We start from the raw sequence: 122178 nt of genomic DNA, 5'->3' as shown, positions 1-122178 counted from the left end.
ATTTAGCAGGTCCGTAACGACGCGGTTCCAGATCGGCAAATGCAGTGGTAAAGGGGGAAATGCTGATAAAGCTGGGCGGGCAGTTCATTAATTCAATTTAAATGCATTTAAATTGCCATTGTGCCCATTTTGGGCGCGAAGCGGATTACCGCCATTCCCAGGTTTCGGTAAAGTGGCGATCTGCGCGGACGCGGGTGCAGATTGCGATAAAGGCCTCACACCCGACTTTACCACGATTTCACGCCCGAAAACAGGCGCAAATTGTTGGTAAAATCAGGCCCAATATGTTTGTGTTTAGGAAGAAACGTATGACATTCAGTATCTCAACACGTTACAATAACGGACATCAGCCGGATATGTCACTGGCCTGTGTTTGTCAACAACTGATAAGATCAAAAACTGGAGTGAATTACTCAAGATTAATGCTGGCTTTGGACAGACGATCAGAGCCAGGGCTGTGGTGGGACACAAACTGTCCTCAAGGGACTAGGGAGTCCCTAGGGGTGACACAGCAGTTAGCACTGCTCCATCATAGCTCCAGGGACCCAGGTTCAATTCCAGCCTCGGGTCACTGTCTGTGTGGGTTTCCTCCCACAATCCAAAGACGTGTAGGTTAGGTGGATTGGCCATTGTAAATTGTTACTTAGTGTCCCAAGGTGTATAGGTTAGATGGGCTAGCCATGGTAAATTTATGGGGTTACGGGGATAGCATGGGAGGTGGGCCTCGGTAAGATGCTCCGTCAGAGAGTTGGTACAGATTGGATGGGCCAGATGGCCTCCTTCTGCGTTGTATGAGTGGAAAATAAAACAGGCAAAGATCCCAGATAAAGTAGAGCATGCCTGCAAAAAAGATTGATAGTTTAACACCCGATGAAACAGACTGGAGTCACTCTACACAGTAATCCTGAAAGAACATCAAACACTGCACAGAGCCATTGCTCACTGACCTGTTGTTGTTCCTGCAGTTGCGACAATTGATGCATTCTGACGGTTCTGTCTGTGGGAGTGCAGTGTATATCCCACCACCCTGTCAACACAAAATATAGAACTCAGGCCTCAGCACCACAAAATTATACAGCACAGGAGGCTAATATGCCCATGCTGGTTTATGGAGTTATCCAATTAATCCCATATGTGCTTTTTCCTTGCAATGTTTTTCCTTCAAGTATTTATCCAATTCTCGTTTGTGTTCCTACTGAATCTGCTTCAGCATCTTTTCAGTTGGTGCATTCTAGATCTCAAAACTCAGTCTTAGAGGTTTACAGCATGGAAACAGGTCCTTCGGCCCAACTTGTCCATGCTGCCCAGTTTTTATCATTAAACTAGTCCCAATTGCCTGCGTTTGGCCCATATCCTCTATACCAACCGTACCCATGTAACTGTCTAAATGCTTAGTGTCCCAAGATGTGTAGGTTAGATGGGTTAACCATGGTAAATGTATGGGGTTGCGGGGATTGGGGTCACGGAGGCACTAACTCGTTGTAAAATACATGTCATGTCATCAATCACTGTAATTCTGTGTCCTCTGGTTATCAACTGTTCTGTCACTAGAAACAAAGTTTCTCCCCAGTCACCCTAACAAAACCAGTCTTGATTTTGAACACTTACAAATCTGCTCTTAATCTTCTCTGCTGCAAAAAGAATAATCCAAGCTTCTCCACTGTCTCTGCAGAATTGAAATCTCTCATCCTTGGTCCCATTCTAGTAAATCTATTCTGCACTCACTCCAAGGGCTTGACATCCTTCCTAAAGGGTGGTGCCCAGAATTGAACACAACATAGCCTGAGGTTTAACCAGTGTTTTATAAAAGTTTTACACAACCTTCTTGCTTTTGTGTGTTATTTCACAATTAGTAAGGCCTAAGGATCCCAAATGTTTTGTGTTAAAACAGTTTTTCAACCTGTCATTGAAGATTTGTGCTCATACACCAAGTCTCTCTGTGCTTGCACCCTTCTTAAATTGTACAATATGTTCTTACTGTCCCTCCTCGATCTCCCTTCCAAAATACACCTCCTTACACTTGTGTTAAGTTTCAACCATTTCACCATCTGTATTTGGCCTACTTAAATCTGTTAACATCTTTATGGTTTACAACATTTCTGAATTTTGTATGATCTGCAGTCTTATTCCCAAGTCATTGTCAATTAATTTATTAAACAGTGACGCAGATCCCTTCCAATAAGGCAACTTGATGGCATTGAGTAAATGATTCCCTCTTTAAAAAAATCTTGCTGCATATATTTCCATGAAGACGGTGCACCTTAACTTGGTTTTGCCAATAGAATTTGCCAATATTGTATTTTACTGTTCAAAAAGGGGAAAAAAATATAAACAAAGTTGTACAAATGTGTTTGCACCTGTTTGCAGCCTGACCCTGATCCCCAGGCAAGATGTGGGATAGCGACAGACACTGTACATTTGTTCTTTGGATTCCGGTTAAAATAAGTTGGGATTGGCTGGGACAGGATTATTCTATAATGCCTGAAAATCTCTCCCTCCACGCTGCTCAAAAATAATAAAAGTCTGCTTAAAAGGAACCTTGCATCCCTTTTAATGTACAATGCACACAGACAGGAAAGCACTTTTAAAAAATGGCATTGTGCCAACTAAAAACTAACAGCAGAGAGTAGAATCCAGGACACAACTCCAGACACTGACAGAAACCTCTCCGAATGTCACTGCCACTCCTCCCCCATATTCACCCTCTCTCAACCTCCATTCCACCATCCCTCCACTGGATTCCAACACCATCCTCACTTTGCCCCAGTCCCCTCAAAGTTTCTCCCCTCAAACATGTCAAATTTGATTAAATTTGACTCAATAAACTCCTGCTCGTTTGTTTGCACAACAACTCTATTCAAACTTCATAAGGAGGCCATAGCTAGAATAATAAGCAGATTTATTTTGTCTCCCTGAAAATAAACCGATTTACTTCAAGAAAAACCACTTAGGATTATTTATCAGACAAAATGTCACAATTGTGTAACTGATCCATTTAGAAATTAAATCCTTTCAAGTTTCTTTTTCTCGTTCTCTGAACCTCCTGTTCCGCTATATCTTCATCCCTGCTTTCCTGGGCTTTCTCCATTCCTTCCTGACATTCTTTATCACTTCCCCCATCCTATCCATGTTTCTACCGTTACTACACGGACAGCAGCAATTCAAGTTGGCAGCTGGGGAATATGTAATCAACATAGCCTTGCCAACATCACCCACATCCGGAGAAATTAAAACAAACGCTGATCTTCAAATGCCAAGTTTGCAGAACAAGCTAAAAACATCAGATTTCTTATCCCTTTCTCCAACACAAACAGAAAAACACAGTTAGGTCCCATGGGTATTTCTGAGAATGTGCAACAGGTAAGCCTTTAGTAAAAGGATGAATGGAAATTACACAGTTTCGTTGATAAAAGGCACCATTTACTTCAGACGCTTAAAACTTCAGGCTAAATCCCTGGGTGTCAAACACTCAGCCCATATCACTAATCTCTCACACAGCAATGGCTGCTGGACACTAGTTTTACTGCAAAAGTAAACTGGGAAAGGCAAGAGTAGTAACATGGGCCAAAAGAACTGTGGAGATGAAATATTTGAAATCTACTTGATGGGAAGGGTTGGAGGTATGGAGCCAACACTGCTTGATGATGGAACAAATAAAATCTAATGTTATATAGGAGAATGCACATGAATTTTGAAAATTTCAGAAGCTCAGCACTTGAACTGGTAAATGAGAAATAATGCTGAAGCGCAACTGGGTGAAAATGAATGCAATGATTTTAAGTAATACTCTAGGCCTGACACTTCCACCATAAAAACAACTGGCTCTTACATTCATAATATGGTGCGCCTGATCATAGTCCATGTGGGTCCTCTGCAGTGAGTTTGTGTGGTTAGGATACAACGCTGTCCCTCCGTTTATTCCCCCATTCATCAGTCCATTCACTCCATTAGAAATCTTGTGGTGCAGGTGTGGGCAGCCATTGCTCAGGCTCCCATTACCAATGAAGCTGCCATGAATGCTTCCGTTGATTCGACTGGTGCCAGGAAGGGTGGTATACTCCATCAACTGACCATTTACTTCCGGGCCTTGGTAGAGGTAGTTAGGAGGATCGTATTCTGAGCAAAAAAATAATAAAATGAGTTCAACAATTTATGTGTCACCCAACTCCTGTCAATGAATATTACAGAGACCTTAGAAACCTTGATGCACCAACTTCCTTCAGGAAACTTTCATTTAAAGAGTTAATGTCATAGTCGAGGCCTGGTCTCATTGACCATCTATAAGACCTTCCAGCAGCAGTAGTGCTGAAAAAGAGCATGTCCCATCGGGTTTAGAAAGTGGAGCTGTGAAAGGGGCCTCTCTCTCATCGACATACCTCAGCTGTTGCCTGTCTCCTTGTAATCACTATGACACTTAATATGCTCCCAAATGCTGAAATTTAAGACAGACTGTATCTCTTTGTTAGCATAAACAGATGATGAATTAACAGCCAGCAATACAGAAACATGGGTGAGTAGCATTTTGACCCAAATACACCCAAACAACTTGTTTCAGCTTCAAATCTGCTTTCTTTCTCAGTACAACAGGGATGGAGACCTTTAGGTAAACTATTTAATATCAAATTACACTGTCACAAGGGAGGTTCACATGCAAGAGGAGAAAAGACAATGTACACTAGATTTCACCAAGAAAATGCCAGTTTAGAAACTGTACATTGTAAACAGAAAAAGTTGCAAGGCAGATTATCCAACATGCATTCTGCTCTCTTTGAAGACAGATGGGAGGACAGGATTGGTGCATTAGTCCCACTGTTAATGCTGTTTAATGCAGCTGTCCATTTAAAAAGAGCAAAAACATAAAGGGGGAGCTGAAATCTGCACCCGCAACACCGTACGGAGATAAGCTCAAGGACCAACAGTTACCACATTCAAAAGTTGAAGAACGAAAGCAATGAGATTAGAGCTCAATGCTGGGTTAGCTAGCTTGTGAATGCCTGCCCAAGTGTGCAACACATTTCTCAAATGTACTAACTCTGCCCTCACTCTGATGTTGGAAATGTGAAGTTGGGGTGGATATATTACAAGTAACATCGCATAATTTTACTCTCAACATGCAGCCTTAGGAACTGGAATTAAAAATCCACAAGCTAGACCTTGCTCCCATGATCTTCCAAACATTATGAACACAGTATGGCAGCACGTTCGTGATGGCTCTATGCTCGGAATGAGCATTCATAAATTTACCTGTACCTGTCAAACTGGCTCAATGCCTGTTCTATTTGCACTGACAACACCACTGAGGACTCCTTTCCTTGTCCTAGAACAGGGGTTTCCCCCAGTCTTCTTGACTGTTTGAGCGCAATGGACACACTGTGCTATTTAAAAAACGTAAGTTCATGTTCCCACTTTGAATTGCCACTTGTATATATCTCAAGCTGCTATACTAACAATTGATACTTACATAGTGCCTTTAACTTGAAAAATTCCAAGGTGCTTCACAAGAACGTTGTAAAACAAAATTTGACACCAAGACACATAAGGATATATTAGGGCAGAAATCCATCATAATCTTTAATGAAGAGGTAGGCTTTAAGGAGCATTTTAAGAAAGAATGACAAGTAAGTGGGCGGAGAGGTTTATGGAGGAAACTCCAGAGCTTAGGAAGCTGAAGGCACAGCCAGAAATGGTACAGCAATCAAAATCAGGAATGTTTAAGAAGCCAGAATTGGATTGGCATAGTTATCTTGGAGAGTTGCAGAGCTGGATAAAATTCTAGAGTTAGTGAGGGGTGAGGACTTGAAAAGATTTGAAAACAAAACTGAGAATTTTAAAATCAAGACAACTGACTGGGAGTCAACGTAGGTCAGAAAGCACAGGGGCAATAGGTTTGTGCTACTTGGGGGCAAGTAAGGAGGCAGACAGGAGAGTTTTGAAGGCTGTTCTGACAAGATTTCTCCACCAATTAGAGAGACACGCTGCGTAAAGCTCCACCCAAACCTTTAAGTCTGCAAAATTTTAAAATACTAAGCCAATGCGTAAATACAAATAGCATTGATTGGCTGGTCTTTCTGATTGAGCTTGACAGCGCTTGAACATGACCCATGGGCTATAGTTTTACATCCATAAGCATTTACCTGAATATATCTGTTCCATATGAAGGGCTTGAGGAAGACATTTTATTATTTGAAAACATGATGATTGCATTGTACTTTTCTCTCATTCATTTTTTGCTCTTTCATCCTTCCTCCTTGAAGGCACTTACTCTTATTAGACTACAAACCCTGGCTAATTTCTCTTCCTAATTTCAGGATCATTCAGGGTCAAATATAATTCAGCCGCGATCAAGGCTGAAGAAATTGAACATTTGACTTTATAGTTGGCAGCATTCATTCTGGACTTCAGATAGATTGCCAATAGGACAAGGTCTCTGCAACTGGCTAACACTAAACTGACAGTGCTTGAACAGAATATACAAAAAGTATTCCAATAACAAGGCCTACAGTCACAGTTACCTTAAAGAAAGAGAGGGGTGATCCACATGACTACTTACTTTGTAATGTTGTCTGTTGGCGGTTCTTCCACAGGCACATGGCAATGAAGATAATGAGGATTAAAACCATGATCCCTAGCACTGAGCCCACAATCAAGTATAACATGTCACTGCTCCGTGTGCCAGATGGGGATGCCCCATGGCCACCACCCAGGTGGTCAGCGAGATTAGGCTGTGTATTCAGGTCATCGTCCAATACCACAGAGTACTCAGAGGATCCAGGTGGTCTCCGCGCTAAAGAAAGAACAACAAGTGATAGTAAGATACAACAGTTGAAGGAAGAATATTGTCTAATCATTTGACAAGAGCAGACATCCTTGTCATCGCCAATCCACCTGCTGCAGTTGCATCTGTCCCTGACAGTATTGTAGGGGTGATCATAGTGAACTCTTTTGGTGGGGGAGGGGGGCACAAAGATCCCTCTTCACACTGAAGATTCCCACCATCATGTTGTTTGGCATTACAATTGTACTATTTGGGATAGATTCAGAACAGATCTAGCTGTTCAATTATCTCAGCCACAGGACACCGTTGCAAGAGTTCCTCAGGATAGTGTCCTAGGCCAAATTATCTTTAGTTGCTCGATCAATGACTCTTCCTCAAATACGAGGAGAGAACTGGGGATATTTGCTGATGATCACTGCATTTAGTTCCATTCACAACTCTTTAGATAATGAAGCAGTCTATACCCCATGCACCAAGTTAAATGCTTCTAATGCATTTACAACCTTCCTGAACTAAGGTGGCCAGTACTATACACGGTACCCCAGATGTGGAGTAGCACATTATCTAAATGGTTAAAATTTATGGTTAGGCTGGTAACTGGCAACTAACTACACAAATGCCAGACAATGACCATCTTCAACAACAGCGAAAACCTAACCATCTCTCCTTGACATTCAATAGCATTGCCCAAGTCGAGGTTTACAAGCGGTAGCTACTTAATTAGGTAGCTAGCTTCAACTGTTTTTTCAGATTTGGTTTAGTTGCTTTTCAGGGGGAAAAAAAAACAGGCCTTCCTCAGTGCTGCACAATTCAGTAAACTTTCTCTGAACTGCTTCTAATGCATTTATAACCTTCCTTAAATAAGGAGGCCAATACTATACACACTACTCCAGATGTGGAGTAGCACATCATCCAAATGGTGAGAGATTACAGAGCTTTCAGGTTCAGAGAGATTTGAGTGTCCTAGTGCATGAATTGCAAAAGGCCGATGCAGGTATAGCAAGTAATTAGGAAAGATAATAGAATGCTATTATTCATTGCCAAGGCAAATTTAATACAAGAGCTAGGTTATGCTTCAGTTGTGCAGGAAATTGGTGAGACCACATCTCGAGTACCAAGTACAGTATTGGTCTCCTTATTTCAGGAAAGATGTAAATGCATTAACGGCTATTCTGGGAAGATTTACTAGACAAATGGGTTGGTCGTCTTATGAAGAAAGAATGGATAAGCTAGGCTCGCATCCCCTGGAATAAAAACAGAAAATGCTGGAAAAACCCAACAAGTCTGGAAGCATCTATGGAGAGAGAAACAGAGTTAACATTTCAAGTCCATATCACTTTTCTTTAGAGGTAAAGAGAGGGAGATATGAGATGGATTTTATACTGTTTAAGAGTGGGTGGAGCAGTTAAAGGAAATTAAAAAGTCAGTGACAGATGTGAGCTAGGAGAGGTTGAAATATATAAGGGGTTCGGGGGTCTTGACAGGATGGACGGGGAAAGAACGTTTCCTCTTGTGGAGAATCTAGAACAAAAGTTCACTATTTAAAAATAAGGGATCACCTATTTATGACAGTCGAGAATTTCTTTTCTCTCAGAAAATGGTGAGTCTTTGAATGTTTTCAAGGTAGAGGTAGATAGATTCTTGATAAACAAGGGGGTGAAATGTTATAGAGGATAGGCAGAAGATTATTGGGGATAGGTGGGAGGTTATTGAGCAGAGGCAGGAGGTTATGGTCAGATAAGCCATGATCTTATTGAATGGCGGAGCAGGTTCAAAGGGCTGAATGATCTACTCCTGCTCCTGCACAAGACACAAGTCAGGAGTGTGACGGAATAATCTCCATTTGCCTGGATGAGTGCAGCTTTAACACTCAAAGGTTCAACACCATACAGGGCAAAGTAGTCCTGATTAGCACTCATTCACTTCCTGAAACATTCACTCTTTTCACCATCTACACACAATTGCAGCAGTCTGCAACATCTTCAAGATGCAGTGCAGCAACCCGCCAAATCTCCTTTGGCAACACATCCCAAACCTGAGACCTCTACCAACCATAAAGACAAAGAACTGCAAGTACATGAGAACACCCCTGCAAGTTTCCCTCCAACTCACACACCATCCTGACTTTAAAATATATTGCATGTTCCTTCATCGTCACTGGGTCAAAATTGTGCAACTCCCCAGCTAACAATGCTGTGGAAGTATGTTCACCACGTGAACTACAGTAATTCAAGGAGGAGACTCACCAGCACCATCTGAAGACAATTATGGATGGGTAAAAAAAATGTTAACCGTGCCAGTGATGCCTGTGAATGAATTTGTAAAAATGCATGCCTTTAAATCAAAATTATGACCAGCTTCTGAAGGCACCTAATCTTGCTGAGATACATCTCTGGACAATGGCTCCTTTGTCATATCTCATCAAGTGGCCATTCATCAGACAGTGAGTGCAGGCAAACCAGTCAACAGTGGGTACCATCACAGTTGAATCTGGTCTACCTCTCACTTCAAGTAAATGTCATAATCATGTCTAAAATCTTAACATGAATGCCTCAGACCAAAGCTTTGTAGTTAACATGCAGACTGAAGGGGGCATGGAGGTAACAGCAGTCCCTACCTTTGGTCTCACAGATCATGACATTGCTAAATTCACTCTCTCCACCTTCATTGAAGCACTGCATTTTGATATCATATGAAGTCTCAGGCTGCAGATGACTGATGAGATGCCACTGCTTGTTTCCTGCATAATAAATAAGCACATTAGAAGATGTCTGCATGTAAGGAAATAACTAGAGACAGTTCTTACTACATTGTACAGATGGCTGAGGTAACGGATTTGGAAAAAGAATGAACATATTTGTTGTGTCAAGTAACAAAAATTCAAACTAACATCTACACAAACTATCCAATCTAGGATCGCTCTAACCAACACTGGCTTCTGCTTCTTCATCATGGTGTACCTCAGATTGCTAACTGGGAATGCAAATGGGAAACGGAATTCGATAACATCTTGTGTCTGCACAGCAGCATGATGTATCTCCACACTCATAATAGCTGACAGCTTAAAGCGCAGGAACAAGATGGAACTGAAACACCCTAATTATGTGCATTGCTATTTAAATAAAACCTGCTGCACTTGCCCAGGATTGGTGATAGTATTCATCATATTCACTTCATCAAAGCAACCACAGAGGGGGAGCCATGGAATCTTGTTTGAGAGATAATTATTTTCATATTATTCCATATTTGTACAATTGACCATCATTTTACTAACCAGATTCTACATTCTGACGAATACAGTTGATAGTCACTCAAATAGGGACTGGATTATCATGGAGATGAGATTATTGGTCAATCCAGTCTTGAGGGGGGAGATGGTGGTATGGTGGAATCGTCACTGGACTGGTAATCCAGTGACAATCCTCTGGGGATCCAGGTTCAAATCCTGCCACTGTAAATGGTAAAATTTGAATTTAAAAAAAATCTGGAATTAAAAGTTAATGATGACCATGAAAACATTGTTGATTGTTGTAAAAACCCAACTGGTTCACTAATGTCCTTTAGGGAAGGAAATCTGCCATCCTTACCAGATCCACAGAAATATGGTTGACTCTTTACTAACCGCCCCGGACAATTAGGGATGGGCAATAAATATTGGCCCAGGTGGCAGCGCCCACGTCCCATGAACGAATAAAGAAAAAACCCAGTCTTATCTATCTGGTGTGCTTTCAGGATAAAGCAACAGAAAAGTAGCATAAATTATGTACTGAAGTTGCACCCTTAGTTTTTCTGGAACTGCACACTCCAATGCACTACATTGACTTGCAATTGTCTTCACATCTCAATGTTTAATGTACTGCTGAGTCTGATAAATGCATAACAAGTGCTTCAAAATATTTTGCCTCACATTTTGACACAAATGATCAAATCAATGCCAGTTAAGAGGAAAAGCTGGTGAAATTGAGTTTTTCTTCTTTGGAAAAGAGGTGGCTTTGAGATGACCTCTGAATTTTTTGCATCATATTAAGTTGATTACTGAAATTGACCCAAGAAAAGAATTTGCAATGGTGAATAACAGGACAAGTCAAAATGAGAAGGCATGGTGGTAAAGGGTAAATAACTCTGATATCAGTAACCAGCGAGGATGTTAAGTGGAAAATGTAAAACAGGTTCAAGAGACAGCAATGTATGCTTCTGCAGCAAGATTCTGAGTTGAAATCTCTCAAAAAGAATGACTTCATCATATTTTGCTTTCTAAACCCTTAGGTCCCTGCTGCAATGTTCTGGCTTCACTTTTCCAGATTGTGGCCCCTTTACTACAACCCCATCCCCCACCGGCAAGAGTGAAAAAATCTCTTGGGACATTGTAATTCATAATTCTGTCAAGATAGTTATCAAAAAGCAGCCTCAGATGTTCACTGCCTCGTGTCTGGACGGAGATATGACGAGCAGCACCATTTCAGCCCCGGACTAAGTCAATCCTTCCCTTGAAATGAGGGGGAAAAATCCAGCACAATAACTTAATAAACAAAGCTTCTTGCCTCTTGTTATTGCCTTCCTCGGAGACAGATTCCCAAAGGAAAAGTGAAAATAACTGACTGAGTTCCTGTCGTCTTCTGGCCGCAGTCGCTCTCGGCCCCGGGTCAGCGAACAGTCCAGGCACTGCAGTCTGATCAAATTATTTTGTTTTTCCTGGCCTGTACCCAGGCTGTTAAAACCCTCAAAATACTTTGCCTCCTTCTGGAAATCACTTAGCAATCTTTTCCTTTGGACATAGTTTTGATTTGTGGTGTACATTAATTTTAAAAAAAGGAGCAATGGTAGTGGTGAGGGGAGTTGCGGGTAAGAATTTAATTAAGTGTTTAATAATGTCCTTGACAGGAAATTCCACCTGAGGGGTTGCTATGACAACAGGGAATGAAGATCTACCTCCCACAGCTCTGACAATCTTGCCTGTACATACGCGACTGACTTTGCTCTGCATGGTCTAATTTATTTTTATTTGTGTGACTGGGTAACCGTCTCATTTCGTTATCACAGAAATCAGTTCATTGGAACAAAGAAATCAGGAATTAAATCTTTACTTTGCCTGACAACTATTACTTCTAAACGTGAATGATTACAAGTTGCCAAATAGCCCCAAAAGCACTCTTCTCTTGCCTCCTGATTTTTGTCTACCTCTCCTGTATGCAATCCAGCTTTCGCATTTTTCTCAAGTGACCATTTTCCATACATCAGTTTGACAGTGACTGGCAGCGGAAGACAGAGGGGATGGTGGTTGAGCCACGTTCCATCCATGTAGAACATACACTTTGAAATTATCCAGTAAGATAGTGAGGAAAGGGAAATGGCTGCAGTACTTGTTACAGTATAGCACAGCCAACAGGCCCATCAGAAGAAAACAAGATAAATGCACTAAAATCCCACCACCTTAATAACAGCAGACATGCAACAGTGTTCCGAATGCCCAACATGGACATGCCACAAATGCTAGGAAACACGTCTCATTGCTTTGTTCCATTGTTTGCATCTGGTTACCAAAAACCCACAATATTTGGACAAATGTATTGTCCACCTAACATCACTCAATAAAGATCACTAAAGCTGCTGTACGTGACAAATCATCTGGCCTGTTCTCATTGGACTTTCCTCCTCAGTCACCCACCTCTAGCTAATGTACTTACACACAGATTAGAACTTGTCCTTATGTGGCAAAATGAGTCATTCGACCTTGTTCTTAGTTTCCTTAGTTTAAAAAAAATTGTGATGTCTCTTCCTAATTATAAGTGATTTCCCTAAAACATGATTCTAGGGACTGCATTACTTCAGTAGAGACAATTGGAGAAAGGGGATGTTTACCTCTCCAGCTAGGATAGAGGACTCTGTATCTATTTTAAAGCATGGTTAATTACGAGACAACAGTGCTATTTGTTTGCATACCTTCCACTACATCTCGTTTGTAGTCACTATCATTGTCACTGTCGGTTGGTCGGTAATAGATATAAAATCCCTGGATGGGAGTGTTGTTGTTACTGGATGGAATATACTGTAAAAACAATCAGATCAGTGGAAATATTAGTAACTCAGCTCAGTTGCACTTCATCATAAACAGAAACTTTTCACACACAGTCTTATTAGCTTTCCAAGGCTGCACACAGCATTCATTAAAACTGCGTCCACAATGGGTTTTCATTTCCAGCCAGCCCATGGACTCTCGCGTGACCGCAAGCATAGTTTCAAGCTAGGGAAATTCTTGTGCTGTAGATTAAAGCCCATGTTGGTCAAAGTTGCCTCACATTCATTCATGAACGAGTAGAAAGACTTTCAGAGAGAAGACTTTCAGCAGATTATGCTGATTTCAAACTCAGGTGGCAGAAATGAGGGTATTCAAACCAACAGGACGGCCAATAAATGTTAAGTTTACTTCACATATGATTTATTTGATTTCACAAAGATTTTGCTCTCTTCCAATCGGGTTAGTTTAATCATGTTCCATTAATTATGTTACAAAGGGTGGACCGGTAAAACTCCTGACATGTCTGCATAAACAATGTCATTCTTCAATCTCTTCTCAGGAAGGTCACCTGACTGAAGATCACCTCTTGTCTGTTATTCCGTCTCTACATCAGGTGGACAAATAATTTCAAATGAAACTCAGAAACTGGGATTCAGTTATCCATAATGTACCAAGGCTCAAGCACTCCAGGTTGTTCCACAGCAGTTACTATTATCCTGAGCCCTAGCTCTAGGTTAGGAAGCCATGGACAGTTCAATAAGGCACTAGAAAAATAATGCATGTTCCCATATTGTTCAGCCTGTCAATGAATAAAATAAATGATGCACATTTACTGATATTCTAATACATTCCATCTTGATAAAATTATTTTGCAAATTTTATCTAATTTCAAAACCGATATATCTAGATGTACAACGCCAGTATCGAGACTCCTTCCATTTAAAAGTACACAACTGAAAAATTTGAATTGGAAGCTTGAAGGAATTCCCAAGGGCCAATTTAACAAAACCAGATGTCTAACATGGAATTTTACCCATTGGAATTGCATAATGGGAATTCAGGTGCAGGTTTTAAATGATTTTTCATCCATGAGTCTACACTTTAATTACTGATGCACCTGGGTTGGCAAATCTCCACGTCTACAACTCAATTTCATAAAATCAGCTCTTAACGTTTAAGATCCGTCTAGAGTACTGCTTGGCTCAGGGGAGGCAGTGGAATAGTGGTGCTGTCGCTGGATTAGTATCCAAGGTAATTGGGAACTCAGGTTCGAATCCCGCCACGGCAGATGGTGAAATTTGAATCCAATAAAAATTTGGAATTAAATATCTAACGACCACCGTGAAACCATTGTTGATTGCTGTAAAAACCCATTTGGTTCACTAATGTCCTTTAGCGAAGGAAACCTACCACTCTTGCCTGGTCTACATATGACAGATCCACAACAAGATAAGAGCAATTAGGGATGGGCAATAAATGCTGGCTCAGTCAGCGAGGTCCACATCCCAGGAAAGAATTAAAAACCCTCAAGAGAGCAGGCAAAACCAAAATATGACCAAATTTGCATTTATAAAATCTCTCGTCCTCAAGGCACTTCAGTCAACAGCTTACTTTTGAAGAATAATCACCACTGTTATGTAGGTCAAACTGCTAATTTGTTCATATTGAGGCTTGTATGTTCAATAAGTATTGCTACACTGAGGAGGAGGAAGAGGGAGACATATCTGCAAAGGTAAATAGTCATTGTGCAAATTGTCTTACAAGTAACAAGGGGCCTATTTTTCAGTTTGCTCACGCCCATCTGCTCTGAGGGACCTCCAGTTGGACATTTCAGTCTGTGCCTTCTGCTTCTACCGTTTTGTCATTACTGCCCTTTTCAATCATCAACTCCCCACACTGGAAACTCAGAAAAGCAATTTCCACATTCGCTAAAAGAGCATGCAAGACATGATTAACAGAAAACCAACAGAATAAGTTGAACAAACAACATAAATGTAACTACTGAATTTTAAAAAAATCAAAACTAAGAACTGGCATGAGACAATCGCACATTAGGGAGTAATTAGAGCAGTTACTGCAGGCAGAACCACTGGAGTCTTTAGAGAATCACAGCAGCTTGGTGCTTTGGAAAATAAGGCAAGTTGTTGAAAGTTAGGCATGCTTTACATTGCTTTCAATTTTTGCACCTGACCTACACGTGTTTGACTGTGAAACCCAATGGCTGAAATAGATGCCTTACTGTTCAGCATGAAGTTTTGTGGCACAGTGAGTAGCATCCCCTGCCTCTGAATCAGAAGCTTCAGGTTCAAGTCCCACTCCAGGACGAAGAAGTTGTATTCATAACGTGGCCAAATTTGTAAATCCTAGGGGGGGGTTGGTGGGCGGGCTGGCAGGTGGCTGGATGGCCAGCATGGGTCACATTAGTGTCAACAGCACATGGTTCAATCCCTATTCCGGCTGGGGTGGATTTGGGACCTGCCTCCGTGCCCTATCATTGGTGGAGGTTACAGCACTCTGCCTTCAGGCAGAGAGCTCAAGAAGTGTTTAACATCCTCACTTTAATGAGCAACATTTACTAAAAACTGTAACAGCAAAAACATAGCACTGATCAAATTATAGAAATAGAAATTCATAGCACAAAATAGAGGCAATATAGCTCATTGTATCAGTGCTAACTGAAAAAGAGCTATCCAAACTAAAGTCACAACCCAGCTCTTGTTCCACAGCCTTGTAGATTATGACCCTTCAAGCGAATATCCAAATATGTTCTAAATATGACAAGTGTTTCTGCCTCTGCAAGCTGTCAGGCAGCGAGTTCCAGACTCTCACTCCCGTTGGATGAAAAGATTTCTCAACTCCCCTTCTACTGAGGAGAAAAATGAAAACAAGAGCAAACTTGATTCTCTTTCAGATTTATTCTTAGCTAATCAACTCTCATTAAACTATCTAAATGTGTTTGCAGTTGACTGTGGGAAGAGGACAAGAGTGAACTAGGACTGATGCCCTTTCTGCTGACTGTGATCTCGTTTTGCAAGATTAGCCATTACACAATGATGTACCTGAGACAAACAGCTCAGCAGAGCATGGGATCAGACTACTGCCATGGCATCACTCAGTGTTCTGACATGTTACAGCATTGTGTTGTCAGAAGAAATATTTTAAAACCAGTGCTTTAAATAGAGGCAAGATTTACACCGGTGGCCTGCATAGAAGTCCTTGCCAAAGTTGGTAATCTGTCCACAGAAATCATACAAATATCCAGAACATGTAAACCTGGAATTAATATTAAACAATGAAATTCTAAAAAGGTGACCCTTACCCTGCTAAATAAACAGGAACTCGGTAGTTACACAGCAAGTAACCCTTACCCTGCTGAATTAGTAACTTTTACCCTGTTTAATACAGGAACACTGCAATTAGACAGTATGGCAGATACCCACACAAATTAAGGGCTGCAGGCTCAGGTTTCCTGACTGGTGACTTCTACAATCACCTCTACTTACCAGTCCTGCCCATTTCTAAAAACTAAATAGCCAAACCCTGCTAAATTAACAGCATTTACAGTTAGTACACTTAACCTACTGAAAGGCCCTTTGCAAAGTGGGCAACTGTACAGGGAGCCCACTTATTGGCAAATGAAGGGTTACTACTGTGTGCCTATTAGTTGAGTATCAAAGATCTAATTTGCCTGTTGTAACTTGCTCTTAACATATAAACTGTTTCCAGTTCTCCCAGGGTTAATGTACTGCAGAACCTTTGTGATAATCAGTGCATAATTAAAGTAATAACCGATCTCAGAGCCTCGCTGTCAATCCATCAACCTAATCCAGGAGGGAAACATGACACAAGAGGGAAAATATTTTTCCAAAGCCTTGCGTGCCTCCTGCCAATCTTGAGTGATCTTATCAATCCACTCAGAATAAGACAGGCTCTTTTTTTTGGTGTTTTTTTAAAACAGCAAATGAAAGTTCTATCAGACAGAGGGGTCAGACTTCCCTAGTTCCAGCTCCTGCTTGCTGCCAGGAAAGGACTGATTGTAATTGAGCACATTCTTGGATTTAATGAGTTAGCTGGATGAATGAAGTACAACCAAGTTTCTATGACTGATAAGGGCCTCCATCCTTCACCCTCATCCGCTTTTAGCGGTGCTCAATCAGCAAACTCTGCCAAATTTAAAACCACTAGAATGTTGAGAAGTAGATGTTCTGATTTTGCCTGTAAACTTTGTACTGCATGAAGTTTTAGATTTTTTTGATCTGATTTTCTCTCTCACACTATTTCAAAATTCAGACTTTAAGCAACAGGATAATCGTGCACTGAGTACAACAACCCTTTCCCCCTTTGTTTAAAAGAATAAGGTTGACAGTAACTTTAAAAACATGGGCTGACATGAAGTCCAAGCTTCAGAAGGAGAAATTCAAGAGGAAAAGGCAGGCTCTGCTGCTAGAAAATTCTAAGGATAAACATTCAAGTAATTCCTTTGCTTAATGATCCCATATATGGCAAATGTCTCCATAAGATAAATGACACATCAAATCTTTGCATTTGTAGAATATTCTGCACAATTCTTCTTCTCTGCACTCAGTAAAAGGACTTAAATCCCTGCATTGCCAGCTGAGCAGGAAGTTTTCAGTTAGATGCATAGTGAACTAGCTGTCGTTGTATCCTCACACTGACCTTCAAGAGCTTGGAAGTCTAATATACCAGGAGACCGTGTGTAGGAAGTGCTTCAGTTACCAATGTAGTCACAGTGTAAATATTTTTTCCATGTTCAGTATTCTTAACAAAACCTGCAGACATGCCATTTTGAATGTGTTTGAATGCGAAAAACATGGAGCAAAATATATAATTCAATTATGGCATTTATTTTAATGAGCCGTCTACCCTAATTAAAGCCAGAAGTCACTCTTCTGAAAATTCTTTTAGAAAAAAACATTAGATGATTTTAGCTTCTACGTTCCAGAGCGGTCTCATCAGTGAATCATTGTTCTGACGAGAGAAAGTGTTTTCATTTGCCTTGGTATCAAGGCAAGAATGTTCTAATACATGGAAAAAGTTTTTAATTAAAGAATTTTAACTATTGATTCTCCCATGTTCCTCCGAAGAGTTTTCTTCACCATCAGGACTGAGTAATGCTACAGCCAACAAACAGACAAACAAAAATGTTCATTTGTGGGACACCATTTGCTCGAATTGGAGCTACCTGCTCAAATCCCATTTCCCCGTCCGCTCCCGAATTGCTTTAAAATGAGCTTTCTGTACAAGGCAGTTACAAATGAATAATTTCTCACATTAGAAAGCCCTCTGCTGTTATTATTGTGAGACATAGTCCTAAATCGAGATCCTTCACTTATGACAAATGTCAACTTACTAAAGTGGGGAGACAAAATGAAAGTTAACAATATGGCGAGGAGATTGAAAACCTACAAGAGCACAATGCTTACCGTCCATTTCAGCATGATCTGGGTGTCAGTGATAGCCTCTGTATAAGCGATGTGAGGACCTGCAATTGGACGTGCTGAAAATGGGCTGCTAAATCCTGCCACTTGATATGGTCGTGAGGCTGCGCTTCTGGGACTTTCACCGTATGCATTGATGGCAATCACACGAAACTTGTACGCAGCACCTGTGGCACAAAAGAAAACCTCAGGAGAATGTAGTAATTTGCACGGCACAGAATAGTTTACATCAAAGAACATTCCAATGTCATATTGATGAGTAGAGCTGTGTGCTAATAGGCCAAGTCTCTTAGTGGTGGGATGACTCTGCATAGAAGAGCAGCAATTGACAGATGACAGGAAAACCAAGGCTACTCAGATGGAGGCCTCCTTATAGAGCTTGGCCATTCTCTGTTGGGCGTGATGTGAAATGAGAGACACAAGCGAGTTAAGTTTGTCAGATCGCCATAGGTTCCAGCAGTCTAGTAGTTATGTTACTGGACTCATAGCCTAGAGGCCTGGACTACTAATCCAGAAAATGAGCGCATAGGTTCTACCAAGGTAGTTTCAGAATTTAAAATTAGTTGAATTAAAATTTGTAAATAAAAAATTGGTATCAGTAAAAATGACCGGAAAGCTGTTGGATTTTTATAAAATAATGTCCTTTATGAAAGAACTCATGCAAACTTTACCCAGATTGGCTTGTGCATGACATCAGTGCCACACCAACATGTATTACCCCCTGAAGTAACTTAGCAGCTCAGTTGTAACAAACAGCTACAAGTACGGTATGGACTTTAGTGGTTTAAAGAAACCTGTCATCACCTTTCTAGGGTAATAAATGTCAGCCTTGCCACCAATGTCCATGTGTAAAGAATAAAAAATACCACTGCTCATCATTATCCAATAATGCTTGTCAAAATGTGTAACAGGTGTAATTAGGATTGGGTTCAGCTGCAAGGACACCATGTTCAAATTGCTCAATGACACTCAATGCCTGGGCCGACACATTAAGAATGACTAGTTGAGAGAAATGCTGAAGGCCACTGCCCATAGAACTGTACCAGGACATGCATCAATATCTTCAAAAGAAAACAGAACTTTACAGAAATAAATCATTTGTAACTGCTTTCGCTGCTTTCACAACGCTAACAAAATTGAATTGGATTATTGAGTTCTTATTTTGCTTATTTGGGTCGTTACCTGGTTCAAGGCTGCGCACTTCCACTGAGAGTTTAGATGGAGAGATGCTGTCTGCTGCCACTAGCCAGTCACTGTTCCTTCCCATTCGTTTGTACTCCACTTTAAAGGAAGTGATGGGAGAGCCCCCATTTGCTCTTGGGATCCAAGTCACATACACAGAGGTTTCTGAGGCAGTTGAGATTGTAGGTCGGTCTGGTGCCTCAGGGACTAGACAGAAGAAAAAAAGAGCTGTCAGAATAGGGTTGGAGAGCTTGAATTAGTTAACTGCTGGTCCCATGCAGATAGCATATCAAGTGGCCATTTGGCAAAATCTCAGATTTAAGACAGCAAATTCTGGGATAGTTTTAGCCATCAGATGATGTCTGCAATTTACAGTTCTCTCCTCGAATTATGCTTTCTCCCAAGCAGAATCCTGTGCCCAGGATGATTCTTATTTAGGTTTTTTCAATTTTATTAATCCATTATTCAGATTGCCATTATTCAGAGTGCCTTCAGACTAAGGGCAGCATCTCACAAAGAGCTTTGCAGCAGGAAAATGAGTGTCTCTGAGAGTCTTTATAAAAAAACTCAGCATTTCATAAACAATCCAGTAAAATTTATTATAAGTTTAGCTTCTGTCTGGCATTTGAGATACTGCCATGCAAATTGTGCAGTTGCACACTGTATTAACGCCACATGGAAATGAAAATACATTTAATTGCAACTTTTAATGGTTCCTTAAAATTCAGATTAATGGCGACACTTACTAGTTAGTAACTGCATAAGCAAGAACCAGGATTGATCAAATGACTAGGAGTGTATTTCCTGATTCAAACAAGTCAATCATAAAACAAATTCTTGATGAGATTTTGAGGCTCTAGTTGTGGAGGAGAATGCTTTGATGCATCATCTCAAAAGTGTTGGGCCGCAGACTCATGTTAGTGATTCCCTAATCTCACTGCGCTGTCAAGAGGGTGTGCTGACACGTGATTTCACAAGGAAAGCAGGGATCACAATAGTTACCCATCCAGCCAATCTCAAGTGCCGTGAATGTTTCAGAGAGGCATTAACAAAACTTTATGGTAGGATCCAACCAATCTTGGTCGGAATGAACACGACAGGGAGAACTACATGTTAGGGGGAAATATTAATATCGTTTTTAAAAAGTCACCTTCATAAAAAAACTCTCCTTATAAACTTTAATTAGCTATAAACAGTTCCTGTGCTTTAGTTTAGTACCTCACCTTGGAGTTCAGTTAATACAGGGGGCTTTCATTATCTCATGCTCCTAACTGAAGTTATGCCACATTAACTGTTAGGCTGCCAGTTAATTCCAAGGAAACACTCATCGCCCTGGGCTGACCAATTCTGTAAGTTTTGTAACTCAAATATTGACACTGAAATGTTCAACAAATAATTGGGGAACTTCACAACAATAATATCATAAATATTTATTATAGAATATGAAGCTTAAGCAAATAAAATAAACCCTAATCCATATGTACAAACACTTACACCTTGGTGTTCAATCTTTTTTATGTTAACCTGTAATTAGTGTTCCAACTCCTTCAACTTTTAGTCATGTTCAAAGTTTAAAATCGTTTCAGTCTCTTCCGTCTCCTTGCTTCCACCACTCAGTTTGCACAAAGGAACAAATTTGGAGGGGGGGGGGGGGGGCGCGGGGGGAATCCTCAGGTTAGATTTGGTACAACCAAGGGGAATATCACAGTAACTTTATTGCAGTGTTAATAAAAGCCTTACTTGTGACTAATAAATAAACTTTACTTTAACCAGACTTTTGAAGAATGAAGAAGAGCACAAGATTAGTGTCACAGACATGACGAGATAAATCTTTGATGTGTTCTCCCTGTCAAGCAGGGAAGTCCTCTCTTGAGACGAATACCATGCCCAAAAGAATAAAGTTACCCACTGATGGAGCTAAAAACACTCAGCAAAATAATCGTCTATTAATAATTCTGGAACATTTAGAGAATGTTGAGATGTAAGATACAGTCCAATATATCTCAGTTAGCTACAACATAAAAGCTTTTTCCATTGAACCCCTGGACCCAATCTCAGAAACAATCCTAGTTCCAAACTTGTAGCCACAGCAAAGATCCCAATTTTCTGCTACTATCCAGATGCACTAGGATGTATTTGAGACTGCTTAAATTAATTTCATTTTAGATTTTTACAGATGGTGGAAAGAGGGCATCTTTAACCAAACATAAATCTTGTCTGAATTTGAACCCAAGCTCCTGAGGTAATAAAACAGCATTCTGACCAGCTAAAATATAGCACTTTTTTTACATTTTCATGCAAAAAGAAACTGCTTATTACAGTCAAGTAGTTTGAATACAAGAACAAGTCACAGTTTAGGCTTTTGTCAAAATAATACTTACTGAACTCAGAGCAACTTTAGACAGCAAAGAAGACAGAAGAACAATGTTAGTAAAAGCATATTTCCAAAGAAACATCATTCTTAGCAGTGTTAGACTCAATTAGTTGGCTAGTGTCTATAGACATTCCAGTTAGATACTTTGAGTACTTGAAATTGGATAGCGTGCTGACATTACAATACTGGTGCAGTGCCAAACTCTACCAGTAGATGTCAATAGCACTGTTAGTACAGACCTTATTGCATTATATTAACAGAGGTTACTAACGACACTAAAAAGCAGAAGAACATAACTGAACACCCTAGACCAAAGTGACCCCTTGAATTCAACATTTGATTCTACAAATCTCAGTTGATTCCAGACGTTGGGATCTCAGATTTAGCTGCAGTGTCTTGAATTCTAATACTACTTCCCCAACAGTGCATTTCCTGTGTCCACATCAAGAAAAATGGCCATATATTTACTCTTGAATTTAGTGAGCTGTTCTCCATCCTACAGGCAACAGAAGCTTTTGCTGGACGTGTGTAATGGATTGGAAATATTACAGAATAGTGCCGTGAAAGACCACTCAGTGTTCCACCGGCACTAGGAATCCAAGAGCTGCTTTAGTCTGGATTTTCACACAGTCCTTGACTGCACATCTGTAACCTCTCTCAGTTAACTCCGATCAGGTAGCAGTGTAGGAAACAATCCTGAACTGCAGGAAATGGCTGGTCTCCATTCAGTACCTGTTCTCTGATGCGATATCAAAGACTGTACAAATGTATTAGAGAAAACAAACGGTCTGAATACTGTGTCATAGCATACAGCCCCACCCTTCACTGTTACCTTCAACATCTGTAGTCATTTCAAATATTACCAACTGAAATATAAATATATCAAATAACGAAATTCAAATTTTAAGTCACAAACGACAGGCTAATCCAATATATTAGCAGCCTATAGATTTAATATGTACAGTCTGTGCAACTCAAAAGCAATGCAGTGTGCACTACTGTCAGTCTTCCCACCTAACAAGGTAACAAGAGTTCCACTACCCACACCCCATGATCACAATATCCAGTATTGTTTTTGTCAAAACCCATTCCTACCATCACCATTGCATCCCCTGCCCACAATCCTCCTCATGTTATGAATCTGCCCGTTATTGCAGATTGATAAAGATCAGTAGGTTTGTAATATAGGCTTTTCAGCAATTATTTTATATCAACTTTGCTCAATAGCTTTGCCCTTTGTTATTGTTGCAATCCCATCTAACCCCACAACTTCCAAAGAAATCTGTGCTCTGCTAATTCTGGCCTCTTCAGCATCTCGGATTTTAATTTAAACCGTCAATAGTCACACCTTCCACTGCAAAGGCCCAAAGTTCTGGCATGGCCTCCCTAAACCTCTCTGTCTCGCCAACTCTTCCTACTCTATGATACTCCTTAAAACCTGCTTCTTTCACAAACTTTTTGATCATCTGCCCAAATATCTACTTTTGTAGCTTAATGTCAAATTTTATACTCCTTCTGTAAAGTGATTTGGAAAACTTTATTACATTAAAAGCACTATATAAATAAAAATTATTGTTGTGATTGTATCAGGGCCTGAGGTTTGGATTGGTGGTTTGTATCGGAAGGTCAGGGAAGAATGGGGAACAAATGCTAAAGTTAAGGCTTTGTAATCTATTAAATTGGGACAAGGAGTGTTAGGGTTGGATTAAGGCTAGGATTAGGGCTAGAGTTAGGTGATTTATAAAGAAAGGTCAGAGGGGTTACTGATTGGATTAGGATTGGGCAACGGTTGGATTAATGTTTACACTGGATTAGCTTATAAAGGGGTTATGAAAACTAGGTCTTAGATTAGATTGGTAATAAACGTGATGAGATGGGTTGTGGTTTTTTAGGATTAAGGATGGATTATGCTTGCAATCAGGGTTTGCTCAGGTTATGGTTGCATAAGATTTTATAAGAGGGAAAGAGTCAAGATTAGATCAGGGATAGGTTAAATATAAGGATAGATAGCTTATAAAAAGGAGTGAAGGGTTAGGGTTGAGTTAAGATTAGCGTCAGGGTTAGGGGCTGTAGAAAAGTCTTACCTCCACTGTGTCGTGCTGGATCTTGGATGACTACACCAAAATTATTGCCACTCTTATCCTCAATTGCTGTTTGTTCAGGAACTCCGACTGGCTGCGATGGTGTCTGAGAGCTTTTCTTCGAGGTGGAAGATCGCCCTATCGCAGAGGAGAAGAATAAAAACTCAGCATCATGTCAGAATAAAGAACATAAAGGATTTTTTTTTATACCGGAAAATATTCACAGAAATGCACAGCTATTAAGGACTGCCTTGTCCTGCTCTCAATGAACACAAGAGCATAAGAAATAAGAGCAGAAGAACACCATACAGACCCTGTCCCACCATTCAATGTTATCACAAATGATCTTGGGCTTCAACCCCACCTAATCCCATATCCCATGGCTCCCTGAAAGGCCAAAAATCTGCCATCTCAGCTTTAAATATAGTCAGTGATGGAGCATCCACAATCCTCTGGGTAGAGAATTCCAAAAGCTCTCAACCTTTTGAGTGAAGAAATTTCTCATCTCAGTCCTAAATGATTGGCCCACTATATGAAACTGTGCCCTCTTGTTCTAGATTCCCCAGCTAGGAGAAACGATATCTTGGCAAGCCCCTTCAGGATCTTGAATGTTTCCAAGAGATCACCTTCTAAACACCAGAGAATATAGACCCAATTTAGTCAGCCTATCATCATAATACAACCTTTCATCCCAGGGAACAATCTAGTGAACCTTTGCTGCACGGTCTCCATTTCAAGTATGTCCTTTCGTACATAAGACCACCTAAGCTGCACAGTATTCCAGGTGCGGTCTCACCAATACTTCTTTATTTTTGTACTCTAATTCCCTTACAATGAAGGCCAACATGCCATTTACTTTAATGGCTGCTGTACTTGCATGCTAATATTTTGTGTTTCTTGTACGAGTATACCAAAGATTCTCTGAACATCAACATTTACAAGTTCATGCTTTTTAATAAATATTCGGCCTTTCGGTTCTTACAACCGAAGCGAACAACCTCACATTTTCCCACATTACACTCCATCTGCAGTCTTGTTGCTCATTCACTTAACCTTGTATATCCATTTGTCGCCTCTGTATACTTATCATACCTTGCACTTCCACCTGGCTTTATTAGATATCAAAGTTAGATATCTCTTTGTCAATGTCATTGATATATAGATTGTAAATAGCCGAGGCCCCAACACCCATCCTTGCAGCAGTTCACTGCTAACTTGAAAATGCCCCATTTATTCCTATTCACTTCTTCTTGTCCATTAACAAATCCTCTATTCATGTTAACTTCCACTTCATGAGCGTTTATCTCGTGTGTTAACCTTTTGCATGGCACCTTATCAAAAGCTTTTTGGAAATCCATACATCAATTGGTTTCCCTTCATCCACCCTGCTAGTTACATCCTCAAATCTAATATTTTTTTAAAAATTCATTTGTAGGACATGGGTTTTGCTGGTTAGGCCAGTATTAATTGTCCATCCCTAATTGCCCCCGAGAAGGTGGTGGTGAGCTGCCTTACTGAACGCTGTGAGTGTGTTCGGGGATTTTGACCAGGATTTCAGATATATATTACTAAGTCAGAACCTGGGCATACTGGAGGGGAATTTCCAGGTAGTAGTGTTCCTATGTGTTTGCTGCCCCTTGTCCTTCTAGATGGTAGTGGTTGTGGGTGTGGAAGGTGCGGCCTAAGAAGCCTTGGTGAGTCAATCAGGATTCCCTTTCCGTGTTGAATTTTCCCATCTTGCTTTGCTTTTCTAATGCATTAAGACTTCCATAATAATGGATTCCAACACAATGATGGAGTACAAGCTAACGGTAGTTGCCCTTTTTCTCTCTCTCCCCTTTCTTGAATAGCAGTGTTATATTTGCTAACTTCCAATCTCTGGGACTATTGCAGAATTTAGGGAATTTAGGAAAATCAAAGCTAGTGCATCCAGTATCTCCGGTTATCTCTTTTCGAATCCTCGGCCATCAGGTACTAGGGATTTGTCAGATTTTGACTGCTATCAAATGCTGCACCCTTACTTACCCCTAGCTTACCCCTATTTCTGATGACTTGTCTCTTCTACCATGGAAATGCATAATAGCTTTTCCAATGTCTTTGCCATTTCTTCATTCCCCATGGTAATTTTGTCTGCTTCTGAGAGTCTAACATTTACTTTAGCTACTCTCTTCCAACTACCTACTTTCAGATTCCTGACTAGTTTACTCGTTCTATTTTTATCATCAATTTTTTGGTACCCCTCATTCCCTGGTGGTTTCTAAATCCTGAGACTTGCTGCTAATCTTTGCAATACTACAAAACTCTTCTTTTAATCTATCATCTTTAACCTCATTTGTAAGCCAGGGATAGATGTTTCTCACTGAGTTTTTGTTTTTCAATGGAATTGATCTTTGTTGAATATTTAGAAGTTTCTTTAAATGTTCCCCACTGTTTATTCACCACCATACCTTTTAATCTATTTTCCCAATTGGCCTTGTAGTGAATTCTGGATTTCCTTTTCAGAAATAATGATAGCAGCCTGTCATTGTCATTATTAGGTTAGCTGACAGCATACATCAGAGATTGATCTGTGATTTTTCTGGTTTGTGTGGATCAATACCACATGTGGTACATTTAGCCAGTGAGCCAGCAGGGTTGCCCATCTCAGAGAGGAGGAGTTACAAATGCAGCCCATGTAAAATACAATTTGCTAGTGTACAGTATTGTATTTTCTTGTTATTTTGTACCTCTGCCAGTTCGGAATGTCAACATGGCTGGCTGTCCTTCACCTGAAGCGCTTCGTGCAACCATCAATACTTCGTACAGACTAGAGGGCTCAAGCTCAGCAAGTTGCAGTTCATTCTCACTGCCAGGAACCCTGATTGTGTGCCAGCTTCCCAACATAATCCCATGGTTGTCAAGCTGCAAGGAAAACAAACGGCTGGAGTCAACATTTCCTGCATTGTGCCTTGAAACCCTCAGCTCTGTTCAGTTTTGCCCCACTCCCCACCCGTCCCATGTTCCCAAGGGCTGTTGTATTCATAATATGGACGATCTAGGCCTAGGCAAGTTTATATTTCACCACTGTTTCTGAACATCCAACAGGCAGCTTTGGATAACAAACAATTACTGATACAGTATGTTCAAAATTCCTAGCAAGTAAAAATATTATTGCGAAATCTCAGCAGGTCTGACAGCATCTGTGGACAGAGAGTAGAGCCAATGTTTAGTCTAGATGACCCTTCGTCAGAGCAGCTCCGATGAAGGGTCATCTAGACTCAAAACATTGGCTCTATTCTTTTCCATTAATGTCGTCAGAACTGCTGAGATTTTCCAGCATTTTCTGTTTTTGATTCAGATTCCAGCATCCGCAGTATTTTGCGTTTAAATTATTATTGGGATTTAACTAAATAATCAGGTTGAAAACTCTTTTCTTAAATTCAGGTTGGGACATAGCCATCTCTACATCAGCAGCTTGTGTGTAACAATTACATCCTACTGCGGGGGCAGAGGGAGGGATGCTAAACCAATATTATTCATTCTGTGTGGAGGACAATGAGCTCATAACACTAATTATAGAGTTAACAGTAATAATTATAGACAAGGTCTATAATTTCTTGCAAAGAAAATCCACTTCAGCAGGTTCCCCTATACAACTTTATCTTGTTTTTTTGTCTCAATAGGAGTATAATTCATCTCTTAAATTTATTTTTTATACATATATTTGGAGTTTGTAATACAATATACTTAGAGAAAGAAAACAATAATTTGTGCTCGTTTCTTCTGCTCCCAGTGCAGGGATTTATAAACACTTGCTAATCTGTAAACTCCTCTAACCAATAATAGCAATTAACCTCGAATATGTCTCAAGGTAAGCCAGCTGGATTCTGCCATCATAACGGGACCAGGAAAGTAAAATATCTCTGCACCCAAGCAGCAGAATACATTGTATTTACATTATAATGTTCCTAGTGTAGAAATAGAACTTCCTCTAATTTAGCCAAAAGTTTTCAAAAAGAAGTTCAAGGATTTGCAAGAGAGTTGTAATAGCTTCACTGGTGAGAAGGATGTTGTAGAGATGAAAATAAGTTACATGGTGATAGATAAGATGTAGAATTTGAAAATCCATTCTCAGTTGAATGGGACGCAAAGGAGTGGAGGAGGCAGAACTTTATGTCTTTGGTCCTCTCTATATTCAATTGTGACTCATCCAGGACTTCATGTCATAGAATCCCTACAGTGCAGAAGAGGTCATTCGGCTCATCGAGTCTGCACTGACTCTCTCACCCAGTATTCTACACAGTTCCTCTCCTCTGCCCTATCTCTGTAACTCCACGCATTTACCATGGCTAATCCATCTAACCTACACATCTTTGGACCATGGGAAGATACCGGAGCACTTGGAGGAAACCCACGCAGACATGGTGAGAATGTGCAAACTCCACACCCAAGGCTGGAATTGAACCTGGAGCTATGAGGCAGCAGTGCGAACCGCTCTGCCACCATGCCATATTACAAGCGTAATAGACAAATGGCAGGGATGCGGGACTGAGCACTTTCAAGCATAAATACGATTGGCCAAACAGCCTCCTTTTCCACCGCAAGGCCTTGATCCCAATAATATTGAAGCCTCTAGATTTAAACCCAACTACGTTTTATCTAGGTGTGTGTGCACCAGCAACATTATACCTTGCGATACTTGACAAAGTAGGCATTGATGGGTGAGCCGCCATCTTTTCCCGCTCTCCAAGTTAAATCATAGCTGTCTGGGTTGGTAGTATGTGGAGCACTGAGAATGATGGGAGCATCAGGTGGAGTCTTTTGTGTTGGCATGGGGGTGATGGATTCTTTCGTTGACTGGTGTTCCAGCAGCATAGTGTCATAGTCAAAATCATGGCCAATACTTTCATCACCTTCATCGCCCTGAACAATATCTGAACCTCTTGCTGGTGGTGTGGGCTCTTGGTCATCAACCGTGGTCTTTGTTTCAAAGGGAACTGTGGAAAAAGGGCAAAAATGTCTTGTAATTAGTCTCAAAAGTATAGCCACTGTTGCCAATTGCAAGATACCACAAGCATGCAAAATGCTGGCTGCTTAACATTCTTTCTCTCCCCTCCCCCAACATTAAAATGCCATTAGTTCAAACTAGTAAGATTGCTATTCAGAGCCAGAGGAAACATGTTCCATGGTCCCCAGATGTTCAACTCACTGCCTCTTGCAAGAAAACCAACAAAAACTATCAGAGTTTCTCATTTAATTGAAGCCAGACTATGTTTGCTCTCATTTATTTATTTAGGATACCACAGGCAGCAGCAGGATAGGGGAGGATGGGCCGCACTTGTTGAAACTGGCACATCTCTCAATAACAAAGAAACTATCAATTCTGAGAGGCTGCCAGCACCTCTCAGCTGATCTCAGTGCTTGTACTTGAGCATCCAGTTGCAATCATGCTTAACCCTGGAGGTGCTGGCTTTGAGTTATACTTAGAACATTCTTACTATGCTAAAGGCACTATATAAATGGAAGTTGTTCTAGTACGATGTTACAGCCTTGAAACAGAGCTGTCATATAATGAGGTACTGCTAATGCCTCCAGATATTAGGACCCTCCTCACGCGACCCCTGTCCAAAGAACCTCTAATGGTAAAGAAAAGTAACATTGGCCTCCGGTGGTGTTTTTTTTTTGTTTCAGCATCACATAAATTTGCAATATTGATTTCCAAACTACCAACCGTTACAATGTTATGCCAGAGAATTATGTAATCATGACTCGAGAAACTGTGCGTGACTATCTTGGGAGGAACCCAGTTATTTTGCTCTTGGCACAAATCCAGAACTGCAGTGTAAATGTGGCAACATTTGATGTAAGCTGCCCTAAATCTGTGGCCATCTGGCATCAATCCGAGCTCAAAAGAATCTGCGCCTCATGTGGCACTTGCCAATTAACGACTCTCCATTGGAAGTTTCATTTTAAGAGGGAGGATTGGAGAAGTTTGGGGCCTGCAGCTCCTTCTTTGTGAGCCACCATTTTGAAGTTGCCACGTTCGCAGTAGGCAGAAGTCATATTGCAGCAGCTGGCACACAGACTTCTGGCACATCCTTTATTAAGTCTTATTTCAGATTAGATACCAACCGTTGCACCTTCTGATATCACAAATAACTACAAGAGAAAACTGGGCTTTTGTGGATGGTGAGATGAGACATGTCTACACAGTGCAATGGAATACATCAGTTTTTTGCATTTAGCGTGAGCATTAGACGTAGATAAAGCTTCCTCTATAATGTCCCATTAAACAATCAGGAGAGAATTTGTCCAGCAGAGGACAAAAATAGACTCTGTCCAGGTGATACAGCCTGTTAACTATTAGCACATATAATTTACAGTCTTTCAAGAATGTAGTCAAGGCGATCATAATGGATAGCTGTGAATTCACTCCAGTAGATTTTCAAGTTTTTTGGATGTCCAGCTACATTCTACTTCCAATGGCGCTTAGAAGAACAAGGTTGATTGAAGTATACAAGATCCTGAATGGTTCTCACAAGGTGGACACGGTGTTTCCTTTTGTGAGTGAGTCCAGAACAAGGGGGCACTGTTTTAAAATTAGGGGTCGCCCCTTTCGGACCGCGATAAGGAGAATTTTTTTCTCGAATGCTGTGCAACTTTGGAACTCTGCCTCAAGACGTTGGAAGTGGGAATCACTGAATATATTCAAGCAGAGGTAGATAGATTCTTCTTAGGCAAGGGAATCAAAGTTATCAGGATGGATGGGAATGACGTACTCAAAATATACAGATCAGCCATGATCTATTTGAATGGCAGAACAAGGTTGAGGGGCCAAATGGCACACTTCTGTTCCTATTTTGCATGTTCTGCTGACTTTCCCTATCCACATATAGGAACTCCCTTGAAACCATTTCAGAGTATAGAACGAAGCGCTCAAGAAACTTGAGAATTTGTAGTTTATTGTAAAATAGAAAATATTTTTTGTTACAAAAAAATTTCAGTTCCAAGGAGACACAAACAGCTACTAGTGGCACACACATACTGCAACCACATGTTTATATGCATGCATGTGCACACATTTTCAGTCGCATGCATGCATATATTTACATGCATGCTCTCCTCAGGTAATGCTGTTGTGTTCTGGGAATCTATCTGAAAACTGCAGTTCTCCATATGCATTGTTGACTTAATGCCAAGAGCTTTTTTTTGTACACAAGGGGCAAAGTCACTCAAACAGCAATATCCTTTTTTTTCCAATTGAACATTAATTTGCAAAATTAGAAAGTCCGTTTGCAGGACAGGGCAAACCATGATCAGAAGAATAGAATATTATTCTCCCCAAGAAATACAGTATGTTGCCACCTAAGCAGTTTATCATGATGCTTAATCTCTGGGTCCCAAAACCACAGAGGTCCATGCATGACAGACTTTATAGCTTCACGTCTCCCTCGAGACATGGAACAAAACCAGACAACCGAAAAGACCAGATCTAATCTCAGGTTTGAGTCAGCTGGGAATGGACCATAAGCAGAATAAAGATGGGGAGCTGGGCAATTGGTGGAGGAGAGCTGGATTAGGAAAAAAGATAAAGGAGGCAATCACCTGACACTTTTCCACCCTTGTTTCCCCTCCATTCCATAAATACACGATCAACAACTTATATTTATGCAGCACCTTTTGCATAATGAAACATCCCAAGGTATGTCACAGGAGCATACAAAGTATGACCCAGCCACATCAGGAGATATTAGGTCAGATGTTCAAAAGCTTGCACAGAGGTAGGTTTTAAGGAGCATCTTAATGGAGAAAAGCAAGGCAGAGATGCAGAGAGATATAAGGAAAATGTTCCAGAACTTGGTGCCGAGGCAAATGAAGGTATGGCTACCAATGGTGGAGCAAGTATAACAGGGGATGCAGAAGAGGCCAGAATTAGAAGAGCACAGATATCTTGGAGGGTTGTGGGACTGGAGGACATTACCGAGGGGGGCAAAATCCATGAAGGGATTTGTAAACAAAGATGAGAATTTTAAAATCAAGAATTAAAATCAAGATAAGGCAGGGGAGAAGCCCTGGGTAAGGTGCTTTTTCAGAGAGTTGGTGCAGGCTCGCTGGGCCAAAAGTCCTCTTCCGCACAGTAGGGATTCTATGATTCTTGACCGGGAGCCAATCTAAGTGAGTGAGCACAGCATTGATCGGGGGACAGGACTTGTAGTGACATGGGGAGCACAGTTTTGGATGACCTTCGGTTTATGGAGGGTAGAATGCAGGAGACCAGCCAGGATTGCATTGGAATAGTCAAGTCTAGAGGTAACAAAGACATGAATGAGTGTTTCAGTAGCAGATGAGCTGAGATAGGGTAACGTTGGACAATGCAAAGGAGGTAGGAATAGATGGTTTAAGATGATCATGATCAACTGATCATCTTATGAATGTGTTGTCTGCACTGGGAATGTTAAAAGCTATGAGAGACAAGATCACCTAACATATCATCGTGCGCTGTTGAAATAGTATTTTGGAATTAAACACCTGGAGTGACCGACCATTGTAACCTAGACATTCTGCACTACAACACCCAATAAACTACAATCACAACTTGACATTTTTGGTGGAGAAAACATTAGCAAGGTCACCAGGAGAGCTCACTGCTCTTCTTTCAATTGTGCCACGAGATCTTTGAACAGGCAGATGTGGTCTTGGTTTAATGTTGCATCGTAAAGGTAGCAGCTGATATAAAATACCACTCCTTCAGTAATGAACTGGAATGCCGATCTGCCTAGATCAGTGACGGCAACCTAGGCTAGTGAGTGAGCTGCACAAGCTGTCTTTCATCTCAGTGGATGGCAAAATTGAAATCAGATTTATTCACTAACCATGATTCCATGAATCAGATTAAATGCATTTTAAAAATGCTTAATTATTTATTAATGGAATTATCAACTTCAAATGGTAAAAACAAAATAAATATTTACACTTTGGACGCAGCGGGAGCACGCAGCTCCCGCAGACAACATGCACTTAACTTTTCCTTGCTTTACCACTTCACTCAAATGGGTAGGAAAAAAACTACGGGGATGGAAGTCAGCGGAATGCTGACAACCCTGCGTGTGAGCAATGGTCAACAAAATGTCTTGGGGGCTGCACTCAGAACCCAGATGGGCCATCTGTGGTCCCCAGGCTGCAGGTTTCCCACCAACCGCCTAGGTTATGAGCGCAAGCATTGGTACTTGGTATGACACATCTGGAAGGTAGACTAAACTACTAACTGAGCTAAGCTCAGGCACAGGTGTATAAGCCCAAACTGACATGGTCTAACATCTTACACACACACATATGACTGGTGACAAGAAATGTTCATCACAGGCAAGACAATGGTATTGAACTGTCTGTGGCACATTGTGCTACTAGGGAGGAATTCCATTATTCCACCTTTCATTTATGGGATAAAGTTCTTTTTAAAACTATCGACCATGTTTGAGGCAATATAGTGCAAATAAACCACTTTTTATATATTTGCTCTGCAAAGGCTTGATATGAATATGGAACACTCCAGACCATAGATGTCCATGGAATCATCATGTTGTTTCATTAAAAGGAGAATGTTGTTGAAAAATAATGCTTTATCCCAATGTTTTTTATATCGGTCAAGCCAGAATGACATGCTGAATTTTTCATCAGGTTACAAATAATAGCAGGATTTCTCAGCAAACAATCTCTCCATTCTTTTAAGCTGAGTCAAGGCTAGGGCAGTGAGTTCACCATTGCCAAGAGGAACTGAGTATTGCAGTACCACATGGGTAAATGACAGGATCATTATTCATTCAACTCTAAGGCCTAGATATTTTGGATGGCGGAGGCTCGGTTCACACCACCCGGAGAGTCAGCAGTGAATACATCCCTCCTGACTCCATCAGGCCTGCTGCCATCTGACACTCAAGAGTGGTGAATAGCAGCACTTGGAAGGACGTCCCACCTTGGAGAGCTGCCAGCCAATCAGATTGGCTCACAGTTCACCATCCCATCCAGGTAGAGCGCTGCAGTGGCCAGAAGAGGCATTGCGGGCGCCATGCCTGGGACTAAGTGCAGGGAGCCAATGTGAAGTTAAGTGGCAGGGGTCTTGTGGAGACGAAGGATAGTGGATGCCATTTGGGGGGTGGGGGGGGGGGGAGAGAAGAGTTGGTGGAACGGAACATTGCATTATCGGGGGATAGACCAAGAAGGGGTTGGAGAGGAGGTCTGGACATATCTGGTTCGTGAAGGCAGGACACCCAAGTTAGAAGATGGCTTCCCAATGGAGGCCCCTCAAAATGCTTCCATGGGAGCGTAAAATTCAGGCGCAGGGCTTGGGTTCCTATCCTGTCAGAAGGAAGGATGAAGGTTTCCTCCCACCAATGAGTTTGGTGTGGTGGAGGAGGAAATAGGGAAGGCAGAGTGCTCAGATACAATGATTCCAGAAGCCTCAAGAGCAGTAGTGGTTACTGGCTTAGATAGTAAGATAGCTTTAGATACTTCCTAAATATTTCAGCGATCATTCCCAAGTTCACCAAGGACTAGAGGGAGGCAGGAGCATAGTGGTAATGTAACTAGTAATTCAGGATAACACACTGGGGATATGGGTCAAGTTGGTATAATTTAAAATTAATTAATAAATCTGGAATTAAAAGCCAGTCTCAGTAATGAGGAATATCAAATCATTGTCGATTGTTGTCAATGCTCATCTGTTTTACTAATATGCTTTAGGGAAGGAAATCAATCAGCACTTCTTTATGTTGAATACCACTTGGAAGCAGCACCAAGGGCCGCATTTGCACAGAATGTACTCTGGGTGGGAGACTTCAATGTCTATCACCAAGAGTGGCTCAGTAGCACCATTACTGGCCGAGCCCTAGACTGTGTCTATAGCAGGTGTTTAGGGAATCAGCAAGAGAAAAAAACCTCCTTGGCCCCAGCCTCACCAATCTACCTGGTGCAGATGCATCCGTCCACAACAGTATTAGCAAGAGTGAGCCTCTCACTGTCCTGGCAGAGATGAAATCTCATGTTCACACTGAGGACAGTCTTCATTGTGTTAGTACCACTGTGCTAAATGGGATAGATTTCGAACGGACTTAACATCCCAAAACTAGGCTTTCAGGAGGCATTGCGGGCCATCAGCAGCAGAAATGCATTCATACCACAATCTGTAACCTCATGGTCCAGTATATCCCCCACTCTATTACCATCAAGTAGAGGGATCAACCTTGGTTCAAAGAGGAGTTCAAGAGGGCATCTCATCAGCAATACCAGCCATACCTAAAAATGAGGCATCAATCTGAAACTACAGCTTAGGACTACTGCAGTTCCAAACAGCAGAAGCATAATGTGATACAGCAAAGCAATCCTGCAACCAACACATCAGATTTAAACTCTGCAGTCTTACCACATCCATTTGCAAATAAACAACTGGAGGAAGAGGCTCCACAAATATCCCCATCCTCAATGATGGGGAGGCCAGCATATCAGGACAAGAAATAAGGCATTTGGAACCATCTTTTGACAGAAGTGTCAGGTTGATGATCCAACTCTGCCTTCCCGAGGTCCCCAGCACCACAGATGCCAGTCTTTAACTAATTCAAATCACTCCACATAGAAATAGCAGAACACACTCGGTATTGCAAAGGCTTTGAATTCTGACATTTTGGCAATAGTGCAGAAGACTTGAGCTGCAGAGCTAGCTGTACTCTTAGCCAAGCTATTCCAGTACAGCTATAACACTGCCAGTAGAAAATTCACCAGTTATGCCCTGTCCACAATAAGCAGGATAAATCCAACCCACTAATTGCCACCCCATCAGTACTCTCACTCATCCGCAGAGTGACAGAAGGAATCATCAACAGTGCTGTCGAGAAGCAGTTGCTGGGCAATAGCAAACTCAATGACGCTCAGTTTGGGCTCCGCCAAGGCCACTCAGCTCCTGACCTTACAGCTTTGGTCCAAACATGGATCGAAGAGTTGAACTCAGGAGGTGAGGTGAAAGTGACTGCCCTTGACACAAGGCAGCATTTGGTCAAGTGTGGCATCAAGGAGTCCTAACACAATTGAAGTCGATAAGAATTGGGTGATGGCTACCCAAAGGTTAGACTCACCTAGCACAAAGGAAGACGGCCGTGATTGTTGGAGATCAGCCATCTCAGCTCAAAGACATCACTGCAGTTGTTGTTCCTGGACCCAATCATCTTCAGCTGTTTCATCAATGTCATTCCTTCTATCATAAGGTTAGAAGTGGGGATGTTTGTTGATGATTGCACAATGTTCAGCAACATTTGCGACTCCTCAGATATGGGAGCAGTCTATGTCCAAATGCAACAAGACTTGGAAAATATCCAGGCTGGGCTGACAAGTCGCAAATAACATTCACACCACATAAGTTTGAGCAATGGCCATCTCCAACAAGACAGAATCCAACCATTTCCCCATAACATTCAATGGCATTACCATCACTGAATACCCCACTGACAACATCCTGGGGGCTTACCATTGACCAGGTGAACTGGACCATACATATAAACACTGTCCCACAGCAGCAGATCAGGAGTTGGGAAATTCTAGGTAAGTAACTCATCTCCTGTTCACTATCTACATGGCACAAGGTCAAGATTGTGATGCAACACTCTCCAGTTGCCTGGACGAGTACAACTCCAACAACATTCAAATAGCTCAACATTATCCAAAATGAAGCAGCCTATTTGTTTGGTACCCCATCCAATCCATAAACATTCACGCCCTCCACCACTGACTCAGTGGCAGCAGTGTGTACTGCCCTTTCAGTCTATTCTTTCTCATTAGCAAAGTGATGGAAAGTGCCATCAACAGTGCTATTATGCAGCAGTTACAAGATGCACCACAGCAACTCACCAAGGTTCTTTCAATAACACCTTCCAAATCCACAACCTCTTACTGTCTGGAAGGACAAGGGCAGTAGTTGTATGGGAACACAACCACCTGCAGGATCCCCTTTAAGCCACATACCACCCGGAATTAAAAATATATACGGTGGCAGCTCACCATCTTTGAGAGTAGTTAGGGATGGGCAATAAATGCTGACCATGCCACCGACACCCATATCTTGTGAAGTAATAAAAAAAAGCCAATTGCAAGTTATATCTCCAAGACTGGAAATGACAGGCTGAGGCAGGAAGCTACAGGTTATTAACATTCAGATGGAGATGTAATGTCAGTGCAAAGTAGAACAAGGGCAACATTCCAAAATTACAATTGACTTGTTTTCCCACTTTGAAATGGAGTTTGTGGCAACAATCCAGCCCAATTAGACCTAAAATTGTCACCATGGAAACCAAGATTGCCAAAGCCAAATTATGCAACATACACAGAAAATTCAGTTCAGAAGCAGTTCTTCACATTCAGCAATTCACCCAAATCTCCACTGACCAAAAAGCATTCTTCCCAGTCTGCCACCAACCTCTTCCTCGATCGCAATCCATACCTTTCTGTCACTTCCTTACACACTTGTCAGCTACTTTTCTGGTACACATGAGTAAAGAGACTTTGGCATGACAAGTGTTGTGACATATCGCCTCAAGCAATCACCACAACCTCTTTGTGATCTAAGAGCAAGAGAAAACAAAGCTTACCAACTGACAGAAAGGCCTCTGCTTGTACTGAACCAATTTTGTTGGAGGCTTCGCAAATATATTGTCCAGAACTTTCCAGCGATGCAGTGCGTATATAGAGAGAACTCGATCCAGCCCTAGACATAGTGAGGTGAGGTGTATTGGAGCTTGTACTGCCCACGCCAGATAGTTGAGAATTCCGAGATTTTGACCGGAGAATATGTGAAGGGTGGCTGCTGATTAGTCCATGGCGATCAAACCAACGGATGATAGGTGTCGGCTGACCACTGGCATTGCAGGTCAGTGTGACAAATTCTCCTTCAGTAACTCTCAAATTGGTGGGTGGAGAGATAATCACAGGTTTTGTGCCTCTGTCTGCAGAAAGGAATAAATCTGGAGTCATTCACTGAAATAAATGATGTTTGAATTAACACAAATTTTATAAATTAGCAGTGCCTTTCTGAAACGACTGCTCAATCCTCAGAGATCTGCCTTGATGTCCATGAATTCACAAGGTCCCTGCTACTGATTGTTACCCAGTGACCATTAATGGAAAGTAAGCCTTAATGGTCTTTAGACAGCTGTCACTCTTCCTCTCTCATGATAGTCAAATTCAGGTACACCCATAGAGATTAATCATTTTGGTGAGACAAAAGAGGAAGAAAGTTGTTCAAAGAAAATTTACAAAGGGAAAGCAGTTGCCTTCGGTCAATTTCTAACTTGACATTATTGAAAAAAACAGCGTAATTAATGCATGGTTAGTGATGCTGTGAGACAGTCAAAATCCTGGAATTCCTTCCTTAACAGCACGGTGGGTGTCACATGGACCGCCGTGGATCAAGGCAGCTACTCACCACCACCTTCTCAAGGGCAATTAGGGATGAGCAATAAATGGTGCCAGTAACGCTCATATCCCAAGACCAAATAAATTTTTAAAATATCCTCGCTCATTTTAACCATGTAACATATCTTGAAAAAAAGCACATATATGTTTTGCAGTGTCAATGATGTATAAACTATTCTGCTCTTCAATAATATCAAATTGGAAGTTGACCACAAATAACAGACTCCTTGATTTCCCTCTGCAAATTTTCTTTTCACAACTTTTTCCTGCTTGGTGATGTACTGATGGATGTGTTATCTCACCAAATTGGTTATTCTTCACAGGTGAGCCTGGACAATAACTGTTAATTTGACCATGATGAGAGGGGAAGGGAAATCGGTGCTAAGTCTGGTATTAACACTGCCTAAAAGCCACAGGGCACACTTTCCATTCATACTCATTGGGTAACAATCAGTAGCAGGAACCCTGTGAATATTCCCCTTACCCAACTCATGGACACCAAGCCCAATTGTAGCACTCCCTATTGCCAGTTGAGTTGCAATTAACTAACTCAGCAGAGATTGGGAATTGAACCTGGAACCCATTCAGTATCATACAAGACAATGAATGCAATAGCAGAACCACTGTTTGAACTCTATGTTCTCACTAACTTATACAAGGACGCATTAAGATTAACAGATGCTAAGCAAGAAGGAAAATAGGAAACAAAGGTTAGTGAGAGGAGTGCAATTATGGAGCAATTTTAGAGGAATGGCTTTTAAAAATTATGTGGCACTTGGAGAAAAGAAAGCTTTGAAGATTAGTTTCCTGAAGAGGGGCAAATAATGGTAGTCCTGAGAGGTAGGAACAGTGTTAGAGGAAAGAAAGAGCAAGCATGTGTTCCCTGTTGCATTGTAGACAAACAATTTGTACATAAACTACAATCAACAAACAAATGAATGACTAGACGATTTGTTTTCTTTGATGGTTGAGGGAAGAATGTTGACCAGGACATTGGGAGAACTTCCTTCTCCTCTTATAGGTGGATACCTCAAGTGCACTATACAGAGAGAACGCTGCACTGTTGGAGTTACCATATATTTTGAGAGAGTCATCAAACCAATCTACCTTTCTCAAGATCAGATTAAGATTTAACCCACAACATTTTGGCCACCATCTGAGTCAAAACTGACAAGTGGACGATGCCAACTAGCTTGGGTAGCAGAGGCAAAATTTCAGGACAAAATCAATTCAAATCTTGCCAGATACCAGGTGTGTACAGGACATCCCCTTTAGGTATTGCTACCTGAACAGTCGCACAGATTTTAAATTAAACCTATTATTCAGACTGATAATAATAAGCTTAACATCTAGGGCGGGAGAAGGTGGATGGAACATTCTGTTAAGCTGCTATGTACCTGATTGAACCATAAGCCTAGCTGATGATTGCATAGAACCAATTCGGTTTTCCACCAAACATTGATACATCCCAGCATCCGCAGCAATGAGTCCCACAATCTTCAATCTATTTCCAGAGACCAAATGTCGAAGGCCCGCTTGCACAGTGACTGCGTTGTGGTACCAGGTGATATTGGGCCGTGGATTTCCATAATAATCACAAGTTAAACGTACTGTGGATCCCATGGATAGAGTCAGATCTCGCAGCCCTTTGACAATTGTAGCAGGCTCTACAAAATTTTAAAAAGAGTAAAATAATTTAACATTCAAATAGATTTGACAAGCAGAAGTGCTGAAAATAACAGGGCATTTGTAATGTCTCAATCTGGGTATCAGTGTCAGTGAGTCTCTCCCTCTCTGATGCACCAACTATACTCCCCATATTGGCCTGCTTCTCTTCAGTCTGGCTGCTCTGTCTATGATGCTGTACACTTGCCACGCTGACAACCCACTCACTTTTTCACTGTGGGATCAAATTTCATTTGGAGCTACTTTTGTACATATTTTAATCACTCCCATGCTATTTTAAATGGTTACTGTTTCTTCCTGACTTTGTATGTCAGATGGTAAACTTAACTCATGTGATAGCAACAGCTTATGGGTCATTTTAAGCAGAAACTCAGTACTCAGACAACTAACAGCTACCAAGTGGTCTCTATTGATGGCATTCTGTAGGTCATTAATCCCTGCAATGATCCATAACAACTAAACATGTCATCCCATAGAATATACATCAATGTTCACCAAGCCAAGGAATTAAGTAGCTTCTAAAATCACATTCAAAAGGGAAATCATCTCGTTCACCACCATATGTGGGATTGAAGGTGACAGGAATAGAGGTTTTCTGTCAGTCAGCTCACTGTTGTATTTGGCTTCATCATATTAGTTACCCTTGAAGTAAAAACAAGGACCTGGGTCTCGGTGTCCCCAAGGGAAAATAAAACAGATTTCTGCTCCTGCTCATCTCTCTTTCCATGGCCTCAGCCTGTGCTGATGAGATGATTGGGGGGGGGGAGGGGGGGGGGGGGGGGGAGGAGGAGGAGGAGAGGAGAGAACCAATATCGGGTCAGGAAAGGACTGGGCACAACCCTGATGCCAAATATCTTTCTGACATTCTTCATGGGTGAGCTTTGATGGTGAACGTCCACCTACGGCAAAGTAGGGAGTGATCAGCTGGCACCATTGAACCCCGAGGCCATTATAAGCCAGCACCCTCAGCAGAGGAACGAAGAAAATGAAAAAGAGGAAAAACAGATATAAATAAAGGAAACTCACTTACCATGAACAGTAACTGTGTAATTTGCAGACACTGGCTCCCCCACTCCATTTTCAGCGATACACAAGTAGTTGCCAACATCCAGTGCTCCAGCATGATCAACAACCAGGTTACTGTGCAAGAGTCTCCACCTCTCCTTCCCTGACAAGTCTCTGCCATCTTTTAGCCATCGGACATGTGGGGTTGGGACTCCACTCGCTACGCATTCCAGAATAAGAGGACTGTTCTGAATCACTGTTATGTTCTGTGAGGTTGTGGGATAAATGATGTGCGCAGAATTGTTTGTAGGACCTGTGGGAAAAGATGGGAGAAATTTCAATCTGCCGTGTTCGACCATTTCGATACAGTTAGACCAAATAGTGTGCACACACCCTGATACACATCTTTCAATGGGCAGCCAAAGAAAGAAACTGAATGAGCACAAAAGAAAAGGGAAGAATGCATGTGCAAAAAAAAGTGCACTTAAGGCGGCAATAAAATGATTGGAGGGCAGGCAAAAGGCGACAGAGAAAACAAGAGTATATGCAAGGCAAAGTAAAGTGTTGGATGCAAAGTGGAAGAATGAGTGATTAAAAGACTTATGGGGAAAACAAAACAAAAGAGAGAACGAGATGGAAAGTTGAAGAGTGAGCAGAAGAATATGAGCAAGCAGAAAAATAGAATATTGAAGGAATATGAAAGAGAGGAACAAATGGAAATGCTCAGATCCAAGCCGAGGGGAGACATGAGTAAGAAGATAATATTGAAGCCTCCTTTCATAATTCAGACTGAGCATGGCACCATCAGATAAAATAGTTGTTTATTTGTCAGTTGAATAATGGTGATGCAACCATACTACATAAAAAAGCAACAGCGATGAGTTAGAAAAACAAAATTTAGGACTTCATTTCCTATTGTTGCTTTTATCAGACAAGTACTGAATCACTTTTCAGACACAGCTGGTTAGAGATTAACTCAGAGGATGATCACCCTTCCATCTGTATTGCTTTCTTCCCTTGCTAATTTATCCATATTTCACATTTGAGCAGTAGAGAACGTGGCTTCCAGTATATAGGGAAGAGATAATGTTCATGTTCCATATGGATTCAGAGGAAGTGGGTGTCGGGAATTGGGAGGGGGTGGGGGGCAAACAGTGGGTGCCGGTTAACCTAAGCATTGTGTTTAACCATCTGTTTAACACAAGTTAAAAAAGTGACTGGATAAGCAAATTCTGTAGTTTATCTAATTTTATTTATAACATATGAAGTGCTAAGATATCAAGCTGGATATAAAGTTTATGATTACAAAATAAATAAAATTGAGTCATGTAAGTCCTCCTTGAGACCTGCCCCCATTTGTGGGAAAAGATGAAATTCACTGTTCTAGCCCAGACAAATAAAGCATACAAGTCACAAAAACAGAAAATGCTGGAAAGTCTCAGCAAGTCTGACAGCATCTGTGGAGAGAGAATAGAGTTAACCTCGAGTCTGGATGACCTTTCGTCAGAGCATGCTTATCAAGATTCAAAACTCTATCCTCTCCCCACAGATGCTGTCAGACCTGCTGAGATTTTCCAGTATTTTCTGTTTTTGCTTCAGATTCCAGCATCCGCAGTAATTTGCTTTTATCAAAATGCATACAAGTGTCTGCCTGAGCAACAATGGAGTCACATTCTATATGCATATTCAATATATCTAATTTAAGATGCAGGAACCATTACAAAGTTTTAAAAGCGTCACAAGTAGGCTTACATTAACACTGCAATGAAGTTACTGTGAAAATCCCCTCGTCTCCACACTCCGGCACCTGTTCGGGTACACTGAGGGAGAATTTAGCATGACCAATGCACCTAACCATCACATCTTTCAGACTGTGGGAAGGAACCGGGGAACCAGGAGGAAACCCACCAGCAAGCACAACACACAGTTGAGCAGTAAACAGAGGAGTCATCTTGTGTTAATGGATTAAAAAAAGATTGACCTTTAAAAAAATAAATGTCTCACAGATCAGAAGAAACAAGTTTAGCTTGCCAGTGTGTGCTGAGTTCAGCCAGAACAGTAGGGATGCTGCTTAGTGTTGCAACGCTGCTGGGAAATTTCAGTCACAATCTGAAGTCAGAGTTGAAAAATGTACATGCAGGTGTTGGGATTGGACTGGATCAACTGAGATTCTCACAACAGTTGAACAGCCTGGTGCTCTCGGAGCCTGTCTGAAGAATGAACACTGAAGCCAAAGTTCCCAAAACAGGACCACAGCATGCGTCAACTTCGCCACAATAATAGCTAAGAAAACTGAGAAAGGTGTGTGTAACTGCAGCCCTTGGATTCATTTTTCCTCATCAAGATGAGGGATATCAATGTTGTAGATTGAATATTTCATCATGTTTTGTAGTCAAACATTTTACTACAGGTTACAGAGACACAGCAAATCTCCCACCGCTGAATAACGCATCTTTCTCCTAACTAAAGAGCATCTCTTTTTGTACCAGTTGACAGTCATTTCTCACTCCAGCCTTTATGATCTTCAAATTAGATTATTTACTGCTCAACGATAGGTACTTTTGTACTGAGCATTAATATTGCATCTAAGTAATTACTTGTAGAAATTTGTCACAAGCAGGCAGAGATATACTCTTCCTATCAGTCTTGTCTCTATTCAAACCCACAATCTGGAAGCTAAGCGCGAGGTCTTAAGCCTGGATTCCCTCCCACATTGGCAACAGCACCTATCATACCAAGCAGTTTAATATTTTCATTCTTAACAGGGTGCTAAAACAGTCAAGGGCACAGCAATCCATTCAGCTGTTTCTATTAGCTCAAATAACAATTACCAAGACTGGATACATTGTGAAAATACATCTGGGCTGCAAACTTACGCCTAATCAGCAGCTTATGTCCTGTAGGTTCCATTTTCGTCTCATGAGTGACCGGATTGTATGCCGCACACTTGTAGGTTCCTTTGTCCTGCTGTGTGACGTTTAGTACTTGCAAATTTCCAGAAGGAAGGATCAGGTAGTTATCTGAAAATAAGAGCATGGTAAGGAAAAAGACTGTTGCAACATGATAAGGGAGTTCCTGAAACTGTAAGGGGCCAGAAATCAGGGATGCCAGCCTCAGACCCATGGTGGCCCCACAAATTTCCTCTGAGCCAAAATTTCAAGTCCAAGTCCAGGATTTTAAGAGAAGCAGAGGCATTCTCGTGAAAACCTGGTGGTGGTGAAGGAAAATAAAACTTAGTGAATATATTTAATCACTTTATTGTAACATATGTATTTTTTTAAAAAAAACTTTATTTGTTTAAACCCTTACTTTAGAGATTAGAAATTTCAGTCAGGGAAGAAGTGGATGAAAAGTATTTTGGACATTTTAAGGACTCAAATTCAAGGTGATATACTCTAATTATAAAATAACAGTTGTTATATAGTGCAAGCCATTCTTAAGATTTATCATAGTTCCCACTTCCCCCACACGAGTAACAGGTAATGCATTTTTTTTAGTTAAGAAATATGTGCTCCACAAATTTAATATATCAATAGATTTGTTAATTTGCAGTGGATCAGAATGTAGGGAGCCAAGAGCAAATGTGAACTTCAGATCAGGTGAAGTGGATGAAAAGGTATGTCAGCATAACTCATTTTAAAGTCACGTATTCTGTCCTTAATTTTATAACATTTTTATTTTACATTAACATTTATAGTTAAAAATAACATAATTTAGAGCAATTAGTAAGCAGAAAAGTAGAGTTGGAACAAAGAACATCTATCCAGTACAGGCTGAAAAGCTGGGTGATGCAAAAGTGAGATACTTCAGTGTCACAAGCTTTCATTATTTTTGTGGCAGGTAGGTCGTGCCTTACTAACCTTATTGAGTTTTTTGAGAAAGTGACCAAGGAGGTGGATGGGGGCAAGGCAGTGGACGTGGTATATATGGATTTTAGTAAGGCGTTTGATAAGGTTCACCATGGTAGGCTTCTGCAGAAAATGCAGATGTATGGGATTGGGGGTGATCTAGGAAATTGGATCAGGAATTGGCTAGCGGATAGGAAACAGAGGGTGGTGGTTGATAGTAAATATTCATCATGGAGTGCGGTTACAAGTGGTGTACCTCAGGGATCTGTTTTGGGGCCACTGCTGTTTGTAATATTTATTAATGATCTGGATGAGGGTATAGTTGGGTGGATTAGCAAATTTGCTGATGACACCAAAGTCGGTGGTGTGGTAGACAGTGAGGAAGGGTGTCGTAGTTTGCAGGAAGACTTAGACAGGTTGCAAAGTTGGGTCGAGAGGTGGCGGATGGAGTTTAATGCGGAGAAGTGTGAGGTAATTCACTTTGGTAGGAATAACAGATGTGTTGAGTATAGGGCTAACGGGAGGACTTTGAATAGTGTGGAGGAGCAGAGGGATCTAGGTGTATGTGTGCATAGATCCCTGAAAGTTGGGAATCAAGTAGATAAGGTTAAGAAGGCATATGGTGTCTTGGCGTTTATTGGTAGGGGGATTGAATTTAGGAGTCGTAGCGTTATGTTGCAACTGTACACAACTCTGGTGCGGCCGCACTTGGAGTACTGTGTGCAGTTCTGGTCCCCACATTACAGGAAGGATGTGGAGGCTTTGGAGAGGGTGCAGAGGAGGTTTACCAGGATGTTGCCTGGTATGGAGGGGAGATCCTATGAGGAGAGGCTGAGGGATTTGGGATTGTTTTCGCTGGAAAGGCGGCGGCTAAGAGGGGATCTTATTGAAACATATAAGATGATTAGAGGTTTAGATAGGGTGGATAGTGATAGCCTTTTTCCTCTGATGGAGAAATCCAGCACGAGGGGGCATGGCTTTAAATTGAGGGGGGGTAGTTATAGAACCGATGTCAGGGGTAGGTTCTTTACCCAGAGGGTGGTGAGGGATTGGAATGCCCTGCCAGCATCAGTAGTAAATGCGCCTAGTTTGGGGGCGTTTAAGAGATCCGTAGATAGGTTCATGGACGAAAAGAAATTGGTTTAGGTTGGAGGGTCACAGTTTTTTTTTTTAACTGGTCGGTGCAACATCGTGGGCCGAAGGGCCTGTTCTGCGCTGTAATGTTCTATGTTCTATTATAAATGCAGACAGAAGAATTTATAATGGGAAAAATGCACATTAAATGCAATAACGAGTAGCAAAGTTCTGCACGCAAGAAGTGAATGCAAAATTTTAAAATAATAAAATGCCAACACCTGAATTTATATCATACCATGTCTTGTCAAACCATCTCAAAGTGCTTCACTGTGAATTACATGCACTCTATCGGGATTTATTTATGTAGGTAAATGCATCCCAACCATATACCAAAAATATTTACTCATGATCTGGCGTTGTCCTTATTTTAAGTGAATGATAAACCCTTTCAAAATGTTGAGCAGTACACCAATAGCAGACATTAAACCTATTGTTTTACAAGAGCTCATGGATGAGTAGGAAGCAGTTAGAATAGTAGACAGATCAAGATTCTCTCACAGAATGCTAAAGGAGCAAAATGGCAATCTTTTAAAAACTGTAAAGTCTTTTAAGACAAGCTTAAAGCATCAATATTTTGCCTCTCTAGTATGGTTTTGAATTTGGCTCAGACTACTGGGATGAAAGATCCCCCTGTATGGTTACTATGAAAGTCCTTCATGATGTGAATTAGGGCACCTTCAATTCAATTCAAGATGCCAACATGTCCGGATCACAAAACTGCCAACGACTGATACACACAAATATTCTCAGTCTCACTCCATGATGGATAGATGGATGAGAAAGAGAAATATCACACTGGTGTAGTACAGGGCGTACTTCTGAAGCGAAAGCATGTTGGGCAGTGGATTCTGTATTTAATCTGTGCTGTACGTGCCTAAAGTGGCAGCCCATGCTCGGATTGAAAAGACCAAATTTGTGGGGAGTTAAAACAAGGCTGGGAGAGTCACCTAGCTTGGGCTGGAGGGAGTGTCTCTGGGAACAGGAAACCTCACTGTGAAAGACAGTTCTCAGATTTCAGATTACCTGGCTGAGAAAAGAACAAGAATAACCCCCTAGAGTTAAGAATCACTTTGGGCTTATTCTGGGAAAAGTGAACGTCCATGAAAAAGGACAGTGTAAACCATACCTGTGATGTGCATTTTTTCAGTTAGATGAAAAATAAGTGGGGTGGTGCCGATTCCATTCTGTGGTTTAAAGTATAGCTTTTCTGCAAAGATAATGTTTAGCCAATAACGTATTTAGTCTTTTGCTAAAGTGAACTTCTTAAAACGTGAAATCTTGATGATTTATTCAGATATTAACTGGGAGTTTGAATTTATTTTTAAAGGCCATCAGTCTCCATGGGGATGGGAGTAAATGGGACAGTGTAAAGATAGGCTTAATCTATGTTGCTAAATCTATCCTAGGTATGTTTAATGGAGATGTGCAATGGTAATAGTAACTGCTTACAATACCTGATACACAAAGTTTTAGAAAGTTACTGACTAGACAGGAAAGTAATATGTTTCACATGCTTGCTCTGAGAAAGGACACACTTACCCGTAGATTGCTCAAGCCTTTTTCCCCTCACTCGGTAGCGGATTAGTGCTGGGGGTTTACTGTCAGGTAAATGACATTCTATGACGCCCGTGCTTCCTTCATCCACTGTCACTACTCGCTGACTGGGTGCCTGGAAATCATTTACACCTATAAAGACAAAGCAAAGAACTATATTCAGCTTTGGAAATCATTATGTACTATGACTAACGCAATTGGCCAAATGAAAGCTGACACAGAACACAGCCTGAAAAAGGCAGCAGCTTCTCTCTTCTTGAACTCTCCCTCAGATACAGTGGTAACTTGGAATCTAACCTGGCATACAAAATTACTCAGTCAGGATTACTGGCTAGTGCATTACCATGCCTATTTACAATCATGCAAATGTTTTCTATAAACAGTAAAACCCTATAATGCCATTTTATCCATATACACAGTTCCTGAGCAACCAGTGGCAACATCAAATTAATGTTGCCAGCTTTGGAAATTCTGCTGACCAGACTAGGAGAGTAGTCCAGGGGTTAAAAGTTCCACTCGTTTTTCTGATGCACTCTTACGGTCACAAAACGTGATTGATTTTCCACCAAATCAACCTAGCCTCACCTGCTAGGATTTCAAATCAAAAGATCTTCTGTTTAGTTTGCGAAAGCCTAAGGTAATAGGTTCGGCATCACATCACCTGCCATTTGCTTTGATTCTAACCACACTTCTGTGGTACAGAAGGACATTATTAAAGTGCATCACCATATGTTGATCTGAGCTGCAAGGCACACAATGCAAAGGAACACAATTTTACCATGCCGACATCATTGAATTGAGCACTATATTTTTCTTATTTTGTTTTGGCTAGAAGGATAACTGGTTTTAAGGTGTGCTTGCTTTCCTGCCTTATGCTCTATGCAAGTACCACTCCCCATTGGGAATGTCAGATCACATTTAGTCACACAAAAGTTAGGGTAAATGAACCACTCTGTATGGCACCAAACCATGAAGGTCTTTTTTACTCCCAGGCTGTACACAATTTACTGATCTCAACTAAGGGAAAGGAAAATTGTTCCTCCTGGGAAGGAACAATTGCCCAAAACTTTTGTTCTTGATTGCAAAGTGAACCATTTCCCCATTTACTGTTACAAAGTACACATACATGCGACTGCCAAGTGAAATGGATTGGCTTCAAAACTCCACTGTCTGAGTGCTAAGCCAACACACTTGAGAAAAATGGCTGCATGGATAAGTTCTGAGCTCTCCACCAGGGATCCTTAATAAAACAATGTCTCGAAAGTGAGAGAGTAGGTAAGGGTGGAGTAGGACAAAAATGAGACAAAACTGGATAATAAATCATAGAATTGAGATATAGTTAATGTTCTTATTAAATCAGGTGTGGGGTTTTGTTTTCTCATTGCTTTGGGGAAAGTGGAGGCAAAGACAGGAAGAATGTTCCAGGGTGTGACCTGCTCACACGCACACACTCTGAAAAAGCAGCCTTCTAGCCAAATGCGAATTTCGATTGCGACATAGCTTGTGTTTTCTTTGGGGTTCAGGTGGGAGAGGATTTTTGATATCAAGCCAAGATTTCACTTCTAACATACCAGTCCAAGATTATATAGAAATATAATTAGGAATTTTACACAAGCTGTGCCTTCAGTCCTCCTTGTGTTCATCAACAGACTCCTGCATCCATTATTAATACTTTCAGTGCACTCAGGTCAAACTAATAGAGGAGAGGAGATGCTTACATTTACTGGAGGTCCCAGTTATGAAGCCTGCCTGTGTGGTCTGGTTAAAAAGCAGTTAGGGGAATTAGACTCCATTACAGTTTTTATATGGTTGTGAAGCTCTTTCCGGAAGGCTGGTTCCTCAATGGAATAAAATTTAACAAAAAAAATAAAATCACAGGTTCCTTGCAAATCATTTTGGACAAGAATATGGATTTCAAATGAACACAGAGTCACACATTCTCTTCCTTCAACAGATAGGGAACATTTCCTTCAGCAGGTTACTCCCATAGTCTCCAAGTCCAGACCAAACCTGCCCACAGGGATAAAATGTCTCTAAAAGCAGTTGGAAGAAACAGCCCTTTCCCTTTTCTTCCCTGCCTTTCCCAACTATTTGTTGAGGGAACACACACACACAGTTACTGCCTACTAAGATTATGCTGTATGAAGATGTAATCTCAGCCATGGGGAAGGGGGCAAGAAAAGGCTGCAGAGAAGTGGAGGGGATTTAAAAAAAGTGGCAAGTCATCACCAGGTTTGTCCTCAAGCATCTAAATTGAATGGTTAGAGATAAACATTAGCAAGGATGTGGAAAGAATCCAACTTGAAAAGATATGGGGATAGGCAAAATAAAAGCAAAAAGGAGAAGATTTTTGCTTATTAAGAAACCCAAACGAAGCAAGAGTTGTAGTTCTGTAAACATAAGATTAATAGTTCATGGAAAATAGTCAGGTCTATTCCATAATTTTCCAATATATGCTCTGAGTGGGCAAAGCTCCAAACTGGGACTGTGCAATACACGAACAGGGATAGTCCCATTTGACCCAACAAACGTGCCTCTCAATTAATTGCTGGATTACTGTTCCAGTTTTCTCACCTTCTATCCTGCACATACTGACTCATGTTCAAATACGATTCCTTCGGTCAGTCTTTGGTATCACAACCAACTATTAATTGCAGAATGGCCAAACTTTTGGCAAAAGGTGGCCACCAGTGGCACGGTGATTAGCACTGCTGCCTCACAACGCCAGGGACCCAGGTTCAATTCTGGCCTCAGGTCACTGTCTGTGTGGAGTTTGCACATTCTCCCCGTGTCTGTGTGGGTTTCCTCCGGGTGCTCCGGTTTCCTCCCATAATCTAAAGATATGCGGGTTAGGTAGATTGCCATGCTAAATTGCCCTTAAGTGTCAAGGGGATTAGTAGGGTAAATAAGTGGAGTTATAGGGATAGGACCTGGGTGGGATTGTCGTCAAATGGCCTCCTTCAGTAATGTAATGCATTTTAGTATGAATAGGGAGATCACTTATTAGTTGGGAGGATCAAGTCCAGGTGGGTTAGGTAAACAAAGGAACCTCAGCATATAAATACACCAATGACTAAAAGTCACTTCACAGGTTCGCAAGGCCATAAAAACAAACAAAGCAAGCACTACACTTGATTTCAAAAGGGATAGAATTGAGAAGTGGGAAAAATTGTGCTAAACCCGTATTGAATCCTAGTTAAACCACATTTAGGAATGCTGCATGCTGTTCTGGTTGCCATATTATAAAAAGGAGATGGAGACACTGGAGAGGGTAAAGAGAAAATGTATATGGATGATACCAGAAATGGGTGGGTATGCATAAAGGATCTCTTCTCCTTTGAACAAAGGCTAAGGGGACCTAATAGAGATTTCAAATTATGAAAGATTTTGATAAAATGGACACAGAGAAAATGCTTCCCCTTGTGGGGATGAACAAAACTAGGAGCCATCAATATAAGGTAGTCACCAAGAATTCAGAAGAAACTTCTTCGCCCAAAGAATGGCGAGAATGTGGAACACACTACCACAGCAAATAGTTGAAACAAATAGTTTAGATGCATTGAAGGGGAAGCTAGACCAGCATTTGATGGAGAAGGAAATAGAGGATTATGATGATAGATTTAGATGAGAAGAAAAATGGGAGAAAGCTCGAGTAGAACAAAAGCACCAGCATGGACTGGCTTCGACTGTTTCTCTGCTGTATATCCTATATATTCCTTCATGGCTGAGCCTGAGAAGTGTCAGCAATCTACTCCAACACAGAAGCATCACAAACAAGAAGGAGATGTCCTTGCCTAACTTCCAGCAATGATCAGGAGCAAAAACTGAGATTAAATTTCTCTTTGTTTGCCTAGGGGACATGAAGCCAACCTTGGCATCTGCTGCATTGAAAAGGAAAGCTTAAGAAAAGAGACATAATTTCTTTGCAACAGAGCAATCCATAAAAGTGTCTTTTTCTACCACTTGAAAATAAACGGCACTTCATATCGCTGCCACTCTCCAGCCACAATTAAGTATATTGAGAGTGGCTTGTCACTGAACAGTCCAGCTAGGGCAGGAAAATTGTTATGCAGAGAAAGGTGGACTTAAATGACTGCCCCAGTACTACCCATGTATTCGATGTTGGTACACTAAACTGGTTAAAGGTCAAGTTTTCACAGGGTATCAATAGATCCAAGGCTCCCCATAAACTATGATGCATCTCAGTCAAACAAGCTGCTGTAAAGTGTTCCCATTTTCAAACCGATACTCACTTGCAATGGTAATGGAAGAAGGTCTGCTCACTATTGCACCGACAGAACTGCTTGCAACACAGAGGTACCTCCCAACATGGGACGTCTGTAGATTTGAGATAGTCAATGACCCAGACCGGATCTCTATTCCATTCTGCCCACTGTCTGTTAATTTCTGTCCATTGAAGTGCCATGTAATGCGTGCCCAAGCAGGCTCTACTGCACAACGGAGCTGAACCCGTCCCCCTAGTTTCTGTATCATGGAATGGGGTTCCGCAGAGAAGTGAGGGGCCAGGTCTGTGTAGGAAGAATGAGAGATTGGTTAGAAACTGCCTTATCTTCTGAAAACATCACCATGCTGAAATAATGGTCCTTCTTTAATGGCAGTCATCATTTGCATGGGGTAAGCACTAGAATCCACAACAAACACAAATATAACACAATTGGCATGGAAGCCAATTCCAATGCCCATCCCAACTAGAACCAAGGTCAGGTCATGCAGACATTGGACTAAACCTGGGGCCTTCCTGGTCTGCATGGTAATAGAAGCTGTGTCTTTGTGAGCCACATGGAGTGCTAGAGGTCACATACAATAGTTTATTTCCTGTTCAAATTATTGGTGTAAATCTAAAGAGATCTTGGGATTCTGAGATAGGCTTTATCAACAGTCCAAACTTAAAATAGTGAATAACATTAAAAACAAAAATTTGCAAATCCTAGAAATTGAAAATGCAAAAAGGCCTGAAGGTAAAAAAATTGTAAGAATTTTTAAATTCATTTATGGGATGTGGGCGCTGCTGGCTGAGCCAACATTCATTTCAGAGGGTATTTGAGAGTCAACCACATTATTGTGGATCTGAGTCACATGTAGGCCAGACCAACTAAGGATGGTAGATTTCCTTCCCTAAAGGACATTAGATTAGTTTTTACAACAATCGGCAATGATCTAGACTTTTAATTCCAGATTTTTATTCTGCTGTGGTGGGATTTGAACCCAGGTTCCCAGATCTTGCCCTGGGTCTCTTGATTACTAGTCCAGTGATAATACCATTGCGCCACTCCCTCCCCTGAATACAAGCAACAATATTCTGGGTATGTAACTGCTCATCAGAATTCATGACAAAAAGATATGTGAAACACCATAACCTCTCTTTCTCTTTTACAAATGCTGATAGACCTGTAGTTCCAGCATTTTCTGTCAATAAGAAATATGAGAACACATGGGGCCATTTTATCTGTGCAAGATTGCGTGGAGTTCAGGCATTATGTGGGTGGGCACACAAGGTGAAGGATCAGGGAACTCAGTTGTAGATTCTACCATAATTCAGGCACAATGTGTTAAAAATAACTTCTCTTTCGATACATGAATGTTCAACGCATTCACACACAAACATTGCACTGATTTTTAAAAGAGGTTGATGATCCATTTAAATAGAAATGTCAGATGGTCCCATTCAAAATCAGAATGTTAATATAGCAAACAGTAAGCCTTAAATACCAAGCTTAATACATTTAACACCAGTTAGTTTTTAAATAATTTTCTTGCTGATTGGTGAAATAGAACCACAATGTTTGGAATGTTCAAATTACATTTGGATGTTATAATAAGAGAAGTGGAAATGAGGTGGTGAACTGTATTGGCCTTTTTTCCTTAGGCATTTTCTTTATTCTGCCATTTGTGCAACAGTGCCCTGTGGGAATTGTGGAAGGCAAAATGCCTTGGCATTCAAAAATTCTTTAAAGTAAGCAAGTCTCACGTTGCTTAGCATGGCTTACCTGCCCTGATACAGGAGAAAAGAACTGTCAGCCACACACACAACAGCGATTGCAGAAGCCCTGTCTCTGGATCCATTGCACTGTGACAGCGAAGCAAGGCTGAAGAGTTCCGCAGCAAGGCAGGGCAGCCAGCACAATCTGCCAGAGAAAGAAAAGTTCATTGCATAAAAAAGTCCACTTCTGGAAGGCAGTTTGAAGCAGATAATGTCCATGTCAGGCACAACCCAATTCTGTTGCTTCAATTACAGGTCAGATGCTACAGCACACATCAAAAACCAGCATGTAACAACAGGAATGTGACAAGTTTACTTTCCCTCTCCTTCCCTAGAGGAGCTAGCTCCTACTATCATACTGGTACGCTCTGTACTGAGACCAGGAAAACAGAACAGCGCTTGTCAAGTTTCATATCCTGGAGGAACAAGTGTCCCAAACACCATTAAAGAAAATTGAACTACATCTTTGGCCTAATACTGCAAAAATAAGGAAGACTCAAGAAATAGGAAAAAGATAGTTCTTATGCATTCCTATATCAAGTTCAGCATTTAAAAACATGCCATTAATCAATATTTCAACCGAGCAAGAAGAAGCTGGACAAATTGGCAAATGTACAAGACTGAAGTTATTAAGTGAAGATTGAACTGTTTAGTAAGGATGTCTGCAATCACAATAAATCTAACTCTCTTCCTTTGTCATATAATTCTGGATCACTGGGAACCCTAAAGCAATCCAACATAGGAACAACGTACAAACAGCAGCAGAGCTTCAGTAAGAGAAACAGAAGCTTGCAGTCAAATGTGAAACATGGAGCTCAACTCTGCAGCAGGTGTTAATGTGTCTGTGGTAGCCACTTACATCACTGACAGTATTTTAATCTAAAAAAAAAGAACACTTCATCTAAGAAATGACAAAGTATAGAGTCATAGAGATGTACAGCATGGAAATAGGCCCTTCAGCCCAACTCGCCCATGGCAACCAGGTTTCCTAAACTGAACTAGTCCCACTTGCCTGTATTTGGCCTAAATCCCTCTCTTTGTTGCCACTTAACAGCTGAGATCTCGGGAACCAAAACAGACACAATCAGCAGCTTGATAGTCTGTTGTACCCAAACAGCCTCACTCTAAAGTGGCAATTCTAATCACTCAGCTTGTTAGTTTCATTCATTTCCTTTTTTAAAAATTGGTTTTAAAGATTGGTTTTCCACAATCTCTAGACTCTCCCAATTAGAACATTCATTCCCTCGGGCAAGAGAGTGGGAAAACCTCTGAGTGACCAAATGGACATCAGCCTTCTGATAGCATCATCATCAATTGTCCAAGTTACATGAGTGGTCAGTGGGGAGCGGAAGATGTAGCTAATTTTCTATTCTGTCTCGTCTAGATTCTACAGTCTGCATCCCCTTCTACACTGACCTCCAAACATACACAAATTGATCAGGTTTAGGGTTATGTGGTATTTGTGAAACATGACAGATAACATTAATGTAGAAAGGAAAGCAGCCCTAGAGACAGCTAACTCTGGAACCTAGTTCAACTAACTCACTAGGTTCCAGTTTACAATGGCTCGAGATGAAAGATTGAAGCCGAGTACGTAATATCAGATAGTACCTGTCAACTTCCTCAGGAATTAACCATTCTTATTCCATCACCACCACCTGGGAACACATCACCTCTGAATAGAATAGTCCCTATGAACAGAGATGAGAATTTTTCCAGTACTGGAGACTCTTCCGAAGCTCAAAAGAAATACCAAATTCTTCCATATCACACAGGGTAAAGTGTCACCAAATAATCAGACATGTAGAGATTGTGATTGGAATTCTCCAGCCATTCACACGAGCGGGATTCTCTGGACACTCGCCCTATATATGTATATAATAATCTTTTAATCTGCACATAGATTCGGCAAATCAAATTAGCCACAATGCCATAGAGGAGGAATTCCTGGAGTGTATATGGGGTGGTTTTCTTGCCCAATATGTGGAGGAACCAACTGGAGATCACGCCATCTTAAACTGGGTATTGTGTAATGAGAAGGGAATCACTGCCAATCTAGCTGTACGGGACCCCTCGGGGATGAGCGACCATAACATGATAGAAATTTTTATCAAGATGGAGAGTGAAGTAGTTGATTTGGAGACTATGGTGCTGAATCTCAATAAAGGAAACTATGAGGATACGAGGTGTGAGCTGGCCTTGATAGATTGGGGAGAGTTACTTGAAGGGATAGGCAATGGCAACATTGAAGGAACTCATGGGGGAACTGCAGGAACTGTTTATTCCTGTCTGGCACAAAAGCAAAATGGTTAAGAGGGCCAATCCATGGCTTACCAAGGAAATTAGAGAGAGTATCCGATCCAAGGAAACAGCATACAGATTGGCCAAGAAAAATAATAGGTCTGAGGATTGGGGGCAGTTTAGAATTCAGCAAAGAAGAACTTAATCAAAGGATTGATTAAAAAGGGGGAAATACAGTACGAAAGTAGGCTTGCAGGGAACATAAAAACTGACACTAAGAGTTTCTATAGATAGGTGAAGACAAATGTAGGTCCACTACAGACAGAAACGGGGGAATGTATAACAGAGGACAAAGAAATGGCTGAGCAACTGAATACATACTTTGGTTCTGTCTTCACAAAAGAGGACAGAAATCAGATACCAGAAATGTTGGAGAATGCAAGATTTAGTAAGAGGGCAGAACTGAGGGAGATCAATATTAGTAGAGAAATGGTGCTGGGAAAATTGATGGCACTGAAGGCAGATAAATCCCCAGGACCTGATGATCTACATCCCAGAGTACTTAAGGAAGTGGCTCTAAAAATAATGGATGCATTGGTGGTCATCTTCCAGGATTCTATAGACTCTGGAACAGTCCCTGCAGATTGGAGGGTAGCTAATGTGACTCCAATATCCAAAAAGGGAGGTAGAGAGAAAACAGGGAATTATAGACCAATAAGCTCAACATCGGTATTGGGGAAAATTCTAGAATCCATTATCAAGGACTTTATAGCAGAGCATTTAGAAAGTAGTGGCGGGATCAGACAGAGTCAGCATGGATTTATGAAGGGGAAATCATGCTTGACAAATTTGTTGGAATTCTTTGAAGATGTAACTAGTAGAGTTGACAAGGGGGAGCCAGTTGATGTGGTATATTTGGACTTTCAGAAAGCATTTGACAAGGTCCCGCATAAGAGATTATCGTGCAAGATTAAAGCACATGGAATTGGGGAAGTGTATTGAGATGGATAGAAAACTGGTTGGCCAGGAGGAAACAAAGAATAGGAATTAATGGGTCCTTTTCAAATTGGCAGGCAGCAACTAGTGGAGTGCTACAGGGATCGGTGCTGGGACCCCAGCTATTCATAATATATATTAATGATTTGGATGAGGGAACAAAATGTAACATCTAAGTTTGCAGATGATACCAAGTTGGGTGGGAGGGTGAACAATGACGAGGATGCAGATTCTTCAGAATGATCTGGACAGGCTGGGTGAGTGGGCTAATCAATGGCAGATGCAGTATAATTTGGATAAATGTGAGGTTATTCACTTTGGAAGCAAAAACAAGATGGCAGATTACTACCTGAATGGCTGTAAATTGGGAGAAGGGACTGTGCAGTGGGACCTGGGTGTCCTTGTGCAACAGTCACTGAAGGTAAACATGCAGGTGCAGCAGGCATAAAGAAGGCAAATGGTATGTTGGCCTTCATTGCGAGAGGTTTCAAGTACAGGAGCAGGGATATGTTGTTGCAATTATACAGGGCCTTGTTGAGGCCACACCTAGTGTATTGTTTGCAGTTTTGGGCTCCTTTTCTGAGGAAGGATGTTCTTGCTCTCGGGCAAGTGCAGCCAAAGTTTACCAGGCTGATTCCAGGGATGTATGAATGATGTACGAGGAGAGATTGACTAGGTTAGGATTGTTTTCGCTGGAGTTCAGACGAATGAGGGGGGATCTCAGAAACTTACAAAATTCTAACAGAACTAGACAGGATAGATGCAGGGAGGATACTTACGATGGTGGGGGAGTCCAGAACCAGGGGTCACAGTCTGAGGATTCAGGGCAGACCATTTAGGACGGAGGTGAGGAGACATTTCTTCACCCAAAGAGTGGTGAACCTGTGGAATTCATTACCACAGGAAGTAGCTGAAGCCAAAACATTGAATGCGTTCAAGGGGCAGCTAGATATAGCACTTGGGGGTGAATGGTATCAAAGCTTATGGGGAAAAAGTAGGATTAGGCTATTGAGTTTTACGATCAACCATGATCGTGATGAATGATGGAGCAGGTTCGAAGGACCAAATGGCCTCCTCCCATTCCTATCTATGCTTCGTCGTAATGTGTTACTAAAAAACACTACAGCTCAACTGTTGAACAAACGCTCACAACATTCCAATTGCTCAAAAGTAAAATTGAAGCACAAGGGTAGCCCAGACTAAGCTAACACCATGCTTACTTCACTGGTCTCTGCATACTCTTATACTGCTTCAGGTCCCTTGTCATGTGACCTTTTACATCACACTATGGGCGGTACTGTTTTCCAGTCCTACATTAACCCTTGCTATGGCAAATACCTTTATACGACAGGGAAATATTTTACAATGTTTCCAACTGACTATGATTCCAGTGGTGATTGAACTGCGACAATGCAATTGAGTTAAAATCATCAGCATTTTTTTCCTTGTATGAAGGCAATGGAATGATGACTGTGAGAGGCATGGCAGATATACAAGTCCCACCGCTAAATACTTAACTGTGAATAAACTCTGCTACCCCTCCTTTGAGATCCCACTCCCTGTCCCCTAGCCTTTACAGTGCTTACTGACTCCACAAAATGATTTAACATTTGCACTCTTTGGCTAAGTTGGGGAGTTGAGAAAGTACAGGACACAGGATCCTTGGTACTGTGCCAAGTTAGCTACTACCATCTTAGGATGGGCTTAGTACTCTGGATGAAGAGAGAAAAGGAGGATAGGCTTAGTTCTCTAGACAAATAGAGAAAAGTCAGTCTGTTTCCTGCTCTTGATCCCAGTCCAGTGACTGCAGTTAAATGTGCACGTGCGATATGATACTCTTGAAGAGTAATGTAAATGGTCTAGGACTACAGGGCACAGCCTCAAAATAAAGGGAGGTCAGTTTAGGACAGAGTTGAGGAGGAACTTCTTCTCTCAGAGGGTGGTGAATCTCTGGAATTCTCTGCCCACTGAAGTGGTGGAGGCTACCTCGTTGAATATGTTTAAATCACGGATAGATGAATTCCTGATCGGTAAGAGAATTAGGGGTTATAGGGATCAGGCGGGTAAGTGGAACTGATCCACTTCAGATCAGCCATGATCTTATTGAATGGCGGGGCAGGCTCGAGGGGCTAGATGGCCTACTCCTGCTCTTGTTTCTTATGTTCTTATGGTCACACACCAATAATGGCAGTTTGGTTGAGGAACTGGAGGCAGTACCACTGAAACAAGTAGTGCAGTAGCAGGGAAGTAGCATTAATATATTGAACTATTACTTGGACTGGGAAAAAGAGTTGGGCTGGCAGGGCGAAAACAAAGTTAAAAAAATTAATCACTTCTATTAAAAAAAATGCATAAAGTTGTTCTTTTGTTTTTATTTGTATGGCTGGGGAAGCAGTTAAAGTTTGATGTCACGGTAAACCATGCATTCAAGAGCTTCAGCTGATATAGTGTGAACAGTTGTGATGCCACCAGAAAGGAGGGAGGGCAATAACAATTTCACGTGGGCCTCTTGTTAAATAAGATTCCCAATTTGAAAACCTGCAATCTAATGCTGTGAAGAAGATAACTGAACCCCAGTCACTGGGTTCCTGGTCCAAGCTCAATGTAGTGGAGATGCCGGTGTTGAACTGGGGTAGGCATAGTAAGAAGTCTCACAACACCAGGTTAAAGTCCAACAGGTTTGTTTGGTAGCACGAGCTTTCGGAGCGTTGCCCCTTCATCAGGTGAGTGGGAGTTGGGTTCACAACAGGGCATATATAGACACAAACTGAATTACAAGATAATGGTTGGAATGCGAGTCTTAACAGGTAATCAAGTCTTTACAGGGACAGACAATGCGAGTGGAGAGAGGGTCAAGTACAGGTTAAAGAGATGTGAATTGTCTTAAGCCAGGACAATTAGTGAGATTTTGCAAGTCCTGGCAAATCGTGAGGGTTACAGATAGCGTGACATGAACCCAAGATCGCGGTTGAGGCCGTCCTCCTGTGTGCGGAACCTGGCTATCAGTTTCTGCTCAGCGATTCTGCATGTCGTGTGCCTTGAAGGCCGCCTTGGAGACCGCCTTGGAGAATGCCTACCCGAAGATCAGAGGCTGTATGCCCTTGACTGCTGAAGTGTTCCCCAACAGGAAGGGAACACTCCTGCCTGGTGATTGTCGAGCGGTGTCCATTCATCCGTTGTCTTGGCTTCTGCATGGTCTGCCCAATGTACCATGCCTCGGGACATCCTTTCCTGCAGCGTATCAGGTAGACAACGTTGGCCCGATCTCACATGAGAACATCATCCACCAGGTACACGATACATACTCTTACAACTCAGCCAACGCTGTCTACCTGATACACTGCAGGAAAGGATGTCCCGAGGCATAGTACATTGGCGAGACCATGCCGACGCTATGACAATGGATGAATGGACACCACTCGACAATCACCAGGCAGAAGTGTTCCCTTCCTGTCGGGGAACACTTCAGCAGTCAAGAGCATTCAGCCTCTGATCTTCGTGTAAGCGTTCTCCAAGATGGCCTTCAAGACACATGACAACGCAGAATCGCCGAGCAGAAACTGATAGCCAAGTTCCGCACACGAGGACAGCCTCAACTGAGATCTTGGGTTCATGTCACACTGTCTGTAACCCCCACGACTTGCCTGGGCTTGCAAAATCTCATTAACTATCCTGGCTTGAGACAATTCACACCTCTTTAATCTGTACTTGATCCTCTCTCCACTCGCATTGTCTGTACCTGTAAAGACTTGATTACCTGTTCTCGCATTCCAATCATTATCGTGTAATTGAATTTGTGCCTATATATGCCCTGTTTGTGAACTCAACTCCCACTCACCTGATGAAGGAGCAGTGCTCCGAAAGCTCGTGCTACTAAATAAACCTGTTGGACTTTTTAACCTGGTGTTGTGAGACTTCTTACTAAGCTCAATGGATTAATGTTACCCTTCCACAACAACTGTCCAATTGAAATGCATAGAATTCCATAAAATATACGAGTGTTCTGAAAATTCACACTCTTCAAACAATCTGTAACTAAAAGAGAAATCCTCAATATTAACACAACTGTCCTTCCACGCATTGCATGACAGAGACATGTTGGAAGCACTTGATGGATGCAGTTCACATCCCAGTAAATTTACCAATATCCCCAAAACCCTCCCGATGCAATTTCTGCAACAGATCCTGTTCTGGTCCCTCCATGCTGATGCTATAGTTAAGAAAGCCCACCAACACCTCTACTTTCTCAGGAGACTAAGGAAATTTGGCAGGAAAGCTACGACTCTCACCAACTTTTACAGATGCACCATAGAAAGCATTCTTTCTGGTTGTATCACAACTTGGTATGGCTCCTGCACTGTCCAAGACTGCAGGAAACTACAAAAGGGCCATGAATGAAGCCCAGTCCATCACGCACCCTTTGGTGAAATAACCTTTCCTCAAATACCCTCTAAGCCTCCCGCTCCTCACGTTAAAATTATGTCCCCTCATTATTGATCCTTCAACTAAAGGGAACAGCTGCTTCATACCCCTCAGTTGAATACACCTCAATCAGGCCCCCAAATAATAATGTTGAGGTAGGGAGGGCTATAAACAAGCAGATAAGGGATGCGTGTAAAAACGGAACGGCAATAATCATGGGGGACTTCAACATGCACATTGACTGGCAGACTCAAGTCGGTAAGGGTGGAATGGAGGAAGAGTTCTTAGAATGCTGTCGGGATAGTTTCCTTGAACAGCATGTTACGGAACCAACGAGGGAACGAGCTAGTTTGGATCTGGTATTGTGTAACGAGGTAGGTAGAATTAAGGATCTTATTGTGAAGGACCCTCTTGGGTCTAGTGACCACAATATGGTCGAATTTCTGATTCAGATGGAAGAGGAGAAAGTTTGGTCCCAAACCAGTGTCCTCTGTTTGAACAGAGGGAAATATGATAGGATGAGGGATGAATTGGCTAAGGTAAACTGGGAGAGCAGGCTGGCAGGTAGGATAGCTGAGGAACAGTGGAGGATTTTTAAGGAGATCCTTTTCAGTTCTCAGCAAAAATATATTCCAGCAAAAAACAAGGATTGTAAGAAAAGGGAGAACCAGCCGTGGATAACGAAGGAAATAAAGGAGAGTATTAAAATAAAAACAGCTGCGTACAGAGTGGCCAAAAATAGTGGAGAAACAAGTGATTGGGAAAAATTTAAGAAACAACAAAGAGAGACTAAGAAAGCGATAAAGAAAGGAAGGATAGACTATGAAGCTAGGCTAGCAATTAATATAAAAAATCATAGTAAAAGTTTTTATAAATATATAAAAAGGAATAGAGTGGCTAGAGTGAATGTTAGACCCTTGGAGGACGAGAGGGGGGAGTTAATAGTGGGAAATGAGGATATGGCTGAGTCTTTAAATAAGTTTTTTGTGTCGGTCTTCACGGTGGAGGACACAAATAGTTTGCCAAATATTAACGATAGAGGGTTGGCAGCAGGAGAAATACTTAATACAATTAATGTTACCAGAGAGGCAGTGCTGGGTAGACTAATGGGACTGAAGGTGGACAAGTCCCCGGGTCCGGATGGAATACATCCCAGGGTATTGAAAGAAATGTCAGAGGTAATAGTGGATGCGTTAGTGATTATTTATCAAAACTCGTTGCATTCTGGGGTAGTGCCGGTTGATTGGAAAACGGCTAATGTTACGCCGCTGTTTAAAAAAGGAAGGAGACAAAAGGCGGGTAACTATAGGCCGGTCAGCTTAACGTCTGTAGTAGGGAAAATGCTGGAATCCATTATTAAAGAGGCGATAGCAGGGCATCTGGATAGAAATGGTTCGATCAATCAGACGCAGCATGGATTCATGAGGGGAAAGTCGTGCTTGACGAACATGTTGGATTTTTATGACGATGTGACTAGATGGAGGAGAACCGGTGGATGCGGTGTTTTTGGATTTCCAAAAGGCGTTTGATAAGGTGCCCCATAAAAGGCTGCTGAAGAAGATTAGGGCACACGGAGTTGGGGGTAGTGTGTTAAAGTGGATTGGGGACTGGCTATCCGACAGGAAACAAAGAGTCGGAATAAATGGGTGTTTTTCCGGTTGGAGGAAGGTAACTAGTGGCGTGCCGCAGGGATCGGTACTCGGGCCGCAACTATTTACCATTTATATAGATGATCTGGAGGAGGGGACGGAGTGTAGGGTAACGAAGTTTGCAGACGACACAAAGATAAGTGGAAAAGTGAATCGTGTGGAGGACGGAGAAGATCTGCAGAGAGATTTGGACAGGCTGAGTGAGTGGGCGAGGATATGGCAAATGGAGTATAACGTTGAGAAATGCGAGGTTATACACTTTGGAGGAAATAATAACAAATGGGATTACTATCTCAATGGAAACAAATTAAAACATGCTACCGTGCAAAGGGACCTGGGGGTCCTTGTGCATGAGACGCAAAAGCCCAGTCTGCAGGTACAACAGGTGATCAAGAAGGCAAATGGGATGTTGGCCTATATCGCGAGGGGGATAGAATATAAAAGCAGGGATGTCTTGATGCACCTGTACAGGGCATTGGTGAGGCCGCAGCTGGAATACTGTGTGCAGTATTGGTCCCCTTATATGAGGAAGGATATATTGGCATTGGAGGGAGTGCAGAGAAGGTTCACCAGGTTGATACCGGAGATGAGGGGTTTGGATTATGAGGAGAGGCTGAGGAGATTGGGTTTGTACTCGTTGGAGTTTAGAAGGATGAGGGGGGATCTTATGGAGACTTATAAGATAATGCGGGGGCTGGATAGAGTGGAGGCGGAGAGATTCTTTCCACTTAGTAAGGAAGTTAAAACTAGAGGACACAGCCTCAAAATAAAGGGGGGTCGGTTTAAGACAGAGTTGAGGAGGAACTTCTTCTCCCAGAGGGTGGTGAATCTCTGGAATTCTCTGCCCACTGAGGTGGTGGAGGCTACCTCGCTGAATATGTTTAAAGCGCGGATGGATGGATTCCTGATCGGTAAGGGAATTAAGGGTTATGGGGATCAGGCGGGTAAGTGGTACTGATCCACGTCAGATCAGCCATGATCTTATTGAATGGCGGGGCAGGCTCGAGGGGCTAGATGGCCTACTCCTGCTCCTATTTCTTATGTTCTTATTACATTCTTTGTAAGTCTCCCACGTGGGACCTTGTCAAAGGCTTTGCTGAAATCTATATAATAGATCAACTGTACATTGCAGATCGGAAAACAGCAAATGTGACGCCGCTGTTTAAAAGAGGTGGTAAACAAAAGACAGGTAACTATAGGCCAGTTAGCTTAACTTCTGTAGTAGGGAAAATGCTTGAATCTATCATCAAGGAAGAAATAGCGAGACATCTGGATATAAATTGTCCCATTGGTAAGACGCAGCATGGGTTCAAGAAGGGAAGGTCATGTTTGACTAAATTGGTGGAATTCTTTGAGAACATTACATGTGAAGTGGACAATGGGGAACCTGTGGATGTGGTGTATCTGGATTTCCAGAAGGCATTTGACAAGGTGCCATACCAAAGACTGCTACATAAAATAAAGGTGCACGGTGTTACAGGTAATGTATTAGCATGGATAGAGGATTGGTTAACTAACAGAAAGCAAAGAGTGGGAGTAAATGGGTGTTTTTCTGGTTGGCGATCAGTGACTAGTGGTGTGCCTCAGGGATCAGTGTTGGGACTGCAATCGTTTACAATTTACATAGATGATTTGGAGTTGGGGACCAAGTATAGTGTGTCAAAATTCACAGATGACACTAAAGATGGGTGGAAGAGCAAAGTGTGCCGAGGGTGCTGAAAGTCTGCAAAGGGATATAGATAGTCTAAGTGAGTGGGCGAGGGTCTGGCAGATGGAGTACAATGTTGGTAACTGTGAGGTCATCCATTTTGGTTGGAATAACAGCAAAATGGACTATTATTTAAATGGTAAAAAATTGCAGCATGCTGCTGTGCAGAGGAACCTGGGTGTCCTTGTGCAGGAATCTCAAGGAGTTGGTTTGCAGGTGCAACAGGGGATTTTGTCCTTTATTGCTAGAGGGATGGAGTTTAAAAACAGCGAGGTTATGTTGCAGCTGTATAAGGTGCTGATGAGGCCACACCTGGAGTACTGTGTACAGTTTTGATCTCCTTACTTGAGAAAGGATATACTGGCACTGGAGAGGAGATTCACTAGGTTGATTCCGGAGTTGAGGGGATTGGTTTATGAGGAGAGATTGAGTAGACTGGGGCTATACTCATTGGAATTCAGAAGAATGAGGGGAGATCTTATAGAAACATATAAGATTAAGAAGGGAATAGATAAGATAGAAGCAGGGAGGTTGTTTCCACTGGCAGGTGAAACTAGAATTAGGGGGCATACTTTGGACTGGGTTGAGGAGGAACTTCTTCACACAAAGGGTTGTGAATCTGTGGAATTCCCTGCCCAGTGAAGCAGTTGAGGCTACCTCATTGAATGTTTTTAAGGCAAGGATAGATAAATTTTTGAACAGTAAAGGAATTAAGGGTTATGGTGAGCGGGCGGGTAAGTGGAGCTGAGTCCACAAAAAGATCAGCCATGATCTTATTGAATGGTGGAGCAGGCTCGAGGGGCCAGATGGCCTACTCCTGCTCCTAGTTCTTATGTTCTTATACTATCCTCATCTCCACACCTGGTCACCCCCTTGAAAAATTCAATCAAATTCATTAGGCATGACCTCCGTCTGACAAAGCCACGCTGGCTATCACTAATCAAAACATGCCTCCCCAAATGGTGATTAATTTGCTCCTTCAGAATTTTCTCCAATGGTTTCCCTACCATTGATGTGAGACTCACTGGTCTGTAATTCCCTGATTTATCTCTACCACCCTTCTTGAAAAGTGGAATCAAATTAGCTGCCCTCCAATCCTCAGGCACCTTCCCTGTGGAGAGAGGAACTAAAAATGTAGATAAAAAATAACTTTAAATGGATTATATAAAATAGTAAGCCCAGGAGTTAAAACACAAATCAAAATGAGGAAAAGAGGTTTATTTAAAAATATATTTTAGCTCCTAGATTGTGCAATATTTAATTTCCTCCCAAGATTGCTTGGTTTGTAATATTTTTGTTTTTCTCCACAGCTTCTGCCCCCTCATCCAGGCTGTCAATGACTCAGATCCTGAGCGAATGCTGTCCTTTCCCCATGAGCTTCTCAGCATAAGGAATGATTCTGTTCACCTCCCCCTCCACCCATCAGGAAGGCCCTGCTGCGAGTAAAGTGCTGCGTTTGCTTAAGCACTCAGGCCTCTCCTAGAGGAAGAGCCATCCATCGGCAGTGTGAAGCCACATTGAAAGAAAAGCAAACATTTCATCCTGTTAACACAAAAGCACTGCTTGCCCAAGGCAGCATGCAGTTCCACTATGTTACAAAGTGAACAGCTGCCTCAAAACCAAACCTAACCCAGCTACCGTTTCAGTCTGGGGGTGGGGGGAAGGTTTGACTGCCATTCTGTTAGCTGTGCTGTGCTATTGCATTCATCAGCATAAATGCTGAACACTGTGCAAATGTTACGAGTGCCGTCAGGGACAACGGCATAAAGGGCAGACATCTTGGGAGTTTCAACCTAAGTGCTCTAATCGATTTAAAGAAACAGTACTGGGGGCAACAACAGACAACTGAATCCCCACAGATAATAAATGGGCCCACAGCCCAGTAATAAATAACCTCTGTTTAATGCCCCTGACAAAGTGTGATCTTCGCCCAATCATCTAGTAACCCTACCTCAATTCCGAAGGTAAAGGTGCATCTATATTAGATCTACAAGCACCATGTAACCTACACATACTCTGTCATTATTCATTCCATGTTTTGCTCTTGTATAACTCAGCAATAAAATACCAATTGAAAAAAGAACACTTGTGCTTCAACTTTTGTGAGAAAAGATGGAATTTCTGCTAACCACAACAGATAGAAGTAATGTGCAAACGTTGCCCTTAAACTTGGAGGCTGTGTGTTTTGACACACTTAGTTGTACTATGCAAAATGTTCTGGACATAAATACAGGGATCTGACTTGTGTTGCTGTTCTGTCTGGATCCCTGGCTAATGAGATGCAAGAAACACCATCCAAGAACTCAGCAAACTCTTTGTAACACACATCCATCATTCACTCCATTCCAGCTCAGTTTTGCAGAAAAATAAATTGGTTTATGACCGTCAGGTGGATTATATGATGGAAAGTAGTTGTGACCCAGGGGTTCTGCTCAGCTGGTGTCACTGGCATGCAGCAATTGACAGTCATTTTTCCCCAAACAGTCCCATTTCTCAGTCCAGTCAGAAATATACTAGAACGTACTGGTAAATATTTTTTTTAATGTGACAATAAAGAAAAACATAGTAGGACTGGTGACAGGAACAAATGGAAAGTATGGCGGTGCCCAGATAAACTGGGACTTGTGGAAATATTTAAAACATACACATTCACATGTCTCAGTGTATAAGTTCAGAACAAGGGAGGCTACCATCTGATCATGGAAAACAAGCAGTGCTGCATAACACACAGCAAGGACTTCAACCCAGGAGTGTTTGCAGCCATAGAACCATAGAACCCTTACAGTGCAGGAGGCGGTCATTTGGCCCATTGAGTTTACACCGACTCTCCAAAAAAAAGCATCTTACCCCAGGCTACCCTGCACCGCCCCCCCCCCCCCCCCACCCATTTACCATGGCTAATCCATTTAACCTTCACATCTTTGGACACTAAGGGGTAATTTAGCATGATCAATCCACCTAATCTGCACATCTTTGGACTGCGGGAGCAGATCAGAGCACCTGGAGGAAACCCATCCAAACATAGCTTTGCTAAAATTAAAATCGCAAATGCAGGCACTGCGTTGTTAAACGATGCCACAGATCTAGAGCTGAAACACCAGGCAGCAGAAAGAAATTCCAGACATTGGTGAAAGAGCTAACCACCTGAAACCAATGTTCTATTCTGTCCTGTCTGCAGGCGCCACATGCTGGTCACTTGAGGCAAGTGCAACTTGAAGTTAGCTGATTATGTTTCAGATTGAATTTTCATTAAAACTGATTTCAGAATGTTTTTCAGCATTGAGGCATGATTTGATGTGATGTAACTGAGTGTAAGACACACTACATTTATGTGGAGATTTAGAAGTGGCAATCCCGACAATGATTTGCCAAAGATTATTAATGAGAAACGTATCAAAGGATCACTAATACCATGCAACAGGCACAACTTAGCATAGGAACATGGCAGCACCAGTTATACATATACTCCACATAATATTTATTCTTTTCTAAGCATGCTTTACAGCAAAAGAGTCAGTTGTTACTTCATAGTCTGGTCTAGTTGACGAGAGCTGTAATGCATACTTAAGGCAGTTTAGCAGCTTTTACTCATTGAGTGGGAAGAAAGGCAATCACAAAGCAGACACCAAAATCCCAAACAATAGTTCAGTGCAAGGAAACAAAATGCTAGTCAGTGACTTTGCTGCTCATTGTCTGCATTCTCGCACACATTGAAACATACGTGCTGTATCATCTGCTACTTCAAAACTCATGTGAAGAAAGAACTATTATTTATATATTACCTTATTACAATGCCTAGAAACATCCCAAGCACTTGACATACAATGAATTACTTTGTGCAGTGACCGTTGTGTGGGTAAGTGGCAGCCATTTTTCAAACAGCAAGGTGCCACAAACTGCAATGAAATGAATGGCCAGTTATAACCTGTGATTGCTTTTTCTAGCAATGCTGCTTGAGAAAAGCACGTTGAAATTTATAGCAGAACTTAAGCTCATCTTTGTACAAGCACTGTAAGATCTTTTTAACATGCGCCTAAATATCACCTCGGTAACAGTTAACACCGAGGATAGAGGGGGAAGAAAAAACCCTTAAATTACTTTAAACATGCAGGAGAAATTTGCAGTGCCATTGGCACATTAACAGCAGCAGGATAATCCGGCACTGCAGCTTTTACCACAATCTACTTCTGGCCATTTAGGTACTTGACCTTTTTTTTAAAAAAGTGCCATGATACAGTAACTCACATTTTAAATGCAGCTTCTAGTTCTGCCAGTTTGTGCCTTTTTTTTCTTAGAGTGTGGCAAGTTACTGTTAAGGCATCAAGCAGCTGCTGGCTCATGTCTCTCACTGATCTCAATCAGGAACTTTGCTTCCTGAAGCCAGTCACACGCTTTTTTAACCACTAAGTTTTTGAAGCCACAGGGAGAGAGAAAAACTAGGATTACTTCTCTCTTCTTTCTGTGTGTGTCTTCGGCTGTCTGTAAGTCTTTGATCAATGGCATTACTCCAAGCTGTAGAGATTTCTCTCTCTCTCTCTCCACTCTACTTATTCCTGGGGTCTGGGACAATGAGGAGAGCAGCTGTGGCCTTCTAGAGCATGATGCTCCCTGTCCATAGGCTTCTTGCGTTTCACAAACTTTCCCCCCTCCCCCTCCGCCGCCCCTCCCCCCTCCACCTCCCTCCCAAAAGCTGCAGTGGAACCAATCAAGCATGCTTATCGTCCAAATGCCAACAAAGACATTTCCTTTCATGCCAGCCAGCTAAGTGGGAAGAAAATAGAAGTGACTTGGATAAATTGTAGCAAAGACAGAGAAAACAGAAAATAATCAACTCCACATGATCCACTTCTGTCTGCACAATGGAAGCCCCTCGACCTCCGGGTAACCTGGGATAGGTCACTGCCTGGGTCAGAGGTTAGTCACAGATAAGGCAATATTGAGTGGCTGCCAGTTACAATGACACTCAATGTGTTCCTAATTAGATTCAAGGATGAGCCTCGGCTCCAAGCAGTAAATAAGCGTGGCACCTTGCTCTAAAGCACAATAACTAAAAGATCCCATCGAACAGTGCGTTCCACTCTCTGAATCTTAACACTTCAGTAATTTTTAAATTAGCAGAGATTTTACAAAGCCAAAGCAATGAGCACAAATGCCTTTTAAAACAAAATGCATTCCCTGCCCCCAACTCAGTTTTCTGCTCAACTTTTCTGAAGTCATGGGGAATTGTTTCTCAAACACCAGTGACCCTCCAGGTCCGCAGTGAAGACAGCTCCAGTCTAAATAGCGATTATTGTTTTAGGGGAGGTGTGCTATTTGACAATGGAGGCATCACATCTAAGCCCAATTAGCTTTAAAAGTTCCCAAGTGTAAGTTTCAATAGAATTCAGCAGCAGCAACTATGATCAACTTTTTCTCCTTCCCAGACAAGAACTTAGAGGGTCTAGAAATCTGCAACTGTGCCCCGCAACTGAGATCAGCTAACTTAACTAGCCTGCACGTCTCAGATCCAATGTTGCCAGTGTATTTACTAACCAAGCCATCAGTCAAGATAATTAACTCAAGTTCAGAAAAGAGCACTCATTTTTTGTTGTTTTGGACCCCCCCTCCCCCCTCTCCCGAGAAAGCCTCCTTCCAACATTGCATACCCTGGAATTGCTACAGTAAAATGCCTTCCAAGACAATCGAGTTGTAAAGAATAAAATGCTTAGTAATGTAATCCACAAGAGAGAAGTTACCAATCACACATTCTAATTTGGTGGTTTAACAAAAAAAAATTGAAACTGTATGAAAGTTCATGAATCAGTGCACACAATGCCTGCTATAGTGCAAAGTTGTCATGGCAATCAACATGGTACTTCTGCAATGGCATTTTGAGAGCAGCATGGTCCACGGAAGCAGCCAGACTGAAAGCTTCCTTTTAAAACCGCATTGCTGCTTTAATGCTCTGTTCTGGTGGGGAGTAAATGGAAATTTGCTGTCACCCTCAGCCACTAGGCTACAGGAGGCAGCATCCATGATTACCAAAGATACCATCTCACATTTGGCCACACATCTCAGTTCAGACAGCTGCAATAGAAGGGCAAGAAGCTGGTACTGGTCAGTGCAGATAAGGTGATGGGCGACGAGGGTTTAATTTGGATGGAAGAAACAGGTGACTTAGTTTTGGACAGGTTGGAGTAGTTTATGAATAGGAGGCTAAAAGGACAACATCAAGCCTAGAGGTGACAAGTATGACTAAGTGTTTCAGTGGTGGATGAAGTAGGGCTATTGCAGTGTTGGATGAAGTAGGGCTATTGCAGTGTTGGATGAAGTAGGGCTATTGCAGTGTTGGATGAAGTAGGGCTATTGCAGTGTTGGATGAAGTAGGGCTACTGCAGTGTTGGATGAAGTAGGGCTATTGCAGTGTTGGATGAAGTAGGGCTATTGCAGTGTTGGATGAAGTAGGGCTATTGCAGTGTTGGATGAAGTAGGGCTATTGCAGTGTTGGATGAAGTAGAGCTATTGCAGTGTTGGATGAAGTAGGGCTATTGCAGTGTTGGATGAAGTAGGGCTATTGCAGTGTTGGATGAAGTAGGGCTATTGCAGTGTTGGATGAAGTAGGGCTACTGCAGTGTTGGATGAAGTAGGGCTATTGCAGTGTTGGATGAAGTAGGGCTATTGCAGTGTTGGATGAAGTAGGGCTATTGCAGTGTTGGATGAAGTAGGGCTATTGCAGTGTTGGATGAAGTAGGGCTATTGCAGTGTTGGATGAAGTAGGGCTATTGCAGTGTTAGTCTCGATTATCATGTGGGAATTCAGGCTAAATCATGGTTTATCATCTGACTTGATCAGAATAGCAGGTGGGACAGAGAGCCCTTTTACAGCCTGAAAACAAAGACTTCAGCCTTCCTGATATTGAACTCCAGGAAATTTTGGCTCATCCATTACTTAACCACCAGGCAGACAGTCTAAGCAGAGATCTGATGGAGAGATAAAACTCATGTACATCAAATCCACAGACACATCTGCGATGGTATCAGGGGTAACATGCAGATGAGGAAAAGGAAGGAGTCTTGATTCTAGAAGGACTGGAAAGATGGCCATGCAGCAAGAAGAGAAGCCACTGCTGGAGATGGACTGCTGCATTTGAACAGGTTGGTGTGGAATCACATGAGGGCAGCCCCACAGAGCTAGACAACAGAGAAGAGGCAATGGAGGAGGATGGTACGGCCAACTGTATGACCGGCTGTGAAGAGGTCAATTAAGAACTAAGAACTTGTTTTTTTCTAAAATGCCTTTCACGACCTCAGGACATCCCAAAGTACTTTCCAGCCAATGAATTACAAGGAGAGATAATGTACCATGGTCACAGTCACAGAGGATGTTATTCATGACTTCAAATCTAAAAAAAACCCAGCTCTAGCATTCTTAGCTAGGACATGAAAAGTGGAGACTGGCTGCATTTTCCTGGCATTTCCACTCCTAACAGATTGAAACACTAAGTTTTGTATATAGCATGCACTTCATTCACCTAACTTTCTGTTGTCTTGATTTTATTTGCCTCACTTCTTTGCTGTCAAATTCTTTTGTTACTTTTGCTGATTGAGTTAAAAAAACATAGCAAATAAAGGAGGTAGAGAATGTATAAATCAAAATGAGACAAGTGGCTAGTAAACTGCCAATGAGATACTGCTAGGGACTTGAGAAAATATCTAATCCTGAAAGATAAGTGAGGGAAACTTAGCAAAATGAGAATCAAATTATTCAAATGTCTACAATTTCCACACTCAGTCGCTGAAATTTCTAATGTATAAAATACAAATAAACCTAAATTCCATAATGATCTAGTTGATTTTACTCATTCAATCGTGTTGGCTCTTTCACTGCTTTCCCCAAAAGTTTTATTTCGAGGTTTCCATCAATCTAATGCTAATATCTGACTGACCCTTTCCCACCCTGCTGAGTACCGCAACACCTCCCAACACGCACCAGTAAATGATCCCTTACCTTTTGAAAATGACTTTTGAACAAATTGGAATTAATTCTCAGAGCTTTGTTTATTTTGTGGTATCACGATAAATATATTAGCAAACACTATTTATTTTAATCTTAAGGCAACAATTGTGGTGATCATGGATTATTTCTTTGTTGACATGAATTAAAATTTATTTTGCTTTAAGAGTGAACTTGTTTCAACAGGAAAAGTTGAAGTCAATTTCAATTTACATAATCAAGAGGTTTAAGCAGGACTGAAAGATTAATTTCAACTACTACATGGCAAAGTTTTATGCATTTCAGAAGAAAATTTGTTCGCGGAAATTTGTCTTTTGGGTGACTGTCAATTACAAGAATACAAAGACAAGGAATCCTTAATGATGAGTGGAAGGAGCTGCAGCAGGCAGTGGTGTGAAATGTGGGAAGTCAATGGGGAGATTATTGTATCATAGAAATCATAGAAACCCTACGGTGCAGAAGGAGGCCATTCGGCCCATCGAGTCTGCACCGACCACAATCCCACCCAGGCCCCACCCCCACATACCTTACCCGCTAATCCCTCTAACCTACACATTCCAGGACTCTAAGGGGCAATTTTTTAAACCTGGCCAATCAACCTAACCCGCACATCTTTGGACTCAGACTCAGATACCTTTGTGGTATCCCAGCAACCTTCATGGCTTCTGGTCCCTCTCCCTAGACCTCATCCACCACTCCAATGTTAGGTTGCAGGTTGGTGCTTACAGAATTCTAACTCACTCCCAGGTCACTTAAGACATTATCCTTGTCACTCACCCAATCTCCCTACCCCTCCAATGCTCCCTGATCTCAGGACCGCTCCTACCGCTCGGAGACTGTGATCTACCTCTCCAATGCTCCAAGATCCGAGGACCCTTCTGCCAGTAACAACTTTTCTGAGATCAGTCTGCTTAGCTGCAAGATCCTGAGACTCTCTTACATCAAAGCTAAATCCCAGGATCCTCTCAAAGTATGACTGAATCAAAGATCCTATCCTTGTTCTGCCAGACCAGAGATCCTCTTTCCAGTGCACCCAGATCCCCACATACCTTTCCCAACCTAGATAAATGAGAGATTTGATAACATTACTTGCTAAGCATTGCCATAAGCAATCTGACGGGGTAGTAGGGGGGAGGGGAAGAGAGAAGAGCGAGAGAGAAAAAGGGGAGAGGAGAGAATAAAAAACTGTTCCTGTAAGATCAAACCTTCCTGAAGCAATGATTTATCTTCCATTTTGCTGCTAACACCCAAATAAAAAAAATAGGATATTTCTCAACTGTATGCTTATATACCAATATGCAATGGTTTTGGACTACAATCCAAGTACTGAGGAACCAGCCCCATTTATAGATTGCGGTAGTTTCCACAATGAGACAACAGAAAAATAATAACACCTATTCACAATATTTATTTCAACCAGTATGGACTTATGAGCTAACAGCAAAATGTCTGCAACAGCATGGTGGGAAAATAGGTCAACTTTGCGCAAGCATGAAATCAGGAAGGCCCTCAGACTCCATACTTGTATAATAGCTGGCCAGATAGGAGTGTTCCTGAGGACAATGGAATCTTGATTAACTTAACCTAGTTCAATTATAGGAGTAGCCTGCTTATTTTTATTAATGAGTTTACGTCGTAATGAGATAATAGAACTCGGGCCAGGCGTGTCTGTGTATTATGACTCAGTACCAGCAAAACCTGAATTAAATGAAGAACATTGGAGACATCAGAAGTGTCAACCTTCAGGAACAACCAACACATGAAGGAAGGCACCCCAAGACCAGGACTTGGAGAAGACGACAATCTGGTTGGAAGGGAATTGGCTCAACTTGCCTCGCCTTGTAACAGGTAGTATTGGGGTTCAAGCTGCAAGCCTTGCGTTTGTTGTAGCAAATAATCAGCATTTTAGCAAGCGTCGAGTAAAAAGGCAGTCCGAGAGTTTATTGAGTGTTTTAAGGGTAATCGGCATTCCAGCAAGTTAAGGAAAGAATAGTTCATGCTCATTGAAAAGTGCTTCTTTGTCTGCCATGTCAGTTAATACGCTATTCTGAAGGTCAACAGCAGATTGTGGTTAAGGTATGGTCAATTTAGTGAGGAAACACCTACACGGTTGTACTGAGCCTCTCAGCACACTGGCATTAAAAAATGGCAGATTTTACCTCAGGTAGCAATACTTACATCACTATTCAGGAGTGTCAGTAATATATCACATTACAGTGAAAATCACAACAGATTTGTAAGTTAATAAATGTCTGGCCACTGCTCTAACTTCTGAGATATTGTAATATACTTTCAATCTTTATACGCCAATTGCGTCAAAGTTGAAGAAAAGCAAACTAAAATACTACCGTGGGGATCTATCACATATCTCAAATGCTTGATATACAAGGAATTACTTACAACAATTTGCAATTACTATTATATAGGTAAGTATATAAAGATCCCATTAATAAGATGAATAACTAATTAGTTTAGTTTTCATGATATTGGGTGAGGAAGAAACATTGTCAGGTCACTGGAAGGACAACAGTTCTTCTTTGAGTAATGCCACAGGATCATTAGCATCCACCAGAACGGGGAAATAGGACTAATCTTCTCTTCTGAAAAATTACATCTTATTAACCTCTCATGCATTCAGCACAGCACTGGTATGTTGACCTAAATTGCATACACATTTCTTGGAGTGATTGAACCCACAACCTTCAGGCGACAGTATTATCAAATAAAATCAAAAGACAGTGTTACCAAATAAAATCAAGCTAACTGTGGTATGTTACTGAGCTTAATAATAAGAAGCATTCTATACTCTAAGTATTTAGAAATGCACTTGCACTGCCATATCCTCCCAGGCTATGGGCCAAGTGTTGGGAAATGGGATTAGTGTAGTCAGATCTTTGTTGACCGGCGTGGACATGATGGGCCAAATGGCCTCCTTGTGTGCTGTATACATCTATGAACATTCCAGTATCAATACCACATCAAGACTTTATGCAAATTTCAAATGGAACAATATCTTATTTAAAATGTCGGATACTGTTACTCAAAACAAAAATCAGCCTGCAATGAAAAAGATAAAACTGGAGTTTTACTTCAGCCATCAATTAAAATGCAGGCATGAGGTTAGCCCAAGTATAATACCAATTTTTATCAAGATGCTCCACCATGTTCCAGTAATTTGGCTTCAAAGTTTTTATTCTAAATTTCAAATCACTTCATGGTATCACCCCACCATACATTTGTACACGTACACACACAAGATTGTATTTACTTTCACCCCACATCGTAAATCCATTGGAATTGGAACACTGCTCAAAACTAAACCCAATTGCTCAGACACAATAAATTGATATTAGCTTCTGGTCTGAAAATCTGCCCTGCAGGGAAAATCAGGTAAATTTTGAAACACGGGAAACAATAGCAGTGTGGAATAACATCCAATGGAAAACACTCCACAATATAAACAGGATGTAAAATTCCAATTTACAACTCCATTGCATAGAAATCCCAGCAGGACCTGTTCTGCAGTAGCTGTGTTTATTCAGCCAAAATCAGCCCAAATGCACTTAAACATTCAGCAAGACATCTGGCCTCAGTGAGTACACATTCATCCAGGGATGTCAGGTCACCGTAAACAATATATGGATATGTGCCATGTGCAGCATAACTGAAGCATGGGGAGGCTGCCCCCTATCTTATGACAGCCATAGCTGTATTCAATATGGGAACCACAATATTTTAGAGGGAAAATGAAATTAACAGAGCTATCATTAGAAAATAAGGAAGAAATAGCAGGAGCTGTGACCATAATTTTCAAACCCTCCCTGGCTACAGGCATGGAGATGCTGGAGGGAATGATATAACATGGTTTGAAAAGGAAGAGATAGAATGAGTAATTATAGCCCAGTCAGACGAACCTCAGCGGTAGGCAAATTATTGGAAATAATCCTGAGGGATAGCAAAGATGATCATTTAAAAATGCACAGATTAATTAAGGGCCAACAGCATGGATTTATTAAGGGAAGGTTTTGAATGAATGTTTTGAGAAGTAACAAGGAGGATTGATGATGGCATCCTATTTAATGTAGTCTACATGGATTGTAGCAAAGCATCTGACAAATCCAGCATGGAAAACTGGTCAAAAAATTTGAAGTTCATGGGATCCAACAGAAAATGGCAAGTTGGATCCAAAATCAGTTCAGTGTCAGGGAGCAAAGGTTATTGGTTAGTGGATGTTTTGGTGATGTGTTGGGGGGCTCTGCAGGGCTCAGTAATGGGTCCCATGTTGTGAGGATTTATACTTAAATATAGGGGGCATGATTACAAAATTCACAGATGATATGAAAATTGACATGTGACTGATAGTGAGGAAGAAAGCTGTTGACTGCAGGATGATATCAATGAGATGGTCAGGTGAGAAGAAAAGTTGCAAAGGGAATGTACTCCACAGAGCTATAACCGTAACACTATATTCTGCGCACTCTCATTCCCTTCTCTATGAACGATATGCTTTGTCTGTATAGCGTGCAAGAAACAATACTGTATGCTAATACATGTGACAATAAATCAAATCAAAGTAGTACAAAATTGCACTAATGCATTTAGGGAGGACAAGCAAGAATATACACAATAAATGGTAGGATTCTGAGAAAATCCCTGGAGGTAGCAGGACAGGTAGATAAGGTGGGCAAGATGACACATGGGATACTTTCCTTTATATCATAGAATCGCTACGATGCAGAAGGATGACATACCGACCTACCAGCAGAACATCTTACCCAGGCCCACCCTACCCTCATATATTTACCCTGCTAACTTCCCTAACCTACACATCTTTGGACACTACGGGGCAATTTAGCATGGCCAATCCACCTAACCTGCACATCTTTGAACTGTGGGAAGAAGCCAGAGGACCTGGAGGAAACCCACGCAGACATGGTGAGAATGTGCAAACTCCACACAGACAGTGACCCGAGGCCGGAATTGAATCCGGGTCCCTGGCGCTGTGAAGCAGCAGTGCTAACCACTGTGCCACCATGCTGCCTAGGCTAGACCTAGAGTATAAGAGAAGGATTTTATACTAGACTGCTTAGAACACTAGATAGACCATCACTAGAGTACTGTGTGCAGTTCTGGTTACCACATTACAGAAAGGGTTTCATCATACTGGAGAATAATGGAGAGATCTACAACGATGTAGCCAGGAATGTTGAATTTTTGCAATGAGGGAAGATTGGGGTTGTTTTCTTTGGAACAGTGGGTGCCGAGTGGGATTCTTAATTGAGGTGTGTAAAATTATGAAAGACTAGATAGTGAAGACAGGAAGGACTGATTTCAACTTGAAGTGATGTAAATAACCAGTGGGCAGTGATTTAAAGTAATTGATACAAGGATTAGGAAGGGAGTTGGGGGAGAATTCTTTCACTCAGAGTGGTGGGAATCTGGAATGCACTGCCTAAAATATTGGTAGAGGCAGAAACCCTCATTGCATTAAAAAAGTACTTGGATATGCACTTGAAGTGCCATACCCTACAGAACTACAGATCAAGAGCTGGAAGTGGGATTAGTCTAGATAGCCCTTTTCCTGCTGGAATAAATACAATGGGTTAAATGGCCTACTTCCATGCTGCAAATCTTTCAATGAATATTATAAACCCCAAGTTTCAACTGCAGGGCATGACTCGGGTTGAATCAAGTGGTCAGAGAGCAGGCAAGATAGTAACAGAAACTAAGTGCATGTTTATGATCTCCAAGAGCCTCGGGATACCAAAATATTTGAAGAAGCGCACACACTAGATCAATTTCCCTTTCCCTCAGGCCACTGTATTTTGAAAAGCTGGTGTGAGCTTCATTTAAGAACTGCTTTTTCCTCGATGTTAACAAAACAAATGGTAAGGACAGCCAAGTGTGCATTTTGCACAAAATAATCCCATTTGACCTAATCGGACAGATTTGCACTTAAATTATTCAGATCAATTGTATACAAAAGGAACCCAAGCACTCGAGTTTTTTTTCCAAATATAATGCCGGTTTGCTGTTAAACCGTGCTGATAGCAAGATGCTGCATGTGGCACACTTTGCTCTCAGAAGCCCACTTGGAACTCAGCCTGACTCTGACAGTCTCAGTCCCCCTCGGAGAGGCTTTTCATGTGGCTCCCCCCCGCCCCCATTATTTCCTCCCAGTGAGTTTAATAATCATGGTTCCACATGGTCTGACTGATGGAATGTCAAGAGACTCAAACGAGTCCCATTCTCTCTCTCTCTTTCCTTTCCCCTTTTTTTCATTTCCTCCCCATTTCAAACAGACTGCCTGGCTCCATCAGCCTAACACACACTGGCATTCTCTACCCAGCTGCCTCCTTTAATACGATCAATGTCAGTAAGGATTAGTTGAGGCCAGGCTTGAGTCAAAGTTAAAAAAAAACTTAATTGTAACCAAGAATATTTAATGGGACTGGAAACAGTTGGTTTGACACTGCCCTTTCACCTCTAGGCCCAAAGTTCAAAAACAGTCCAGACGGGGGGGTATGAAAGTCTCCACTCACTGATGTCCATAGGAAAAGGGGTGTGAGAATTTGAATGTAGTTCCTAATAGATAATGGCGCATGGCAAGACCAGTGGCAATAAGAAACAATGGAGATGATCAGAGGAAAGCAAGACGAGGCATTTCTGTGCAAGGAGCAATAATTGTAGCTGTGTAAACTAAGATTGTCAACTCTGGTTGGATGTATCCCAGGGTGTTTTACCCAATGACCTGCCATCTTCACCTACCATGCCTCAAAATTCCAGATATAGCCAACCTTAGGGCATATCATATTTCCACACCAATCTGAATGTAAAGAGACCCATTACCCAATTTGTTGCTGTTTATCAGTCATTTTCTCATTTCCAGTATATCTAGAACTGAGAAATAAAATTGATTGAGCAAAATGAATAAAGTTCTTTTAACGCTCCTATGAATTTTCTCAAAAGTCACTTGCAACAGGTTCTTTGATTCAATTTTTAATTCCTGGAGACTCCAGGACAAGCTTGAAGTGTTGGCAGTCCTAGTGTAAATCCATGGTTTTTCTTAAATTTCTCTGGCCATCTAGTTAGTCAGGGGTCAAGAACAGGGGACTTGAATCTTATTTGTCAGCACCAGGTGACTGGCTGCAGTGAGAACATTTCCATTTGGGGTCTACACCTGACTTCCTGCCGTCCGAGCATTCGATTTCAGGGCTTATCCATGTAGGCCCTGGCAGTAGGCCCCTATCCTTATACCTCAAATGTTGCTGCTGCACCAAAAATGAGAAAGTGAGCCACCTGGGAACGAACTACAGCATTTCTGCAGTCTATGGATGTGAATTGGAATCCAAAACAATATGTCCAAATACATTAACTCTAAAGTGATGAGAAGTGATTTCACTTTTTACTAATGAACACTACCTAAAATATGTTGAGATTTATTAAGATATTATAGAGTTAATAGGTTCACACGAGAGTTAGGATGAGAGTGTAGTGATTGTGCCTGAGGATGGAAAGCCCATGATTGAGGTAGTCATGCATGGAGTGTGGCAGGAATCTGGCTGATGGGCTTATGCTTCTTCTGTTCCACTATGTTGCTCTGGTACATGAGGTTAATGGAGATATGATTCAGGTTTGAAGAATAACATAGATGGGAATTATTTATCTTGGAGTAGCTGGTTATCACGAGTATGAAGTTAATGAGCTCCAAACAAGGCTATAGATTAGTAAATATAAAATTCCTAATGAGCACTCGGTGCTGTGGAATAGGATTACAGCAGGATCAGTTAATTCTGTGTTGATTAGCAGCTTTAAAAAGAAAGCGGAGATCATGAAGGATTCAGAATAAATCACAAGGGATTTTGTAGCATTAGGCTTTGACGGCTGCGTGGGCGCAAATGAAGGAGTGATGGGGCCAAATATTTTGAATCCATATTCCTACTAATTTGCATACATCTCAAAATGCTTACACTAGTGGTTCTAATTAGTGTTCTAATTTTAGATTTATCCATAATGAGGCAACAATCCTTTCCAAACCTCCAGCCCACAACATTCAAATAGGACAAACCAAATCTGTAGCAATAGAACATACTTGAAGATTTAATTCAGAGCAGATAACTTCTAGTTATGTTGCCCACCTGACTTTCCATTCATTACAAATGGAAAGTTGAGTGGGCTATGCAATATTCCAATATGCAGTCCTGGTGCATGATGGACAAAGCTCGAAAGTTACCTTGAGAAGTTCAAATAGAAGTAGCCTGCATGAGCTCAGGGGCTGCATGTGTCGTGTGGGATGCCTTAACATACGCCTTAGCTGATCTCAACTAGGATTGTGGCTACAAGTGGTCTCATTACCTTGCTAACTCATCCCTGTTGTAAAATGTGTACACACTTACAGAATTAGATTTGGCTCTTCATGCCCAGTATGGTCAAAAGCATGGGAAATCATGTTGCAGCTATATAAAACCTTGGTTAGGCCGCATTTAGAGCATTGCACGCGGTTCTGGTCACCACCTTACCAGAAGCACATGGAAGCTTTGGAGAAAGTGCAAAGAAGGTTCACCTTGTTGTTGCCTGGTCTCGAGGGTGTTGGCTATGAGGAAAGGTTGAATAAATTAGGATTGTCTTCACTGGAAAGACAGAGGCTGAGGGGAGAACTGATAGAGGTCTACAAAATTGAGAGGCATAGACAGGGTGGATAGACAGGCTTTTTCCAAGGGTCAATTACAAGGGGGCACAGGTTCAAGGTGAGAGGGGGAAAGTTTGAGAGAGATGTGCCTGGGACGTTTTTCATGCAGAGGGTGGTGGGTGGCTGGAACGTGCTGCCAGAGGAGGTGGTGCAAGCAGGTACATTAGCAACATTTAAGTGGCATCGGGATGGGTACATGAACAGGGAGAGAATAGAGGGATATGGTCCGAATAAGGGCAGAAGGTTATTTTTCAGTTTAGGTAGGGCATCATGATTGGCACAGGCTTGGAGTGCCGAAGAGCCTGTTCCTGTGCTGTTCTTTACTTTTCTTTGTTCTTTGTAACACTTGCCAGCATGTTGTCGTCCAGTATTAAAGCTTTTGTTCTACCCATGTTCCTTCCCTCCTGGCAAAATTCTATACTGGGCATGCAGAAGTGCTATTCCTTTCATTATAAACCATGTTTCTTTCACACATCTCTGAGTAGCCAGTTACCTAGCTGTACGAAGAAAATTGGGAAAAGCAACTGCATGTTCTCAGAGATGTGGAGACAAAGTGAGCTGCCCTATTCAGTTATCAGTAAATAAATAAAACATGAACAATCCATGCAATTCAAAGATCTTGAATATTACTGTTGTAACTACCAATGCAGAGGAAAGCCACATCATGGGGACACAGTGAAAAGATATCAACATGAGAGATCAACAGGCTGGCCCAATTGGAATCAGCTGTTTTTAGTTTCTGCTGATCCCACTTCAGTTTCCAGTCTGTGTATAACTTATGTAATGTTGCATGAAGTCCCATTTCCTGAAATTGGAAGCTGCAATCCCCAGCCCAAAATCACTGCTGCAAGATACTCTCGTTCATGGCAATTATCATTGACCAGCTCAAGATGTAGATTACAAAATGTCAAGGAGCCCTCAGGCGAAATTCTGCTTTCATTGCTTTGCCTCCACTTAAAAATGGATTAAAATCCATTTTCTTCTTGTTCAGAACAATACTTTAAGGACAGCATGTGGGCAGTTCCCAGGAGTACAGTGGTCTGTCACCAGCTGCTTGGATATGTGATAGAGGACCCAATGTATTCAATTCACACTTTAATTTTTTGGTCTCAGAAGACTGGCGGTACCATTAGTTACTATGTGCTCCAGCAGTACAGAGGTATGTGCTTCATGAATCAAGGATGAGAAGAGGCCATCAAGTCCATGTCCAAGAAATCAATATGATGCAACTTAATTGCACTGCTACTGGAATTAATGGTAATGATTCCTGCAGAATTTATTCTTCTATTTTCATTCAAAAAGTTTCAATCGTTCCCCTTCATTATTTGGAAGAGGGATAATAGCTAAGAAGAAGCTCAATCCTTACAAAATTCAAGGTCAAATGGTATTTTTGTTTTCTTCAATCAAACTTTACTGTTGGGACAACTCAAGTTCATTGACACTCATACCAAGCCTCAAGATACTAGCTAAATAATCTGGACTGGAACCATAAAATGGGGGGCGGGGGGAAGCCAACTCTTTCATGCAACTTGGCCTACCTCCAGAATTACTGACTTAACAAGAGGAACAACTTATGTTGAATCAAAAGAGGTCCCTTCTTCAAGGAAAGCCTTAACCAACTAAAGTTCCTGTATTATTCAGTAAACTTCATAGATTAAGCTGCTTAATATTCTCTCCTGTGCTCTCCGATACAAAACAATTCAACTTTAATGTACAGAGAAACAACCAAGTTCAGAAATTATTTGAGGCCAATGCAAACAACGCATTTGTAAGGCATTCTCAATCTGCTGTTTTAGTTAAGGTCTTAACCCAATTAAAACAATCAAATTAAAACCTCCATTAAAATAGCAGACTGAAATATGAATGTAGTGTATCACCAACTTAATATCCAGTGCATGATTTGAGTTCTTTTAGTGGTTGCTGATATCCCATTATTTAATATCTCTTGGGTGCTATTCATGGAAGATGATGGTCTCCAAGAGACTCCCGCACCCTCTTAAAAATCAATCTAAGAGACCTGGCCATTCTCTTGGACGAGAGAACCCTTACTGTAGGAGTAACAACCAAGTATGATTACTTGGTTCCAGAGAAGACAGTTGAAGGCTCTGCAAGTAGCTTAGTTTGGGTATTGGCAGAAGGTTCCCCATAAAGTTCACACAGCCCCCTTTATGTCTCGCTCAATATAGCTGAAGCAACAATAACATGGTGGTAGGGACACTGCAGATCTGCCTGGATAACTGACTTGCCTGCATAAATCCATCACTCTGACAATATATTTGAATAAAGCTACTTGATTCTCAAACTTTGAGGTTTGGATGCACCAAAATCTAAAGTGCTAAGTCTGCAAAGGTGAGTGTGTAAAATGTTGGCAGATGGAGTATCGTGTGTCAAAATGCGAGGCTGTCCATTTTGGTGGGAGAATAAAAAGCAGAATGTTATTTAAAAGTCAGTGGTTCCCAAAGGGTGCGGTGCGCCACACTGGTGCGGCGAGAGAGGATGGCAAGTGTGGCGGGAAGATTCAAGGACAATCAAAGAACCATTTAAACATTGTTTAAACAAGCATCGTTTTATACTTTCTGGTTGTCCCATGATCATATTATAAAGTAGTGTTCTATGTTATGAATCAAGCACTGCTAGGAGTTGTTTTTTTTTGTTTTTGAATGTATTTCTTATCAATAAAAAATTCAGTGTGGCACGAGCAAATTTTTATTCCGAAAGTGCGGCCCAATGAAAAAAGTTTGGGAACCACTGATTTAAGTGGAAAGCGAGACTACAGGATGTTACAGTACAGGGGGATCTGGGTGCCCTTGTACATGAATCACAAAAAGTTAGCATGCAGGTACAGCAAGTGATAAAAATGTTCACTCGGGGATAAAGGGGTCATCTTATAAGGAAAGGTTGAGCAGATTGGATCGATACTCATTGAAGTTTAGAAGAATGAGAGTTGATCTTATTGAAACATTTAAGATCCATAAGGGGCTTGACAGGTTTGATGCTGAGAGAATGTTTCCCCTGGTGGGGGAATCTAGAACTTGGGGATATGGTTTAAAAGTATGGGGTCTCCCATTTAAGACAGATGAGGAGAAATTTCTTAAGACTGTTAACCTTTTGGGATTTTCCTCCTCAGAAAGCAGTGGAGGCTGGGTCCTTGAATATATTCAAGGCTGAGCTAGACAGATTTTTGATCTGCAAGGGGGTCAAGGGTTACGGAGACAGACAAGAAAGTGGAGTTAAGACCATAATTAGATCAGCTATAATCAAACTGAAGAGAGGAACAGGCTCGAGGGGATGAATGGCCTACTCATAGAATCCTACAGTGCAGGAGGAGGACATTCAGCCCACTGAGTCTGCACTGGCCACAATCTCACCCAGGCCCTACCTCTATAATCCCATGCATTTATCCTAGCTAATCCGCCTGGCACTAAGGGACAATTTAGCATGGCCAATCCACCTAACACGCACATCTTTGGACTGTGGGAGGAAATCGGAGCACCGGGAGGAAACCCACACAGACACGAAGAGAATGTGCAAACTCCACACAGACAGTGATCCAAGGCTGCAATCTGGGTCCCTGACGCTGTGAGGCAACAGTGCTAACCACTGTGCCACCCTGCCGCTCACTATGGAATCACTTCATAAATTCCAACAGTGCAGAAGGAGGCCATTCGGCCCATCAAGCCTGCACTGAGAACAATCCCACGCAGGTCCTATCCCCGTAACCTTGCTAATTTACCCTGTTCCGAAAGGGTAATTGAGCGTGGCCAATCAATCTAACCCGCACATCTCTAGACTGTGGGAGGAAACCGAAGCACCCAGAAGAAACCCACACAGACACGGTGGGAATGTGCAAACTCCACACTGACAGTCACCCGAGGCCGGAATTTGAACCAGGGCCCCTAGCGCGGTGAGGCAGTAACCAATGCCATCATGCCGCCCTACTCCTGCTCCTCTTTATGATTTTATTACAATCTTTTAAAGTACAACTCTTTTTTCCTCCAATTTCCATTTTAAAGTGTCTTCCTTCACTTTGATTTTATTTTTCTTCTCATTTCATTTTCGATTTCTGCTCGCCCACTTGCTTCTTGTTTTCTTGCAATTTTCTCTTTCCACAATTCTGTTGTCTTTATTCATGTCTTCCTCTGTCTCCTGTAATTCTGTCCTTCATAAATTGTCTCTGCCTTCTTTCCTCTACTTTCATTACCATGCTAATTCAGTCTTTCCTCCCCTCCCTCATCTTTGCCTCCTTTGTGCTGCTTCTTTAACAGTTTTCTGTTTGCACAATGTTGGTGCGACCAAATGGAGGGCGAGCAGGCTGGGATGAAAGAGGAAACTAGGAAGCAGAGCCATGGAGGAATTGCTAAAATACAAACGAGCATGCGCATACAAAATTGCTTCAGGTCCATGACAATCACTACACTTCAAAGAGTAATTCATTATTAAAAAAACTTTGATATGTTTTAGGATGCTGAATAAATGGACTATGCCCATCCTTCCTAATAAATATGTGATGCACCAGAGTCAGAAATACACTTTCAGCGATAGGGCTTTTACAAGCAGCTGAGTAATCCTTCTGGATTGTTGAGACACTGATATGGAATTTCAAGGGTTAAACACAGATAGTGGATCACACAAACCAGACTCAAAACAGTAAAACTACTGAATGAGATTAAGGTTCCCACACAGCCAGCTGACAAAGCAGCACTTCCTGCCTTGGCCCTTTTCAATTCAAAATAAACAGTTTCTCACCTCCGGGCTCAGCTGTCTGCCCACAGCCTTTGGTTAAGTGACTGGCTCCATTAACCACTACCCCTCAGAGGACATACAAGTGTCTCCTCTCATCTACTTCATTCCTATTTTGTTTCCTGTCATTTTGTTGTTACCCAAGAAATAGAGTAGTCAATCCAAGTTTATTCCTTGTTAATATTACAAGTCCCTTGACCAAAATCCAGCACCTCTGGGACGGAAACCGTGCTGGATTTCAGATTTCCCCCAATTTTGGACATGGGATACTCGGTCTTTTCATCTAAATCATTAATATAGATTAATATCAGTAAATAGCTGAGCCACTCACTGACCTTTGTGATACTCCACTATTCAGTACCTGCCAACTTGAAAATATCCAATTCATGCCAACACTCTGCTTCCTGTCTGGTAATCAATCCCATATCCGTGCTATTATTAATCTCAACACCCATGCACCCTTGTCTTGCATTTAACCTTTTGTGTCACACCTTATCTAAATGCTTTTTGGAAATTCGGGTATACTGCATCTACTGGTTTCCATCTATGTACCTTACCAGTTACATCCTTAAAAAACCATGAAACAGGATTGCCCTTTAGTGAAATCAGGTTGACTTGTCAAAGTGCATTGTCAACACTTCCTTGATAATAGATTCCAGCATTTCCCATCAACTGACGCTAGGCTAACTGGCCTGTTGCTTCTCAATTTTTCAATCCCTCCTTTCTAGATAGGCAGCATAAACTTTGCCAGGAATTCTGGAAAAATGATAGCTAGAGCATTCACTATCTCTGCAGCTATCCTCTTTAGAACCTACGGAGCAGAATTTTATGCTCTTCCCAAGGTGGGTTCTGAGGCCGGAAGGGGCCTAAAATGGATGGGACCCTGCCCCTACCCGGAACTGCCTGTCCAAACCCAGACAATTTCATGCTTGGGTGGGCAGACTCATGGGTGGGAAACGCGCCCATTCACCTGCCAACCTCAATTTTTAGGCTAGTGGGTGCAGATAAGGTGGGAAAGTGACATTTACACTTTTCCCCATTTTGGGCGGGTGGCGGGGCACCTCATTCTGAAGGCTTCTTCAGCGTTGGTACAAACTCCCGCCCCATCTTTCCCCCAGGTGTTGGGAATTCTGGGACCATCTGACCTACCCCCGCAATGCCGTGATTGTCGCACACCCTCCCGACGTCTTCTCCTATCGGTGTCCCCTACCCTCCCGCCCCCAGGACTTACCTTTCGAATCAAAAACAGAAAATGCTGTAAAATCACAGCAGGTCTGACAGCATCTATGGGGAGAGAATAGAGCCAACGTTGGGAGTCTGGATGACCCTTCCAGACTCAAAACGTTGGCTCTATTCTCTTCCCACAGACGCCGTCAGACCTGCTGAGATTTTACAGCATTTTCAGATTTTCAGCATCCACAGTATTTGGCTTTTATCTTACCTTTGAATGTCTGGGGGCAGAATGCTGTAGCACCACTTCTGGCCACTGCAGTGCTGTGCCTGACCGGGTTCAAGAGTTGTTGGCCAATCAGTTCTACATGGGCAGAACTTCCTGCCAAGGGTGGACAGAAAGTCCCCCCCTCCCCACACTGTCATTCAACACTCAAGTGACCATTAAATGGTAGTGGGAGTTAGAGAGTTGGCAGCTGCGTGTTAGGCACCGACTCTTTAGAGTGGATCACTTGCTATCCTTAAAATTCTACCCAAGGTGTGGGCTATCAGGCTCCAGGGATGTCACATTTTAGTCCCTTTCTCTCTGCTGATATTAACTTCCCTAATATCCTTGCTGTTTTAAGCCTCTGGGTTACAGTCTACGCCTGGAATGAAATTTGTGATGCGTTGAACCACTATAAAGGGCTGGGTAACTCTGGTTGGATATATTCCTTGAGGTTTCATTACATGACCCACCCCTCTCACCCAAACAGTTTCCTCTCTCAACTATCTTCAAGTGTTCAAGGGGGAAAAAGAAAATCACAACTTTGTAATGCTCCGGTGAGTTATCAGAAGAGGCTGCAAGGAGCAGTGACTCATTATTGATTCCTGGAAATTCCAGGACCATCTTAGGGGGTCGGGAAATTTTTCAACTCACCCATGCCTGCCACAGGATGGTTTATCATCTACTGTGATGGGATTTGAGCCTGGAACCCCAGAGCATTGCCCTAGGTTTCTGGATTACCAATTCAATGACCTACACCACTAGTCATGATGTGGAGATGCCGGCGTTGGACTGGGGTGAACACAGTAGGAAGTCTCACAACACCAGGTTAAAGTCCAACAGGTTTATTTGGTAGCAAATACCATAAGCTTTCGGAGCACTGCTCCTTCGTCAGATGGAGTGGAAATGTGCACATTTCCACTCCATCTGACGAAGGAGCAGTGCTCCGAAAGCTTATGGTATTTGCTACCAAATAAACCTGTTGGACTTTAACCTGGTATTGTGAGACTTCTTACTGTCTACACCACTAGGCCACAGAAGGAACAGCAGCAAAAACACACCTTGCTTGCCTGGGCAACGTTTATACAAGTTTCAAGCTCTCCGTCGGGAATTGAACACCGCCCTTCCATGTGAGTGGCAGGATATTAACCATTACAATCTGGGAGGTTGGAAACGCTAACCACAGAAAAGTCAAGGAATTAGAAATGTTAACTCATTAACAAACACTACCATAACTAATGAAGGGTATTCCATAAGGTAAATTATGCTTTCATTGGCTACTGTTGTTCCACAGGATTGTGAAAGGCAATCAAATTAGTACCAATTAGTGTCAAACTTGAGATGCTAGTTTTCTGCAGACTTGCATGACTGAACTAAACCAGCCAGCGCCAATTTTGTTCCAGTTTAGTGAAAGAGAGCCGATTAACGGATGGACCCTAGAGTAAGAGTGTGCTTCTTTACCCAGTCATTCTGTTAAACAAAACTCCCAGTGCAAATAGCAGCCTTTACAACCAGCACCTTGTCAGGCCACCTTTGATCATGGAAGAAATGATTGTTCAAGACTTTCTGGACATGATTGAGGTGATGCTCTGATAATTGTTATTGTACTCCAATTAGGAAGTGAAGCAAATCAAACTGTACACAACTAATCCCACTGCAGCAAATGAATTTAACAGAACCACGAATCATCCAACAAGTTACCAAACTTTCTCGGTCATACATTGTCGCCTATTCCAAACAGTAATAGAGTGCATTACCAATTTATTAATCAGTGCTGTGTTAGGATTTGCCGGTGTTGCAAATAGATATTAGAACAGTGAATTGTTCCACTAAATTCAAATTTTGTCCCTGGGTTCCAATCCAGCTCAGTGTAATAGCAATGAAGATCTCTTCTGCCTGTTGTGCCAATACAAATTTTATTTGGGTAGTGTCAATAAACTAGGCATGAACACAATGGAACAATTCTCCACCCATTAACTGAAAACAAATGGAGAAAAATCAAACAGGCTCTTGCATCCGATTTTCATGCATTTATTGCAACCAGGTAATTCAATATGCTCAGAAACAAGATCCACTCTATTTTCTTCAGACCATGAGAGTAAAGTGCAAAGCTGGTTGATTACAGACTGTGCATGTCTCACTCTGCTCTCTATAGTTGTGTCACAGTTGTCAATCCACCTGTGATATCCTGTACGTTCTTTCTTCCCAGGCTTTTATACATTTCTTGATAACATACCCAACAGTTTAATGCTCCAACTGAAGGAGCCTATCAGCCCAACTGAAAACAAGTAGGCTTGGCATAATTCACAGATCTCAGTGAAATTGAAGATGTGCAAACTCCAAAACAGATGGGAAGGATCACCATAACAGGGAGCCATAAGAACAGTAGGCAATCCCAACCCCAAAGCAACTGTTGATTGCTGCCTAACAAGTCTACTTACTGTAATTCATTGGTCTCCTACTTAAAACAGCTGCTCCCCTAACTCCAAATGGATCTGCAGCATGTTTCAGTATGATTGTGGGACAACACCATTGATTGTTTTACATGCATTCTGCATGTCCACATTTGAGATTCATTACACGATCCTTAGTGCAAACAAAGAGTATCCCTTGCAGACAAATGGTGGAAATAATCTCAGTAACAAGAAGCTCTGCAATAAAATATTAGTATGGGACGGTGTTCCGGAGATTACTTACACAAAGCATTATCTCCCTTCCTCTGAAGGCCTGGTAGAGAGATTAGACTGTCCTCACAGTGAAAGTGGCAAAACTCATGGGAAAAATGTGCCAAGCTTCTCATGCACAATCAGCTGAAAACCTCAACATGGCACTGACATTCTAGTTATACTTCATCCTGCCTCTCCCATGCCAGATATATTTTTTTATCTAAGCAGCAGCTAACCTGCACCCAGGACTCCCATGTCCCCATGCAACCAAAAGGTATTGGGAGCACGAGCTCACACACAAGTCAAAATCAGGACCCTTCAGCAGAAAGCTGGTTATGAATCAGACCGATGTGTTGAAATCATCTGTGTGAGCTGCAAGGGTTCTACATGAAGTAATTTAGGTAGTCTGTGCATCTAATTTGAATTTCCCTAATATGATATTAGTTAGGACACAAGGATGGCTATGTAGCAGTGTAAGAGTTTTAACAACACCAGGTTAAAGTCCAACAGGTTTATTTGGTAGCAAATGCCATTAGCTTTCGGAGTGCTGCTCCTTCATCAGATGGAGTGGATATCTGCTCTCAAACAGGGCATATTGAGACACAAAATCAAGTTACAGAATACTGATTAGAATGCGAATCTCTACAGCCAACCAGGTCTTAAAGATACAGACAATGTGAGTGGAGGGAGCATTAAGCACAGGTTAAAGAGATGTGTATTGTCTCCAGACAAGACAGCCAGTGAGATTCTGCAAGTCCAGGAGGCAAGCTGTGGGCGTTACTGATAGTGTGACATAAACCAAGATATGTAGCAGTGTCACATTGATGCAGCAAAGGATGCCCGAGTTTGAAACTTGCGTGGAGTGAAAAAAGCTTTTCTCTGACCGGGAAATACTTGATTGCACCATTGGATATCCAAGAAGGCAAGTGTTTCATTTTCCAGGGCTCAAGTGGCAAATGGAATTGAATGCAGAGAAATTTGAAGTGCTGCATTTGGTGGAAAGAATGAGGAGTCACAATATAAAACGAAGAGTACAATTGTAAAGGAGATGCAGGAGCATAGGAAGCTAGTGGTACAGTGCACAGATCATCGAATGTGACAGGGCAGGTTGAGAAAGCAGTAAAGCATACAGGACAGTAGGAAAGTAGATGGTGATTCTGTGTAAACCAACGGTTCAGCCTCAGCTGGAGTACTGTGTCCAATTCTGGACACCCACACTTTAGGAAGGATGTGAAGGCACTAGAGAGGGTGCATTAAAGATTCATAAGAATGGTTCCAGGGATGAAGAACATCATTACATGGATAGACTGGAGAAGTTGGGGCTGTTCTCCTTGGAGAAGAGAAGATTGAGAGGAGATTTGATAGACATGTTCAAAATCATGAGGGGCCTGGACATAGTAGATTGGGATTGCCATTGATGGAAAAATTAAGAGGGCACAGGATTTAAGATGATTGGCAAAAGAAGTAATGCTGACATGACAAAAAACTTCTTATGCAGCGAGTTGTTAGAATCTGGAATGTGTTGTCTGAGTATGTGGTGAAGACAGATTTAATTGTGGTCTCCAAAAAAGAATTGGGTAATTATCTCACGATAAAAAAATTACAGGGCTAAATGATGAACTAGATGGATTGCTCTCAGAGTGGCAGGCTGAATGGCCTCCCTCTGCATTATAGCTATTCTATGAACTCTGTGTAGCCAAAAGCAGACTCCCCAACTTGATATTAAAAATAAATGTAAAAGTTGCTCCCACCATGATGCTCCTGTTAAGAAGTTTCCATTGCACAATAGACTTATCCTCAATAAAGCAATTTTTCTCTATTTTAATTGTTTGTGCAGCTTTTAAAAATGACCTTCCTCATCTAATCCCTTCATGAAAAGAAGCATTACATAAGAATCATAATTTTGACTTCCTCTGGGAAAGCTGCAAATTCCAGAATATTCCACGTTACAACCTAAACTGGCACAGGACATCAGACATGAAATCAGACCTACCTTCCAGGAAAATTTGTAATTTTAACACTCGAAAACCCTAACTGTTTTTACAACTGGCTAAATGCTACATGAGTGTTATTAACCCTCAGTGTGTTCACATAACCAATGGCAAAGTCAAAAGTTGGATGCCCCAAGGCCACTTACTAGGAAAATTTTACTAACTCTCAGGATGTGGGTCCTACTGGAAAGGCAGGCAGTAAAATGGTGATCATTCGGTAAAAGTTTAAAACAGCTGAATATGTAGCTTGCTAGGCCAATTTAGAGTGCCGTTGAGAACCAACCACACTGGTGTGGGACTGGCTAAGGACATATTTTCCCTGAGAAATATTAGTGAACCAGTTGGACTTTTAGTGACAATCTAACATCTTCATGGCCACATTTACTATCACAAATTCTTATTTCTATTTGTTATTTTAAGTTAAATTCAAAATCTCAAACTACCATGTTGGAACTTGAACTCTTTTTCTCTGGTTCCTTGTCCAGTAACACAACAATGACATTACCATTCTCCTGAAAATCCAGTACAAAACAAGGTTTCCCTTCCACCAGGAGTAGGAAACCTGAAGAAAACCTTACTTTGCTGTTGCGGCTTTGCACAAAAGACATCAGGAAGCTGCGAGATTTAGCCCCATTAAGGAACATTTCCTGTCTCAGCTACTGTTAGCCACCAACCAGCCCCCAACCTCATCTCTCCTCATATGAAAGCAAAGTACTGCAAACGCTAGAAATATAAACAAAAATGCTAGAAATACTCAGCAGATTAGGCAGCATCTGTGGAGAAACACAGCAAACTTTTCAGGTCACCTGAAACCAATGGCAATAGTTTCTCCCTATGCCCAGACTCCTCATGATTTTGAATACCTCTCAATTCTCCCTTCAACTGTCTCTTCTCCAGGAGAACAGCCTGAAATATTAACTTTTTCTCCACAGATGCTGAGTATTTCCAACACTTTTGTTTTTATTTCACCTTTCCCCATATCCCCTTTGCTTCCAATCTCCACTTAGTTCAATAGACTTGAAATTCCCTTATCTCTGTTATTTTGATTAAAGGTGCATCAACAGAATCTGAAAGCTGTTGAGATTTAGCCCGTTTGACCACGAATGTGTGAATAGGCATAGATGTGAGTCAGTAGGTCTGGCTGGCATGAGGCAGCTGAGAATATGCAGTGTACAATGTTCAATATATACTTTTGATAAAATTGATTTTCCTCCCCATTATATTTTTAATGTTTTTGTTTTTAAAATTCTACCAAACACTGTATTTTCACAGCTTTCCTTCACTAGCCAGCTGTGTTGTCTCAGACCTATACCAGCTTGGGGAGTGGCAGCTGTGAATACCTGCCCTCTCTGGCTAAACACAACACCCAAATTATTGCATTGTATATGATAAACTAACACAAATAGGCTGGCACACCAGAGTAGAGCTTTTAGGATAGGCTATGAGAATGCCCTGCTGTAGGTAACTAAAGGCCCACACACCTTAATGTCCTTCAGGCACCCAACAGTCCGCTAGGCTCAAGAGGTACATCAAACCCATCTGTGTTACTTATGATTCCATCCAGGATACAAGACTACAAAACATAGGAGGAGACTATATGGTCTATGGGCCTGTTACACCATTCAATACAATTGTGGCTGGTCTAGGGCTTCAATCCTACTTTCCTGTCTGCTTTGCATATTACTATCGGCACGGTAGCACAGTGGTCAGCACTGCTGCTTCACAGCTCCAGGGACCTGGGTTCGATTCCCGGCTTGGGTCACTGTCTGTGTGGAGTTTGCACATTCTCCTCGTGTCTGCGTGGGTTTCCTCCGGGTGCTCCGGTTTCCTCCCACAGTCAAACGATGTGCAGGTTAGGTTGATTGGCCATGTTAAAATTGCCTCTTAGTGTCCTGGGATGTGTAGATTAGAGGGATTAGTGGGTAAAATATGTAGGGATATGGGGGTAGGGCCTGGGTGGGATTGTGGTCGGTGCAGACTCGATGGGCCGAATGGCCTCTTTCTGTACTGTAGGGTTTCTATGATATTCCTTGATCCCCAAGTCTGTCTATCCTAGCTTTAAATGTATTCAACAATGGGGCATCCACAACCCTCCAGGGGAGAAAATTCTAAGATTCACAATCCGCTGAATTAAGTAATTTTTCATATCAGTCCAAATTGATTGGTCCCTTACCCTGAGACTGTCTACCCCCGCCCCCTGAACCCCATATTTTAGACTTTTTAGACAGTGGAAACAATCTCTCAGCGGTTACCCTATCAAGCCCTTCCAAAATCTTCTATGCTTCAATGAGATCATCTCTCATTCTTCCAAACTCAAGAGAATTACTCAGTCTCTTTTCACAGGACAACCTCTTCATCCTAGGTACCGATGTAGTGGACCGTCACTGTACCGCCTCCAATGCAAGTGCATCCCTTTTTAATGTAGAGACCAAAACTGCACACAATATTCCAGATGTGGTCTCACAAAAACTCTGTACAATTGTAGCAAGACTTACTTATTCCTGTATTCCATATCCCCTTGCAATAAAGACCAAACAGTGTGGGTACTGTTGAGTGGAGCCTAACAACAGAAGAATCACAGTGTACTCTTAAGCAGAGCAGTTCCTTAAACAAAATCTCATTTCCTTACCACATTATTTTCTCAGGAAGTTAAGATGACAAGCCAACCCATTTAACTGATTTTACCTCCTTTGTGTTGCCAATGCACTGGCACCAATACATTTAAGATAAAATAGCACACTGAAAGCTATTACATTTTAAAGTTGGGGATCTCAAATTGCTCCAACCAGTACTTCAGCCGAATATCATACAGTTCTAAATGCGCCTTCCTGTCACAGCCCACATTTGGGAGAATAAGCGTTGTTAAGTGCACAATTGGGTATTTTTTCCACAGTTCCTGTTGGCATACTCAGGGTGGCTGTAATTTCCACAAATATGATTTCCAACTGGGAATGCTGGATTTCGGAATCACCTCTTGTATGAACATGCCAGACAACTAATTATTGCATTTTCTTCAAATTGAAGTGAAAACACTACTGTTGTTTTAATAAATACTTAAATATGTGACAAACATTTTTCCATCTGTGCTGCTAATGTAAATGGTCCAGGAATTGAACATGCCAAAAACTGCTCCTTTAAGAAACAGCCTCCATTTCACCATAAGGCTCTGTGAACTTCTCAAATTCCCATTTTGTTATTCAACACCTCATGTACAGATGGGAAAAGACAAAAAAAATGTGTGCCTTTGAAAGGAGGCAAAGGAACAGTGTGCACAGTATTAATCCTGTCTGTGGGAGGGAGTGATATCTGCCAGAGTCTCAAAGAATCAGCCTGGGAAGATTTTGATAAGACTTTAAAGAAAAAAAATGATGTCTTAAACAGAAATAAAGTCATGTGATCTCTTCCACCAATGTTACCATAGCCTGAATAGCAACGACTCACTTAAAAACACAGGTATTTGGGGAAACACAGAACATAAAACAAGTTCTCTAAACTCACATCTCATCAAAATGATCAACTTTAGAGTAATCGTTATAGAGTCCCACGTCTGATCAAAAATACCAGGAACAGTTTCTCTTGGGGGACGGGGGGTAATGTCACTTAAAACCAAGTACCAGAGTCAACATCTGTGCAAAATGTTCACAAATTTGAGGACGCAGGCAAACTACAACGTGTCGCATTTTGCAGGTGAACTACTCTCCCCTAAATACTGGGGCTCAAACAGATATAGATGCAAAAAATAAACAATCTGTTTCAAAAGACGAGAAAACTCGCATCTGCAGATTTCAGATAAATAAGTCGCTTCTTAGATGACCATCAATGTCCTTCTGAGTAAAGCAGTTGTGATTTTGTTTCTGCAGAAAATCTGAGCAATTATTACATTTTGGTGAAATCAAAACCTACTGCCCAGCTGCAGCACATTCAAGACTTCTCTGCAAATACAAGTTAAAAAAACACAATGCAGGGGATATGTCCACGGAGCCAACAAGATTGCAGCAATCAGCTTAAACTGTACAAAGGTAACAGATGAGCAAGAGAGGCGATGTTCATGTTTTAGGGACAGTCTAAGGTAGAATAATTGTGGATGCTTCAAGACTATTTGCAAATATAAAACCCCTGTAGCTCCATCTCAAGAGTGTCCAATCCATCCAAGTAGTTTGATTAAAGTGTGACATTCAATTAATCAGACCTTCCACATAATTCCCTGCATTAAAAGCATCATAACCTTGCATACTGAAAAATATTTCCTGGGATTAATGAAGGCACTGACTAAACAGCTTTCTAAAATCAATCCTATCATTCTCTCTGCTCCAGCAAAGCAGTGCAGCAAGAACAATCAGATAGCAAAAATATATAATTGTTTGGTTCTCCCTCAACACAAAAGAGTAAAAAGGAAAGTCATCCATAGTTTCTGGTTAACTCAAACTGCAGCAACAGGAACACTGCTCCTGAAAGCTTTTTAATAGAGAGGCTGAAGATGGAGTGTTTTTATCAGACTGTAACCTAATCCCATGATGGCCCCTTCTAACCATCGCTCAAATACTCAGAGCTTGGTGTGTGCCTCCTACTCCCACAGGCTGCCGACAAGGCTTGGCACGCCATACAGCTAACTTCTGTCAACAGTACCCTTACATCCTGACCGGTGTCTCCTAATCGATGTGCTCTGCCTTTGTCTATCTTCTGACATTCTCACACAGCCAAGCACCCCCCCCCCCCATCCCCAATGTCTCACTGTCAATCTAGTCTTTTCTTTCTGCCAGTATCCTCCATGCCAGTCTCAGCATTTGTTTTTCCTGCCTGCTCTTTATCTCCATCTCTGCTTTTTCTTTTAAAGTGTATTTATTAGTGTCACAAGTAAGCTTACATTAACATTGCAATGGAGTTACTGTGAAAATTCCCTAGTTGCCACACTCCAGCACCTGTTTGGGTACACCGAGGGAGAATTTAGCATGGTGAATGCATCTAGTCAGCACGTCTTTCGGGCCGTGGGAGGAAACCGGAGCGCCTGGAGGAAACCCACACAGACACGGGGAGAATGTACAAACCCCACACAGACAGTGACCCAAGCCAGGAATTGAACCGCGGTCCCTTGCGCTGTGAAGCAGCAGTGCTAGCCACTGTGCCACCTTGCTCTGTCACATCCCACCCCCTCCCCAACAAATTGCAATCCATATCTCTACCTTTTCTATGACTCTCGCCTCCCTTCCTTCCCCCAACATCCTATTTGGGGGCTGGTTTCAGGTCTGTCTCTCCCTCATGCCTGGTTGTATGTCTCTTCCCCCTATTTCAACACCCCCCCCCCCCACCACCACTTCGTATCCCAGCTCATCTTTTTCCTCCTCTATTCTCCTTCCTTCTCTCTCCCGTTTCTCCCTTTAGCCCATTCCTCAATCCCTTTGTCTCCCTGTTTTTCTCTGCCTCTTTCTGCCTGTGTGTGTGTGTCTGACTCAGGCAGCCTGCTCTGTGGTTTGAGCTCTGCAGTTTTTGTACCCTTGCCAGGCAGCCCTCCCTCCTCTCCCTCTGGAGTTGGGAGCTGGCTTTGTTGTGAGTCGGGCTCGGGCTGCCGAGCTCCTGGAAGAAAAGCCCCGGACTCCATTGAATGGGGAGCAGAGTCCCAGAGGGAGGGGAGGGGAGGGGAGGGATTTATTAAACCTCCCCGAGCAGTATTGGGGGGGGGGGCGGGGGGGATATGTTTTGGTTAAAAGCCGAGCTCCGCCCCGGCTTGTGGCCTAGGAGCTGGATGTGAAGCCAGGAGAGGATCGGCGAGGGGAAGGCCGCCCTCCTGCACCCACCCCCCCGGTCCCCCCCTTTACCTCTCACCACAGCCGCTGCCCGCAACGTCCGCCGCCGAACTCCACATCCCGGAGACACCGCCTGCGGGCCGCCCGCTCCATAAGGAAAGCAGCACAGTGTCGCCGCGGTGCCGATCCGCCTCTCTCTCTCTGGGCTCTCTAACACGGGGAGCGGCGTCTGTCCGGGGTCGCTGCCATCCGGCTGCCTCTCTCTCACTAACCCGGGACCCGCTGCTCGCGCTCCCAGTCCGAGCGCCTCTGGCTGCGCGCGCCGCCCCGCGAGACCAACCGCCCGGCCGGTCCCGCCCCCCGGCTCACTAACCCCGCCCCTCAGCTCACTAACCCCGCCCCCGGCGCACTAACCCCGCCCCCGGCGCACTAACCCCGCCCCCGGCTCACTAACCCCGCCCCCAGCTCTCCAACCCCGCCCCCAGCTCTCTAACCCCGCCCCCAGCTCGCTAACCCCGCCCCCCGGCTCACTAACCCCGCCCCCAGCTGACTAACCCCGCCCCCAGCTGACTATCCCCGCCCCCCAGCTCTCTAACCCCGCCCCCCGCCTCTCCAACCCCGCCTCCCGCCTCTCCAACCCCGCCCCCAGCTCTCTAACCCCGCCCCCAGCTCTCCAACCCCGCCCCCAGCTCTCCAACCCCGCCCCCAGCTCACTAACCCCGCCCCCCAGCTCACTAACCCCGCCCCAGCTCTCTAGCCCCGCCCCCAGCTCTCTAACCCCGCCCCCAGCTCACTAACCCCACCCCCAGCTCCCTTACCCTGCCCCCAACTCTCTAACCCCGCCCTCAACTCACTAACCCCGCCCCCAGCTCACTATTCCCGCCCCCAGCTCACTATTCCCGCCCCCAGCTCACTATTCCCGCCCCCAGCTCACTAACCCCGCCCCCAGCTCACTAACCCCGCCCCCAGCTCACAAACCCCGCCCCTGCTCACTAACCCCGCCCCCAGCTCTCCAACCCCGCCCCCTGCTCACTTACCCTGCCCCCAGCTCTCTAACCCCGCCCCAGCTCACTAACCCCGCCCCCAGCTCACTAACCCCGCCCCCAGCTCACTAACCCCACCCCCAGCTCACTAACCCCACCCCCAGCTCACTTATCCTGCCTCCAGCCCACTAACCCCACCCCCAGCTCACTTACCCTGCCCCCAGCTCTAACCCCGCCCCCAGCTCACTAACCCTGCCCCCAGCTCACTAACCCCACCCCCAGCTCACTAACCCCGCCCCCAGCTTACAAATCCCACCCTGTGGCCACGGAACCCGCCCCTCGCCTGCCTGGCACCGCCCACTGCTCACTGGCACCGCCCACTGCTCACTGGCACCGCCCACTGCTCACTAACACTGTCTGCAACTCAGTAACCATGGCCCAACCCACTGACCCCGCCCCCAACTCACTGACCCCACTCCACTCCTGCCCGGCCCCGCCCCCAGCTCACACCTCACCATGTGGCCACGGAACCTGCCACTAGCCTGACTGGCACCGCCCACTGCCCTCTGACCCCGCCCACTGCCCTGCCCCAAATTCACCGATCCCACCCTCAAGTCACTGACCCCGCCCACTGACCACTGACCCCCCGCTCGCCCAGGCTGCCGACTGGCCAAGGACCCCGCCTCCAATCTGCCTGGCACTGCCCACTGTTCATTGACTCTGCCCCCAGCTCACTGACCCCGCCCCCAGCCTGCCTGGCACTGCCAACTGGATTCTGTCCCCGCTCCCTGGCCACTGACTCGCCCCCCCCGCCCATTGGCCCCACCTCCTGTCCATTGGGCTCGCGACACTAACCGCCCACCAGCACCTGGCCCCGCCAATGGGGGAATTGGCCATGATAAGTACACAGGGTAAGGGGGAATAGGGTGCAAGATAGGGTCTGGGTAAGGTGCTCTGTCGGAGGATCTGTGCAGGCTCGATGGGCCAAATGGCCTCTTCTGCACTGTGGGCAGTCTGTGGCTGGTGTGGGAATATCTGACTGAGGGGCCTGAGACTTACCAACTGCTGAAAGGGACCCAAAACTGATTGAGTGGCCAAGGTGCCCAGCACTGACCAACTGACTAAGGTGCCCAGAACTACCCAAAGGGGCCCGGGACTGATTGACTGCCCGCAGCAGGGTGGTGAGATGGAGAGGTATAGGGAGGGTCTTCCAGAGCTTTGGGGCCAAGGTAACTGAAGGCACAGCCATCAATGGTAGAATGATTATGATTGAGAATACACAAAGACCAGAGTTAGAAGAATGTAAATGCCTCAGAGGGTTGTAGGGCTGGAGGAAGACAATTGAGATTGGTGAGTGCATGGAGGGATTTGAACAGAGGAGTGAGTTGTTGAAATTGCTTGTCTTGGAGCCGGGATGGGATGATAGGACAACAGGATTTGCTGTGCGTTAAGGTAGCCAAGTCTTTGTGACCTCAAGTTTATGGAGGGTAGAATGAGTGAGACCAGTCAAGTTTGCATTGTAATAGTCGAGTCTCGAGGTAACAAGGGGATGGATGAGGGCTTCAGCAGCAGATGAGCTGAGGCAGGGTGAAGCTGAACACCGTTCCTCAGGTGGAAATAGGTGGGCTTAGGGATGGCATGGGGTCAGAAGCTCATCACGAGATCAGATGCGACACCCAGGTTGTAAACAGATTGACTGAACCAAAGACAGTCGCCAGGGAGAGGGTCGGAGCTGGTAGCTCAGGGACGGAGTTGAAAACAATGACTTCAGTCTTCCCGATATTTAATTGGGGGTGGTTTTCTGCTCATCCAGTACTGGATGTTGATTAAGCAGTCTGACGATATAGTAACAGTGGAGAGAGGTGGTAGTGAGATAGAGCTGGGTATTGTCAGTGTACAGGTGAAAACTAATGCCAGGCCTTAGGATGATGGAGCCAAGGGGCAGCATGTAAATGGGAACTGGGAGGGAATCAAGGATCGATCATTGGGGGACACCAGTGCTAACAGTGTGGGAGCAGGAAGAGAAGCTATCGCGGATGATTCTCTGGCTGAGATTAGATTGATAAGAATGGAACCAAGAGAGCAGATCCCAGTGGATAACAGTGAAAAGGCAATGAGGAGGGGATGATCAACTCTATTAAAACCTGCAGATAGGGTGAGAAGGACAGGAGGGATAGCTCGCTTTACTCACAGTCACGTGCCCTTCTGGTCCTGGGTCAGGGATGGAAATCTGATTGAAGGGACCACCCTCTGAGTCAGCTCTCACATTCGATTGCTCTGTGCTGATTTTGGGGAAAGGTGCTACATGGATAACGTTTTGTTGATGAGTGGAATAACCCTACCACAGCATTACATACAGACACAGGATCATGCAGTCAAGCAACTGACTATTGTATGGCAGGTTTTGTGGACCAACAGGTAGTCTCCCTATCTCTGGGTCCACGTCCTGCACCAAGATTTGATGGCCACCGAAAGTGTGTTCATAATGTGGCCATACAGGTTGATTATCAGCCTGTAAATCCTCCCTGGTGGCAGGCGGTAAAATGTGGGAGAGTTTCCTGGTCAGCAACACTGCAGAAGGCAATGGCAAATCACTGCAACACATTGCCGAGTGCAATGGGCGTCCATGGTCACCTGAAGGGGAGGTTATGTGTATATTGCATCTCTAAGCTCCTCTTTCTGTATTTGTTGACATCACAAATGAAATAATTCAATTTAGACACTAGTATTAAACCTAAATTGTGTCAAAGAGTGCTTGTGAGCTTGTTGCGATGACTGTGAACCATTTTAACTCACAGTGTCTCCATCAAACAGACAGAATGGTTCACAGAGATAATGGGCAGGATTTTACCATCTCACTTTGACAAGACTCGTGAAATCCCACCCAGGGCCAATGGAGATTTCCGTTCTGCGAATCTCACCCGCTCTGGGGTGGGCGAGATGGTAAAAGTCCAGCCTATGTCTTCATCTGCAGTGTTAAAACCGGTGGTACTCATTAACCCTTAAGTTGTTGAAACTGCCAGGGTGGTGAGGGATCCATGATCCCACTCCTCCCCGCCTCTAACCTCCTTCAGCCCTTCAACATCCTGGGATGTCTCCAATACTGGCCTCCTGCACTTCCTTGATTTGACCACTCCACCATCAATGGCCACGTCTTCAGCTGCCTAGGGCTTAAACTTTGGAATTCCCTCCCTAAATCTATCTACTTCTTTACCTCTCTTCCTTCTCCTTTAAGAGGCTCCTTAAAACCTACCTCACTCATCTGCCCTCCTTATTTGGTTTGGGGTTAATGTTTATTTGACAATATCTCCGTGAAGCACATTGGGACTTTCGACTTTGTTGAAAGTTTATTTATTAGTGTCACAAGTAAGGCTTACGTTAACACTGCAATGAAGTTACTGTGAAAATCCCCTAGTCACCACACTCCGGCGCCTGTTCGGGTCAATGCACCTAACCAGCACGTCTTTCAGATTGTGGGAGGAAACCGGAACACCTGGAGGAAACCCACGCAGACACGTGGAGAACGTGCAGACTGCACACAGACAGTGACCCGAGCTGGGAATCGAACCCGGGTCCCTGGCGTTGTGAGGCAGCAGTGCTAACCACTGTGACACCGTGCCATGTAAATGCAAATTGTTGTCAGATGTTGAAGGAAATTAGGAAACTGTTCTTGTACAATAAAGTATCATTTTGAACCATTTTCGCTCTGGGCCGATAAGATATTGATCAGGCCTATTTGTCCACAGTCGGCCTGACTGACCATTCTACCTCCCTTTGGTCAGTCAGTGTTAATTGGAGGGGTGGGGGAGGGGGAGAGGGACAAACCACAAAAGCCCAACATACGTTTTCTGGAGGACAATCCAAAGAGACACTTTACAATAAGGAAGCTGCCCCATTTGTAAAGTAATGAAGTGATCTACGGGCTGGGATTCGCTAAACTGAAGTTGGACATCCGATTTACGTGCCAGTTTAATTTGTGCTGATAGCTGTCCAGTGAAAGGCAACTTGCCTGATTTACATTGAAAGGAATTACTCGGGCTCTATCTTACTGGGATCAAAGCCTGAGGTCTGCACTCGATCATCCCAACCGTCCCCGAACCCCCCACTCCCGGACACTCAGCAAAAAATAAAGGGAGAAAGTGAACTCCTAGTTGTTGACTCTGCTGTTGCCTCTGAGGAAGGGCTGCATACCCGAGGCCTCCTTGCAGGCTTCAGTTAGCCATGTCCTTCCACATGGCGTGGATCGTGGGAACAGAATCCGTCAGTGTTTAAACCCATACCCTCATCCCAATGTAATGTTATTGCTCTACAAGACCATTGTAAAACGTCTGAAACAAAATCCACACGCAAGTCTGAATGTGAAAAATGCTAACTTGGCTTAATTGGCAGGTGTGGCTGGTGAATTCTATGATTTTTATTGCCTCACATCGGTCAGAATAATTGTGTCACAAGAGGGTTACAGGTTATGTAGGAGAGCGGGTCAGTGGGACCGGTTGAGGGCCTCGCATAGAGGGCCAGCATGTACGCAACAGGCCAAATGGTCTTCTTCTGTGCAGTAACAGATTCGATGTACATTATAGCCTATTCAGGAGGTTACGGTGAGCAGTTACAAACTCCTGCGGGAGTTTACCTACGAATAACAAACACCTAAAGAGCAAAAGATGACACACACCATTTACTGTTGGAGAGAGAGAGAACCCAATGCTTTGGAGACAGCTGCTGAATCTTACTCGGAGAGATTTGCCACCATCTTTGGTGAAAGAATGTAACCTGTCTCCCTGGGTCTCACTATCTGATAGAAAACAGAGCTGTCCACATATCCGTGCGTTTGTAATCAATCTTCCTCTCATGCTCAGAACATCCAGCGAGTGCCAAGACTTGGAGGAACAAGAAAAGAAAAACACCCGAAAAATATTTAATTAAAAAGCAGCTCCACACCTCCCGACTGACTTTCTTTTAACCTCTTTGTTTTTCCTTTAACTTTTGTGGCTCCCTACTCCTGTGATCTGTCTCTCCAAACCACATGCAATATCCAAAAGCGTTTCACGCGTTGCAAGTGATTCAAATATCTTAGCTCATTTCCTTAGACTGCAGGATTCTCTTCTCAGCACTCTCCCCCCCCCGCCCCCCCCGTTCCCCACACACACACAAAACTCCCCCCTTCCCCCTCAAACTGATTGCATTTCTCCTTGAAGCAGTCAGACGGGGAGGAGGAGTGAAGAGTCACAGAGCCTGGGGGAGGATTCTGTTCCTCTCCCTAGTGAGCAGGGACTGTAGTACCCAGCGTGGTGCTTTCTGTCCATCCAAGAGGGAGGGAAATCCTGCTGACAGAGGCAACTAAAGACTCAGCTGGGGCCTTGGAGACACTCCACAATGCCATTTACTATGCTTTTGGATTAGATACTAGGCCCGGTTGTAATGACTACTTACAGTCCCTGCTGCTAAACCAATCACCAATGATAACTGGGTCTTAAAGAGACCACAACACAGCCCTGGGAATGCTTTTCCTCCCAGCTTTTGCCATCTGAATGGGCTTAACCAAAAGCTCAGCAGACAGCCAATTAAAACAGACTCACACCCAACCAAAACCACCTTCCATTTTCATTAAGTGAGAAAAAAAACCCATTTAATCCAAAACTGACACAGCTTCAGGCAATTGGCTTTCCTACTTTCTTAAAACTTTTTATGAAATGTAAAATGTATTGAAAAAAAAAAGTTTCACCAACCAACAGAAACGTTGACATAAAAATCTGTTGGGATTTGCTTGTGTGTGACTTGTTTAATTTTACTGCACAGAGCTGGAGGATAAAAATTGTTCCAGGTATTTTCAAATTTGTACTTTGCGCACTTTTACATGTATCTCTCTGTTGTACTGAAGCACCTCGGAGTGCAACTTTATCTAAGTGGACAACATTTAAACTAACTTTGCAACATTTGTAAGACCATTGTAAAACGTCTGAAACATTTCCTTTGCTGTATTGAAGCATCTCAGAGTGTTATTTGATGTATGTAAAGAATCTGAATATTATTGCTTTTTGTGTAATGGTCATTTTGGAATGTTAGTAATGTTCTCACAGATTTATGAATTTTTCACATTCAGACTTGCGTGTGGATTTTGTTTTTGGGAAAAATAAGTTTATATTTTGTGCACAGGCCACATCTACACACACCTAATTTTATTTCCCGGTTTTTACTGGTATCCTACTTTAAATTATGCAAGACCAGTTTGGACCAAAATTCTTATTTCCCAGTTTTTCTTTCCTTCTGGGTCATTGGTCAGGATTCAGAGGGTAACGTTAGAATCACAGAATCCTAGAGTACAGAAGGAGGCCATTCAGCCCATTGAGCCTGCACCGGCAGCAATCCCATCCAGACCCTATCCCCGTTACCACATGTATTTACCCTGCTGATCGCGCTGATACTAAGGGGTGATTTAGCATGGCCAATCCACCTAACCTACACAATTGGGGACACTAAGGGCCATTTAGCATGGCCAATCAACCTAATCTGCACATCTTTGGAAAGGTACAGTTTGTTGAAGACCCATTCCAGGACTAAGTCCCGTGGTGGGGGCAGGGGGGTGGGGAGTATTTCCCGCTGCAGAAGACGCTGGGAATTTGCACTGTATCCCATCACCCTGGCCTTACTAAATATGCTTGAGTGAGTGCAGGGGTGGGGGGGAACGGGTGGGGGGGTGGGGGGGTGGGGGGGTGAGGGAGGTTGTGATGTTTCACGTGCTCAGGAAGGCTGGACGGTTCACGCCCCACCATCATGTCCGGGTGCCATTTTTAAAAGGCATCCACACATCACTGACCAACTGTGATGGACCTCCAGGAAAAGTAAAGCTTGAGGATGGATCTCCTCAAACACACTGAAGCTCAAAGATCCACCTGAGAGGTGCTCCGCCCCGCGCACACACTACTGTATGTTCCAGGGATCATGTTGGCTGGAGGCCTCCATCCCAAACTCTGGCAGCCACCCCAGTCCTTTTTTGGGGAAGTGTTGGTATGTACATGCTATGTTGGTCCAGATGTGTTCTGTGTGATTTGTCGTTGCCTCATGGACAATCGCTGGCATGGGGGAGGAGGGGGGGAAATGGCCATTCCAGTCAGACCTTCACCTGCGTCCCATTAGCAGGATGCAAATTGATTTGACGCCAGCCTCTGGTCGGGATTGCGACCTGCCGTGGCGAGCGGCAGAGTAAGATCCCACTATCATTTTGCATAAGCAGCAAATCCGATTTCTGATCTCCCGCTACACCCGCCCCCAGCCCACCATTAAACCCACTGTGGGAGGCGGGGAGGGGGTCATGGGAAAATTCCATGCCCCCCCCCCCACCCCACCCCTCATCTGTCTCATTGCTTTCTCATGTTTTGTTTATTAAATAATTTTTATATTATTTGCAATCTTTCTTAAACATGCTTCCCCATATTTAAATTAAAATCAATGATAAAAGCTCAAAACACAAGGAACCAATACTAAGCCCTCTGGAAACCAGCAGGGAACAGCCTCCCAGTCACAAAAGCACCGCTGATGTTTCGCTTTTAAAAAATTCTTTCACATGATGTGGATGGCATCCTCCTTTGGATCCAATGGGCTTTAAGAATTCAGATGAGCTTACAAAGTGGGAGACTGTGAAAAGCCTTGCTAAAATCCATCCGTAGAATCATAGAATCCCTGGAGTGCAGAAGCAGGCCATTGGGCCCATCGAGTCTGCATCGACTTTCTCCGAGTATCCTACCCAGACCGTACCCCCGTAACCCCATGTAACCTCATAGACCACATCAACTACAAGACCCTCATTGACCCTCCTTGTTACCTCACCAAAAATTGCAATCGAGTTAGTTAAGCACAACTAAACACCACCACAGAGTTGGGACTTAGCAGTGAAGGATAAAATTCCTGAGGGCCTGAGGCCGATCAGACTAAGTAGGTGGAATTATTTGGCCCTGTACTCTTGAAATGTTCCGATGAGGTGCTTGCTGAGTCCAATTCTCCAGGATTGTCCTGGAGTCTTCCGGGAATTCCAGATAAGGTTCCTAGATCCTGCTTCCAGCTACCCTGGAGAATAGTCACTGAGGAGTTACAAACAATATTTTTTTGCTTGCTTAGTGTACTTTTGTCTATTAATTATGATGATTGGAGATGGGGAAAATAAATCCCTAGTCGACTAAGAGTCAGAAGCCTCTGATTGGGTCGAGTCCATTCTCCAATTGGTGTGGGAAGGTTGTGTGACACAAGGGTAACTGACCAATGGCAGGTGTGCAAGGGTGGGGCAGTTGTTGGGGCGGCGTGAGTCGGGGGGAGATACTATAATGAACCTCCTGGAATGTGTCCACCCAGTGTTGGTGATCCTCAGCACAACGTGCTGGTGAATATTGGCCATCGTCCATCATCAGGGTGCCCAAGAGATACTTCCTCCCTCTCTTCAATGCCCGGTCTGAAAGGGGATTGTGGTGGTTAACGAAAACACTGTTCCATGTGCAGGTGAAGTGACTCAACATACATTGCAACATTGATTACACTTCAAAGGTACGTCACTGGCTGCAAGTTTATTTGAGATGTCCAGTGGTTGGAGGAAGGTGCTATATAAATGCAAGTTTTCCTTTTGTAAACTGCAGACCCTGTGCCACTTTCTTTTTGCTTCTCCGAAATGATAGAACAGCCAAGCTGAAACCAAATCCTTCTGGGTCAGAAGTAAAACTCGGTGGCCACCCTCCGACCTTTAAACTTTGACCTCCCTCCGTAATGGCACCAGGGGCATAAACTGTGGTCGTCACAGCCTTTAGGTGTTAGTGGCCAAACACACACTGCATCACCTCTTGTGAGAGCAGAGTTGGCTGTATAATGTAGACATTCCCCTGCTCTCTCACAAACCTATTGCTGGAACTCTGAATATTCAGTGCGTTTGACGAAACCTCTGCGAATAACAAAAAGGAAGCACTCTGGCAACGTCTTCAGACTGAATTTAAGCAGAGGCAAGCCCTGAATGTGGAGGCCTGGCTATAAAACTACAGCCCAATTTCCACTTTCAAACTGACCCTGATACCTGGTCGAAAGACAACGAGACAAACAAGGGAATTCTTTATCCGGCATTGGAGGAACTTGGTAAATATTTTAGCTTCGGAGGAATGAGTCCCTGGTCCCAGGCTGTTCCCAGTGTTCAGCAGTGCGGAGAGAGCTAGCTCCCTGTTCACACACTCCTGGGCGACACATCTCCCATAGGTCACCATGCCAATTGGACACACACTGCATTCACTGCATAATGAACATCAGAATATTGACTGCTGCAGCACTAGACATGTCTGCGGGCATTGCCCTCCTGACAATAGAGGGGGCTGACTGACACTGTATTAGAGGTGACACGAGATAAAATAGCCACGGAACTATCGTGGAACAAGCGCACAAGAGAACAATGGCAGGCGCGTTTGTGCGAGAGATTTGTTCATATCTCTTAGCCCTGCATAAACTGAGCAGCAACTCCTAAGACCTCAGACGGTCGTGCACCTAACTGCACCTCCCCTCCCCCCCCCTTCAGCGAAAGTAAACAGCTTAAAAACTGTTTCCACGGCAACAGGAAGTGCCAAGAATCTGCACAACATGGCACTCTGTTGTCATAGAAAGGACTTTATGCATCGCTGTCCGGACAAGGGAGTGTTTGCTCTGTGAATGATTAGGGAAACAGCTTGTTTTTTGAAAAAGGATTTTGCTTTAATGTATTTCATAAGAACAAAGTGGAATAAACCAGAATCATCACTGAAGCACGCCTCACTAATCAGTGGCAGCAATTTTTGGGATAATGGAATGACATACTTGTTATTCTGTACAGGCAGTGTTATCAGGATTAAAGGGGCTATCTATCTATATATTATACACACACGTTGTTGCATATTGCACACACTGGGTCATGTTATCAAGAGTGAAGGGGCAAAGTTAATATACCTGTTTTAGAATAGTCTCTTTCAAAGGTTTAATTGCAGCTGTAGCTTGTCTCAATTACTCTGGATCCAGATCCCTGAATGGGGAGAACTCCCCCAAAGGAAAAACTAATCCTGGTCCGAACTGGAGTTCTAGTTAAATAAAGTTTATTTATTAGTGTCACAAGTAAGACTTACATTAACACTGCAATGAAGTTACAGTGAAATTCCCCTAGTCGCCACACTCCGGCGCCTGTTCGGGTCAATGCACCTAACCAGCACGTCTTTCGGACTCTGGGAGGAAACTAGAGCACCCGGAGGAAACCCACGCAGACACGGGGAGAACGTGCAGATTCCGCACGGACAGTGACCCAAGCCGGGAATCGAACCCGGGTCCCTGGCATTGTGAGGCAGCAGTGCTCACCACTGTGCCACCATGCCATCCCCGCGCAAGGCCAGTTCAGACCAGCACCACTCCCATTTCTCAAGTTTTACTGGGGTTTTTCCTTCCGGGTCCTTCACTTGAATTAGGCTTTTAGTAAATAATGATCTCCACCAGAGATCTGCTGGGAGGGCGGGGCTGTGCTTCAGTCAGTAGGAATGAGGCTTTTACCATCCAACAGTGCAGCTTTACAGCATTGCCCGGAACACTGTAAGGTGGGAGATTCTTAGAAAGAGGAAGGTATCCTGTACTGTTTGTTCATGAGACAGACTGAAACGGTCACACTCATTAATGGCCAAGCGCTGACCACCCTGGAGTGTTAGTTGGTTTGCTCCAGAACAGCAGCATGAGTCCATGCCCAGAACGAAAAGGACAGCAAAACAGAGAAATAAGAATACTGGTCTGAACTGGTCTTGTATACTTTAAAATGGAACACCAGTAAAACGGGGAAATATGGGGTCTGAACTGTTGTTTCCTTCTTGGTAGGGATGACAATAGCCTCTGAGGTGGAATATTTGGTTTCAGTGTACTTGATAACCTGCTGGTGTCAGTGTTAGTCTCAGGGATGACACTGTTAGTTTTTGAGATTCCACTATAGGTCTCTGGGATGTCACCATTAATCTGCTGGGTGGAATTCTTATGCTTTGGCCCCTTGGTGCACTATTAACTTGCAGGGTGGCAGTGTTACGCTGTCAGATGGTGCTGTTAGCTTCTGGGTAGCAGCCAGCATTATTTAGACACTTTATGAGCTCATACCTGATGGGTTTGAGCCACCTGCAGAGGCTGATGTTCACTCTGTCAATCTTCAAATGACCTGCTTTAACTTTAATGGGTTTCCTCCTGTCTGAACACTGTTCTCTGAGAAGCAGCTAAGAGCCAGCAGTGTGAAGCCAAGCTTTCTCTTTGAAGACACTGAAGCATTCTTACAGACTGACAGTTTCTGCATTTGCTTCGGGGGATTGAAACCCTGGTATCCTGGGGCCCAGAGTTACATCAAACCGGGACAAGCCGAGGCCAGCCCAGAGCGAAGGATTATTACTTCACTGAGCTCACAACTAGATTCTTACTCGACTATTAGTTTCAATTTTTAAAAAATGTACACTTATAACAGTGCAGGGACTTGAGTTTCGATAGTTCTGGGATATAAAAAGACGCTAGAGGTTGCAAGAAAGTGATGGCACCCACTGCAACTCCTACCCATCAATCCTTCGCTCACCCACCCCCACCCCGACCCAAAGGAGTAACAAGAGTTTAAAGTTTGTCACAAGTAGGCTTACATTTACACTGCAATGAAGTTACTGTGAAAATCTCCTAGTTGCCACACTCCAGCACCTGTTTGAGTTACACTGAGGGAGAATTTAGCATGGCCAATGCATCTAACCTGCATGTCTTTCAGACTGTGGGTGGAAACCAGAGCACCCGGAGGAAACCCATGCAGACACAAGGAGACCGTGCAGATTCTGCACACTGACCCAAGCCGGGAATTGAACTCAGGTCCCTGGCACTGTGAGGCAGCAGTGCTAACCACTGTGTCACCATGTCACCCACAGGAGACAATGTGAATTTAGGCCACATACATGGAGTGCAGGATAGACACTGAGGCCAAGACGCAATGGCCAGAGCTGTGACAATTTCCTGCCACATATATTACGATACAAAAAACTAGCAACTGGATCATTAACTCTACTCTGTATTGGTATTGTTCACATAGGAATAGTAAAAGACTATTCAACTGCTCAAACCTGTCACCAACATTCAATCAGATCATGGTTATTCATCTTTTAGCTTGAGTTTTGTAAGCCGTATTAATCACAGCCAACAAAAATTTATCAGTCTCAGTTTTAACATTTTCAATTGAGCCCCAGGTCAGAATTTTCCAGCCCCCCCACCCCCACATCAGCGACAGGTTTTCCTGTAGCGGAGGCTGCTCGTCATTGGCTGCCGGTGGGATTTTCCATTCCCGCCGAAGTCAATGGCAATTTGCATGCCGTGCCAGTCTCGCCGTCTGAGAACCAGCTGCGGACATCGACCTCGGCAGGACTGGAAAGAGGATGGAGTTCCCATGTAGTTCCATGTGTCAGGACTTCCACAGGGTCTCAATGTGCACTTTGGTTGTACGTCCGGTCCCCAACAATCCGGAGACTCAGAGTTTGCCTCATTGTCTAATTATCCTCAGCAATCTCCTCCTTGGACAACCTTGCAGCTTCCTTCCGATGTGACTGGTCCACAACGTCTGTGTCTCTTGTTCATCTCCCTCTCTTCACAGCTGGAAAGGGATCGGAGACTTCTCAACATAACGGGAGTGAGGTGTTTGTCAATTCCTGATGCAGATGGAAAAACTGCACACTGCTTGGAAAAGCAATTGCAGCTTGCACCTCAATTCCCTTCCCCTGATCCCTGAACCTTGCATTCTGTTTTAAAGAGTCAGCATTTGAAGGTAACTATTTTCAAAATCCAGGGGAGGAGGTTCATAAAACAATCTCAGAAATGACAATGACAACACCATAACTCCAAGCACATATAAACGGCAATCTGGTGAGGATTAGGTAAGAATGGGAATAGACTCTGATCGGACTTCTACTCCACCTTTCCCCAGGATTGAACAGTCTATAAACAGTCACTGTCTATTCTCACCTATCAAACCAGTCGCACAAGGGCGTTCTGAAGGGGCTCCAGGTAGAATTAAGTCAGTGGTTCCCAAAGGGTGCGGCGCGCCACACTGGTGCGGCAAGAGAGGACGGCAAGTGTGGCGGGAAGATTCAAGGACAATCAAAGAAACATTTAAACATGGATTAGATATTTTTCCAAAGTGATTGTTTTATATTTTCTGGATGTCCCGTGATCATATTATAAAGTAGTTGTGTTCTATGTTATGAATCAAGCACTGCTAGGAGTTTTTTTTTGTTTTTGAATGTATTCCTTATCAATAAAAAATTTGGTGTGGCGCGAGCAAATCTTTATTCCGAAAGTGCGACCCAGTGAAAAAAGTTTGGGAACCACTGATTTAAGACGAGGAAATGGGAGAGAAGACACGAAAAGAAGAATTTGTCTCAAATGCTCACCTGCTGATTGGATTTGTTAGAAAATGGTTGATTCCTGGCTCCCGATAATCACGCGATGCCGACCCTGCCTTGTCCACACTGTGAAGTCAAAAAAGAGTTGACAATCAAACAATCTTTTAATTGCCTGAGGAACACAACCAGGAAAATAACTTCTACAATTGTCAGCAATAACACAAATCATTGTGAAACATCACTGATCAACATCATGGATTCATGCGGGGAGGGGGCTCACAGAGAGCCAGGGAGAGTAATCAGTCTCCCCAGGCTAGTTCTTCCAGTTAGCTGTGTCAATCCAGTGTCAGGACCTCAGCTCTCTATCTCCCCATTGTGTTGGTGGGCTTAATCTAGTAAGAAGTCTCACAACATCAGGTTAAAGTCCAACAGGTTTATTTGGAATCACGAGCTTTTGGAGTGCTGGTCCTTCATCAGGTGATGGACTTTAACCTGTTGTTGTGAGACTTCTTACTGTGCCCATCCCAGTCCAATGCCGGCATCCCCACATCAGGGTTTAATCTATTTACACCTATATGCCACGGGCTGGTTAGGGAACCAACTGCTTGCAAATGATTGACTCATTGATTATTTCAAGACTCACACCCACAAAATAAAAACACCTTGAATTCTGTGAGTCAGAAGGTAAGGAACGTTACAAGTTCCTGTTTGACACTGAATGTCTCTTTGAAATGTGGCACTGTTCCAGGGAAAATAGTCTGACTATCCTGTATGGAGTTCAATTAAAATGGAGAAGTCTGAATGGCCCCTCCTACTCTGTAGGGATTCTATGTTTATGTATTCATAAATCATCCAAATCAATTGGTTAGGTTCAACAACAACAACTTTGATTTATACAACACCTATAGTGCAACTAAAATGCCTCTAGGTGTTTCACAGGAGCATTATAAACCGGATATGACACAAAGCCTTATTGGCAGATATTGGGTGGGATTTTCCGGCCTCGCTCGTCCTGGGATCGTAAAATACCTCCCGAGGTCAACGGACCTTCCCATTGTCCACCCCTCGCCGCTCCGATTCCCATGGCAGGCAGGGTGGTAAAATTTCGGCCATTGAATTAGATGGCTGGGTAGATATTGTAAAGGAGAAAGTGAGATCGAGAGACAGACAGGTGTAGAGATGTTATTCCAGAGGTGGGGTCTCGGTAACTGAATGCACGGCCGCCAATGCTGTAGTGATTAAAATCGATCAAATTCCGGCAAAAAATGTCACCCCTGGGATTCAGTTATTCCATATTTAACCATCTTTATTTGTTCACACTTCCAGTTAGTTCTGGCTATTCTATAGTAGAGCCTTCAATTAGGTTCCAGCCTTCAGCTCACTGGGTCCTTTCTATTGCCTTACCTGTCTTGACCAGGGTTTGCCAGGCAGTCACTCACCCGACTCTCTGTGGTACAGAGGCACAAAGGTGGCATGTTCCTTTATTTCCCTACATCCCGTAGGTTTGCTAACCCCTTGTTTCTCTCCGCTAAATGTACCACGCAGAGTCAGGTCCCGGGGATGTGGGCTCTCAGGAGACCTTGCATACATTCCATTCTCTTATCATCAGCCATCTCTCTCGTCCTCTCTCCAAACACACAGTCTGCTGAACACTCAGTGTAGATCCTTCCTTTCCTCACCTTTTAATCAGAGCCTGTCATTCCTACTCCAACCCCATGCACGCAGACAGATCGGTAAATTCTTCAGGCCCCTTTAACTGTCGATAACCTTCCATTGGAATAGTTAGTGAGAGCACAAAATGGCAAACTCACCCCCACAGTTTCTCAAAGAAACTCCCCTGATGAAGGGACCTGTACCCAATATTTATAATCTGTCTTGACTGGCCCACTGCATATTCCCAGTATTCTCTACTTCAAGCTCATGATCTATAAAATCAGCGTGGAAGTTGTAAACCATGGGGGGCAAACTGACCCTTGATGCTCCTTGCCCTCAGAGCAGTCGGTGAGCAGTGTAGACTGTCCACCCAATGTAGAATCCACAAGTTTTCACTCCCTTGAGAATTCACTCTCTGGAGCAGGGAATGGAGTAGGAAGTCTCACAACACCAGGTTAAAGTCCAACAGGTGTTGGACTTTAACCTGGTGTTGTGAGACTTCTTACTGTGTTCACCCCAGTCCAACGCCGGCATCTCCACAGCAGGGAATGGATGCAGGGAAACCAGGAGCATGCTGTTCCCAATTTCCTGCCCTTTATTTCACTGGGAGAGAGATGGTAGACAATGGTATCAAATGGCTGGTAGAATCATAGAATCTCTGCAGTGCAGAAGGAGGCCATTTGGCCCATCGAGCCTGCACCAACCACAATCCCATCCAGGCCCTATCCCTGTAATCCCATATATTTACCCTGTTAATCTACCTGACACCAAGGGGCAATTTAACATGGCCAATCAACCTAACCTGCACATCTTTGGACTGTGGGAGGAAACCCATGCAGACATGGGGAAAATGTGCAAACTCCACACAGTCACCCAAGGCTGGAATTGAACCCGGGTCCCTGGCGCTGTAAAGCAGCAGTGCTAACCACTGGGCCACCGATACACAACATTTGAAGCTCAGTTCCAGGGTCAATAAAGACAAAGATTCAACTCAACTGAGCTTTGCTTGGAGGGTGCAAATGGAGAGGTGTGACCATCTTTGTAACCGCGGTGGCCATTTTTTCTTTCATGAGATGCGGCTGTTGCTGGCATTCCTAATTGCCCTTCAACTGAGTGGCTTGCTTGGGCATTTCAGAGAGCAGTTATGAGTCAATAATGGGTCTGGAGTCACATGTAGGCCAGACCATGCAAGTATTGTATGGTCTGGCCTAGAGTCATAGAATCACAGAAATCTACAGCATGGAAACAGGCCCTTCAGCCCAATTTGTCCATGCCGCCCAGTTTTTACCATCAAGCTAATCTCCATTGCTCGTGTTTGGCCCATATCCCTCTATACCCATCTTACCCATGTAACTGTCTAAATGCTTTTTAAAAGACAAAATTATACCCGCCTCTATTGCTGCCTCTGGCAGCTCGTTCCAGTGTCCAAAGTTGTTTCTGTACTGTAGGATTTCTATGATAAATTCTATGATTGTGTGGGTTAGGGGGATTAGCAGGATAAATATGTGGGGTTATAGGGATAGGGCCTGGATAGGATGCTCTGTTGGGGAGTCGGTGCAGACTCGATCGGTCGAATGGCCTCCTTCTGCACTGTAGGGATTCTATGATTCGATGTTACAGCACCTACCACCTTCTGAAGCTGAACCAGAGTGCTACCAATGAGCTAACATAGAGGAGGTGTGAGTTGCTGTTTAGCCTGGGCTCTGCTATTCCTTTCCCTGTAGGTGAATGCCACCTGGCATTCAGCATATCTAGCTCAGATGGGTGAGAACAGCAACTCCTCCTCTGCCACTCCTTCATGCCCACCAGGTAATTACCAGCAAGGTGAACTGCTTAACCAAGATGCATTTCAACAGTGTAACAGATTGTGACAGTGACATGCATGGACCTCACTCTTTGCCTGGAATGTGGCGTTTACCCTCTTTGCACTGTCATAGAAATCATAGAAACCCCACAGTACAGAAAGAGGCCATTCGGCCCATCGAGCCTGCACCAACCACAATCCCACCCAGGCCCTACTCCCATATCCCTACATATCCCCACTAATCCCTCTAACTTACGCATCTCAATTTTTAGCATGGCCAATCAACCTAACACGCACACCTTTGGACTGTGGGAGGAAACTGGAGCACCCGGAGGAAACCCACGCAGACACGAGGAGAATGTGCAAACTCCACACAGACAGTGACCCAAGCTGGGAATCGAACCCAGGTCGCTGGAGCTGTGAAGCAGCAGTGCTAACCACTGTGCTACCGTGCCGTCCTGTGTGGAAGCTAGACCCTTTGCATTACCTATGGGATCTTCTGTAACACCTTGAGAATGACAGCTGGCCAGGAATGTGTTAAAGAGTGATAGAGAGGGTGTTTCATATGGGGTTGGCTACTTGGATGGGAGCCATGTGTGTTGTGTCAGTGAGTGGCAGGTTACAAAATTGCATGTTTTATGTGAGTTCTCTGCCGGTATGGGAGCCATAAGCTGCTTAAGATAAGCAGGTACAGTACGTGGGAGAGTGTCAGAGTCAAGCACTCCTGTAACTGTCTCTGATTGTCAGCTTGACACCAGCTCTTTGTGGCTTCTCAAGAGTTTACTTTTTAAATTGAACGTGGCAGGCTGCTTTCCAAGCAGACAACCTGACACTGATCCCAGGGCAGCCTGTGTTCACAACCAAACACCTCCAACAAGGTATTCACTTTCCAAAATGCTCCCAGCTTTTACGATGCAAATCGCAGATGTTGGTTCAGGCCGGTTTCTCCCCCCCCTCCCCCCCATCCCCCTGTCCCCGCTACACTTTCAGCTGATAAATTCAAGCTGTCGTGCGTTACCGAGCCTCTGAAGGCTTTTCTCTGTGTGTAAATCAGGCCAGACGGCAGTGAGCTGCTGGCAGCCCGGGTCCACCCAGCGGGGAGCCAGTGACATCACTGTGCACTGTGCCTGGATTCCCGCTGATCCCCTGGCAATATCATCTGAAGAAATGTTAGGATAGACACGGGGCTTTGTTCTCTCTCTAGAAAATTCAATCCAGCTGGCACAGACTGTGGGATAGACTGCGGTGACCATTAAACTACCCATCCCCACTCATACCCCAATACCCTAGCACCGACCCCAAAGTCTGGAAAGAAAACGCGACTGTCTCCCACTAAAAATCATTGCAGGTCCCCTTCTGTTTTGTATGATTCAATTTTTCTGTGTGTGTGTATGTGTTTGTGAGAGTATGTTTGTGATGTGTGTTTGTGAGTGTGACTGTGTTTAAGTGTGTATTTGTTTGAGTGTGTGTTTGTGAGAGTGTGTTTGTGAGTGTGCGTATATTTGTGAGTGTATTTGTGAGAGTGAGTGTGTGTGAGAGTGGGTATATTTGTGAGTGTGTGTTTGAGTATGTGGTTGTGAGTGTGTGTTTGTGAGTGTGTTTGTAAAAAGTTTATTATTAGTCACAAGTAAGGCTTACATTAACATTGCAATGAAGTTACTGTGAAATTCTCCTCGTCGCCACACTCCGGCGCCTGTTCGGGTCAATGCACCTAACCAGCACGTCTTTCAGACTGTGGGAGGAAACCGGAGCACCCGGAGGAAATCCACGCAGACACAGTGACCCAAGCTGGGAATTGAACCCGGGTCCCTGGCGCTGTGAGGCAGCAGTGCTAGCCACTGTGCCACCATGCCGCCCCATGTGTGTTTGTGAGTGTGTGTTTGTGAGTGTGTGTTTGTGAATGTGTGTTAGTGAGTGTGTGTTTGTGAATGTGTGCTTGTGTATATCTGCAAATGCGTGTACGTGTGTGTGTGTGTCTGCTTGTGTGCCAGTGTCTGTTGTGTTTATATGTGTGCGTGTGTATGTCTGTGTGTGAGATTTGGGGTGACCTTGAGCCCACGCTTGGCGTCCGTGCGAATACCAGCGGGGAATCCAGTTCTCCGCCGGCGAGTTTACAATTTCAGAACTTCCCTGCCCCTCACTGGCGACGCCGGGCATGAACCGGGCATGAACTATTTGAATAGATTTTAATATAATTAACCTGCCCCTGCCCAGATACTGACCACCCCCCCAGCTGTACGTTGACACTGCACAGACATGATGTCACATCAGCGCAGCTTATAACAGGTTCACCCGGATGTTCACCTGGGGCACAAAGGTAAGTATAGCCCTCGGGGAGATGGACTTGGCCAGACAGTGGCCTGGCAGTGCCGACCTACGCCAAGGGGCAATCCCCAATGGGAGCCTCATTTAGATGTGGTGGTGGCCGGGAGTGGATGGGAGGAGCTGGGGATGTCGGCGATATTCGTCGGAGGGGGCGGGGAATGTGGAATTGGGGGTTGGCTCAGACTGCGGGGTGGGGGTGGCTCGGGAGAAATGGCTGATGATCGAGGGGGTGGGGAAGGGGCCAATGATTGTTGAAGGGGAGAGTCCCTGAGACCTCTGTGATGGGCTGTGGGGAGGTTTACTCAGGTGGTTTACTCAGGTTATGATCTCTGTGCAGCCAGGTTTTGCCAGCGTGCAGAGACCCCGCCACCGTGTAGGACAGTGTGAAAAACACCCCCTTGATTTTTTTTGGCAGAGTATCATAAGATCTGGAGAGAAATACATCCGTTTTCTCGCTGGAAACAACACTCTGCCATTATTTGTGTGTGTGTACATGTGAGAATGTGTGAGTGAGAGTGTGTGCATGTGTATCTGTGTGTGAATCTCTGCGTGTATCTGTGTGCATGTGTGTATGTGTCTGAGTATGTATGTCAATGTGTGTGTGTGTCTGTGTGTGTCTGTATGTGTATCTGTGTCTGTGTCTGCGTGTGTCTGTCTGTGTATGTGTGTATGTGTGTGTAAGTCTGTGTATGCGTGTGTGTCTCTGTGTGTGTCTGTGTGTATGTGTGTGTGTGTCTGTGTGTGTGTGTCTCTGTGTGTATGTGTTTTAGGGATGGTTTAACAGCTCCTGTAGGGCCAGAGACTTCTCTGTGTGTATTCATGTGTGTGTGTGTGTGTGTGTGTGTGTGTGCATGTACTCTTGTATGTGTGTGCTCATGTGTCAGTGTTTATGTGTGTTGTCTGCAAGTGTGTGTATCTGTGTGCTGGTTTGCATGTATGTGTGTTGGTGTATGTGACTGCATGTATGTCTCTGTGTTAATGTGTGTGTCTCTGAGTTCATGCGTGTGGTGTATGTGCGGTTATCTGTGTATGCCTGGATCTGACTATGTGTGCACGAGTGTGTATCTACATATGTGTCTGTAAGCATGTGTGTGAAACTGTCAAATATTACAGCGGAAATGGTGTTGTATCATTTCCATCGTGTGGACGAGATAAAGAATTAAAAGTAAAGTTTTGCAGCTCCAGTTTCCTGACTGTTCAGCCCTCAGTTGAGATTCCTCTGAAGATACCCTTCCCCACGTTGTCTGCCTGTCAGTGCCCTTTGCTGCTCTGCTTACCAAGCAGGTGCCCAGTCCTGGAAATTTTACTGGTGCTAAACTCCTTGTGTACTGACATTACCCAGGCTGGGTGACCCTCCCAGCTGGCACCCAGGGTTGATGGTGCGCTGCCAACTCTTTAGGTCATAGAATCATAGATATAGAATCCCTACAGTGCAGAAGGAGGCCATTCAGCCCATTGAGTCTGCACTGACCACAATCCCACCCAGGCCCTAACCTTGTAACGGCATGCATTTACCCGAGACAGTCCCCCTGACATTAAGGGACAAGTTAGCATGCCTAATTCACCTAACCCGCATATCCTTGGATTGTGGGAGGAAACCAGAGCACCTGGAGGAAATTCACGCACACACGGGGAGAACGTGCAAACTCCACACAGACAGTGACCCAAGCCAGGAATCGAACCCAGTTCCCTGGCACTGTGAGGCAGGGGTGCTAACCACTGTGTCACCATGCCACCTCAGTGACAAAAGCTTATAGCCTGTTATCAAATGAACATCTTTCCAATGAGCTATGAGACTTTGAGCTGCAAGTTTTACTGATTTAGTTGGACTCCAACTATTGGATGTGAGCACTGTTTTTGCAACCCTAAAATTAGCATTGACTTTGAAGTGTCGGTTCTGGTTAATCCCAGTGGACAGGAAGGATAGTAGGTTTGTGCCGGATTTCCAATTGCCGGTGGGCTCAGAAATGGGTGCGGGGGGATGTAAAAATTGCATTCTCAGAGGGCATCTCTGGATTTTGACACCTCTGCATCAAGAATTTCTGTGAGGGTGTGGGAGGGGGGAGGCAGGAACCTGCTTGCTTCAATTTAACGACTCATTAAGCTTCTTGAGAGTGAGAATTCAATTTGGAAATTGGCAAGCCTGAACAGTCTGCTGCATTTCAGTGTCAAGCCCAATAGGGGGAGCAGTGAAAGGAGTGTACTGTGGCCAGATTTGTGGATGATACAAAGATGGGAGGGAAGGTAAGTTGTGAGAAGGATATAAATAGTTTGCAGAAATATATTGACAGGTTAAGTAATTGGGCACAAAATGGAATTGAATGTGGAAAATGTGAGATTGTTTATTTCTGGAAGAAAGAATGAGAAGGTAGATTATTATTTAAATGGAAAGAAACTGCAGAAAGCTGGAGCACAAAGGGACTTGGGGGGGGTCCTTATTCATGAAAGGCAAAGAGCTAGTGTACAGGTGCAGAAGGTAATGAGGGAACCAAATGAAATGCTGGCTTTTATTTCAAGGAGGCAGGAGTATAAAAGTAAAGAGGTGTTGCTGCAACTGCACAAGGTACTAATAATATTTAGAATATCCATGCACTGTTTTAGTCTCTTTAATTAAAGAAGGATATATTATCATTGGAGACAGTACAGAGGAGGTTTACTCAGATGATCCCGGGTATGGAGGGACTGCCACATAAGGGAAGATTAACCAGGTTGGGTTTGTACTTCTTGGAGTTTAGAAGAATGAGAAGTGATATGATTGAAATATAAAAGATTCTTAGGGGGTTGGACAGGGTAAATGGTGGGAGGATGTTTCCGCTCATGGGAGAGTGTAGGACCAGAGGGCATAGAATAAGGGGAGCTCATTTAACACAGATTTGAGGAAAATGTGTAGGTCAGGTTATTGGCCATGAAAAATTGTCCCTTAACGTCCCAAGGTATATAGGTTAGGAGGATTAGTGGGGTAAATACATGGGATTATGGGATAAGCCTGGGTAAGAGTTGGTGCAGACTCGATGGGCTGAATGGCCTCCTTTTGTACTGTAGGGATTCTATGATTCTTCTCTGAGTGGTGAATCTTTGGAAATCTTTACCCCAGGAAGCTGTGGGGGGCTGAGAAATCCTTGAACATTTTCAAGGCTGAGATCAAGAGGTTTTTAATCAGTCGGGGAATTGAGGGTTACGGAGATAAGGCAGGAAAGAGGACCTAGTAAATATTAGGTTAGCCATGATCTTATTGAATGGCGGAGCAGGCTCGAAGGGCTTAATGGCCTACTCCCGTTCCTGTTTCTTATGGTCTTAGTTAGTTTCACTAAGGTGAAAAATCTCGGGAGCTGGGGCATCTTGTACCTGGCCATGAACTTTATCTTCCATTTGGCTACTTCTGTGCGCAGTGAGGCTGCTGGCCGTCCGAGGAGCTACCTCTCCTCTCTCTCCGACAAGGCAGATGTAGGCCCCAACATGGCTGCCGCCTGGCTTTGCCCCCTCGCTGCCGTCAGCACCTTTAGCAGAGGAGATGGCTGGCTTGGGGAAAAAATTTAAATCCACTTTAAAGACCAACGTCTTAGCAGATGGAATTATCTGGAATGGCAAAGTCTGGTTTGATTCTGTCACGGACACCTGTGAGATCTCAAGGTACAGAGGTGCCATTAAAAATGGCAACAGCTGGAGGAGATTAAGCTCAGCCTGGCCTCAGCTGCCTATGATCACAGAGCTCCGAACGCCACTCCTGCTGGCTCAGACTGGATCACATTGTGCTGCTACGATGGGAGCACAGTCTGTTTTTGAATGTTTCGCATTTTTTTGGGGGGGGGAATTTAAGAGCTGGTGTGAAATTGGAGATTTTGGAAGCGAAACGAATTAACATTTTACACTGAGCGAGCAGGCCGTGTCTGAGTTTGTGCTATTCCGTGACTCCTCCAGGGGCAGGAGAGAGAGTTAGAGTACCTCCGATGCTGGCTTCCTGTGCATCCCCAAATCTCAAACCCCCACCAAACTACTGATACCTCCAGCTGCCACAAGGTCCTAAACCACAGAATTCCCTGCCAAACCTCTCAACTTCTCCCTCCTCCTTTGTGAACCTACCTCTTTGACCAAGCTTCTGGTCACCTGTCCTCATACCTCATGTGGCTCGGTGCCACAGTTCTGTCTGATTACATTCCTGAGAAGCAGTTTCTACTCTGTAATAGGTGCCGTATAGAAGCAAGTTGTTGTTGTTGTTGAA

The 122178-nt window shown here is 43.2% G+C and overlaps 1 protein-coding gene across 1 annotated transcript; it reads right to left on the bottom strand.

Annotated features, from left to right (window-relative positions):
* Window positions 1–886: 886 nt before the first annotated feature.
* On the bottom strand, window positions 887–98019 carry LOC144479889 (cell adhesion molecule-related/down-regulated by oncogenes-like). Its single transcript, XM_078198928.1, has 18 exons — window positions 97894–98019; window positions 53559–53696; window positions 51804–52079; window positions 47536–47682; window positions 43888–44031; window positions 41037–41324; window positions 39718–39987; window positions 37498–37851; window positions 28556–28863; window positions 26614–26788; window positions 23891–24025; window positions 19433–19639; window positions 18236–18417; window positions 12716–12821; window positions 9393–9515; window positions 6551–6784; window positions 3830–4116; window positions 887–1027 (listed from the first exon to the last, which is right to left on the bottom strand). The coding sequence occupies exons 2-18, from the start codon at window positions 53632–53634 to the stop codon at window positions 887–889; spliced, it is 3453 nt and encodes a 1150-aa protein (XP_078055054.1). The 5' UTR covers window positions 53635–53696; window positions 97894–98019.
* Between the last annotated feature and the right edge of the window lie 24159 nt (window positions 98020–122178).

This window comes from Mustelus asterias, chromosome 27, assembly GCF_964213995.1.
Source record: "Mustelus asterias chromosome 27, sMusAst1.hap1.1, whole genome shotgun sequence".
NCBI lineage: Eukaryota > Metazoa > Chordata > Chondrichthyes > Carcharhiniformes > Triakidae > Mustelus > Mustelus asterias.
The sequence above is the reverse complement of the archived record's forward strand: the minus strand, read 5'-3'. Positions and strand labels throughout refer to the sequence as shown.

What these genes read in the sequence shown, in the direction of transcription:
- LOC144479889 (XM_078198928.1), bottom strand. Translation starts at nt 53,634, where the DNA reads ATGGATCCAGAGACAGGGCTTCTGCAATCGCTGTTGTGTGTGTGGCTG. An exon ending in TAGGCTTATGGTTCAATCAG is followed by an intron (nt 37,852 to 39,717) that starts GTACATAGCAGC and finishes TCCTTTCTGCAG; the next exon opens with ACAGAGGCACAAAACCTGTG. An exon ending in AGTGCGCAGCCTTGAACCAG is followed by an intron (nt 18,418 to 19,432) that starts GTAACGACCCAA and finishes TTTGTGCCACAG; the next exon opens with GTGCTGCGTACAAGTTTCGT.